Source organism: Coregonus lavaretus (genome assembly GCF_964263955.1).
Source record: "Coregonus lavaretus genome assembly, chromosome: 15".
NCBI lineage: Eukaryota > Metazoa > Chordata > Actinopteri > Salmoniformes > Salmonidae > Coregonus > Coregonus lavaretus.
The window spans coordinates 13615460-13754696 of record NC_140002.1 but is presented as its reverse complement, the minus strand read 5'-3'; the positions used below and the strand labels follow the sequence as shown (position 1 = coordinate 13754696).

General features: G+C 44.9%; 1 protein-coding gene and 1 pseudogene across 2 annotated transcripts; one reads left to right on the top strand and one right to left on the bottom strand.

Moving 5' to 3' along the window:
• The first annotated feature begins 36981 nt into the window (after nt 1-36981).
• On the top strand, nt 36982-64260 carry LOC311142187 (glycerophosphodiester phosphodiesterase domain-containing protein 5-like; annotated as a pseudogene). Its single transcript has 14 exons — nt 36982-37149; nt 38277-38380; nt 47793-47886; nt 49884-49943; nt 50317-50415; nt 50512-50605; nt 51124-51269; nt 51731-51813; nt 57940-58090; nt 58451-58675; nt 60904-61357; nt 61799-61881; nt 62074-62153; nt 63989-64260. The product of its transcript is annotated as a glycerophosphodiester phosphodiesterase domain-containing protein 5-like (transcript).
• Nucleotides 64261-70339: 6079 nt separating this feature from the next.
• myo7ab (myosin VIIAb) lies at nt 70340-135042 on the bottom strand (the record flags this gene model as incomplete). The annotated part of the gene is made up of 47 exons (XM_084178848.1): nt 134917-135042; nt 126653-126837; nt 126329-126450; nt 125343-125485; nt 124838-124951; nt 118574-118727; nt 115665-115741; nt 115422-115541; nt 114793-114935; nt 114116-114326; nt 113394-113529; nt 105022-105128; nt 104483-104524; nt 103928-104065; nt 103548-103706; nt 103201-103293; nt 102879-102973; nt 102344-102428; nt 101891-102109; nt 101205-101402; nt 100747-100866; nt 99964-100170; nt 94401-94580; nt 93529-93627; nt 93078-93205; nt 92625-92751; nt 92216-92335; nt 91706-91879; nt 89783-90010; nt 89290-89460; nt 88776-88893; nt 88495-88621; nt 86316-86485; nt 84813-85006; nt 84245-84369; nt 83910-84094; nt 83346-83499; nt 83023-83178; nt 82526-82631; nt 82221-82334; nt 76797-76884; nt 76085-76191; nt 75769-75954; nt 72269-72385; nt 71749-71832; nt 71501-71620; nt 70340-70432 (listed from the first exon to the last, which is right to left on the bottom strand). The coding sequence occupies exons 1-47, from the start codon at nt 135025-135027 to the stop codon at nt 70340-70342; spliced, it is 6450 nt and encodes a 2149-aa protein (XP_084034974.1). The 5' UTR covers nt 135028-135042.
• Between the last annotated feature and the right edge of the window lie 4195 nt (nt 135043-139237).

Below are 139237 nucleotides of genomic sequence, written 5' to 3'. Positions count from 1 at the left end.
TATCTGTTCAACGTTCCGAAATAGGAATACATTCCATATGGTTAGAAAGTATCCTTTACAATCTACTTTAACTTTTCTGTTTCATATGAGCTGGGTGATGAGCTGTAAAGGTCTGTTGCTTGAACAAGAGTGTCCCCTCCTGTTTTAAGTATGAAGAACTATGAAGATTCTCATTCCTTCCCCTCACTAACTAATGATAGTTGGCCCTACTCATGTCTTCTTGATGAAATCTTCTGATAAAGGGGCAAATCCTAACTTCCATTTAAGACAACATTTAACTTAGTCATGCATTGATGTCAATTGGAGACAAAGGCTGCGTTTAGACAGCAGCCCAATTCTGATAATTTTTTCAATAATTGGTCTTTTGACCAATCAGATCAGCTTTTACATTTTTTGGGGGGGGGAATATCAGAATTGGGCTGCATGTGTGAACACAGCCTATGGGCTCTATTCAATCCGTATCACAGAAGTTCAATTGAAATTTAAAGGCAATGTTCCCGCGTTGGCGGAGACTGCGTTCACAGTAAATGCTGCATATGTTGGCTCAATCTGAAATGTACCTTTACATTTCTATACCGCAATCTGCGATACAGATTGAATAGAGCCCTAAATTAAAATCTAAGTGGAAGTTAGGATTTGCCCCATACTGGATGAAATACACCATTCATTCCTAGGTATTTGGTCAGGGCCTAATGAAGGCAGTGGTGTTAGTTGTGTAACAAATTGTGTAACACCATTGACAGCCCACACTGTATCATGTGATGCCGTGTGGATTAGCAAACAGTTTTACCACTGAGTAAATAGCCTACACTATACTCATGATGACGCAAACCATTGTTTAAGTCAATATTGGCAAATCAGACCTGCAAACATGCCTACCAACTACGTTTGTGTCGTGACAGTGTTAAATTAATGATTAGTTCATGCTAAGTCATTCATAGTTTAAGTTCATTATTAGGTTTTACTACAGCGCTATGAAGGCCTTACTACAGGTTCAAGAGTTTCAGATTAGTTCATTCTAAGCACTCTGTTTCATATCGCACACACACACACACACGCACACACACAATCTCCCAGAACACACTCTCCTTCACAAATTATTCCTCACTTTCAGAAGAACGTCATGAACATCATTGACCAAGAGGCTTAATACACAAAGGAGAGAAAAGCATCGGTGAGGGACTTGATGTTCCTGCTGTCACTGTGTATCAGGCTGAGCTGTGAGCAAGCAACCGTTGTGTCCCAGTCAGACACACTCTGAAAAGACAGGGCCTTAACCACCCTGTGGAGCAATTTATCGCATGGACACCACCACTATTAGCTCTGACAGGATGCAACTGTGGAAAATGCACAAAATATATGGCAAGAGTAAAAAAAAAAATTGTGTGTGTTATGGTCTTCTTGAAGACATTGTGGCCTCTGGGCATTTAGCCAACTGGAGACTATTAAAATGCTTCGTTCCTATGCCGTGCTATCAGGACAATCATTTACCTCAGGAAAATCCCTTCTGCTCTGTGCATCATTTACATTTACATTTACGTCATTTAGCAGACGCTCTTATCCAGAGCGACTTACAAGTTGGTGCATTCACCCTATAGCATCAGTGACTTTAGTAGTGCTGAGTGATTATTGCTTTTTGAGGTCGGATCGTTTTGGTTTCATTTCGATTATTAAAAAAATTATCACGGATTTCGGTTTTCGCAATTATTATTTTTTACATTAAATGCACTATGCATTATGTGGGTTGAATGCTGTAACAACACAGAATAAAACAATAAAAGTCCCATGATGGTAGTGACTGCCCATTACTGCTAATCATTTATTAACCATAATTAATTCACATTACTTTACTTTAATAAAATATTTGTTGTGTATATTACATTTGTTTACTTTATTATTTCATTCCAAGTCATCCTCTCATCTCTATAGAGCTGCTTCCCTACGCTGTCTAACAAAACCACTATTTTAGTAGGGCATACAGTACTTTTATGACTGCTGAATACCAATTATCAATCACTTAGATCAGTGTATCCCAACCAGGGATACTAGGACCACAGGGGGTACTAGAAAACTCATGAGACCATAGGTTTTCTGGTAAAATGCACAAGGGGGTATTTCAAGGGTACTCTGGGCAGAGCAAAACGTACTTGCTGGTATATGTGGTCCTCTGTAGCTCAGCTGGTAGAGCACGGCGCTTGTAACGCCAAGGTAGTGGGTTCGATCCCCGGGACCACCCATACACAAAAAAAAAAAAAAAAAATGTATGCACGCACGACTGTAAGTCGCTTTGGATAAAAGCGTCTGCTAAATGGCATATTATTATTATTTTAACCGAAAAAGGTTGGGAACCACTGACTTAGATCATGTATTTTCAGGTATAGATACCTCGTGAAGCAATTGCTGTCTTTCCCTCTCAACCACGCATTCTTCTGTCTCTTATGTAGCAGGCGTAAAAGAAACAGACCAGACAATTAGGCACGCTATGGATTATGGTCATTGTAGTTAATTACCACGTTTTCTGCGGTAAACTATGTAGAATATTGGCCTGTTGGAAACTACTACGCCCTACTACAGTGCCTTCAGAAAGTATTCACACCCCTTGACTTTTTCCACATTTTGTTGTTACAAAGTGGGATTCAAATGGATTTAATTGTCATTTTTTTGTCAACAATCTACACAAAATACCCTCTGATGTCAAAGTGTAATAAAAATTTAATGGATTTTTTTATTCCATGCAAAATAAAACACTAAAATCTTGATTAGATAAGTATTCAACCCCCTGAGTCAATACATGTTAGAATCACCTTTGGCAGCGATTACAGCTGTTAGTCTTTCTGGGTAAGTCTCTAAGAGCTTTACACACCTGGATTGCACAATACTTGCCCATTATTCTTTAAAAAATGCGTCAAGCTCTGTCAAGTTGGTTGTTGAGCATTGCTAGACAGCCATTTTCAAGTCTTGCCATAGATTTTCAAGCCGATTTTAAGTAAACTGTGACAAGGCCACTCAGGCACATTCAATGTCGTCTTGGTAAGCAACTCCACTGTATATTTGGCCTTGTGTTTTAGGTTATTGTCCTGCTGAAAGGTGAATTTGTCTCAAAGTGTCTGTTGGAAAGGAGACTGAACCAGGTTTCCTCTAGGAATTTGCCTCATGGGATTTCACCATGAGGCCAATGGTGATATCCCTGAGTGGTTCCCTTCCTCTCCGGCAACTGATTTAGGAAGGGCGCGTGTATCTTTGTAGTGACTGGGTGTATTGATACACCATCCAAAGTGTAAAAGTAAGAACTGCACCATGCTGAAAGGGATATTCAATGTCATTTTTTTACCCATCTACCAATAGGTGCCCTTTGTGAACCATAGAAAAACCTCCCTGGTGTTTGTGGTTGAATCTGTGCTTGAAATCCACTGCTCAATTTAGGGACCTTACAGATAATTATATGTGTGGGGTACAGAGATGTGTAGTCATTTAAAAAATCATGTTAAACACTATTATTGCACACAGAGTGAGTCCATGCAACTTATTATGTGACTTGTTGACCACCTTTTATTTATTTATTACTTTTTTGGGGGGGCGGGTAGATCAGCTTTAATATTGCAAATAGATTATAGCTTCCATATATGTAATTGTCTGCATCATTTCCAATCCCCCATATATTTTTTGGTAAATATATCTATATATTTATTTTCCCCTAACCCTACCACCCCTCCCCTAATTGGAGTAAACTAATGGACAACAACACTTAAGCTTCTACCTCCAGCTTATACATACTATATACATTGTACGGACACAATGTATTTTACAATAGTATATTTTGTTTGTTTTTCATCCCATCCTTCAGCTACCCTCAACCCCTCCCATCTATCTCTGAAGACCATCCAGTTTTATTTCTATTTGCCATAAAAAATGTACTGTGCTGTTTCACAAAAGTTCTGAACCCATATACATTTTACGGACACAGTATATTTTTCATTAGTTATCTATTGTTTGTTTTTCGTCCCACCCTTCAGCTCCACTCAACCCCTCCCATCTCTCTCTTAACACCATCCATTTTTTATTTATATTTGCCAAACAGTATATTTTTCACCTGTGCTGTGATGTTTCACAAAAGTTCTGAACCTTTCTATTCTCAACGTTTCTACAGACTGTAAATTAAAGATACGTTTTTTTGCTAAAAGTATTATTATATTATTGATCGATTGACTATGACTTTTCTAATCACCCAGCAGTGCTATTTGCAGAGTTAGCTCCAGGTAAATGTTGCAATTCTTCAGCACATTTTAACTCCTGAACTTATTTAGGCTTGCCATAACAAAAGGGTTGAATACTTACAGTGGGGGAAAAAAGTATTTAGTCAGCCACCAATTGTGCAAGTTCTCCCACTTAAAAAGATGAGAGAGGCCTGTAATTTTCATCATAGGTACACGTCAACTATGACAGACAAATTGAGAAAATAAAATCCAGAAAATCACATTGTAGGATTTTTAATGAATTTATTTGCAAATTATGGTGGAAAATAAGTATTTGGTCAACAACAAACAAGCAAGATTTCTGGCTCTCACAGACCTGTAACAACTTCTTTAAGACTTCACAAGGTTTTCACACACTGTTGCTGGTATTTTGGCCCATTCCTCCATGCAGATCTCCTCTAGAGCAGTGATGTTTTGGGGCTGTCGCTGGGCAACACGGACTTTCAACTCCCTCCAAAGATTTTCTATGGGGTTGAGATCTGGAGACTGGCTAGGCCACTCCAGGACCTTGAAATGCTTCTTACGAAGCCACTCCTTCGTTGCCCGGGCGGTGTGTTTGGGATCATTGTCATGCTGAAAGACCCAGCCACGTTTCATCTTCAATGCCCTTGCTGATTGAAGGAGGTTTTCACTCAAAATCTCACGATACATGGCCCCATTCATTCTTTCCTTTACACGGATCAGTCGTCCTGGTCCCTTTGCAGAAAAACAGCCCCAAAGCATGATGTTTCCACCCCCATGCTTCACAGTAGGTATGGTGTTCTTTGGATGCAACTCAGCATTCTTTGTCCTCCAAACACGACGAGTTGAGTTTTTACCAAAAAGTTCTATTTTGGTTTCATCTGACCATATGACATTCTCCCAATACTCTTCTGAATCATCCAAATGCACTCTAGCAAACTTCAGACGGGCCTGGACATGTACTGGCTTAAGCAGGGGGACACGTCTGGCACTGCAGGATTTGAGTCCCTGGCGGCGTAGTGTGTTACTGATGGTAGGCTTTGTTACTTTGGTCCCGTCTCTCTGCAGGTCATTCACTAGGTCCCCCCCATGTGGTTCTGGGATTTTTGCTCACCTTTCTTGTGATCATTTTGACCCCACGGGGTGAGATCTTGCGTGGAGCCCCAGATCGAGGGAGATTATCAGTGGTCTTGTATGTCTTCCATTTCCTAATAATTGCTCCCACAGTTGATTTCTTCAAACTAAGCTGCTTACCTATTGCAGATTCAGTCTTCCCAGCCTGGTGCAGGTCTACAATTTTGTTTCTGGTGTCCTTTGACAGCTCTTTGGTCTTGGCCATAGTGGAGTTTGGAGTGTGACTGTTTGAGGTTGTGGACAGGTGTCTTTTATACTGATAACAAGTTCAAACAGGTGCCATTAATACAGGTAACGAGTGGAGGACAGAGGAGCCTCTTAAAGAAGAAGTTACAGGTCTGTGAGAGCCAGAAATCTTGCTTGTTTGTAAATGACCAAATACTTATTTTCCACCATAATTTGCAAATAAATTCATTAAAAATCCTACAATGTGATTTTCAGGAAAAAAAAATTCTCAATTTGTCTGTCATAGTTGACGTGTACCTATGATGAAAATTACAGGCCTCTCTCATCTTTTTAAGTGGGAGAACTTGCACAATTGGTGGCTGACTAAATACTTTTTTCCCCCACTGTATTAACTCAAGACATTTCAGCTTTTCATTTTTTATGAATTTGTAAACATATCTAGAAACATAATTCCACTTTGACATTATGGGGTGTTGGTCCCATATTCCTAGCACACAATGAATACATAAAGCTTGTGACTCTACAAACTTGCTGGATGCATTTGCAGTTTGTTTTGGTTGTGTTTCAGGTTATTTTGTGCTCAATGGAAATGAATGGTAAATAATGTATTGTGTCATTTTGGAGTCACTTTTATTGTAAATAAGAATAGAATATGTTTCTAAACACTTCTACATGAATGTGGATGGTACCATGATTATGGATAATCATGAATGAATCGTGAATAATGATGAGTGAGAAAGTTACAGATGCATAAATATCATACATCAAGTAATTTCTAAACGGTTCACCCGATATGGATGAAAATACCCTCAAATTAAAGATGAAAGTCTGCAATTTAACCTCAGTCATTGTATCATTTCAAATCCAAAGTGCTGGAGTACAGAGCCAAAACAACAAAAAATGTGTCACTGTCCAAATACCTTTTGGACCGCACTGTATTTGGCTTGCAGATAGCAAGGGGGGTAGATCAGCTTTAATATTGCAGATAGATTGTAACTTCCATCAATGTAATTGTCTGCATCACTTCCAATCCCCCATATGTTTTTTAATCTCGCAAATATATATATACACTACCGTTCAAAAGTTTGGGGTCACTTAGACATTTCTTTGTTTTCGAAAGAAAAGCAATTTGTTTGTCCATTAAAATAACATCAAATTGATCAGAAATACAGTGTAGACATTGTTAATGTTGTAAATGGCTATTGTAGCTGGAAACAGCTGATTTTTAATGGAATATCTACACAGGCGTACAGAGGCCCATTATCAGCAACCATCAGTCATGTGTTCCAATGGCACGTTGTGTTTGCTAATCCAAGTTTATCATTTTAAAAGGCTAATTGATCATTTGAAAACCCTTTTGCAATTATGTTAGCACAGCTGAAAACTGTTGTGCTGATTAAAGAAGCAATAAAACTGGCCTTCTAGATACTAGTTGAGTATCTGGAGCATCAGCAATTGTGGGTTCGATTACAGGCTCAAAATAGCCAGAAACAAATAACTTTCTTCTGAAACTCGTCAGTCTATTCTTGTTCTGAGAAACGGAAGATCTTGTACAGCGCTGTGTACTACTCCCTTCACAGAACAGTGCAAACTGGTTCTAACCAGAATAGAAAGAGGAGTGGGAGGCCCCGGTGCACAACTGAGCAAGAGGACAAATACATTAGAGTGTCTAGTTTGAGAAACAGGCGCCTCACAGGTCTTCAACTGGCAGCTTCATTAAATAGTACCCGCAAAACACCAGTCTCAACGTCAACAGTGAAGAGGCGACTCCGGGATGCTGACCTTCTAGGCAGAGTTGCAAAGAAAAAGCCATATCCCCCTTCCACTTTCTTCAATTATTTGGTTGTAATTTTGGGTAGAGCAGATGCATATGCAACATAACTCCACCAGTCCTACCTATGATATAATTTACGAAGATTATATATTTTTTAAACATATTTTAAAAAATGAATGTTTTTTTTATCAATTAGTATATTTGAGTTTAACCATAATATTTGTTGCATTATTTGTTTTGTCGTTCCCGGTGGATTAAATTGAAATTGCAACCAACTTTCTATGGCTTGTTTTAGAAATAGTGATATTTGGGAGATTATTTCCTTTTCAAATAACTGAAAGTGAGAGGTTGTAATCTGAATAAAGGGAAAAAGGCCATTCTTGAACATGGGGTGTGTAAGGTTCTGGGGGTCGCCCTCAGCCTCTCCTCCGGGTACCATCCCCAGACCAACGGGCAGACGGAACGCCTGAACCAAGAAATAGGGAAGTACCTCCGCCAACAATGTTCTGCCTATCCACACGACTGGAGTCGGTATATGGCCTGGGCTGAATACGCTCAGAACTCACTCATGCATTCATCCCTCCGCCTTACTCCGTTTCAGTGTGTCCATGTTTACCAACCCCCCATGTTTCCCTGGGAGGCGGAGCCTGATACTGTCCCAGCTGTCGACGACTGGTTTCGGCATAGTGTGCGGGTATGGGAGACCGCTCACCGGCATCTGCAGGAAGCCTCTAATACCCAGAAACGCTTTGCCGACAGACGCCGCCGACCTACGCCACTCTTTCACCCCGGACAGCGTGTGGCACTCTACCAGAGACATCCAGCTCCGCCTCCCCTAAAGAAAATTCTGTCCTCGCTTCATTGGTCCCTTCAAGATAACCCATCGCATCAACCCTGTCACGTACCGCCTCCAGTTACCCCGTCAGTATAAAATCTCTTCGTCCTTCCATGTCTCTGTTAAAACCGGTCACCTACAGTCCTCTTCACCCTCCAGTCTCAACTGCGCCCCCACCGTTGGACGTCGAAGGGGAACCTGCCTACGCCATTCAGGCCAATCTTGATTCCAAACGCCTGAGAGGTCACATCCACTATCTAGTGGACTGGGAAGGTTATGGGCCTGAAGACCGGTCCTGGGTCCCCGACCAGGACATCCTCAACCCAGAGATGATTCAGGCATTCCACCGTAACCGTTCGGATCGTCCCGCTCCCCGACCTCGGGGTCGACCCCCGAACAGACCCACTGGACATCAGCCTCGACGCAGAACGTCGGGTCAGTCCACGACCGCGTCGAACTAGCCTGCCGGACCTCGCCCCCGAGGTAGGCGTCCGTACTGTAAGGTTCTGTATTTATTTTCTTGGTTCACCTTGTGTTCTTGAACGTAGCCCTGTTTCTTTGTGTTCTTGAACGTAGCCCTGTCTTTCATTTTTGTTCATTGATTTCACCTGTGTTAGTTACTCACCTGGTCTCATCAGCTCCTTATTTAGTTCAGTTCTTTCTGTTTGTGCCTTGTGAGGTATTGTTCGTTTTGACTCTACTAAGCCTTTTCCTAGCTCGTTTGTGAGAACCAGTTTTAGCCTTCAGTCTTAATTTTGTTTCACCTGCCTGTTTGCCTACCTGTGTATGACCATTGCCTACCTGTGACCATGATTCCTGCCTTCTGCGAAGGCGTAATAAACACCTGCCGCGCTCTGAGTGTGAATCTACACCTTTTTCTCCCTGAGTATTCATTACAGGGTGAGACAATCTTACTAATTTGCTAGAAAACCAGTTCGGATTTAAGTATAACTTTTGTATGACTGAAGCTTTTAGTGATAGGTCTAATGCTTTAATATTTAATAATTTCTGTCATATTCATATAATTTAAAAAAAAAAAACTGTTTGCTAGGCGTAGGCAAGACCATAAGCAAATAGGTAAATTGGGATAATACTAAAGAGGGTGCTTTTTCCACAAATAGACATATATTTACCTTTCCATGGTAGCAAGATCTTATCTATTTTTGCTAACTTTCTATTAAAATGTATTGGAGTGAGATAATTTATTTCATTTGGGATATTTATTCCGAGTATATTCACATCACCATCAGACCATTTTATTGGTAAACTACATGGTAATGAAAAAAATAGTTTTTTAGTGATCCAATATGTAATATAGTTCATTTATCATAATTTGGTTGTAATCCAGAGAGGTTAGAAAATGTATCTACATCCTCTATGAGGCTGTGGAGGGATTCAAGTTGTGGATTTAAAAGAAAACATGAACGTTTTTAAGCCCTGGATTTCTAATCCCTTGATATTATTGTTGGATCTGATTTTAATAGCTAACATTTCGATGGCCATAATAAACAGTTATGCCAATAGTGGACAACCTTGTTTTACTTCTCTTGACAGTTTAGAACTTTCTGAGAAGTAGCCATTATTTACTATTTTACACCTAGGGTTACTATACATGATTTTAACCCATTTTATAACAGATTCTCCAAAATGGAAATGCTCCAGGCGTTTATATATAAACTCCAGTCGTACTTTATCAAATGCCTTTTCAAAGTCTGCTATGAATAGCAGGCCTGGTTTCCCAGATTTTTCATAGTGTTCTATTGTTTCCAGTACTTGCCTTATATAATCTCCAATGTATCGCCCATGTAAAAAACCTGTCTGATTAGAATGAATAATGTCTGACAATACCTTTTTAATTCTATGCGCTATACATTTTGCTCGAATTTGTTGCATCACAACACTGAAGTGTAAGGGTCCTCCAATTATTTAAATAGACTGGATCTTTATATTTCCCACTTGTATCCTGTTTCAGTAATTACTGTAAGTCGCTTTGGATAAAAGCGTCTGCTAAATGGCATATTATTATTTATTATTATTATAATGAAATCAGACCTTCTTCTTGAGTGTCTGATAATCTACCACTTACATATGAGTGGTTAAAACATGCTAATAACGGTCCTCTGAGTATATCAAAAAAGGTTTGGTATACCTCGACTGGTATGCCATCCAACCCTGGAGTTTTCCCGGACTTAAAGTCTTTAATTGCATCCAGAAGTTCCTCCTCTGTAATTTCACCTTCACATGAGTCTTTCTGTATGGCTGTTAATTTTACATTATCAATAGAAAAATAATCCCTACAATTAGCTTCAGTTAGAGGAGATGGAGGCGACTGAAACGAAAACATATGCTTAAAGTACTTTGCTTCCTCCTTCAAAATATAATTTGGTTGTAACCAGTTTCAGTAAATTATTTTTGGTAGCATTTCTATGTTGAAGATTAAAAAATAATTTGGTGCATTTTTCCCCATATTCCATCCAGTTTGCTTTATTTTATAATACACTGCTCAAAAAAATAAAGGGAACACTTAAACAACACATCCTAGATCTGAATGAATGAAATAATCTTATTAAAAATACTTTTTTTCTTTACATAGTTGAATGTGCTGACAACAAAATCACACAAAAATTATCAATGGAAATCAAATTTATCAACCCATGGAGGTCTGGATTTGGAGTCACCCTCAAAATTAAAGTGGAAAACCACACTACAGGCTGATCCAACTTTGATGTAATGTCCTTAAAACAAGTCAAAATTAGGCTCAGTAGTGTGTGTGGCCTCCACGTGCCTGTATGACCTCCCTACAACGCCTGGGCATGCTCCAGATGAGGTGGCGGATGGTCTCCTGAGGGATCTCCTCCCAGACCTGGACTAAAGCATCCGCCAACTCCTGGACAGTCTGTGGTGCAATGTGGCGTTGGTGGATTGAGCGAGACATGATGTCCCAGATGTGCTCAATTGGATTCAGGTCTGGGGAATGGGCGGGCCAGTCCATAGCATCAATGCCTTCCTCTTGCAGAAACTGCTGACACACTCCAGCCACATGAGGTCTAGCATTGTCTTGCATTAGGAGGAACCCAGGGCCAACCGCACCAGCATATGGTCTCACAAGGGGTCTGAGGATCTCATCTCGGTACCTAATGGCAGTCAGGCTACCTCTGGCGAGCACATGGAGGGCTCCCAAAGAAATGCCACCCCACACCATGACTGACCCACCGCCAAACCGGTCATGCTGGAGGATGTTGCAGGCAGCAGAACGTTCTCCACGGCGTCTCCAGACTCTGTCACGTCTGTCACATGTGCTCAGTGTGAACCTGCTTTCATCTGTGAAGAGCACAGGGCGCCAGTGGCGACTTTGCCAGGCTTGGTGTTCTCTGGCAAATGCCAAACGTCCTGCACGGTGTTGGGCTGTAAGCACAACCCCCACCTGTGGACGTCGGGCCCTCATACCACCCTCATGGAGTCTTTTTCTGACCGTTTGAGCAGACACATGCACATTTGTGGCCTGCTGGAGGTCATTTTGCAGGGCTCTGGCAGTGCTCCTCCTTGCACAAAGGCGGAGGTAGCGGTCCTGCTGCTGGGTTGTTGCCCTCCTACGGCCTCCTCCACGTCTCCTGATGTACTGGCCTGTCTCCTGGTAGCGCCTCCATGCTCTGGACACTACGCTGACAGACACAGCAAACCTTCTTGCCACAGCTCACATTGATGTGCCATCCTGGATGAGCTGCACTACCTGAGCCACTTGTGTGGGTTGTAGACTCCGTCTCATGCTACCACTAGAGTGAAAGCACCGCCAGCATTCAAAAGTGACCAAAATATTAGCCAGGAAGCATAGGAACTGAGAAGTGGTCTGTGGTCACCACCTGCAGAACCACATCTTTATTGGGGGTGTCTTGCTAATTGCCTATAATTTCCACCTGTTGTCTATTCCATTTGCACAACAGCATGTGACATTTATTGTCAATCAGTGTTGCTTCCTAAGTGGACAGTTTGATTTCACAGAAGTGTGATTGACTTGGAGTTACATTGTGTTGTTTAAGTGTTCCCTTTATTTTTTTGAGCAGTGTATATTACACTTGATCTTTCTTGAATTAGTTTCTCCATTTCTTTTTGTTTTTCCTCTAATTTATTCTGAGCCTCTATGTTACAGTGTTTATTGCTATCTATCTGTTCGATCTTCTATTTCCTTTGTTAGTATGGACTCTTTTGACCTAAATTGCTTTTGTTTTCGAGATGAGTACTGAATTGCATGGCCTCTAAAGGCACATTTAAAAGTGTCCCATACAATAAGGGGATTTGCTGTACCTATGTTATGTTGGAAAAATTCCTCTGTCCTAGTTAAAAACAAGTTAACGTCCAATAGGCTTTGATTAAATTTCCAATATCCTGGAAATTCAGTAAGAGTAATGTATATGCCAATTATATGATGGTCTGACCGCATTCTGTCCCCTATCAACACTTTTTAAACTTTTGGTGCCAACGAGAATGACATAAGAAAGAAGTCAAGACGACTAGCTTGATTGAGTCTCTGCCATGTATATCTCACTAGGTCGCAGCCGTCATACACTCAGGAAGGAGATGCGTTCTGTCTCCTAGAGATGAACGTACTTTTGTGCGAAAAGTGCAAATCAATCCCAGAATAACAGCAAAGGACCTTGTGAAGATGCTGGAGGAAACAGGTACAAAAGTATCTATGTCCACAGCAAAACAAGTCCTATATCGACATAACCTGAATGGCTGCTCAGCAAGGAAGAAGCAACTGCTCCAAAACCGCCATAAAAAAACAGACTATGGTTTGCAACTGCACATGGGGACAAAGATCATACTGTTTGGAGAAATGTCCTCTGGTCTGATGAAACAAAAATATAACTGTTTGGCCATAATGACCATCGTTATGTTTGGAAGAAAAAGGGTGTGGCTTGCAAGCCGAAGAACACCATCCCAACCATGAAGCACGGGGGTGGCAGCATCATGCTGTGGGGGTGCTTTGCTGCAGGAGGGACTGGTGCACTTCACAAAATAGATGGCATCATGAGGAAGGAAAATTATGTGGATATATTGAAGCAACATCTCAAGACATTAGTCAGGAACTTAAAGTTTGGTTGCAAATGGGTCTTCCAAATGAAAAATGACCCCAAGCATACTTCCAAGGTTGTGGCAAAATGGCTTAAGGACAACAAAGTCAAGGTATTGGAGTGGCCATCACAAAGCCCTGACCTCAATCCTATAGAATATTTGTGGGCAGAACTGAAAAAGGGTGTGCGAGCAAGGAGGCCTACAAACCTTACTCAGTTACACCAGCTCTGTCAGGAGGAATGGGCCAAAATTCACCCAACTTATTGCGGGAAGCTTGTGGAAGGCTACCTGAAACGTTTGACCCATGTTAAACAATTTAAAGGCAATGTTACCAAATACTAATTGAGTGTATGTAAACTTCTGACCCACTGGGAGTGTGATGAAAGAAATAAAAGCTGAAATAAATCATTCTCTCTACCATTATTCTGACATTTCACATTCTTAAAATAAAGTGGTGATCCTAACTGACCTAAGACAGGGAATTCTTACTAGGATTAAATGTCAGGAATTGTGAAAAACTGAGATGTATTTGGCTAAGGTGTATGTAAACTTCCAACTTCAACTGTGTATATATAGCTATTAAAAATACATATCTATTCAAATTTCTTGCATATCTTAATTTCCATCATTATCAATTAATATGCGTAATAATGTTGGCAGTTCATGCGAAGGATTGTTACCTATAACCCAGATCGCCATTGTATTACATTACATTTTTGTCAAGCAATTCTATTTTAGCAAACAATTATTGTGGTTCATCCTATATTCTCCCTAACATCCTTACCCCCTTGCAACAGATGTGGGATACACACACACACGCACATACTCTAAAACACTCAACCCCTTTCCTCCACAATCAACCATAAGCTCAGATGCTCAACGGTTGTTACATCCCAGAGCCCAACTCAAGAAAGGATCTGATTTACGAATGCATACACAGTTGCAGCTGTTTGAGAAATCATGCAAGATTGAGCAAAAATTGACAAAAATGTGAGATTTGATTAACCTATGTCAAGTCCTAGGTGATGGAGATCAGATCCACCCTCTTCCCCTGAGACACAAACACTCTTGTCCCCTGTTATAAACATTTTTCCCAAGCATCTCCAAGCAGTCAGACCTTTGATTATTTTGTGCCACCAGGGCCACAATAATATGCCCCCTCTCTGATTGTCCGAGTGTGACCCCCTCCCCATGGGTTACTGCAGCCAGTGTTGCCAGCACTGCCACTACCTGGGTGGGGGTACCCCACCGGACTCCCCACCGGCTAGGTACAAGGTCGTCAAGGTTCACGTTAGCAGCTTTGAGAATTTCCTTGTATATTATGCTCTCCCATCAGGGGGCTCTGGCTTTGTTGGACCAACCCTGCCAGGCAGGCCCAGAATCTTGAGGGGGCGGTGCTGCTCTAGTAGATCTCTGACCGCATTTATCTTTCTGTTTTGGCTGCATATAGGTAACTTACAGCAGGGCCATAAAACAGATGGGGACTTCTCTTTGGTGTATGGGTTGCTCAGGTGGGTGTCTAGGAAATAGGGTTGGGGACCGTTCCATCATTATAGGACAATAAACCCCTGCTCACAGACACACGTTGGTTCTGGGATATGCAACCATTTCCTTTCTCACTCACTTAACGCCACACTTTTCCAAACACAAAAATGCACACCACACCTTCCATCACAATACATCCACACATACCCACATACTGTGCCTTCTATGTCTTCTGTTTGCTCTGTTTCTATCTCCACTATGTTGATTGAGTACTTGTGTTGCAATTAGTTATATTTGAAGATGTATTATTTCGCTTGTTATCCTTTCTTGTAATACCATCTTATCCCTTTATAAAATACTATAAATACTATTACATTTTACATTTTAGTCATTTAGCAGACGCTCTTATCCAGAGCGACTTACAGTTAGTGAGTGCATACATTTTTCATACTAGAAATGTGTTTTATTATTACAATCCCTATCATGGCTAGGGTGTTCCATTATTCGACTCCTCTATTAGAACTTTCAGAATAGCCATGGAGTAGTCTTTGTGTTGCAGAACATTTGGTTGTCAATATACAGTTTATCAACTACAAGAGCAACACGCTTCCCTTTTAATCTATTTTCCTTGACGATTGGGTACAGAACTTTGCGCCGTTCTGCAATTTCCCTCAGGAACTGATCATTCATGCCTATTTTCGTGCCAGCAAGTCTTTTACCTAGGCTTTTAACCATTACTTTATCCTTAAAGAAAGCAAATTTGGCAACGATTGGACGCTCATATCTCTGTCCTCTTTGTCCGAAACGGTGTACACATTAGAGTTGGATTTTATCGACAGCCTCGAGTGGGATTTGAAGCGCTGTATGAAAGAAGTCCTTCACAATTTTTCAGTAACCTCTCCTTCTTTTTCTTGGATACCCGTAAGTACTAGATATTCTCTCATCGATCTAGTCTGTATGTCTAGTAAGGCTTCTCTCAGAAAGTTGTTCTCCCTTTTAAGGTCCTTAACGTCCATTTCTATCTTAGTGACCGTCCCTTTTAGCTTTTTTGTATCTTTCTCCATTATCGCAGCTTTTTCGTCACTCATTTCAAGACTCGCCTTCAACTCTTTTACATCCATACTGACTAACTCTAGTATGCCCAGTTTGTCATTTATCGACTTCAACAGATCTCTTTCCACACTTACCAGTCCCAGTGGTGAAAAGCATAAATCATCTGTATCAGTCGAGGAGTCGCGTTTTCTCTTGAAGATTGATTCTCCTCGTTTACCCTCCGTCATGTTTGAGTGTTGCTTGTTGTAATATTTGTCGATACATTTCTTTAGCCTTATGATTTGTTTTGTGTTATTATCCAGATTGAATGTTATTATTCATGAGTATATGAAGTGCTAATATTTAGTCTAACTTACTGATATTGAATATTATGTTTTTATCTTGAGGTGATTTGCACCGCTCTGCGTTCAATACGCCATCTTGGCACGTGTCTTTGTGAGACACGTAGGTGTTCCTTTTGTCCAATGTGGCAGTGTGGAGTGCAATAGAGATTGCATCATCTGTGGATCTGTTGGGGCGGTATGCAAATTGGAGTGGGTCTAGGGTTTCTGAGGTAATGGTGTTGATGTGAGCCTTTCAAAGCAATTCATGGCTACAGACGTGAGTGCTACGGGTTGTTAGTCATTTAGGCAGGTTACCTTAGTGTTCTTGGGCACAGGGACTATGGTGGTCTGCTTGAAACATGTTGGTATTACAGACTCAGTCGTGGACAGGTTGAAAATGTCAGTGAAGACACTTGCCAGTTGGTCAGCGCATGCTCGGAGTACACGTCCTGGTAATCTGTCTGGCCCTGCGGCCTTGTGAATGTTGACCTGTTTAAAGGTCTTACTCACATCGGCTACGAGACATGATCACACAGTCATCCGGAACAGCTGATGCTCTCATGCATGCTTCAGTGTTGCTTGCAGGATTTCTTATAAGCGTCCGGGTTAGAGTCCCGCTCCTTGAAAGCGGTAGCTCTACCCTTTAGCTCAGTGCAGATGTTGCCTGTAATCCATGGCTTCTGGTTGGGGTATGTACGTACGGTCACTGTGGGGACAACGTCATCGATGCACTTATTGATGAAGCCAGTGACTGATGTGGTGTACTCTGCAATGCAATCGGAAGAATCACGGAACATTTTCCAGTCTGTGCTTGCAAAACAGTCCTGTAGCTTAGTATCTGCGTCATCTGACCACTTCTTTATTGACCGAGTCACTGGTGCTTCCTGCTTTAGTTTTTGCTTGTAAGCAGGAATCAGGAGGATAGAGTTATGGTCAGATTTGCCAAATAGAGAGCGAGGGAGAGCTTTGTACGCATCTCTGTGTGTGTAGTAAAGATGGTCTAGAGTTTTTTTTCCCTCTGGTTGCACATTTAACATGCTGGTAGAAATGAGGTAAAACTGATTTAAGTTTCCCTGCATTAAAGTCCCCGGCCACTAGGAGCGCCGCCTCTGGATGAGCATTTTCCTGTTTGCTTATGGCCTTATACAGCTCATTGAGTGTGGTCTTAGTGCCAGCATCGGTTTGTGGTGGTAAATAGACAGCTTGGTAAATAGCTTATCATGAGATACTCTACCTCAGGCGAGCAAAACCTTGAGACTTCCTTAATATTAGATTTCATGCACCAGCTGTTGTTTCCAAATATACACAGACCACCACCCCTTGTCTTACCAGAGGCAGCTGTTCTATCTTGCCAATGCAGCGTATATCCTGCCAGCTGTATGTTATCCATGTCGTTGTTCAGCCACGACTCTGTGAAACATAAGATTTACAGTTTTTAATGTCCCATTGGTAGGATATCTGTGATCTTAGTTTGTCTATTTTGTTATCCAATGATTGTACATTGGCTAATAGTACTGATGGTAGAGGCAGATTACGCACTCGCCGTTTGATCCTTACAAGGCACCCCGACCTACGTCCCCAATATCGGCGTCTCTTTCTCATGCGAATGACGGGGATTTGGGCCTTGTTGGGTGTCTGAAGAAAATCCTTTGCATCCGACTCGTTAAAGAAAAAATCTTTGTCCAGTACGAGGTGAGTAATCGCTGTCCTGATATCCAGAAGCTATTTTCGGTCATAAGAGACGGTGGCAGAAACATTATGTACAAAATAAGTTACAAATAACGTGAAAAAACATGCACAATAGCACAATTGGTTAGGAGCCCGTAAAACGGCAGCCATCTCCTTTGGCGCCATACAGTATGTCTCCATTTGTCTTGCTGAGGGGCACAGTAGCTCAATTTACAACTGAATTTACAACCTTATTATTACCAAACAGGAAAACTTGGAAGCACACAGAGGTTGACATTTTTTACTAGCAAATGCCAGTGAGCAGTGAGCAAAATAATCGTAACATTTTAAATAGCCATGAAGGGATATTATCCAATTCGAATTCCAAATACTGTAACTCACAATTGCTCAGTGTAATAAACTCTTGTTAAATAAGCGCCTCCAAATAACACACATTGTTGAAGAAACGTTTCATTTACATTACATTTACATTTTAGTCATTTAGCAGACGCTCTTAACCAGAGCGACTTACAGGAGCAATTAGGGTTAAGTGCCTTGCTCAAGGGCACATTAACGTCATTTAGCAGACGCTCTTAGCCAGAGCGACTCACAAATTGGTGCGTTCACCCTATAGCCAGTGGGATAACCACTTTACAATTTGGGGGGGGGGGGGGGGGGGGGGGGTTAGAAGGAATACTTTAGCCTATCCCAGGTATTCCTTAAAGAGGTGGGGTTTCAAATGTCTCCGGAAGGTGGTGAGTGACTCCGCTGTCCTGGCGTCGTGAGGGAGCTTGTTCCACCATTGGGGTGCCAGAGCAGCGAACAGTTTTGACTGGGCTGAGGGGGAGCTGTGCTTCCGCAGAGGAAGGGGAGCCAGCAGGCCAGAGGTGGATGAACGCAATGTCCTCGTTTGGGTGTAGGGACTGATCAGAGCCTGAAGGTACAGGGGTGCCGTTCCCCTCACTGCTCCAAAGGCAAGCACCATGGTCTTGTAGCGGATGCGAGCTTCAATTGGAAGCCAGTGGAGTGTGCGGAGGAGGGGGGTGACGTGAGAGAACTTGGGAAGGTTGAACACCAGACGGGCTGCGGCATTCTGGATGAGTTGTAGGGGTTTAATGGCACAGGCAGGGAGCCCAGCCAACAGCGAGTTGCAGTAGTCCAGACGGGAGATGACAAGTGCCTGGACCAGGACCTGCGCCGCTTCCTGTGTAAGGCAGGGTCGCACTCTCCGAATGTTGTAGAGCATGAACCTGCAGGAGCGGGTCACCGCCTTGATGTTGGCGGAGAACGACAGGGTGTTGTCCAGGGTCACGCCTAGGCTCTTCGCACTCTGGGAGGAGGACACAGCGGAGTTGTCTACCGTGATGGCGAGATCATGGAACGGGCAGTCCTTCCCGGGGAGGAAGAGCAGCTCCGTCTTGCCAGGGTTCAGCTTGAGGTGGTGATCCGTCATCCATACTGATATGTCTGCCAGACATGCAGAGATGCGATTCGCCACCTGGTGATCAGAAGGGGGAAAGGAGAAGATTAGTTGTGTATCGTCAGCGTAGCAATGATAGGAAAGGCCATGTGAGGATATGACAGAGCCAAGTGACTTGGTGTATAGGGAGAAAAGGAGAGGGCCCAAAACCGATCCCTGGGGGACACCAGTGGTGAGAGCACGTGGTGCGGAGACAGCTTCCCGCCACGCCACTTGGTAGGAGCGACCGGTCAGGTAGGACGCAATCCAGGAGTGAGCCGCGCCGGAGATGCCCATTTCGGAGAGGGTGGAGAGGAGGATCTGATGGTTCACAGTATCAAAGGCAGCAGACAGATCTAGAAGGACAAGAGCAGAGGAGAGAGAGTTAGCTTTAGCAGTGCGGAGAGTCTCTGTGACACAGAGAAGAGCAGTCTCAGTTGAATGACCAGTCCTGAAACCTGATTGGTTTGGATCAAGAAGGTCATTCTGAGAGAGATAGCAAGAGAGTTGGCTAAAGACGGCACGCTCAATAGTTTTGGAAAGAAAAGAAAGAAGGGATACTGGTCTGTAGTTGTTGACATCAGTGGGGTCGAGTGTTGGTTTTTTGAGAAGGGGAGTAACTCTCGCTCTCTTGAAGACGGAGGGACATGGCCAGCGGTCAAGGATGAGTTGATCAGCGAGGTGAGGTAGGGGAGAAGGTCACCGGAGATGGTCTGGAGAAGGGAGGAGGGGATGGGGTCAAGCGGGCAGGTTGTTGGGCGGCCTGCAGTCACAAGTCGCAGGATCTTATCTGGAGAGAGAGGGGAGAAAGAAGTCAAAGCATAGGGTAGGGCAGTGTGAGCAGGACCAGCAGTGTCATTAGGCTTAACAAACAAGGATCGGATGTCGTCAACCTTCTTTTCAAAGTGGTTGACGAAGTCATCCACAGAGAGAGAGGAGGGGGGGAGGGGGGGGGGGGGATTCAGGAGGGAGGAAAATGTGGCAAAGAGCTTCCTAGGGTTAGAGGCAGATGCTTGGAATTTAGAGTGGTAGAAGGTGGCCTTAGCAGCAGAAACAGATGAAGAAAATGTAGAGAGGAGGGAGTGAAAAGATGCCAGGTCGGCAGGGAATTTAGTTTTCTTCCATTTCCGCTCCGCTGCCCGGAGCTCTGTTCTGTGAGCTCGCAATGAGTCATCAAGCCACGGAGCTGGAGGGGAGGACCGAGCCGGCCGTGAGGATAGGGGACACAGAGAGTCAAAGGATGCAGAAAGGGAGGAGAGGAGGGTTGAGGAGGCAGAATCAGGAGATTGGAGGGAGAAGGATTGAGCAGAGGGAAGAGATGATAGGATGGAAGAGGAGAGAGTAGTGGGAGAGAGAGAGCGAAGGTTGCGGCGGCGCATTACCATCTGTGTAGGGGCAGAGTGAGTAGTGTGGGAGGAGAGTGAGAGAGAAAAGGAAACAAAGTAGTGGTCGGAGACTTGGAGGGGAGTTGCAGTGAGATTAGTAGAGGAGCAGCATCTAGTGAGCATCTAGTTTCAAATGAGATCTCGCTGCAGATTATGTAGGAATTTGACAGTATTGTTATTATGATTCTTTTTTTCCAGTGTTGCCCCTAATCTACTGTGTGCATAAACACAAATACCTAATCTTGTGACATCTCCCCTTACTGTTTTCTCAGTAACGTTGCTGTATTGAAAACAAGTTTGCTTCCCAAATGGCACCCTATTACCTATAGTCTGCACTACTTTGACCAGGGCTCATAGGGCTCTGGGTATGGGTCCTGGTCAAAAATAGTGCACTATGGCCCATAGGTCTGTGGTCAAAAGTAGTGCACTATATAGTGAATAGGGTGCCATTTGGGACGTAACAACATTTGGTTACACAACCGTTTCTGCACAGCGGTGTTTGTCAAAAGGATATTATGATCCAATGTTTGTTAATGAGCTTGTGGTTACAACAAAGAGAGCTCATTATCCTAAAGGTACAGAGACCTTTGACCTACACTGCACTTTACTGACCCCCATGACATATACAGATACTGTAGCAAACTCGAGACAAACAACAAATTGAAACAAAATCCTACTGAAACCAACTCGAAGCGAACAACAAACTGAAACAAACTGTTTAGGAGGAAAATAGTTTAAATGTCTTAATGTAGCTCATAAAAACGCTAACATTCCTTATTTATTATTTAGGAGTTAAACTTTCTCAAATGAAGTAAGTTTAGTATGACAAACAGTAGGCACAATTGATACCGATGCTCCTTGGAATCATTGGTAACACAGTACCGGCAACTTATGACAGTACTTTTGAGTGCCCATACATAGACCAACATACAGTATAAGTGTGTGAATCTATTAAATAAACCATTTGGAAGTTAATGACATCTAAACTGACTGCATGGTTGGTTTTGTTTTTCTCTTCAGAGAGAGCATGGGTGTGCACTGGGCAGTACATTGGCGTTATTGTGTGAGGTCATGGCCTCGTTAGGGCAATTAGGGACAATCACAGCTTTGAATTGTTGTGTTTCGGAGGATTACTTTGTGTTGATTTTGCCTTTCAATTGGGTGGCCACAGCCTGTGAGTTTGTGCTAAGACACTTTCTGCTGATTGTATGAAACAAGTGCAGGCTAGGTAACATAGCCTCTGTTATGAAACTAGCATTGTGCTCAGTTATTGGCTGAAACATAGTGGCCAGTTGGCTTCTGTAATTGGGCATGGCATTGCCTTCTATCACAAGAATAAAGACAGTATTTCATTATAATTAAGTGATAATGCCCGAGAAGCTGGTGTTTGGAGGATATATTGGCACGGGTGTTGTTAGGCCCGAGACGAAGTTGAGGGTTGGCAAACCGTGCCAATATATCCTCCAAATACTGGCTTCAAGGGCTTTATCACTTTTACAGTGGGGAAAAAAAGTATTTAGTCAGCCACCAATTGTGCAAGTTCTCCCACTTAAAAAGATGAGAGAGGCCTGTCATTTTCATCATAGGTACACGTCAACTATGACAGACAAATTGAGAAAAAAAAATCCAGAAAATCACATTGTAGGATTTTTAATGAATTTATTTGCAAATTATGGTGGAAAATAAATATTTGGTCACCTACAAACAAGCAAGATTTCTGGCTCTCACAGACCTGTAACTTCTTTAAGAGGCTCCTCTGTCCTCCACTCGTTACCTGTATTAATGGCACCTGTTTGAACTTGTTATCAGTATAAAAGACACCTGTCCACAACCTCAAACAGTCACACTCCAAACTCCACTATGGCCAAGACCAAAGAGCTGTCAAAGGACACCAGAAACAAAATTGTAGACCTGCACCAGGCTGGGAAGACTGAATTTTTTATTTTATTTCACCTTTATTTAACCAGGTAAACCAGTTGAGAACAAGTTCTCATTTACAACTGCGACCTGGCCAAGATAAAGCAAAGCAGTGCGATAAAAACAACAACACAGAGTTACATATGGGGTAAAACAAAGTCAAAAATACAACAGAAATACATATATATACAGTGTGTGCAAATGTAGCAAGTTATGGAGGTAAGGCAATAAATAGGCTATAGTGCAAAATAATTACAATTAGTATTAACACTGGAATGATAGATGTGCAAGAGATGATGTGCAAATAGAGATACTGGGGTACAAATGAGCAAAATAAATAACAATATAGGGATGAGGTAGTTGGGCGGGCTAATTTCAGATGGGCTGTGTACAGGTGCAGTGATCGGTAAGGTGCTCTGACAACTGATGCTTAAAGTTAGTGAGGGAGATAAGTGTCTCCAGCTTCAGAGATTTTTGCAATTTGTTCCAGTCATTGGCAGCAGAGAACTGGAAGGAATTGCGGCCAAAGGAGGTGTTGGCTTTGGGGATGACCAGTGAGATATACATGCTGGAGTGCAGACTATGGGTGGGTGTTGCTATGGTGACCAATGAGCTAAGATAAGGCGGGGATTTGCCTAGCAGTGATTTATAGATGGCCTGGAGCCAGTGGGTTTGGCGACGAATATGTAGTGAGGACCAGCCAACAAGAGCGTACAGGTCACAGTGGTGGGTATTATATGGGGCTTTGGAGACAAAACGGATGGCACTGTGATAGACTACATCCAATTTGCTGAGTAGAGTGTTGGAGGCTATTTTGTAAATGACATCGCCGAAGTCAAGGATCGGTAGGATAGTCAGTTTTACGAGGGCATGTTTGGCAGCATGAGTGAAGGGAGGCTTTGTTGCGAAATAGGAAACCGATTCTAGATTTAACTTTGGATTGGAGATTCTTAATGTGAGTCTGGAAGGAGAGTTTACAGTCTAACCAGACACCTAGATATTTGTAGTTGTCCACATACTCTAGGTCAGACCCGTCGAGAGTAGTGATTCTAGTCGGGTGGGCGGGTGCAAGCAGTGTTCGGTTGAAGAGCATGCATTTAGTTTTACTAGTGTTTAAGAGCAGTTGGAGGCTACTGAAGGAGTGTTGTATGGCATTGAAGCTCGTTTGGAGGTTTGTTAACACAGTGTCCAATGAAGGGCCAGATGTATACAAAATGGTGTCGTCTGCGTAGAGGTGGATCTGAGAGTCACCAGCAGCAAGAGCGACGTCATTGATATACACAGAGAAAAGAGTCGGCCCAAGAATTGAACCCTGTGGCACCCCCATAGAGACTGCCATAGGTCCAGACAACAGGCCCTCCGATTTGACACATTGAACTCTATCTGAGAAGTAGTTGGTGAACCAGGCGAGGCAGTCATTTGAGAAACCAAGGCTATTTAGTCTGCCAATAAGAATGCGGTGGTTGACAGAGTCGAAAGCCTTGGCCAGGTCAATGAAAACGGCTGCACAGTACTGTCTATTATCGATCGCGGTTATAATATCTAATATCTAATATCGATCGTGGCTGAAGTGCACCCATGACCAGCTCGGAAACCGGATTGCATAGCGGAGAAGGTACGGTGGGATTCGAAATGGTCGGTGATCTGTTTGTTGACTTGGCTTTCAAAAACTTTTGAAAGGCAGGGCAGGATGGATATGGGTCTGTAACAGTTTGGATCTAGAGTGTCACCCCCTTTGAAGAGGGGGATGACCGCGGCAGCTTTCCAATCTCTGGGGATCTCAGACGTTACGAAAGAGAGGTTGAACAGGCTAGTAATAGGGGTTGCGACAATTTCAGCGGCTAGTTTTAGAAAGAAAGGGTCCAGATTGTCTAGCCCAGATGATTTGTAGGGGTCCAGATTTTGCAGCTCTTTCAGAACATCAGCTGTCTGGATTTGTGTGAAGGAGAAGCGGGGGGGGCATGGGCAAGTTGCAGCGGAGGGTGCAGAGCTGGTGGCCAGGGTAGTGGTAGCCAGGTGGAAAGCATGGCCAGCCGTAGCAAAATGCTTGTTGAAATTCTCGATTATTGTAGATTTATCGGTGGTGATAGTGTTTCCTAACCTCAGTGCAGTGGGCAGCTGGGAGGAAGTGCTCTTATTTTCCATTAACTTTACAGTGTCCCAAAACTTTTTGGAGTTAGTGCTACAGGATGCAAATTTCTGTTTGAAAAAGTTAGCCTTTGCTTTCCTAACTGCTTGTGTATATTGGTTCCTAACTTCCCTGAAAAGTTGCATATCGCGGGGGCTATTTGATGCTAATGCAGTACGCCACAGGATGTTTTTGTGCTGGTCAAGGGCAGTCAAGTCTGAGGAGAACCAGGGGCTATATCTGTTCTTAGTTCTGTATTTTTTGAATGGGGCATGTTTATTTAAGATTGAGAGGAAATTACTTTTAAAGAACAACCAGGCATCCTCTACTGACGGAATGAGATCTATATCCATCCAGGATACCTGGGCCAGGTCAATTAGGAAGGCCTGCTCGCTGAAGTGTTTTTGGGAGCGTTTGACAGTGATGAGGGGTGGTCTTTTGACCGCGGACCCGTTACGGACGCAGGCAATAAGGCAGTGATCGCTGAGATCCTGGTTGAAGACAGCGGAGGTGTATTTAGAGGGTAAGTTAGTCAGGATGATATCTATGAGGGTACCCATGTTTACGGATTTAGGGTTGTACCTGGTAGGTTCGTTGATAATTTGTGTGAGATTGAGGGCATCTAGTTTAGATTGTAGGATGGCCGGGGTGTTAAGCATATCCCAATTTAGGTCACCAAGCAGTACGAACTCTGAGGATAGATGGGGGGCAATCAATTCACATATGGTGTCCAGGGCACAGCTGGGGGCTGAGGGGGGTCTGTAGCAAGCGGCAACAGTGAGAGATTTATTTCTGGAAAGGTGGATTTTTAGAAGTAGAAGCTCAAACTGTTTGGGCACAGACCTGGATAGTATGATAGAGCTCTGCAGGCTCTCTCTACAGATTGCAACTCCACCCCCTTTGGCAGTTCTATCTAGACGGAAAATGTTATAGTTGGGGATGGAAATTTCAGAATTTTTGGTGGCCTTCCTAAGCCAGGATTCAGACACTGCTAGAACATCAGGGTTGGCGGAGTGTGCTAACGCAGTGAATAACTCAAACTTAGGAAGGAGGCTTCTGATATTTACGTGCAGAAAACCAAGACTTTTATGGTTACAGAAGTCAACAAATGATAGCTCCTGGGGAGTAGGAGTGATACTGGGGGCTGCAGGGCCTGGGTTAGCCTCTACATCACCAGAGGAACAGAGGAGGACTAGAATAAGGATACGACTAAAGGCTTTAAGAACTGGTCTTCTAGTGCGTTGGGTACATAGAATAAAGGGGGCAGTTCTCCGGGCGTTGTAGAAAATATTCAGGGCATTATGTACAGAAAAGGATATGGAAGGATATGAGTACAGTTCAGGTAACCCTAAGCGTTGGGTAACAATGAAAGAGATAGCGTCACTGGAGGCACCGATTGAGCCGGTCTCGGCGTGTATGGGGGGTGGAACAAAGGAACTATTTGAGGCAGTTTGAGAGGGACTAGGGGTTCTACAGTGAAATGGTATAATAAGAACTAACCCAAACAGCAATAGGCAAGGCATAATTGACATGGGAGAGAGGCATAAAGCAGTCACAGGTGTTATTAGAGAGAGCTAAGACAACAACTGGAAATAGCGATAACGTTTGGGCTAGGCTAAACAGAATAAACAGGACAGGGTACCGTGTAAAGGAACAGTCCAGCAGGCATCAGCTGTGCAGCTGAGTGATCATAAGGTCCAGTGAACAGCAATATGTGAGTCCGAGAGCAGTTCAAATTGGTGCTTCAGCACAGCTAGCAGGGAGCACAGTTGTAGTTTGCGTGTGCTAGCGGGCCGGGGCTGGCAGATGGATCTTCGTGGTCGTCGCAACGGGAAGCCTGTTGAAACCACATCAGAATATTTCGTCGGCAGACCAGTCGTGTTGGATCGGCGGGGCTCAGTGTCAACACTAGGAGGTCCCGTCCGGTTGACAGAGAGGTAGATAGCCGGGAGATGGGCCTGAGGCTAGCTCAAGGCTAACTGGTGCTTGCTATAGGGCAATGGTAATCAGCCAACAACAGGTTGCAGCTAGCTAGCTGGTTGCGATGATCCGGCGCTAGGGTCCAGTGATTCCGGCAGAAAGTCCAATAAGTTCTGGGTCGATAGCACGCTGGGTCGATAGCACGCTGTGCAGACTGGCCGACGAATTGTCCAGGCTAGAGCTAGAGCTGGCTGGTGGATAGTGTAGGCCACGGACAGTGGTGAAGACGCTAACGGTGACTAATAACAAGTAGCCATTCAGTTGCAGCTACACTATTTTCAGCTTATGGTTCTTGATGAAAGTTATAAAGAAATAGTAGAATCCTTTCCACGTTGGGTGAGGCGGGTTGCAGGAAAGTATATTTAGTTAAAGAATGAAAAGTAAAAATTGAGAAATATATACAAAATAGACAAAAAAACAAGAAACGGGATATTTACACAGGGACAATGAATAAAAGCGACCGCACTGCTACGCCATCTTGGAAGAGCAATAGGTAAGCAGCTTGGTTTGAAGAAATCAACTGCGGGAGCAATTATTAGGAAATGGAAGACATACAAGACCACTGATAATCTCCCTCGATCTGGGGCTCCACGCAAGATCTCACCCCGTGGGGTCAAAATGATCACAAGAACGGTGAGCAAAAATCCCAGAACCACACGGGGGGACCTAGTGAATGACCTGCAGAGAGCTGGGACGAAAGTAACAAAGCCTACCATCAGTAACACACTACGCCGCCAGGGACTCAAATCCTGCAGTGCCAGACATGTCCCCCTGCTTAAGCCAGTACATGTCCAGGCCCGTCTGAAGTTTGCTAGAGTGCATTTGGATGATCCAGAAGAGGATTGGGAGAATGTGGTCAGATGAAACCAAAATATAACTTTTTGGTAAAAACTCAACTCGTCGTGTTTGGAGGACAAAGAATGCTGAGTTGCATCCAAAGAACACCATACCTACTGTGAAGCATGGGGGTGGACACATCATGCTTTGGGGCTGTTTTTCTGCAAAGGGACCAGGACGACTGATCCGTGTAAAGGAAAGAATGAATGGGGCCATGTATCGTGAGATTGAGTGAAAACCTCCTTCCATCAGCAAGGGCATTAAAGATGAAACGTGGCTGGGTCTTTCAGCATGACAATGATCCCAAACACACCGCCCGGGCAACGAAGGAGTGGCTTCGTAAGAAGCATTTCAAGGTCCTGGAGTGGCCTAGCCAGTCTCCAGATCTCAACCCCATAGAAAATCTTTGGAGGGAGTTGAAAGTCCGTGTTGCCCAGCGACAGCCCCAAAACATCACTGCTCTAGAGGAGATCTGCATGGAGGAATGGGCCAAAATACCAGCAACAGTGTGTGAAAACCTTGTGAAGACTTACAGAAAACGTTTGACCTGTGTCATTGCCAACAAAGTGTCACGATCGTTGACTGATGAAGCGGACCAAGGCGCAGCGTGATAAACGTACATACTTTATTCAGTACTCATTTACATTTTTACATCATTTAGCAGACGCTCTTATCCAGAGCGACTTACAAATTGGTGCATTCACCCTATAGCCAGTGGGATAACCACTTTACAAGAATTTTTTTTTTTTGTTTGTTTTTTTTGGGGGGGGGGGGGGGGGGGTAGAAGGATTACTTTATCCTATCCCAGGTATTCCTTAAAGAGGTGGGGTTTCAAATGTCTCCGGAAGGTGGTGAGTGACTCCGCTGTCCTGGCGTCGTGAGGGAGCTTGTTCCACCATTGGGGTGCCAGAGCAGCGAACAGTTTTGACTGGGCAGAGAGGGAACTATGCTTCCGCAGAGGAAGGGGAGCCAGCAGCCCAGAGGTGGATGAACGCAATGCCCTCGTTTGGGTGTAGGGACTGATCAGAGCCTGAAGGTACGGAGGTGCCGTTCCCCTCACAGCTCCATAGGCAAGCACCATGGTCTGGTAACAGATGCGAGCTTCAACTGGAAGCCAGTGGAGTGTGCGGAGGAGCGGGGTGACGTGAGAGAACTTGGGAAGGTTGAACACCAGACGGGCTGCGGCATTCTGGATGAGTTGTAGGGGTTTAATGGCACAGGCAGGGAGCCCAGCCAACAGCGAGTTGCAGTAATCCAGACGGGAGATGACAAGTGCCTGGATTAGGACCTGTGCCGCTTCCTGTGTAAGGCAGGGTCGTACTCTCCGAATGTTGTAGAGCATGAACCTGCAGGATCGGGTCACCGCCTTGATGTTAGCGGAGAACGACAGGGTATTGTCCAGGGTCACGCCAAGGCTCTTCGCACTCTGGGAGGAGGACACAACGGAGTTGTCAACCGTGATGGCGAGATCATGGAACGGGCAGTCCTTCCCCGGGAGGAAGAGCAGCTCCGTCTTGCCAAGGTTCAGCTTGAGGTGGTGATCCGTCATCCATACTGATATGTCTGCCAGACATGCAGAGATGCGATTCGCCACCTGGTTATCAGAAGGGGGAAAGGAGAAGATTAGTTGTGTATCGTCAGCGTAGCAATGATAGTAGAGGCCATGTGAGGATATGACAGAGCCAAGTGACTTGGTGTATAGCGAGAATAGGAGAGGGCCTAGAACTGAGCCCTGGGGGACACCAGTGGTGAGAGCACGTGGTGCGGAGACAGCTTCTCGCCACGCCACTTGGTAGGAGCGACCGGTCAGGTAGGACGCAATCCAAGAGTGAGCCGCGCCGGAGATGCCCAGCTCGGAGAGGGTGGAGAGGAGGATCTGATGGTTCACAGTATCAAAGGCAGCAGACAGGTCTAGAAGGACAAGAGCAGAGGAGAGAGAGTTAGCTTTAGCAGTGCGGAGAGCCTCCGTGACACAGAGAAGAGCAGTCTCAGTTGAATGACCAGTCCTGAAACCTGACTGGTTTGGATTAAGAAGGTCATTCTGAGAGAGATAGCAAGAGAGTTGGCTAAAGACGGCACGCTCAATAGTTTTGGAAAGAAAAGAAAGAAGGGATACTGGTCTGTAGTTGTTGACATCAGAGGGATCGAGTGTTGGTTTTTTGAGAAGGGGTGCAACTCTCGCTCTCTTGAAGATGGAAGGGACATAGCCAGCGGTCAAGGATGAGTTGATCAGTGAGGTGAGGTAGGGGAGAAGGTCACCGGAGATGGTCTGGAGAAGAGAGGAGGGGATGGGGTCAAGCGGGCAGGTTGTTGGGCGGCCTGCAGTCACAAGTCGCAAGATTTTATCTGGAGAGAGAGGGGAGAAAGAAGTCAAAGCATAGGGTAGGGCAGTGTGAGCAGGACCAGCAGTGTCATTAGACTTAACAAACGAGGATCGGATGTCGTCAACCTTTTTTCAAAGTGGTTGATGAAGTCATCCACAGAGAGGGGGGGGGGGGGATTCAGCAGGGAGGAGAATGTGGCAAAGAGCTTTCTAGGGTTAGAGGCAGATGCTTGGAATTTAGAGTGGTAGAAAGTGGCCTTAGCAGCAGAAACAAATGAAGAAAATATAGAGAGGAGGGAGTGAAAAGATGCCAGGTCCGCAGGGAGTCTAGTTTTCTTCCATTTCCGCTCAGCTGCCCGGAGCTCTGTTCTGTGAGCTCGCAATGAGTCATCAAGCCACGGAGCTGGAAGGGAGGACCGAGCCGGCCGGGAGGATAGGGGACACAGAGAGTCAAAGGATGCAGAAAGGGAGGAGAGGAGGGTTGAGGAGGCAGAATCAGGAGATTGGAGGGAGAAGGATTGAGCAGAGGGAAGAGATGATAGGATGGAAGAGGAGAGAGTAGTGGGAGAGAGAGAGCGAAGGTTGCGGCGGCGCATTACCATCTGTGTAGGGGCAGAGTGAGTAGTGTTGGAGGAGAGCGAGAGAGAAAAGGATACAAAGTAGTGGTCGGAGACATGGAGGGGAGTTGCAGTGAGATTAGTAGAAGAGCAGCATCTAGTAAAGATGAGGTCAAGCGTATTGCCTGCCTTGTGAGTAGGGGGGGGATGGTGAGAGGGTGAGGTCAAAAGAGGAGAGGAGTGGAAAGAAGGAGGCAGAGAGAAATGAGTCAAATGTAGACGTAGGGAGGTTGAAATCCCCCAAAACTGTGAGGGGTGAGCCATCCTCAGGAAAGGAACTTATCAAGGCGTCAAGCTCATTGATGAACTCTCCAAGGGAACCTGGAGGGCGATAGATGACAAGGATATTAAGCTTAAATGGGCTAGTGACTGTGACAGCATGGAATTCAAATGAGGAGATAGACAGATGGGTTAGGGGAAAAATTGAGAATGTCCACTTGGGAGAGATGAGGATTCCTGTGCCACCACCCCTCTGACCAGACGCTCTCGGGGTATGCGAGAACACATGGTCAGACGAGGAGAGAGCAGTAGGAGTAGCAGTGTTTTCAGTGGTAATCCATGTTTCCGTCAGCACCAGGAAGTCGAGGGACTGGAGGGTAGCATAGGCTGGGATGAAGTCAGCCTTGTTGGCAGCAGAACGGCAGTTCCAGAGGCTGCCTGAGACCTGGAACTCCAGGTGTGTGGTGCGTGCAGGGACCACCAGGTTAGAGAGGCAGCAGCCACGCGGTGTGAGGCGTTTGTGTAGCCTGTGTGGAGAGGAGAGAACAGGGATAGGCAGAGGCATAGTTGACAGGCTGTAGCAGATGGCTACAATAATGCAGAGGAGATCGGAATGAAATGAACTAAACATCTGGGAAAGGAGAGAGCGGGGCCTCCCTCACCAAAACTCCCAAATATAACTCTCCCAACTTCCACCTCAGAAACTATAATTGTTTCACTGAAACACCCGAATAAAACTCTCCCAACTTCCACTTTAGAAATTAGAATTGTTGTAAACTACAGCGGTTCAATGTTTCAAGGAATAGACTCAACTTACTTTATTAAGCTAGCTAACTATGACGCCATAGCTAACTAGCATGCTAGCATCCAATAACACACAGTTTAGCACCAATACTTGGTTACAACAAACTACCAATAGTGTGTTAACACACTAAACAGATAATTTGTGTCCGTGTCTAGTTCCTTTCATAACGCAGCAATAATTAAACGTTGGCTAGCTAGCACAAAGATATTGTATTTAGCTGCTACAGTACTGCTAGCTGGTAGTGTTGGCTAGCTAGCAATGGCTGCTGTGTTGACTTTGTTTGAAAAACGGCGTCGCTGCGAACGAATGTAGCTGGCTAAAATTATATTGTATTTAGTTGCTATAGTACTGCTAGCTGGTAGCGTTGGCTAGCTAGCAATGGCTGCGGTGATGACTTTGTTTGAAAAACGGCGTCGCTGCGAACGAATGTAGCTGGCTAAAAGGATATTGTATTTAGTTGCTACAGTACTGCCAGCTGGTAGCTGGTAGTGTTGGCTAGCTAGCTAGCAATGGCTGCGGTGTTGACTTTGTTTGAAAAACGGCGTCGCTGCGAACGAATGTAGCTGGCTAGCTAACCACGATAGTTACTCTATACTACACCTTTATCTTTGATACAAATATGTAGCTAGCCAACATTACACTAATCAAATCGTTCCATTGTAATGTAATGTGTCATATTACCTGCGGAGCGAAGTACAGCATGACTACTCACCTCGCCGCCATCATCACCAGCTAGACACACTAAGGTAACATAACCCACACTAGACACACTAAGACTGAGGTAACATAACCCACACTAGACACACTAAGACTGAGGTAACATTAGACACACTAAGACTGAGGTAACATAACCCACACTAGACACACTAAGACTGAGGTAACATTAGACACACTAAGACTGAGGTAACATAACCCACACTAGACACACTAAGACTGAGGTAACATAACCCACACCAGACCTGGAGTACCTCTACACACACTTACTCAACACGAACAAAACAACAAACGAAACGTGAAGTCCTGGGTTAACACAAAACCTTAACGGAACAAGATCCCACAACCTAACATGCCAAAAGGCTGCCTAAGTATGGTCCCCAATCAGAGACAACGAGCTACAGCTGTCTCTGATTGGGAACCACCCTGGCCAACATAGAAACTAAACGATCTAGAACAAAAACCAATGAAAACTAAACATAGAAAATCCACACACTGGCTCAACAATTAAGAGTCCCCAGAGCCAGGGCGTGACACAAAGGGTATATAACAAAGTATTGAGAAACTTTTGTTATTGACCAAATACTTATTTTCCACCATAATCTGCAAATAAATTCATTAAAAATCCTACAATGTGATTTTCTGGATTTTTTTTTCTCATTTTGTCTGTCATAGTTGACGTGTACCTATGATGAAAATTACAGGCCTCTCTCATCTTTTTAAGTGGGAGAACTTGCACAATTGGTGGCTGACTAAATACTTTTCCCCACTGTATACAACGGGTTACCAACATATTCAAATAATGATTTACGTATTTTCATTAAAGACGTTATTTTGATGAATTTATTCATACTATTTCATCCTTCCACGAGATATAGTCCCAACACAAATCTAGGGTTACTACCCAAGCCGGCTGATCGTTCGTTCTATCGGTTCGGTTGCCAGAGACGCCACCCAGTCGTTAAGTATTTTTGTTCTGTATCTATGGACGCAACCCAGTCGTTCCTTCTAAATGTTCTATTGCCATACTGGCTGGCAACGTTCTTATCCCGTGCTTGCTAGCTAGCCAACTACGGCTAACATACAGTCATGTCAAACAGTGCAGCAAGAATAACAGCAAAGTAGCTGCATTTTCATTTGTTTAAGCTGTTTTCTAATGAAATGTATTTGGATACATCCATAACAATGAGTTAATGATGCGCGATTTCACTTGGCATAAAAAAATGTCTCTCTCGTCAGGACAATGTTGTTCAGAGGAGCTAGCCAACAACACAGCTAACACAATCACTTCAAACTGAAGCTGGAAAGACTGCAAACTAGCTGCATTTCGTTTTGTTTGATCTGTTTTCTATTTACATTTCCTTGTATACATCCATAAAATTTATGCGGATTCATGATTTCGACTGGCTGAGAACGCGTTCATTACCATGGGACAGCTGGAGATCGAATTTCAATATTGAAACAATGTTGCAAATGTCAGCGAGACAGACAGCAAGGCTTATACAAATCTCTGCTATTGAAAACCAATTGCTAGTCTAAAAGAAATGGGAGATAATGTCTAGATGCTTTTTACAGTGGAGAACAAGTTTGTAAATTGTCTTGCTGGGCTGATGAGACAGTAGATTGCGCAGTGAGATGGAACAGAGTAAATAGGCATTTCAACATCATAGCTTTAGCCGGTGGTAACTTGTGGAATAGACACCGGCTGGAATGCGATTTTAACCAATCAGTGTCCAGGATTAGACCCACCAGTTGTATAACCTGTATTATATCACACTTTGGAGTTGCTGTGATTTGTAGGTTGGTTATGACTTGTATTATGGAACTTCTATCAGATATACCATTCTTAATTCTACTGATTCTCTGCATCCAGGTGTGGGTGTAGTTTGCTGTTGTGGATCAAACAGAGTAGGGTTAAGTTGACCCTAGACGCTGATCTTGGGTCAGTTTAGCATTTTCCCCACTAATGGTTAAGGTCAGGATTGAGGGAGGGAAAGCTGTACAAGGAACAGGTACCTGCTGGTGTTACAGCTTCAAACAACTTAAAATGCACCTCATATACTTCAAACACCAGCAGAGAACAGACAGATTTCCAACAGGGCTTTCCCTGAGATGGCAGTAGACTCCTATGGCGCTGTCTAACATAAAATATGTCCTTTGTTCTACCCCTTTTTTCATGGTTAGAGTCTTACACACGCCCAGCATCTGCTTTGCAATGGAGAGGTCTGTTATGAGATTATGGACTATAATATTGGATTATCTAGGTAATCCGCCCAGTAAATGGCATCTTTCAAAACATGGATCTCTTTCTATTTTTATGTGTCTTTCATTTGATTTACAATATGTACCTGACATGTATATTCATGAGAATATGCAGGACTTTTTGTTCAAGAGGTGTCCTGTCAATAAAATAGAAATTCAAAGCAGCAAGCCTATAGAACTAATTACTGGGTTCGAGACCCGCAAATGGGGTTACACTGTTGCCGTTAGCAAAAATTGCTACATTGGTGGCAGCGGTGGGATGCTGACTTGGGGGCCATCGGAGAGGCCTGCACTCGTGAGGGACTTGGTATAGTAAAGCGTGAGGTACTTGGTATTGAGAAGCATGGGGACACGCTCTCCCTAACAGAGGGGATAGTGTAACGAACCTTGCCTTAGTAGGCCTGTTACAATCCCCCCCAAAAGCGTTAACCAGTTGTTTGAGCAGTGGTTAGCAGGTCTGCCTGCTAGGAGATGCGTAATTGCACACACGCAATTCAAATTAGGCGTTCCCTAACGGTAATATGCAAATATATGATAGAATGCGCCAATAGGATCTCGCTAGGTCGTGCTTGGGTCTGCCCACCTCCTTGCTTATTCTGCCCACTATGATTAATTTGCACCCATTGGAAACGACAGGCTGTGGTCTCTCTTGGGTTAGTTATACAAATCTTTGGTAAAGCTGTAACTTTGCAGCTGTAGCACTTACGTTACGTAAGACTGAAAAATTCCATTACAATTTCATTCCCTAACCCCCGCCTCCCCAATACACGCTCGCAGGCACTCACTCAAATGAACAGCACATATTTGTCCTAGGGCTTTCCACCCTGCATAACACACGTTTTTTCATACGAAATATAGTCAACTGATATTGAGACTCGCATTACAATTATTCCGTAACTAAAATAGTCTATAGCCTACTCCACACACTGTCATGTGATAAGAGTAGCCTACAGAGTTGGGAAATTGTAACATTGTATCCAGCATCGTCAACATCAAAGGACAGTGTAGTAGAGGGGGGAAGGTCCGGAAGAAAGAAATAGCAATACTGTACACGAAAGCATATCTCCATTGGCAACAGGTGGCAGTCAATGACAATTAGACATAGCAGGGTATCCTTTACCTGGCCGGCGTGCGCGTGCATTACCGAGAAGAGGGACTATAAGCACTGCGGCTTCCCCTGGAGTGACCATCAAGGACTACGGAAGTTCGGGGAATCAAACGGAACTATTTTTTGAGGTAGGCTATTTAAAGGAGTAAAGTATCCGATAAAGGATTTAGATAGGGAATAACCTGCATGTGTGCCATTTATGACCATTGAATATAACATATAGACATTAATAATATGCCATTTAGCAGACGCTTTTATCCAAAGCGACTTACAGTCATGCGTGCATACATTTTTACGTATGGGTGGTCCCGGGGATCGAACCCACTACCCTGGCGTTACAAGCGCCATGCTCTACCAATTGAGCTACAGAGGACCACACACATTCATAGCATATGAATAACTTCAATCGTATAGGATAAACGCTGTTATCTCTGACTAGTTCCCCGAACAGACAATGTGTCCAATTCGTAAATAGGTTAAGGGATTTCCGATTTCCTGCACGACGACTCTGTATCATAGGTGCTTTTCACTGGGACTTGATCAGCCGTCCACGTAGGCTAACCTATTGTATCAGGTAAAAACTGTTGTTCCCGGAGCAAATATCCACGCCATATGGCAGCTACAATAGTCCTACATAGGTTATACAAGCTACATTAAGGCGTTAACTGCTGCAGCCTATGGGCTACAATTAATATGCAAACATTTTTTCCAAGAGCAGAGAAACATGACTGTAATTTTCAGCATAGTGCATGTTTGCATAATGCCATTGGTTGTCAGAAAACGATAACGTTATGTAGCCTAGTAATCAACAACATAATATATATCAAGAAAAAAAGGAAAAATAAATACTATGTTTCTTTTTTTGTGAACAACTTTTTATTTAATTTTGTCAATTTACAGAGGGGGGTTACAGGTACAAAAACAATCAAAGAAATGCATAAAAAATTAACCCCAATCTATTCCCCCCTCAGTCCCCATCCACCCGCCCCCAAATTGAGAGACTGTCACCATCCCAAACTGAAGCATTGTGAAAATTACGATGTGTGTCAGAATGGGACTTGTCCTTCACCTAGCCTGTAATCACCTACCTAGTATGGTTTGATTGATTCATAATCTAGGCCTACAGTAGTTGTTAAATGTTTGGGAGCCAGGGTTAAGGTTAGACTTGACTTCCTTTTATTCATTGTCCTTCTCCACCATCTCTACCTTTGTGATGAAGTAGGCTATAGCCCCGAGCGGGCTTGAACACGGGACCTTGTGAAATCTGAAACCCCTTGATAAGATCGCTAGGTAGGGTTGGGTTTGGGTCGCTACAATATTAACACTATTTCTCCCTTTACTCTTTCCATTCCCAGCTCCTCTCATCATCCACTTCTTCCACATTCTCTCTCTCTCTCTCTCTCTCTCTCTCTCTCTCTCTCTCTCTCTCTCTCTCTCTCTCTCTCTCTCGTGTGATCGGTGATGGCGCTGTGTGTGTGAGCCATGGCCGCCTCTCCGACCACCCTGGGGAAGCTACCTGTGGTGCGCTGTCGGCTGCTGCAGCGCTACGAGCACCAGCCCTTTGTCTCGTGCCTGGCCGGCCTCTATGGCTGTCAATGGAGACGCTACCAGAGGACCCGCGCCACGCCAGGAGACTGCTGCTGCAGCAAGGTCAGGGAGGTCAGGGGTCAAACAGGGACTGGGGGGATTGAGTTCCCAAAGTGAGATCATTTGATGTGAAAAGTTGTTTTTGTTTGTTGAAAATCTGGTCATTTCACAGGATTGTTTTACACTCCTGACAGAGACTATACACACACACACACTACTACTACTACTACTACACTGTACTCTCTCTCTCACACGCACACATGCATGCGTGCCCACACACACGTTCTCTTTCTCTCCCTCACTCTGTCAATATCTCTTTCTTTCATGGCTTACATCATTTTTACTGTCACAGTTTTACAATCACTGTTTAGCCAGTAAGGAGCTTTTCCTGCATTCCTCCCTCTCCTCAGAGTTCAAAGTGCACTCCCTCAATTGTATGGAAAGCATTCTAGGCAATAAACACAAACATTCACACGTTTCGAATTTCCCAGCCCTGTCAAAGAATAGCACTCTCTTATGTTTTGTAAGAGCATTTAAAGGAAAATTCCACCCCAAAACTATCTTTTGGTATTTGTTTCATTGTTCCATTGTTGATATAGTACCAAAATGTTTTGCATGTCAGCAATCAAGTTTTCAAGATATATAACTTTCAAAATACAGAAATACAGCCGGTATGACGCATTTTGCATCATATGATGCAAAACGCAACATCATATGATGAAAAATGCGTCATACCGCCTGTATTTCTATATTTTGAAAGTTATATATCTTGAAAACTTGATTGCTGACATGGAAAACATTTTGGGACTATAGCAACAATGGGCTAATGAGAGAAAAAAAAAAAAAAAATGGGCTAATGAAACAAATACCAAAAGATAGTTTCTGGGTGAAGTTTTCCTTTTAATGCTGCAAAACAACAACTTGCTGTGTGACAGTCCATTGAGTAATGTTAGCCCAGGCTTGAGTTATTTACCTCATATGTCGGGGGCAAACACAAATAGAAGTGAAAATGGTTTGGCGAAAGTAGTGGTTCTGGCCGTGAATCCCTGCCTTGCCACCAAGATGTTGTGGGTTCAATCCTCATCACTGGTAATTACTTGTTAGTGTACATTTCCATGCCTACAGTATATGGGTTATGAATTTGTTATGTAGTCACTATGTGGGACTTATTGTGTTTCTCTCCCCTGCAGTTGGAGTGTGCCAGCTTTGCGCTCCTCATCGTGACGTTCTGTCTCACGCTGGTCTTCCTCTACTTCTGGAGTGAAGCTCAGAATGACTACAATGATTTTGACTGGTAGGTCTGACTATTACATACAGTGAGGGAAAAAAGTATTTGATCCCCTGCTGATTTTGTACGTTTGCCCAATGACAAAGAAATGATCAGTCTATAATTTTAATGGTAGGTTTATTTGAACAGTGAGAGACAGAATAACAACAAAAACATCCAGAAAAACGCATGTCAAAAATGTTATCAATTGATTTACATTTTAATGAGGGAAATAAGTATTTGACCCCCTCGCAATCAGAAAGATTTCTGGCTCCCAGGTGTCTTTTATACAGACATTTACATTTACATTTACGTCATTTAGCAGACGCTCTTATCCAGAGCGACTTACAAATTGGTGCATTCACCCTATAGCCAGTGGGATAACCACTTTACAATTGTTATTTTATTTTATTTTATTTATTTATTTATTTTTTTTGGGGGGGGGGGTAGAAGGATTACTTTATCCTATCCCAGGTATTCCTTAAAGAGGTGGGGTTTCAAATGTCTCCGGAAGGTGGTGAGTGACTCCGCTGTCCTGGCGTCATGAGGGAGCTTGTTCCACCATTGGGGTGCCAGAGCAGCGAACAGTTTTGACTGGGCTGAGCGGGAACTATGCTTCCGCAGAGGAAGGGGAGCCAGCAGGCCAGAGGTGGATGAACGCAATGCCCTCGTTTGGGTGTAGGGACTGATCAGAGCCTGAAGGTACGGAGGTGCCGTTCCCCTCACAGCTCCATAGGCAAGCACCATGGTCTTGTAACAGATGCGAGCTTCAACTGGAAGCCAGTGGAGTGTGCGGAGGAGCGGGGTGACGTGAGAGAACTTGGGAAGGTTGAACACCAGACGGGCTGCGGCATTCTGGATGAGTTGTAGGGGTTTAATGGCACAGGCAGGGAGCCCAGCCAACAGCGAGTTGCAGTAATCCAGACGGGAGATGACAAGTGCCTGGATTAGGACGTGTGCCGCTTCCTGTGTAAGGCAGGGTCGTACTCTCCGAATGTTGTAGAGCATGAACCTGCAGGATCGGGTCACCGCCTTGATGTTAGCGGAGAACGACAGGGTGTTGTCCAGGGTCACGCCAAGGCTCTTCGCACTCTGGGAGGAGGACACAACGGAGTTGTCAACCGTGATGGCGAGATCATGGAACGGGCAGTCCTTCCCCGGGAGGAAGAGCAGCTCCGTCTTGCCAGGGTTCAGCTTGAGGTGGTGATCCGTCATCCATACTGATATGTCTGCCAGACATGCAGAGATGCGATTCGCCACCTGGTTATCAGAAGGGGGAAAGGAGAAGATTAGTTGTGTATCGTCAGCGTAGCAATGATAGGAGAGGCCATGTGAGGATATGACAGAGCCAAGTGACTTGGTGTATAGGGAGAATAGGAGAGGGCCTAGAACTGAGCCCTGGGGGACACCAGTGGTGAGAGCACGTGGTGCGGAGACAGCTTCTCGCCACGCCACTTGGTAGGAGCGACCGGTCAGGTAGGACGCAATCCAGGAGTGAGCCGCGCCGGAGAGGGTGGAGAGGAGGATCTGATGGTTCACAGTATCAAAGGCAGCAGACAGGTCTAGAAGGACAAGAGCAGAGGAGAGAGAGTTAGCTTTAGCAGTGCGGAGAGCCTCCGTGACACAGAGAAGAGCAGTCTCAGTTGAATGACCAGTCCTGAAACCTGACTGGTTTGGATCAAGAAGGTCATTCTGAGAGAGATAGCAAGAGAGTTGGCTAAAGACGGCACGCTCAATAGTTTTGGAAAGAAAAGAAAGAAGGGATACTGGTCTGTAGTTGTTGACATCAGTGGGATCGAGTGTTGGTTTTTTGAGAAGGGGTGCAACTCTCGCTCTCTTGAAGACGGAAGGGACATAGCCAGCGGTCAAGGATGAGTTGATCAGCGAGGTGAGGTAGGGGAGAAGGTCACCGGAGATGGTCTGGAGAAGAGAGGAGGGGATGGGGTCAAGCGGGCAGGTTGTTGGGCGGCCTGCAGTCACAAGTCGCAATATTTTATCTGGAGAGAGAGGGGAGAAAGAAGTCAAAGCATAGGGTAGGGCAGTGTGAGCAGGACCAGCAGTGTCATTAGACTTAACAAACGATGATCGGATGTCGTCAACCTTCTTTTCAAAGTGGTTGACAAAGTCATCCACAGAGAGGGAGGAGGGGGGGGGGGGGTGGGGGGGAGGATTCAGCAGTGAGGAGAATGTGGCAAAGAGCTTCCTAGGGTTAGAGGCAGATGCTTGGAATTTAGAGTGGTAGAAAGTGGCCTTAGCAGCAGACACAGATGAAGAAAATGTAGAGAGGAGGGAGTGAAAAGATGCCAGGTCGGCAGGGAGTTTAGTTTTCTTCCATTTCCGCTCAGCTGCCCGGAGCTCTGTTCTGTGAGCTCGCAATGAGTCATCAAGCCACGGAGCTGGAGGGGAGGACCGAGCCGGCCGGGAGGATAGGGGACACAGGGAGTCAAAGGATGCAGAAAGGGAGGAGAGGAGGGTTGAGGAGGCAGAATCAGGAGATTGGAGGGAGAAGGATTGAGCAGAGGGAAGAGATGATAGGATGGAAGAGGAGAGAGTAGTGGGAGAGAGAGAGCGAAGGTTGCGGCGGCGCATTACCATCTGTGTAGGGGCAGAGTGAGTAGTGTTGGAGGAGAGCGAGAGAGAAAAGGATACAAAGTAGTGGTCGGAGACATGGAGGGGAGTTGCAGTGAGATTAGTAGAAGAGCAGCATCTAGTAAAGATGAGGTCAAGCGTATTGCCTGCCTTGTGAGTAGGGGGGGACGGTGAGAGGGTGAGGTCAAAAGAGGAGAGGAGTGGAAAGAAGGAGGCAGAGAGAAATGAGTCAAATGTAGACGTAGGGAGGTTGAAATCCCTCAAAACTGTGAGGGGTGAGCCATCCTCAGGAAAGGAACTTATCAAGGCGTCAAGCTCATTGATGAACTCTCCAAGGGAACCTGGAGGGCGATAGATGACAAGGATATTAAGCTTAAATGGGCTAGTGACTGTGACAGCATGGAATTCAAATGAGGAGATAGACAGATGGGTTAGGGGAAAAATTGAGAATGACCACTTGGGAGAGATGAGGATTCCTGTGCCACCACCTCTCTGACCAGATGCTCTCGGGGTATGCGAGAACACATGGTCAGACGAGGAGAGAGCAGTAGGAGTAGCAGTGTTTTCAGTGGTAATCCATGTTTCCGTCAGCGCCAGGAAGTCGAGGGACTGGAGGGTAGCATAGGCTGGGATGAAGTCAGCCTTGTTGGCAGCAGAACGGCAGTTCCAGAGGCTGCCTGAGACCTGGAACTCCAGGTGTGTGGTGCGTGCAGGGACCACCAGGTTAGAGAGGCAGCAGCCACGCGGTGTGAGGCGTTTGTGTAGCCTGTGCGGAGAGGAGAGAACAGGGATAGGCAGAGGCATAGTTGACAGGCTGTAGCAGATGGCTACAATAATGCAGAGGAGATCGGAATGAAATGAACTAAACATCTGGGAAAGGAGAGAGCAGGGCCTCCCTCACCAAAAAACTCCCAAATATAACTCTCCCAACTTCCACCTCAGAAACTATAATTGTTTCACTGAACCACCCGAATAAAACTCTCCCAACTTCCACTTTAGAAATTAGAATTGTTGTAAACTACAGCGGTTCAATGTTTCAAGGAATAGACTCAACTTACTTTATTCAGCTAGCTAACTATGACGCCATAGCTAACTAGCATGCTAGCATCCAATAACACACAGTTTAGCACCAATACTTGGTTACAACAAACTACCAATAGTGTGTTAACACACTAAACAGATAATTCGTGTCCGTGTCTAGTTCCTTTCATAACGCAGCAATAATTAAACGTTGGCTAGCTAGCACAAAGATATTGTATTTAGCTGCTACAGTACAGCTAGCTGGTAGTGTTGGCTAGCTAGCAATGGCTGCTGTGTTAACTTAGTTTGAAAAACGGCATCGCTGCGAACGAATGTAGCTGGCTAAAAGGATATTGTATTTAGTTGCTACCGTTGCTAATAGCTACTCGCCAGCTAGTCCAGGAGGTGAGTTAGCTAGCTAGCTTCGTGCTACACCCGGCACCGCCGAATACAATCCTAACCTACAATAACTACATACAACAACTACCCACGACACACTCTTAAAGGGAGTGCTCCTAATCTCAGTTTGTTACCTGTATAAAAGACACCTGTCCACAGAAGCAATCAATCAATCAGATTCCAAACTCTCCACCATGGCCAAGACCAAAGAGCTCTCCAAGGATGTCAGGGACAAGATTGTAGACCTACACAAGGCTGGAATGGGCTACAAGACCATCGCCAAGCAGCTTGGTGAGAAGGTGACAACAGTTGGTGCGATTATTCGCAAATGGAAGAAACACAAAACACTGTCAATCTCCCTCGGCCTTGGGCTCCATGCAAAATCTCACCTCGTGGAGTTGCAATGATCATGAGAACGGTGAGGAATCAGCCCAGAACTACACGGGAGGATCTTGTCAATGATCTCAAGGCAGCTGAGACCATAGTCACCAAGAAAACAATTGGTAACACACTACGCCGTGAAGGACTGAAATCCTGCAGCGCCCGCAAGGTCCCCCTGCTCAAGAAAGCACATATACAGGCCAATCTGAAGTTTCCAATGAACATCTGAATGATTCAGAGGAGAACTGGGTGAAAGTGTTGTGGTCAGATGAGACCAAAATCGAGCTCTTTGGCATCAACTCAACTCGCCGTTTTTGGAGGAGGAGGAATGCTGCCTATGACCCCAAGAACATCATCCCCACCGTCAAACATGGAGGTGGAAACATTATGCTTTGGAGGTGTTTTTCTGCTAAGGGGACAGGACAACTTCACCGCATCAAAGGGACGATGGACGGGGCCATGTACCGTCAAATCTTGGGTGAGAACCTCCTTCCCTCAGCCAGGGCATTGAAAATGGGTCGTGGATGGGTATTCCAGCATGACAATGACCCAAAACACACGGCCAAGGCAACAAAGGAGTGGCTCAAGAAGAAGCACATTAAGGTCCTGGAGTGGCCTAGCCAGTCTCCAGACCTTAATCACATAGAAAATCTGTGGAGGGAGCTGAAGGTTCGAGTTCCCAAACTTCAGCCTCGAAACCTTAATGACTTGGAGAAGATCTGCAAAGAGGAGTGGGACAAAATCCCTCCTGAGATGGATGCAAACCTGGTGGCCAACTACAAGAAACGTCTGACCTCTGTGATTGCCAACAAGGGTTTTGCCACCAAGTACTAAATCATGTTTTGCAGAGGGGTCAAATACTTATTTCCCTCATTAAAATGCAAATCAATTGATAACATTTTTGACATGCGTTTTTCTGGATTTTGTTGTTGTTATTCTGTCTCTGACTGTTCAAATAAACCTACCATTAAAATTATAGACTGATCCTGTATTTGTCAGTGGGCAAACGTACAAAATCAACAGGGGATCAAATACTTTTTTCCCTCACTGTATCCACAATGTAATGTAAACACACATCTAAGTATGAACAAGCATGCAAATATATAAGGACTCACACACGTGCAAGGCCAGACCACAGCTCTGTGGCAGGTAGCAGCAGGAGTATCTCATTGAGATTCAGGTGTGTTCCTGTCAGGAGAATCTCCTGCATCACATTAACAACATTACCTCCTACTGAATAGCCACACCTATTGTCTCTCTGGTGCTCACTCTGGAACTCCTTCTCTCTCACTAGCCTTGTTTATACCTGGTGTGTGTCCTGATCTTGTCCACATTCAAATTGTGCTCACATTTTCAGACATGCGTCTACACTAGGGCTGTGGCAGTCATGAAATTTTGTCAGCCGGTTATTGTTATGCAAATGAGTGCCGGTCTCACGGTAATTGTCCTTTATTTAATATAAACATGTTTAGTATCTCCAGGCCTCCACGCAAACAAGCCTCTGATGCACGCCTTAGGGACATCTATATTTAAAAAAAGTATAATAAATCAATTTAATATACATGATCACAATAAATCCATTATTTATTTTAGACAGGAATAAAGAAATATGATATGAAGAAAATGTATTTCAGAAGAAGCGAATGAGTCGGCCTACTGTATGTTATCTGGCTATGCGCCGTGCCATAGGCTGTAGGCTAGTTCATTTAGCTGACAAGATATGCTTATAAGTCCCGTGACACTATTTTATATTCAATGATTTTTTTAAATATGTTGAGAACAAGTTCTCATTTACAACTGCGACCTGGCCAAGATAAAGCAAAAGCAGTGTGATAAAAACAACACAGAGTTACACATGGGATAAACAAAACATACAGTCAATAACACAATATAAAATCTATATACAGTGTGTGCAAATGTAGTAAGTTATGGAGGTAAGGCAATAAATAGGCCATAGTGCAAAATAATTACAATGTAGTATTAACACTGGAGTGATAGAGATACTGGGGTGCAAATTAGCAAAATAAATAACAATATGGGGAGGATGAGGTAATTGGGTGGGCTAATTACAGATGGGCTGTGTACAGGTGCAGTGATCGGTAAGTTGCTCTGACAACTGATGCTTAAAGTTAGTGAGGGAGATAAGAGTCTCCAGCTTCAGAGATTTTTGCAGTTCGTTCCAGTCATTAGCAGCAGAGAACTGGAAGGAATGGCGGCCAAAGGAGGTGTTGGCTTTGGGGATGACCAGTGAGATATACCTGCTGGAGCGCATACTACGGGTGGGTGTTGCTATGGTGACCAATGAGCTAAGATAAGGCGGGGATTTGCCTAGCAGAGATTTATAGATGGCCTGGAGCCAGTGGGTTTGGCGACGAATATGTAGTGAGGGCCAGCCAACGAGAGCGTACAGGTCACAATGGTGGGTAGTATATGGGTCTTTGGTGATAGACTATATCCAATTTGCTGAGTAGAGTGTTGGAGGCTATTTTGTAAATGACATCGCCGAAGTCAAGGATCGGTAGGATAGTCAGTTTTACGAGGGCATGTTTGGCAGCATGAGTGAAGGAGGTTTTGTTGCGAAATAGGAAGCCGATTCTAGATTTCACTTTGGATTGGAGATGCTTAATGTGAGTCTGGAAGGAGAGTTTACGGTCTAACCAGACACTTAGGTATTTGTAGTTGTCCACATATTCTAAGTCAGACCTGCCAAGAGTAGTGATTCTAGTCGGGCGGGCGGGTGCAAGCAGCGTTCGATTGAAGAGCATGCATTTAGTTTTACTAGCGTTTAAGAGCAGTTGGAGGCTACGGAAGGATTGTGGAAATGTCTGGGCTTATTAGAACACTTCTTTCTTTTCACACATCAACCACTGTTTGAGGAGCATGCAGGCTCTCGCTGTGCGACAGTTGATATTCCACCCAAACTCTGTATGCCATGGGCTCTCCAACCATGTTCCTACAGCTACCCAGTGCTTAATTTGGGAGAAAACCAAGTGAAATATGTTCAGGAACATCGATATTAACATGTTTTCACAACGAAACATATTTAATTAAACTGTTGACAGCCCCCATCTCTGCACGCTTCAGAAATAAATAAGGAGAGAGAGGAGGAGATATTCTGTAGCTAAAGGTAATGTCAGCATATTAATTATGAAAATATAAAAAATTCCCTATTACTAGGCTATTCAAAATCAAATACAAATTCACTATAATTGTAGGCTAACTCTGGAAGCTGCACTGCACAATCAATGAACCAACAGCATTGCCTAGGCCTATATGTTCTCTCCCAGACTCATGGATAAAAAGTTTGGAGCATAGCACAAGTTAACAAGTCCATCCAGTATGCATAATAATGCAGTCCACACTCAAAGGCAATTACTAGAATTTGTTTAGTTTTGGAGTATAGGCTACACCAATTATATACCAAAGACATCTTAAATCTACAGTGGGGGAAAAAAGTATTTAGTCAGCCACCAATTGTGCAAGTTCTCCCACTTAAAAAGATGAGAGAGGCCTGTAATTTTCATCATAGGTACACGTCAACTATGACAGACAAATTGAGAAAATAAAATCCAGAAAATCACATTGTAGGATTTTTAATGAATTTATTTGCAAATTATGGTGGAAAATAAGTATTTGGTCACCTACAAACAAGCAAGATTTCTGGCTCTCACAGACCTGTAACTTCTTCTTTAAGAGGCTCCTCTGTCCTCCACTCGTTACCTGTATTAATGGCACCTGTTTGAACTTGTTATCAGTATAAAAGACACCTGTCCACAACCTCAAACAGTCACACTCCAAACTCAACTATGGCCAAGACCAAAGAGCTGTCAAAGGACACCAGAAACAAAATTGTAGACCTGCACCAGGCTGAGAAGACTGAATCTGCAATAGGTATGTTTGGGGCAAATCCAATACAACACATTACTGAGTACCACCCTCTATATTTTCAAGCGTAGTGGTGGCTGCATCATGTTATGTGTATGCTTGTAATCGTTAAGGACTAGGGAGTTTTTTTTTAGGATAAAAATAAATGGAATAGAGCTAAGCACAGGCAAAATCATAGGGGAAAATCTGGTTCAGTCTGCTTTCCAACAGACACTGGGAGACAAATTCACCTTTCAGCAGGACAATAACCTAAAACACAAGGCCAAATATACACTGGAGTTGCTTACCAAGAAGACAGTGAAAGTTCCTGAGTGACCAAGTTACAGTTTTGACTTAAATCTACTTGAAAATCTATGGCAAGACCTGAAAATGATTGTCTAGCAATGACCAACAACCAATTTGACAGAGCTTGAAGAATTTTTAAAATAATGGGCAAATGTTGCACAATCCAGGTGTGGAAAGCTCTTAGAGACTTACCCAGAAAGACTCACAGCTGTAATCGCTGCCAAAGGTGCTTCTACAAAGTATTGACTCAGGGGTGTGAATACTTACGTAAATTATATATTTCTGTATTTCATTTTCAATAAATGTGCAAAAATGTCTAAAAACATGTTTTCACTTTGACATTATGGGGTATTGTGTGTGTGTGTGTGTGTAGATGTGTGTAGATTTTTTAAAATGTTTAATCCATTTTGAATTCAGGCTGTAACACAACAAAATGTGGAATAAGTCAAGGGGTATGAATACTTTCTGAAGGCACTGTATAGGCGTATGCATAAGCTCTAAAATGTGTATGAGTGATCTACATGCAACGTCTTAAATGCTTTGAATTAATCATCACCTTAGGAAGCGCTGTCCATTTCGTTGTTAGGCTTTGAAACAACATCCACAGTGACCACGTTTTCCACTCAGTTTCAACCTGTTGTTGAACTTCTTTCTTCAAATTGATAATCACAGTGAGGTCAAAAAATGTAGCCTAACAGTGAATTTTAAAAGCATGATACTGTTGATAAGTGTTTTAATATGATTTTCGATTACATTTGCATTGATGTCAGAGTGTTTAGAGGGTCAATAGAGCACTGAGTACCACGCACACACACCCTCTCTCTCAACTCTCATCGCCATCCTCTCTCTCTCTCTTCCGCTTTTCTCTCTCTTTCTCCAGGTTTAACTTTGGGAACCTGGGTTTCTGGTTCCCCTGGTCTGTGGTGTTGCTGGCCATTGCTGCTGCCTTCTTCAGCTACATCACTCTGCTGCTGGTGAGGGGTGTGTGTGTGTGTGTGTGTGTGTGTGTGTGTATGTGTGTGTGTTTGTTTGTTTGTTTGTGGGGCTCCACTAGGGGGGTTGGAGGGTATGCAGAAATCAGTCACAGATCAATCTGGGGATCCCCTCAGGGATACAGTGGGGGAAAAAAGTATTTAGTCAGCCACCAATTGTGCAAGTTCTCCCACTTAAAAAGATGAGAGAGGCCTGTAATTTTCATCATAGGTACACGTCAACTATGACAGACAAATTGAGGAAAAAAAATCCAGAAAATCACATTGTAGGATTTTTTATGAATTTATTTGCAAATTATGGTGGAAAATAAGTATTTGGTCACCTACAAACAAGCAAGATTTCTGGCTCTCACAGACCTGTAACTTCTTCTTTAAGAGGCTCCTCTGTCCTCCACTCGTTACCTGTATTAATGGCACCTGTTTGAACTTGTTATCAGTATAAAAGACACCTGTCCACAACCTCAAACAGTCACACTCCAAACTCCACTATGGCCAAGACCAAAGAGCTGTCAAAGGACACCAGAAACAAAATTGTAGACCTGCACCAGGCTGGGAAGACTGAATCTGCAATAGGTAAGCAGCTTGGTTTGAAGAAATCAACTGTGGGAGCAATTATTAGGAAATGGAAGACATACAAGACCACTGATAATCTCCCTCGATCTGGGGCTCCACGCAAGATCTCACCCCGTGGGGTCAAAATGATCACAAGAACGGTGAGCAAAAATCCCAGAACCACACGGGGGGACCTAGTGAATGACCTGCAGAGAGACGGGACCAAAGTAACAAAGCCTACCATCAGTAACACACTACGCCGCCAGGGACTCAAATCCTGCAGTGCCAGACGTGTCCCCCTGCTTAAGCCAGTACATGTCCAGGCCCGTCTGAAGTTTGCTAGAGTGCATTTGGATGATCCAGAAGAGGATTGGGAGAATGTCAGATGAAACCAAAATAGAACTTTTTGGTAAAAACTCAACTCGTCGTGTTTGGAGGACAAAGAATGCTGAGTTGCATCCAAAGAACACCATACCTACTGTGAAGCATGGGGGTGGAAACATCATGCTTTGGGGCTGTTTTTCTGCAAAGGGACCAGGACGACTGATCCGTGTAAAGGAAAGAATGAATGGGGCCATGTATCGTGAGATTTTGAGTGAAAACCTCCTTCCATCAGCAAGGGCATTGAAGATGAAACGTGGCTGGGTCTTTCAGCATGACAATGATCCCAAACACACCGCCCGGGCAACGAAGGAGTGGCTTCGTAAGAAGCATTTCAAGGTCCTGGAGTGGCCTAGCCAGTCTCCAGATCTCAACCCCATAGAAAATATTTGGAGGGAGTTGAAAGTCTGTGTTGCCCAGCGACAGCCCCAAAACATCACTGCTCTAGAGGAGATCTGCATGGAGAAATGGGCCAAAATACCAGCAACGGTGTGTGAAGACCTTGTGAAGACTTACAGAAAATGTTTGACCTGTGTCATTGCCAACAAAGGGTATATAACAAAGTATTGAGAAACTTTTGTTATTGGCCAAATACTTATTTTCCACCATAATTTGCAAATAAATTCATTAAAAATCCTACAATGTGATTTTCTGGATTTTCTTTTCTCATTTTGTCTGTCATAGTTGACGTGAACCTATGATGAAAATTACAGGCCTCTCTCATCTTTTTAAGTGGGAGAACTTGCACAATTGGTGGCTGACTAAATACTTTTTTGCCCCACTGTATACTGTACTGAACCAGAGCTATACTGTACTATACTGAACCAGAGCTATACTGTACTATACTGAACCAGAGCTATACTGTACTAGACTGTACCAGGGCTATACTGTACTAGACTGTACCAGGGATATACTGTACCAGTGCTGTACTATACTGTACCAGGGCTATACTATACTGTACCAGGGATATACTGTACTATACTGTACTTAGCTCTCTGATGATCTGTCTGATATGAGGTGTGTGTGTGTGTGTTTTTAATTTGTAGCTGTTGGCTGTGTGTCTGCTGTCAGAGGGACAGAAGCTGTACCTACACTGGGGCCACAAGGTAACGTCCGTACGTCTTCCCCTGTCCAATTTCAACTTCCTCTGCCTACTTCTCTATCTCCTCGTGTGTCCTATCCGCCTCCCTGTCTCTCCTAGACATCCTCTTTGCTCTTATAAGCGTTATAATCATCCCATCCATTTTTCCATGTCTAGATTAAATTAATAACTTTAGCAAGACGAAATTGCTGATTGCCTGGTAGAAGAAAAGACTGAAGAAATGCTGAATGCTGCAGATTTATGGATAGATCCTGAAAAAATTAAGTGAAAATTAATTGTGCTCAGTGCAACATTAAGTGCTCATTAGTGTGAAATGGGTAAGGTGCCAATGGTTGTCTGTTGTCCTAACTGTACTGCTTCTCCGGATGTGTTGCCAGATTGGGGTCCTGGTGAGTCTAGCCTTCTCCATTCTGGCCACAGCAGTGCTGTCTGACCTATGGAGCAAAGAGTGGACCACTCTTCTCCTCTCTTTCCAGGTGGGGCTTCCCTTCTTTCCTTCTTTCTTCTATAAAGTCATCCCTCTCTCTTTATTCTCTGTCATTACCTCACCTCCTGCAATTTGTTTTTAATAGGTGACAGCGCCATATTTACACGTGGGAGGAGTCTTGCTGATGACACTCCTGTCCTGGCCAATAGCCTTGCATTTTTTCCACATCAATAGGAAAGGTGAGACGTGATTGAGTAGGTGGGGCTTGTTTGAGCAGCTCTATATATAATATGCTAATTACAGAGTAGAATAAGGCAAATACTGACGTCAAAACTAGGGCAAGGAAGGAAACTTCAGAGGTTTTCTATTTCAACAATGAACATATCTGAACAATGAACATAGGGCGGCGCACAATTGGCCCAGCGTCGTCCGGGTTTGGCCGGTGTAGGCCGTCATTGTAAATAAGAATTTGTTCTTAACTGACTTGCCAAGTTAAATAAAGGTAAAATAAAAAAATAAAAAATGTGTGAAACTTCAGGGAGGTTTTCTATCTCAATAGTGACGTCTCTGCATATAGTCAAGAATACATCTGTAGATATTCATGTTTTTTTCTGTTTAATTAGAATTATTTGTTTTACTTAACATTTATATTCTGGTGTAATTTCTTTAGTCTTGAGGAAATTCCCAGCAGATTCCATATATCAACCACAAATAAATAACTGTATCCCTTAGTAAACTGTGTGTCTGTGTGTTCCAGTTGGGCGGGCGCTCATCATGGGGCTGTACCTGGCGGTGCTGTGTGCCCTCTACCTGGTTCCCCTGGGCATATACTCGCCCTGCCTTAAAGAAGAGGGCACTCTGGGCCCCGCACCAGCCCTCATCGGGCACAGAGGGGCACCCATGGTGGGTAGGCCTCATCAGCAACGCCATTAATGCCAACCCATTCTTATCCTTAGCTACAAACCCATTCTCATCAACACTAACCCATTCTCTCTCAACTCTTTTCAATACTGACTGCAGGTAGCCTAGTGGTTAGAGTGTTGGTCCAGTAACCGAAAGGTCGCTGGTTTGAATACCCAAACCGACAAGGTGAAAAATGTGACGATTTGCACTTGAGCAAGGCCGTACTACTAAGGCTAACCCTGTAAACAACATGTGACATTGTAGTAGTAGTAGAAGAAGTGTGGTAGTTTGATAATTTATTACCGTTGCCAGTATTAGTAAAACGTTTTGGGCTGTGTTATTAGCTATCGTGAGATGCGCTAGTTTGCTGAACTGATGTTTGTATTTATAATCTGTACCAGTAGTACCTCTGTTTAGGGTAACTGTATGTTCAAATCATTTGTATGTGTGTTATACCCCAGCTTGCGCCAGAGAACACTCTCATGTCCTTTGAGAAGGCGGTGGAGGCTGGAGGGCAAGGTCTAGAGACTGACGTCACCATCAGGTCAGTGGTGGTTGTACACCCTCCTCACACCTGAATGCTCCGTGTCCATCTAGTTTGGGGATAATCGCCTTTTTCTTGAGCGGATGGCCAGGGGCTGGAACATACAGTGCCTTCAGAAAGTATTCACACCCTTTTGACTTTTTTCACATTTGGTTGTATGACAGCCTGAATTTAAAATGGATTAAATTGAGATTTTGTGTCACTAGCCTACACACTAGCCCATAATGTCAAAGTGGAACTATGTTAGTTAAAAATGAAAAGCATAAATGCCTCGAGTCGATAAGTATTCAACCCTTTTGTTACGGTAAGCTTATATAAGTTCAGGAGTAAAACATTTGCTTAACAAGTCACATAATAAATTGAATCGACTCACTTTGTGTGCAACAATAGTGTTTAACGTGATTTTTGAATCACAATGAGGCAAATTGTGACTTTAAAACAGTTACATAGTTTAATGGCTGTAATAGGAGAAAACTGAGGATGGATCAACAACATTGTAGTTACTCCACAATACTAACCTAAATGACAGAGTGAAAAGCAGAACGCCTGTACAGAATAAAAGTATTCCAAAATATGCATCCTGTTTGCAATAAGGCACTAAAGTAATACTGAAAATAATGTGGTAAAGAAATAAACTATGTCCTGAATACAAAGCATTATGTTTGGGGCAAATCCAACACAAAACATTACTGAGTATCACTCTTCATATTTTCAAGCATGGTGGTGGCTGCATCATGTTTTGAGTATGCTTGTCATCGGCAAGGAGTAGGGAGTCTTTTTGGATGAAAAGAAAAGGAATAGAGCACAGGCAAAGTCCTAGAGGAAAACCTGGTTCAGTCTGCTTTCCAACAGACACTGGGAGACAAATTCACCTTTCAGCAGGACAATAACCTAAAACACAAGGCCAAATATACACTGGAGTTGTTTACCATGATGACAGTTTTGACTTAAATCGGTTTGAAAATCTATGGCAAGACCTAAAAATGTCTGTCTTGCAATGATCAAGGGGGTTGAATACTTACGTAATCAATATATATTATTGTTTTATTTTTATATTTATTTTTACAAATGTTACTGTTTCTTCTACTTTGACATTACAGAGTATTTTGTGTAGATCGTTGACAAAAAATGACAATTTAAATACATTTGAATCCCACCTTGTGTGAATACTTTCTAAAGGAGCTGTAATTACAAATAATTTGTAGACTACAAATTGACCACAAGAAGCCCAAACAGATATAATATTTGACTAAAACATAACCATTTCAAACCTTGCTTGCATTTGTATATGGTCACATATCTCTCTATTATGCATGGGAATACTTTGGAGCAGATTTCTTTAATTAAAATCACTTGGAGCTGATTTGCTGGTGTATTTACAGTCTTTTACGTCCAAAAAAGAAGTTGCCTATATACACTACCGTTCAAAGTTTGGGGTCACTTAGAAATGTCCTTGTTTTCAAAAGAAAAGCAATTTTTTTGTCCATTAAAATAACATCAAATTGATCAGAAATACAGTGTAGACATTGTTAATGTTGTAAATGGCTATTGTAGCTGGAAACCGCTGATTTTTTAAATGGAATATCTACATAGGCATACAGAGGCCCATTATCAGCAACCATCAGTCCTGTGTTCCAATGGCACGTTGTGTTTGCTAATCCAAGTTTATCATTTTAAAAGGCTAATTGATCATTAGAAAACCCTTTTGCAAATATGTTAGCACAGCTGAAAACTGTTGTGGTGATTAAAGAAGCAATAAAACTGGCCTTCTTGAGTCTAGTTGAGTATCTGGAGCATCAGCAATTGTGGGTTTGATTACAGGCTCAAAATGGCCATAAACAAAACACTTTCTTCTGAAACTCGTCAGTCTATTCTTGTTCTGAGAAATGAAGGCTAATCCATGCGAGAAATTGCCAAGAAACTGAAGATCTCGTACAGCGCTGTGTACTACTCCCTTCTGGTTAGAGCCAGTTTGCGCTGTTCTGTGAAGGGAGTAGTACACAGCGTTGTACGAGATCTTCAGTTTCTTGGCAATTTCTCGCATGGAATAGCCTTCATTTCTCAGAACAAGAATAGACTGACGAGTTTCAGAAGAAAGTTTTTTGTTTCTGGCCATTTTGAGCCTGTAATCAAACCTACAATTGCTGATGCTCCAGATACTCAACTAGTCTCAAGAAGGCCAGTTTTAAGCTGTGCTAACATAATTGCAAAAGGGTTTTCTAATGATCAATTAGCCTTTTAAAATGATAAACTTGGATTAGCAAACACAACGTGCCATTGGAACACAGGACTGATGGTTGCTGATAATGGGCCTCTGTACGCCTACGTAGATATTCCATTGAAAATCAGCCGTTTCCAGCTACAATAGCCATTTACAACATTAACAATGTCTACACTGTATTTCTGATCAATTTGCTGTTATTTTAATGGACAAAAAAATTGCTTTTCTTTCGAAAACAAGGACATTTCTAAGTGACCCCAAACTTTTGGTAGTATATATATATATATATATATATATATATATTATGGGGGAAAAAAGTATTTAGTCAGCCACCAATTGTGCAAGTTCTCCCACTTAAAAAGATGATAGAGGCCTGTAATTTTCATCATAGGTACACGTCAACTATGACAGACAAAATGAGAGAAAAAAATCCAGAAAATCACATTGTAGGATTTTTAATGAATTTATTTGCAAATTATGGTGGAAAATAAGTATTTGGTCAATAACAAAAGTTTCTCAATACTTTGTTATATACCCTTTGTTGGCAATGACACAGGTCAAACGTTTTCTGTAAGTCTTCACAAGGTTTTCACACACTGTTGCTGGTATTTTGGCCCATTCCTCCATGCAGATCTCCTCTAGAGCAGTGATGTTTTGGGGCTGTCGCTGGGCAACACGGACTTTCAACTCCCTCCAAAGATTTTCTATGGGGTTGAGATCTGGAGACTGGCTAGGCCACTCCAGGACCTTGAAATGCTTCTTACGAAGCCACTCCTTCGTTGCCCGGGCGGTGTGTTTGGGATCATTGTCATGCTGAAAGACCCAGCCACGTTTGATCTTCAATGCCCTTGCTGATGGAAGGAGGTTTTCACTCAAAATCTCACGATACATGGCCCCATTCATTCTTTACTTTACACGGATCAGTCGTCCTGGTCCCTTTACAGAAAAACAGCTCCAAAGCATGATGTTTCCACCTCCATGCTTCACAGTAGGTATGGTGTTCTTTGGATGCAACTCAGCATTCTTTGTCCTCCAAACACGACGAGTTGAGTTTTTACCAAAAAGTTATATTTTGGTTTCATCTGACCATATGACATTCTCCCAATCCTCTTCTGGATCATCCAAATGCACTCTAGCAAATTTCAGATAGGCCTGGACATGTACTGGCTTAAGCAGGAGGACACGTCTGGTACTGCAGGATTTGAGTCCCTGGCGGCGTAGTGTGTTACTGATGGTAGGCTTTGTTACTTTGGTCCCAGCTCTCTGCAGGTTATTCACTAGGTCCCCCCGTGTGGTTCTGGGATTTTTGCTCACCATTCTTGTGATCATTTTGACCCCACGGGGTGAGATCTTGCGTGGAGCCCCAGATCGAGGGAGATTATCAGTGGTCTTGTATGTCTTCCATTTCCTAATAATTGCTCCCACAGTTGATTTCTTCAAACCAAGCTGCTTATCTATTGCAGATTCAGTCTTCCCAGCCTGGTGCAGGTCTACAATTTTGTTTCTGGTGTCCTTTGACAGCTCTTTGGTCTTGGCCATAGTGGAGTTTGGAGTGTGACTGTTTGAGGTTGTGGACAGGTGTCTTTTATACTGATAACAAGTTCAAACAGGTGCCATTAATACAGGTAACGAGTGGAGGACAGAGGAGCCTCTTAAAGAAGAAGTTACAGGTCTATGAGAGCCAGAAATCTTGCTTGTTTGTAGGTGACCAAATACTTATTTTCCACCATAATTTGCAAATAAATAAATAAAAAATCCTACAATGTGATTTTCTGGATTTTTTTTCTTCTCAATTTGTCTGTCATAGTTGACGTGTACCTATGATGAAAATTACAGGCCTCTCATCTTTTTAAGTGGGAGAACTTGCACAATTGGTGGCTGACTAAATACTTTTTTTCCCCACTGTACGTACGTACATACATACATACAAATACAGTCAAAAGTTTGGACACCTACTCATTCAAGGGTTTTTCTTTATTTGTACTATTTTCTACATTGTAGAATAATAGTGAAGACATCAAAACTATGAAATAACACATATGGAATCATGTAGTAACCCAAAAAGTGTTAAACAAATCAAAATACGTTTTTGATTTTAGATTCTTCAAAGTAGACACCCTTTGCCTTGATGACAGCTTTGCACACTCTTGGTATTCTCTCAATCAGCTTCATGAGGTAGTCATGAGCTAGTGCCTTCGGAAAGTAGTCAGACCCATTTACTTTTTCCACATTTTGTTACATTACAGCCTTATTCTAAAATTGATTACATCGTTTTTTTCACTCATCAATCTACACACAATACCCCATAATGACAAAGCAAAAATAGTTTTTTTTGAAAATATTACTTATAAAAAAATGAACTGAAATATCACATTTACATAAGTTCTCAGACCCTTTACTCAGTACTTTGTTGAAGCACCTTTGGCAGCGATTACAGCATCGAGTCTTCTTGGGTATGACGCTACAAGCTTAGCACACCTGTCTTTGGGGAGTTTCTTCCATTCCTCTCTGTAGATCCTCTGAAGCTCTGTCAGGTTGGATGGGGAGCGTTGCTGCACAGCTATTTTCAGGTCTCTCCAGAGCTGTTCGATTGGGTTCAAGTCCAGGCTCTGGCTGGGCCACTCAAGGACATTCAGAGCCTTGTCCCGAAGCCACTCCTGCGTTGCTTTGCTTTGTGCTTAGAGTGTTGTCCTGTTGGAAGGTGAACCTTCGCCCCAGTCTGAGGTCCTGAGCTCTCTAGAGCAGGTTTTCATCAAGGATCTCTCTGTACTTTGCTCCGTTCATCTTTGCCGCTGAAATACATCCCCACAGCATGATGCTGCCACCACCATGCTTCACCATAGGGATGGTGCCAGGTTTCCTCCAGACGTGACGCTTGGCATTGAGGGCAAAGAGTTCAATCTTGGTTTCATCAGACCAGATAATCTTGTTTCTCATGGTCTGCGAGTCTTTAGGTGCCTTTTGGCAAACTCCAAACGGGCTGTCATGTGCTTTTTACTGAAGAGTGGCTTCTGTCTGGCCACTCTACCATAAAGTCCTGATTGGTGGAGTGCTGCAGAGATCGTTGTCCTTCTGGAAGGTTCTCCCATCTCCACAGAGGAACTCTAGAGATCTGTCAAAGTGACCATCGGGTTCTTGGTCACCTCCCTGACCAAGTCCCCTCTCCCCCAGTTGCTCAGTTTGGCCGGGTGGCCAGCTCTAGGAAGAGTCTTGGTGGTTCCACTGTGTTCTTGGGGACCTTCAATGATGCAGAATTTTTTGGGTACCCTTCCCCAGATCTGTGCCTCGACACAATCCTGTCTCAGAGCTCTACGGACAATTCCTTCGACTCCATGGCCTGGTTTTTGTTCTGACATGCACTGCCAACTTTGGGACCTTTATATAGACAGGTGTGTTTCTTTCCAAATAATGTCCAATGAATTGAATTTACCACAGCTGGACTCCAATCAAGTTGTAGAAACATCTCAAGGATGATCAATGGAAACAGGATGCACCTGAGCTCAATCTCGAGTCTCATAGCAAAGGGTCTGAATACTTATGTAAATAAGGTATTTCAGTTTATTTTTATTTTTAAAACATTTGCAAAAATGCTGAAAAAACAGTTTTTGCTTTGTCATTATGGGGTATTGTGTGTAGATTGCTGAGGATTTTTATTTATTTAATCAATCATAGAAAAGGGCTGTAACGTAACAAATTGTGGAAAAAGTCAAGGGGTCTGAATACTTTCCGAAGGCACTGTATATATATTGCTCAGAGAACTTTGGGGGCTAAGTAAATAAATAAATGATGAAGTACCTGGCTCTCTTTGATTGTGAGTCATCTTAATGCACTTCCGTCAACTCCTTAACTGTCAACTCCGTAACCGTCAAGTCCGTAACTGCCATAGCCTTCTCTCGTTGCAATAGCTATGACGGGGTGCCCTTCCTAATGCACGACCACACCCTGAGGAGGACCACCAACGTGCAAGAGGTGTTCCCCAACCGGACGGATGCCCCTGCGGCGATGTTCACCTGGGGGGAGCTGGAGACCCTCAACGCCGGGGCCTGGTTCCTCCATGTGAGTCACCAACCGCCACCGCACTATAGTGCCTCAGGAAGAGTTGGGGGGGGGGCTAAAGGGACACGTAAAATAAGCCAAGTCTTGAACTGCTTTTTTAATAAAGATCATGATCATTTAGCTTCATGGACATGGTATGATGGGAAACCAGGGCATGTTTGTGTCCAATGGCAGTAGCTAGGACAACATAATAAGATGATGGTTGGGGTAGTTATTGTATCGATGGGGGGTGGGAGGTTATCAATTGCACAACCACCTGCTTTATTGAATACAATGTGATATTACATTGTCAATATGATTTGTCATTATGCCAAAGCATTCCGTATACTGACTGTCTCTCTGCCCCTGGTGGTTCTGCAGCGTGACCCCTTTGGCACGGCTTGGTCTCTGGGCAACAAGGACCGGGCGCAGGCGCAGAACCAGTCCATTTGCACCTTCAGGGAGTTTCTGGAGCTGGCTTCCCAGAGGGGCAAACAGGTGATCTTTGACCTCTACCGGCCCCCTCAGGGACACCCCTACAGGGACACCTGGATCACACGCACCCTGGAGGTCATCCAGAACGAGTCTTCCATCCACTCACACCAGGTGAGGGCGCTGTGGGGGGGATGCTGTGGGGGGATGTTATAACGTTTTACATTTTAGTTATTTAGCAGACGCTCTTATCCAGAGCGATTTAGAGGAGCAATTAGGGTTAAGTGTCTTGCTCAAGGGCACATCAACAGATTTTTCACCTAGTTAGCTCTGGGATTTGAACCAGCAACCTTTTGGTTACTGGCCCAATGCTATTAAGCTCTTAACTGCTAGGTTACCTGCAGCCCTGATGTGGGTCCTCACTGACGTGGTGTCCTTCATCTTCATCCTCATAAATAGGAGTAGGGTGAAGCTGCCCCTAGACACTGATCTTGGGTCAGTTTTGCATTTTCTCTACTAATGGTTAAGGTTAGGCTTGGGGGAGGGGAAGCTGATCCTAGATCTGCACCTAGGGGAAACGTCCCCCCCGGAGCTTGTACAGATTATCCATAGAGTTAAAACAAAAACGGTATATACAGTGTGGAGAACAAGTATTGGATACTCTGCCGATTTTGCAGGTTTTCCTACTTACAAAGCATGTAGAGGTCTGTAATTTTTATCATAGGTACAATTCAACTGTGAGAGATGGAATCTAAAATCCAGAAAATCACATTGTATGATTTTTAAGTAATTGATTTGCATTTTATTGCATGACATAAGTATTTGATCACCTACCAACAAGTAAGAATTCCGGCTCTCGCAGACCTGTTAGTTTTTCTTTAAGAAGCCCTCCTGTTCTCCACTCATTACCTGTATTAACTGCACCTGTTTGAGCTCGTTATCTGTATAAAAGACACCTGTCCACACACTCAATCAAACAGACTCCAACCTCTCCACAATGGCCAAGACCAGAGAGCTGTGTAAGGACATCAGGGATAAAATTGTAGACCTGCACAAGGCTGGGATGGGCTACAGGACAATAGGCAAGCAGCTTGGTGAGAAGGCAACAACTGTTGGCGCAAATATTAGAAAATGGAAGAAGTTCAAGATGACGGTCAACCACCCTCGGTCTGGGGCTCCATGCAAGATCTCACCTCGTGGGGCATCAATGATCATGACGAAGGTGAGGGATCAGCCCAGAACTACACGGCAGGACCTGGTCAATGACCTGAAGAGAGCTGGGACCACAGTCTCAAAGAAAACCATTAGTAACACACTACACCGTCATGGATTAAAATCCTGCAGCGCACGTAAGGTCCCCCTGCTCAAGCCAGCGCATGTCCAGGCCCGTCTGAAGTTTGCCAATGACCATCCGGATGATCCAGAGGAGGAATGGGAGAAGGTCATGTGGTCTGATGAGACAAAAATAGAGCTTTTTGGTCTAAACTCCACTCGCCGTGTTTGGAGGAAGAAGAAGGATGAGTACAACCCCAAGAACACCATCCCAACCGTGAAGCATGGAGGTGGAAACATCATTCTTTGGGGATGCTTTCTGCAAAGGGGACAGGACGACTGCACCGTATTGAGGGGAGGATGGATGGGACCATGTATCGCGAGATCTTGGCCAACAACCTCCTTCCCTCAGTAAGAGCATTGAAGATGGGTGGTGGCTGGGTCTTCCAGCATGACAACGACCCGAAACACACAGCCAGGGCAACTAAGGAGTGGCTCCGTAAGAAGCATCTCAAGGTCCTGGAGTGGCCTAGCCAGTCTCCAGACCTGAACCCAATAGAAAATCTTTGGAGGGAGCTGAAAGTCCGTATTGCCCAGCGACAGCCCCGAAACCTGAAGGATCTGGAGAAGGCCTGTATGGAGGAGTGGGCCAAAATCCATGCTGCAGTGTGTGCAAACCTGGTCAAGACCTATAGGAAACGTATGATCTCTGTAATTGCAAACAAAGGTTTCTGTACCAAATATTAAGTTCTGCTTTTCTGATGTATCAAATACTTATGTCATGCAATAAAATGCAAATTAATTACTTAAAAATCATACAATGTGATTTTTGTTTTAGATTCTGTCTCTCACAGTTGAAGTGTACCTATGATAAAAAATTACAGACCTCTACATGCTTTGTAAGTAGGAAAATCTGCAAAATTGGCAGTGCATCAAATACTTGTTCTCCCCACTGTATCTCTATGGGATTATCTATCCTATATGTCATAGGTTCAGTTTTTATTTTTTGGACTTGGGAATGAAGCTGTTTATGGGATATTGTGATTGCATTGGTAATACTGTACATACAAAAGGTTGTAATGCTGAGGTTAGTGTTTAGGGTTAATGGGTGTATTGTGTGTGTGTGTCAGGTGTTGTGGCTGCCCCCAGACCTGCGTAGCCTGGTCCAGCAGATGGACCCTGACCTCCAGCATACCTTGGGGTCCCGGGCTCCAGTTGAGGAGCTGCAGCAGAATCACATCGTCCAACTCAACCTGCACTATAGCTCCATGTCCACAGAGATGATAAGGTGTGTGGTTGTGTGTAAGTGTGTGTCTTTGCATTAAATGTGTGTGTGTATTTGCGTGTTAACTGGCTGTAGGTGTGTCAATTGGCTGTGTGTGTGTTCATTAACTGGTTGTCTGTGTCTGTCTGTCTGAGTTTTATTCCTCCCTCAGTGAGTATGCGGCGGCCAACATCAGCATCAATCTGTATGTTATCAGCCAGTCGTGGCTCTACTCTCTTGCCTGGTGCTCTGCGGCTCAGTCTGTCACCACCAATGCTCTACAGCTCCTCAACAATCTCAGCAGACCCCTCTTCCTTATGGTGAGAATAACCTCACCAGACCCCTCTTCCTTATGGTGAGATCAACCTCACCAGACCCCTCTTCCTTATGGTGAGAACAACCTCACCAGACCCCTCTTCCTTATGGTGAGAACAACCTCACCAGACCCCTCTTCCTTATGGTGAGAACAACAACCTAGGACCAATACTACTTCATCCCAATAATCTTTCCTTCCTCTGGAAGTGTGCACTAGTTCACTACTCTCCACAAATGTAAAAGCATTGGCTTGATGTTTGCATGAGCTACAGGGAGTTTCCACAATACTGGCATTTCTTTTTCCAGTCATTTTCTTTTAAATCCATGAAGGGAAGTGAACAAGTGCACACTTTGGGAGAAATAACCGATTATTGCGACGCCGAAATTGATTGGATTGGTGAAAGTAATACTCCTAGACACAATGGTTGTCTGTCTTTCTCTATCAGACTCCAGATGAGTACAATCTGATGTGGGTCCTTACCGATGTGGTGTCCTTCACCCTCATCTTCATCATCTTCATCTTCCACTGGTGAGTGAGCCCACTAGAATGCAGTGCGAGGGTCGTCGTAAGGTGCATTTTGATATGTCTACGTAAAAAACTTTGATTATGTGAGTCAAATTGAAGCTTCGGATGAACGTCGGTCTGTTTTGTATTTAATGGTGATGTCACTTCCTGTGGTGTCACTTCCTGTAGCGATGACTGTTACTGTGTCGATGACAGGTGGCGAGAACAAAGCCTGGCTTTCTGTTTGGGCAGCAAACCCACACTAGAACATGGAACCTACAGCAAGTTCAGGACAGGTGAGTTAGAAGTTGTCTGTAGGAGTTACCCTGTTTCTTCCCCATGGCCAGCTTTGATAACATGATACATGCACGCACACCCACACCCTATATAGGCTTAAAACAGAGATTGGTTTAAATGAAAAAGAGAATGTATTACATTTGATGAGTCATTATGACATATATACAGTAGGGAAAAAAAGTATTTAGTCAGCCACCAATTGTGCAAGTTCTCCAACTTAAAAAGATGAGAGAGGCCTGTAATTTTTATCATAGGTACACGTCAACTATGACAGACAAAATGAGAAAAGAAATCCAGAAAATCACATTGTAGGATTTTAATGAATTTATTTGCAAATTATGGTGGAAAATAAGTATTTGGTCAATAACAAAAGTTTCTCAATACTTTGTTATATACCCTTTGTTGGCAATGACACAGGTCAAACGTTTTCTGTAAGTCTTCACAAGGTTTTCACACACTGTTGCTGGTATTTTGGCCCATTCCTCCATGCAGATCTCCTCTAGAGCAGTGATGTTTTGGGGCTGTCGCTGGGCAACACGGACTTTCAACTCCCTCCAAAGATTTTCTATGGGGTTGAGATCTGGAGACTGGCTAGGCCACTCCAGGACCTTGAAATGCTTCTTACGAAGCCACTCCTTCGTTGCCCGGGCGGTGTGTTTGGGATCATTGTCATGCTGAAAGACCCAGCCACGTTTCATCTTTAATGCCCTTGCTGATGGAAGGAGGTTTTCACTCAAAATCTCACGATACATGGCCCCATTCATTCTTTCCTTTACACGGATCAGTCGTCCTGGTCCCTTTGCAGAAAAACAGCCCCAAAGCATGATGTGTCCACCCCCATGCTTCACAGTAGGTATGGTGTTCTTTGGATGCAACTCAGCATTCTTTGTCCTCCAAACACGACGAGTTGAGTTTTTACCAAAAAGTTATATTTTGGTTTCATCTGACCACATTCTCCCAATCCTCTTCTGGATCATCCAAATGCACTCTAGCAAACCTCAGACGGGCCTGGACATGTACTGGCTTAAGCAGGGGGACATGTCTGGCACTGCAGGATTTGAGTCCCTGGCGGCGTAGTGTGTTACTGATGGTAGGCTTTGTTACTTTCGTCCCAGCTCTCTGCAGGTCATTCACTAGGTCCCCCCGTGTGGTTCTGGGATTTTTGCTCACCGTTCTTGTGATCATTTTGACCCCACGGGGTGAGATCTTGCGTGGAGCCCCAGATCGAGGGAGATTATCAGTGGTCTTGTATGTCTTCCATTTCCTAATAATTGCTCCCACAGTTGATTTCTTCAAACCAAGCTGCTTACCTATTGCAGATTCAGTCTTCCCAGCCTGGTGCAGGTCTACAATTGTGTTTCTGGTGTCCTTTGACAGCTCTTTGGTCTTGGCCATAGTGGAGTTTGGAGTGTGACTGTTTGAGGTTGTGGACAGGTGTCTTTTATATTGATAACAAGTTCAAACAGGTGCCATTAATACAGGTAACGAGTGGAGGACAGAGGAGCCTCTTAAAGAAGAAGTTACAGGTCTGTGAGAGCCAGAAATCTTGCTTGTTTGTAGGTGACCAAATACTTATTTTCCACCATAATTTGCAAATAAATTCATTAAAAATCCTACAATGTGATTTTAGGATTTTTTTTCCTCAATTTGTCTGTCATAGTTGACGTGTACCTATGATGAAAATTACAGGCCTCTCTCATCTTTTTAAGTGGGAGAACTTGCACAATTGGTGGCTGACTGAATACTTTTTTTCCCCACTGTATATATTAATGATAATTACCTTTGTCAACCACTAACCCCTGACCGATAACCTCTGACCTCACCCCCCTGACAGAGATGAGTGATGTGTGGTCCGTCTCCAGTGCCAACATCCTGGGAGAGCCCGCTCAAAGCCCGCTGGCCACTGAGTCCAACTTGGCAACCGTCTCAGAGCACTGATAACCAATTAACCAACCAACCTCCCCTGTTAGGCTCAGTTGAAACAAACCACTCCTCACTCTCCCCCTCAACCTGGCAACTTCCCGGACCCCAAACTGGCAACTCACCAGGATCGACCCAACCTGGAAATCCGGGACCCTACTGGAACCGTGAGTCCAACCTGGCAACCCAGAGACCAACCTGGCAACCCCCTGTAGATTTTGGTGAGAGAATGAGACACAAAGAGAATGCGAAATAGTTCAATGATATGAGTGAGGCCTATCTGAGCTGTAAGTGGTGCTGATGTGTTTCTTGCAGAAGGTATTTCATTGGATAGAAATTAATCCGTAAATCAAATGTGACTGAAGAACAGCCCAGACAACCTCAAGGACCATAACCAACTCATCGTTCATACTACAGACACCATCTGGTGGTGAGAAGAGATTACTACACTATTGAACCAGGTCCATTGAGATTGATTACTTACTCACTGCATTAATAGAAGAAGAAAAGTGACCATCTGCTGTAGATATTCTCAACTTGTATTACCCTCCATTGTCCATAGGTTCCATTCCATTTCAGAAGTTCAGTGTTGAGTTACGTGAACCACAAATGCTTGACCATTTTGTTAGTGTGTGAGAGTATGGTGGATAAGATGTGTGAATATGACCAGACCGGGGTTCAATTAGTATGTGTTTGTTTTCTTTTGAAATACTTTAGCTGTGCTTGATTGCCCTTTCCTGGCATAAGGGAACCAATGAAGTAGTCCCAAAAGTGCACTCCGCCCATCTGGGATCTGGCACTCCAATCAAACTGTCTCAAGCCTCATTTACAGTGAGGGGAAAAAAGTATTTGATCCCCTGCTGATTTTGTACGTTTGCCCACTGACAAAGACATGATCAGTCTATAATTTTAATGGTAGGTTTAATTGAACAGTGAGAGACAGAATAACAACCAAAAAATCCAGAAAAACACATGTCAAAAATGTTATGAATTGATTTGCATTTTAATGAGGGAAATAAGTATTTGACCCCTCTGCAAAACATGACTTAGTACTTGGTGGCAAAACCCTTGTTGGCAATCACAGAGGTCAGACGTTTCTTGTAGTTGGCCACCAGGTTTGCACACATCTCAGGAGGGATTTTGTCCCACTCCTCTTTGCAGATCTTCTCCAAGTCATTAAGGTTTCGAGGCTGAAGTTTGGCAACTCGAACCTTCAGCTCCCTCCACAGATTTTCTATGGGATTAAGGTCTGGAGACTGGCTAGGCCACTCCAGGACCTTAATGTGCTTCTTCTTGAGCCACTCCTTTGTTGCCTTGGCTGTGTGTTTTGGGTCATTGTCATGCTGGAATACCCATCCACGACCCATTTTCAATGCCCTGGCTGAGGGAAGGAGGTTCTCACCCAAGATTTGACGGTACATGGCCCCGTCCATCGTCCCTTTGATGCGGTGAAGTTGTCCTGTCCCCTTAGCAGAAAAACACCCCCAAAGCATAATGTTTCCACCTCCATGTTTGACGGTGGGGATGATGTTCTTGGGGTCATAGGCAGCATTCCTCCTCCTCCAAACACGGCGAGTTGAGTTGATGCCAAAGAGCTCGATTTTGGTCTCATCTGACCACAACACTTTCACCCAGTTCTCCTCTGAATCATTCAGATGTTCATTGGCAAACTTCAGACGGGCCTGTATATGTGCTTCTTGAGCAGGAGGACCTTGCGGGCGCTGTAGGATTTCAGTCCTTCACGGCGTAGTGTGTTACCAATTGTTTTCTTGGTGACTATGGTCCCAGCTGCCTTGAGATCATTGACAACATCCTCCCGTGTAGTTCTGGGCTGATTCCTCACCGTTCTCATGATCATTGCAACTCCACGAGGTGAGATCTTGCATGGAGCCCCAGGCCGAGGGAGATTGACAGGTCTTTTGTGTTTCTTCCATTTGCGAATAATCGCACCAACTGTTGTCACCTTCTCACCAAGCTGCTTAGCGATGGTCTTGTAGCCCATTCCAGCCTTGTGTAGGTCTACAATCTTGTCCCTGACATCCTTGGAGAGCACTTTGGTCTTGGCCATGGTGGAGAGTTTGGAATCTGATTGATTGATTGCTTCTGTGGACAGGTGTCTTTTATACAGGTAACAAGCTGAGATTAGGAGCACTCCCTTTAAGAGTGTGCTCCTAATCTCAGCTCGTTACCTGTATAAAAGACACCTGGGAGCCAGACATCTTTCTGATTGAGAGGGGGTCAAATACTTTTTTCCCTCATTAAAATGCAAATCAATTTATAACATTTTTGACATGCGTTTTTCTGGATTTTTTTGTTGTTATTCTGTCTCTCACTGTTCAAATAAACCTACCATTAAAATTATAGACTGATCATTTCTTTGTCAGTGGGCAAACTTACAAAATCAGCAGGGGATCAAATACTTTTTTCCCTCACTGTATACCTGGCACTTACAGGCGTCCTGTGTCCTGATCTTGTCCACATTCAGATTGCGCCCACATTTTCAGTCTACACATGGTATTAAATCTTATCCCTCCCGTGTCCGTATTGTGACCAGATTTCCTGGTCATTCCCTGTAAGCAAATTATTTGACAGATATTCTTTCAAAATAATGTTTATTTATTCATTTTTATTCACATATTGATGCCATAAGTCAATGGTGCCACCTGTGAGTGGTTTTAAAGGGTGGGATAATGATGATTTAAATGATTTCACTGTCCAGATCCGTCTACACTGGTAAGGCTGCGTTTAGACAGGAAGCCCAATTCTGATAGTGGAAAAAAATAATTGGTCTTTCGACCAATCAGATCAGCTATTTTGCCTATAATTGGGCAAAATATCAGAATTGGGCCACCTGTGTAAATGCAACCTGCGTGCCTAAGGCCGTGCCTAGACTTGACAGTTCATGCAGCTTTAGTATTCTGATCATAGAGTTCTGATCATGGAATTCCGAACGCGTCATGTGTCTACACCTACATTGAAATTTGTCTACCGTGTCCGGATTCCCTTTTCCCGCGCTATATTCAAATGCCAGTATGCATTCTACAAACGGTGGAATAGGGATAATATGATAATAACACAACAACAACTGATGGCAGTAGCTAACTAATGTAGCTAACTAGCCAGCTAACCTCTGTAGCTAGCCAGCAAGCAACGCAAAAGGAATTGCAAACGGGTTAGCATAACTCTAGCCAAATTTTTTTAAATAATCTCACACGCTAGGAACGTATTTCCTCCAACGTTATAATGAAAAGGTGCCTCTCGGTCCCAAAACACACGTTTTCGGGAGACTTGTGGGAGGAGTGCTGATGACATCGCCCACTGTATGTGTTTTCGGCAGCCTGATGTGTCCAGACTGAGGAGAAATCCGCACACAATGCATCCCTGACCACCTACTGAAGTGGTCAGACAAATCTGAACACAAACATACCACAAAGCGACATTTGTGCTTCTAGACACATCTTTTCAATGCGATCTTCATATTCTGATAGCAGAAGTCGCATGTAAGTGTCAAGTGTAGACACGACCTGACTACCTACGGAGGTGGGGAGGAACATCTGATCACAATGTATTTTGATTGTCTACATCTGTTTAAAAATGTGGACACAATCAGAATATGGAGAAGATCAGGACAAAGGACGCATGTTGGAAGCAGGTATAAACAGCGCTAAAGTATTGCAAAGAAAAATGAATACTATTAGAACCCAGGTTTGGATATGACATGATGATCCTCTGTTGTCTGGTGATAAATGAATGTGTTTGAGTGTAGTCAACGTTTATAAGCACTTATCATCACTTTATTAGCATAAGGCATTGTAAAGAGGTGACATCCATAGAACTTTGCAACATATAATCACTGCAATTACATAACAGTGACCTACAGAGAACAATTACACTGTTTGTATTTCCATGGTCCATATATCTATATATTTTATATGGTTCATATTGAGGTAATTGTTTTTAACCAATTTGTTTAGACTTTTCAACACAAATGAAAATCCTTCTGGCAAGGATAAAAAAAAAAAAAAAAGCAAATGTTGTACAATATTTAGTGCTTTTAGCCAAATTATAGCAGAACTCTTACATCTCTCTACAGTTGATTCTGCCTCAGCTTTACTGTGCATTGTTGTCAAATCAATGTGAATAATACCAACTTCAGCTCTGGTAGCTGAGAGAGAGTTTTTCTAGTAATGATTATGAAACCTGTTAAGATTTCTTTATGACTGACAACATATTGATGAGTAACTCATCACAAAGCTACGGTGGCCCTAAGGGGCGGCCTTTAAAACACCGTACAAAGCCTTAGGAATACCTACAAAAAAAGTATGTTTAGCCAAAGAATCACAGTATAGATACCAGTCTGATTTGTCATCTACGTACGACACCTGTAGTGTTCTCTTGGTTGTAAGATTGTCTTAGAAGTAGAACTATCTTTTGTTGTTTACAGTTTCTCTTCCGATTGTAACACAATGACATATCATATTAAAATAAATGTCTTAAAGTAGAGCTGAAAGGAAAACACTCAGTTGGTGGTGATAGCCATTGTATTTTGTATGAGCCTATTTCACTATGACATCATTGTAAACGATGGGATATTTTTTGCATAAACTATCAGAAATGAACTGAACTGTTTTGTTATATTTTTGCTGCTTTGATTGTAAAATGCACACAAATGTTTTGTCATTATGAAATTATGTGATAGTGAAATAGGCTCATTCATCTTTTGGGGTGATGAACATTAGGCATGAAAGGAAATATTTGTAATTTCTTTATTGATACCAAAATATTTGGTTACATGGACCAACATTTAAAAACCAGGAACAGTTTGACCTAAATGAATATCAACTATACAGAACGGTGCACAACAATGTCACTGAGATTACTTTTAAAGGTAGACTAAGCAATTTGACATCACCATACACAGTGGGGTGACTTCCTGTTTACAGAATCAACAAAAATGGCGGTCCTGACACATTTTTGTTTTCTGTATGTAGATATTTTGTCTATGATGATGTCATATAACGGAGTTGACCTTTAATACTTAAAAATCCTTGATTGATCCACAATTTTTAAAAAGACAAGTCATATGGACTGGGAGTCTTTATTTACAGAACACATTTTCTTAAATGATTCATTCATTAGGAGAACAGCTAAATCTGTGCTTGTTAGAAATATCATATTATTAAATATTGTCAACTTTCCACTAAAGGTTTTTACAGTGATGTGGTATACACACTGTATGCAAAGTCCTAGAGCCAGCTAATGTCCAGAGATCAATCTGACTGTTCTCATCAAATGTACTTCAAATATACTTCATTAATACATCAAATGTACTAATAACACTGATCGGGTATGAACAGATATTCAAAAAAGGTATTTAGCCTGCCTGTGACAATGATAAGGAACAATTTTGAATTAAACTCTAAAACAAAATATAATGCAGTGATTACACATGATATCTATAGCATGGACAAGCCAAAGTTGTATAGGTTTAGGCCCAACGTTTATAAATCACATAATTGGACTTAGACATGTTACGATCAAATGCTTTGCATAAAAACATTTTCTAAACAAAGCTCTTGATTAGTTGCCATGTAAAAAGTTGCAATCGTTGGTTGTGCATTTGGGTCAAGTAAAGGCAATTGGTGATTGTTAAGACAGGACCCAAGATATAAACCAATATCTGACGATAAGTCAAAACATTGTCATGGCCAAAACATAAATCAACAATTTAAATCATCACCATTTCTACCGACAATGCAAAAATAGTATTCTAGTCGCAATGCTGCTATCGTGCCTCCATCCCTATAACCAACGATCTATGTACATTTCTGTAACACAATAGTGTGTGGAGATGCATGATATCCATTGTCTCTGAGACGTTGCAGCGAGATGTTGCAGCAACGTTGTGTCTGTAGTGCTGAGATGAACAGTTTCTGTACAATAGACTATTAGACCAGAGGTTCTCAAGCTGCTGTCCTTCCCACTCTCATTCATACACATTTTAGGGAGAAAATCTGTCAAGTGCGTGTGCATGCATGCGTGTACGTATGTATACATGTCATTGATTGTGTGTGTGCATGCGTACGTGCACATGTATGTATGCATGCGGTGCGAGTGTGTGTATGTATGCATGTAATTGATTTAGCATGTTATGGAAGAAGGGTTGTATTTATCCCTCTATGTTTTAATGAAACCGTGTGATAGATCTGAAAGCCCTCGAGGCCTACACTACTACACTCCACAGCGGGATCAATGACTTTCCAGATCACTTGATGTTGCCACGGGAACCGCGCTGTTTGGTCATGGTGGTCAGCATCTGGCTGATGTAAGAGGTCAAGAGGTCGTCCATCTTGTAGCCCTGTGGTCACACAGACAAACAAACCAGTTCAAAGGTACATTAATGCTTTGCAATATTTCATGGCAGCATATGAATCAGACCTGTGTTCAAATAGTAGTATTTGTTTTCTGTCAAATACTTCAGCATGCGCTTGATTGAGCTTGCCTGGTGCAATGGAGCCAACGGAGTAGTCCCAAAAGTGCAAATCTGCCCAACTGCCCAACTGTCACTCCAAACAGGCCATCTACATACAGGCTAATTTCAGGCTAAGACAATGACTGAGATTTTTGACCACATGACACCTGCGCTCTTATCAAGTCTGGCATCACCATCATCAAATCATCTAGTCTATCTGCAGTTGGTTGCCAGAAGCACCAGTCTCCTCCATGAGCAGGCACACTCCGTTGAGAAGGAATGTGTAGCCTACAAGATGAAATGAACAAATTAAACAATAAACCCTTCATTTATAAAAGCCGATATTTCACCTACATTTACATTACATTTTAGACCCTCAATATTTATTGGAAAGTAGCATCAAGATCACTGTGCACTTTCACCACCCTGTGAAGTTCATCATAACTTATTTCATCTGTAGCCTAATAAACTGCATGTTTTCCCAAGTTGTAGTGGGAGGACCACACACCATATCATTGCGTGACTCCAAGTTTACTTCAATATGATGGTTATTATATCAATATTTGCGCATAAAGGCATTTCCACCGCCATTTCTCGAATAATACATTTTACAGACACAAAAATATCCCACCATGTTGAACGAACAAATTATCTGTCTGCATTTATATTGTACCGAAACGTCCTATTCCCATCACAGTTGTTGTGATTTTTTTTTTTATACGGTATGACGTTACTTGCATAAACACTGTGGATGGAAACGTGGTTATAGTAAGTACATTTTTCCTCAATTAAGTAATTATCAGCAAAGTCAATGCTTGTAGGAAAAGACAAGTGCTTTTTTTTGTATGCATCTTTAGAATACTTTAGTTGATACAGTATGTATCATGTAATTTTATGTCATATGTTATGTCATGTCATGTCATATTGTGAGTGTTGAAATGTCCAGTAGCTCACCAGTGAGGTCTCACACAGCAGCTTGGTGCCTCGGACCAGGTTTCCGATGGTGATGTGGAAGTAGGTGTTGCCACTGCTCCAGTTGGAGATCTTAGTGAACGGGTGTGTCGTCAAGATGTCCTGTTGAGGTGGGAATTGGAGAATTACACAGTAAACACACGTATACAACTTCCATAACACACATGTGCGCGCAAGAAAATGTGCACACACACACCCGAACACACGCACGCATGCAGGCATACACTCACCTTTGACTTGGGGTCGATCAGGCTGACACCATGTTTGTTGATTGCTATCAAGAGGATCTCTGGGAAGTTTGGATCAGTGGTTTGCTGTTGAATAGGAAAACATCAGTTTAGTTGCAATTGGTATCTATAACAAACAACTTGAGTTTGTGATTTAAAAAATAAATAAATAGATTCTGGGATTGAGGCAGACAATAGGCCCTTACACAGATGTATACACTGACAGAGATAATAATAAAATAAAGCAAGTTTTAAAAAAGTAGCAAGGAATGCACAACAACTCTGACCAGGACAATAATAATAGTCCACGACTGAGATTGTATTGACTGTTCTGAAATTAACACCATTGATCAAGAACATTCATTTGATCATTGGAACAAAAACCTCCCAAAGTACTAATCAGCACTCAAATACACACGGTTACTCAAACAATAAAAACACAAACAATGATCATTCTGTACCGTTTGCACAAGAACATGAATTCATATAGAAATCAATACAGCATTCAAATAGAAATCTTTACCTTGACTTCAAAGAAGGCCGAACCAAACGTAGGCCACTTGAAGATTACTTTGAGGAATGAGAGCTTGGCCTCCTCTCGAGTCTTCCCCGACTGCTTGTTGAACAACGCCACTATAGACTGTGAGACAGAAAAACAAGCCGCAGAGTGTGACCAAATATTATTTAATCTCCCGGTTTCCTACAGTGGGGAAAAAAAGTATTTAGTCAGCCACCAATTGTGCAAGTTCTCCCACTTAAAAAGATGAGAGAGGCCTGTAATTTTCATCATAGGTACACGTCAACTATGACAGACAAATTGAGGAAAAAAAATCCAGAAAATCACATTGTAGGATTTTTAATGAATTTATTTGCAAATTATGGTGGAAAATAAGTATTTGGTCACCTACAAACAAGCAAGATTTCTGGCTCTCACAGACCTGTAACTTCTTCTTTAAGAGGCTCCTCTGTCTTCCACTCGTTACCTGTATTAATGTCACCTGTTTGAACTTGTTATCAGTATAAAAGACACCTGTCCACAACCTCAAACAGTCACACTCCAAACTCCACTATGGCCAAGACCAAAGAGCTGTCAAAGGACACCAGAAACAAAATTGTAGACCTGCACCAGGCTGGGAAGACTGAATCTGCAATAGGTAAGCAGCTTGGTTTGAAGAAATCAACTGTGGGAGCAATTATTAGGAAATGGAAGACATACAAGACCACTGATAATCTCCCTCGATCTGGGGCTCCACGCAAGATCTCACCCCGTGGGGTCAAAATGATCACAAGAACGGTGAGCAAAAATCCCAGAACCACACGGGGGGACCTAGTGAATGACCTGCAGAGAGCTGGGACCGAAGTAACAAAGCCTACCATCAGTAACACACTACGCCACCAGGGACTCAAATCCTGCAGTGCCAGACGTGTCCCCCTGCTTAAGCCAGCACATGTCCAGGCCCGTCTGAAGTTTGCTAGAGTGCATTTGGATGATCCAGAAGAGGATTGGGAGAATGTCATATTGTCAGATGAAACCAAAATATAACTTTTTGGTAAAAACTCAACTCGTCGTGTTTGGAGGACAAAGAATGCTGAGTTGCATCCAAAGAACACCATACCTACTGAGAAGCATGGGGGTGGAAAAATCATGCTTTGGGGCTGTTTTTCTGCAAAGGGACCAGGACGACTGATCCGTGTAAAGGAAAGAATGAATGGGGCCAGGTATCATGAGATTTTGAGTGAAAACCTCCTTCCATCAGCAAGGGCATTGAAGATGAAACGTGGCTGGGTCTTTCAGCATGACAATGATCCCAAACACACCGCCCGGGCAATGAAGGAGTGGCTTCGTAAGAAGCATTTCAAGGTCCTGGAGTGGCCTAGCCAGTCTCCAGATCTCAACCCCATAGAAAATCTTTGGAGGGAGTTGAAAGTCCGTGTTGCCCAGCGACAGCCCCAAAACATCACTGCTCTAGAGGAGATCTGCATGGAGGAATGGGCCAAAATACCAGCAACAGTGTGTGAAAACCTTGTGAAGACTTACAGAAAACGTTTGACCTGTGTCATTGCCAACAAAGGGTATATAACAAAGTATTGAGAAACTTTTGTTATTGACCAAATACTTATTTTCCACCATAATTTGCAAATAAATTCATTAAAAATCCTACAATGTGATTTTCTGGATTTTTTTTTTCTTATTTTGTCTGTCATAGTTGACGTGTACCTATGATGAAAATTACAGGCCTCTCTCATCTTTTTAAGTGGGAGAACTTGCACAATTGGTGGCTGACTAAATACTTTTTTTCCTCACTGTATATGCTACAAGCCTGTGTTAGCCCACTGAGCTAAAGCCTAGACATTCGCTCTGGGAGCTAACGCAAGTCTTCAGGTCTCAGGCAAGGTTACTCATCACGCAAGCGTGGTTCTCTGAACTACAGTGCCATCGGAAAGTATTCATACCTCATGACTTATTTCACATTTTGTTGTGTTACAGCCTGAATTCAAAATGGATTACATTTCTCACCCATCTACACACAATACCCCATATAATGACAAAGTGAAAACAATGCTTTTAGACATTTTTGCTAATTTATTGAAAAATGAGTCGATACATCTTTGGCAGCAATTACAGCTGTGAGTCTTTCTGGGTAAGACTCTAAGAGCTTTGTACACCTGGATTGTACAATATTTGCACATTATGCTTTTTAAAATTCTTCAAGTTCTGTTAAGTTCTTGGTGATCATTGCTAGACAGCCATTTTCAAGTCTTGCCATAGATTTTCAAGCCGATTTAAGTCAAAACTGTAACTAGCCACTCAGGAACATTCAATGTCGTCTTCAGTGTATATTTGGCCTTGTGTTTTAGGTTATTTAGGTTATTTTCCTGCTGAAAGGTGAATTTGTCTCCCAGTGTCTGTTGGAAAGCATACTGAACCAGATTTTCCTCTAGGATTTTGCCTGTGCTTAGCTATATTCCGTTTCTTTTTATCCTAAAAAACTCCCTATTCCTTGCCGATTGACAAGCATACCCATAACAGGCTTCCTCCTTTTCAATCTGTCATTTAGGTTAGTATTGCGGAGTAACTACAATGTTATTGATCCATCCTCAGTTTTCTCCTATCACAGCCATTAAACTCTGTAACTGTTTTAAAATCACCATTGGCCTCATGGTGAAATCACTACGCGGTTTCTTCCTCTCCAGCAACTGAGTTAGGAAGGACGCCTGTATCTTTGTAGTGACTGGGTGTATTGATACACCATCCAAAGTGTAATTAATAACTTCACCATGCTCAAAGGGATTTCCAATGTCTTTTATTAAATTTTTTACCCATCTACCAATATGTGCCCTTCTTTGCGAGGCATTGGAAAACCTACCTGGTCTTTGTGGTTGAATCTGTTTGAAATTCACTGCTCGACTGAGGGACCTTACATATAATTGTATGTGTGGGGTACAGAGATTAGGTAGTCATTCAAAAATCATGTTAAACACTATTATTGCACACAGAGTTCATGCAATTTATTATGTGACTTGTTAAGCAAATGTTTACTTCTGAACTTATTTAGGCCTGCCATAACAAAGGGGTTGAATACTTATTGACTCAAGACATTTCAGCTTTTCATTTTTAACTAATTAGATGTTTTTTCTAAAAACATAATTACACTTTTACATTATGTTGGTATTGTGTGTAGGCCAGTGACACTAAATCTACATTTAATCAATTTTTAATTCAGGCTGTAACAACAAAATGTGGAAAAAGTCAAGGGGTGTGAATACTTTCTGAAGGCACTATACCTCTGCTACGTTAGTACAAAAACCTTGCTCAACCAATTTAATTAGCATGTTGTTTATAGACTTGCGATGACAAAATAACTAGGACCATAGCCCATAATTGAATCTAGATTCAGGTTCCTGCTCTTATTCTTTATGATCTAAAAGGCTAAACTGATCCTAGATCAGCACTCCTAGAGTTTTCCTCGGTCAGGTCACACAGTCCAGATAAACTAAACTAATTCCAATTTTCCGACTCACCCGTTTCCAGTCGTCAGGCGAGAGGTGTCTGATCTGGTCCTGTGGGATCAGCTCCTTCAACATCTTGGGAATGTTGGGAAACTGGGATTTGTCCTCCTCAAACTTCACCCTGTAGATCAGCGCTCCCAGCTGGAAAACCTCTTCCCGGGAACACTGGTGGTAACCACGGAGATACTTGGGAAGCTCCTGAAGAAAGAGCAGTGAGGAGGGTCAATACCCTCCTCAAACACACATGAGCGTACACACACACACAAGCGTACACGCACGAACATAAGCACACATGCAAACACACACGCACGCACGCACACACACACACCTGGTAGTAGTGAAAGATGTAGTCAGCCATGGAGTCTTTCCCTGGCATGGTATTGGTCCACAATTTTTTCATGAAGAACACCTGATAGGTCAGTGAAGGCACTACACCTGCAGACGGACGATACATAGAGATTCAGGACATACTTCTCATATTAATACATCAACATAGATGGCAAGTTCCCCAACCCAAACTTAACCTTCACCTAGCATTAACCACAACATGTTGACGGATCTATAACATGAAACACCATGTTTGATCAAATATTTATGTGCCCCAATCCTGAAGGCTACACTAGGTGCTGAAAGTTGGGTCATCAATAAATCCTTATGTATCTTTCTTTCTTTCTTACCAAACAAATGTTGGATGCCTACAGGAAAGTTGAAAAGAGACTTATTTAACCCTCAAACTACCGACTGGGGTCATTTTGGATTAAGGTGGTTTATTCAATTCTTTCAATTTTAAAGACTTTATAAAACTCATATTTTGATCAGAGTGAGAAAGATATGAGATTATATATGGTTGTTTCTCTGGAGCAAAATTTGAGAAGAGAAGTATGAGAAAATACGCAATATTCTTTCAGTGTTGAATAAAGCTAATCTTTGTCTTGGAGAATTAAAGGTGATAAAGAAGAGATCTCATCTTGGATTTTCCTTAACTATCGGTAACCTTTCTACTGAATCTAGGGCCCTCTACAGTCAACAAATGTCTTTACCGTCCTTTGCGGGTCTGGCTTTTTTGATCCAGTCGGTCAGATGCCTCACAAAGTCAAAGAAGAAATCCCCCTCAGGCACACTGATGACCTGGAAACAACCAGCAAAGGTCAAACACAAATATCAATACAGTTACAGTGCATTCGGAAAGTATTCAGACCCCTTGACTTTTTCCACATTTTGTTATGTTACAGCCTTATTCTAAAATGGATTAAATTGTTTTTTTCCCCTCATCAATCTACACACAATACCCCATAATGACAAAGCAAAAACCGATTTTTAGAAATAGTTGCAAATGTATTCAAAATAAAACACTGAAATATCACATTTACATAAGTATTCAGACCCTTTACTCTGTACTTTGTTGAAGCACCTTTGCCAGCGATTACAGCCTCGAATCTTCTTGGGTATGATGCTACAAGCTTGGCACACCTGTATTTGAGGAGTTTTTCCCATTCTTCTCTGCAGATCCTCTCAAGCTCTGTCAGGTTGGATGGGGAACGTCGCTGCACAGCTATTTTCAGGTCTCTCCAGAGATGTTCGATTGGGTTCAAGTCCGGGCTCTGGCTGGGCCACTCAAGGACATTCAGAGACTTGTCCCGAAGCCACTCCTGCGTTGTCTTGGCTGTGTGCTTAGGGTCGTTGTCCTGTTGGAAGGTGAACCTTTGCCCCAGGTCCTGAGTGCTCTGGAGCAGGTTTTCAACAAGGATCTCTCTGTACTTTGCTCCGTTCATCTTTCCCTCGATCCTGACTAGTCTCCCAGTTCCTGCCGCTGAAAAACATCCCCACAGCATGATGGTGCCAGGTTTCATCCAGAAGTGACGCTTGGCATTCAGGCCAAATAGTTAAATCTTGGTTTCATCAGACCAGAGAATCTTGTTTCTCATGGTCTTAGAGTCCTTTAGGTGCTTTTGGCAAACTCCAAGCGACCTGTCATGTGCCTTTTACTGAGGAGTGGCTTCCGTCTGGCCACTCTACCATAAAGGCCTGATTGGTGGAGTGCTGCAGAGATGGCTGTCCTTCTGGAAGGTTCTCCCATCTCCACAGAGGAACTCTGGAGCTCTGTCAGAGTGACCATCGGGTTCTTAGTCACCTCTCTGACCAAGGCCCTTCTCCCCCGATTGCTCAGTTTGGCCGGGCGGCGAGCTCTAGGAAGAGTCTTGGTGGTTCCAAACTTCTTCCATTTAAGAATGATGAAGGCCACTGTGTTCTTGGGGACCTTCAATGCTGCAGCAAGTTTTTTGGTACCCTTCCCCAGATCTGTGCCTCGACACAATTCTGTCTCGGAGCTCTACGGACAATTTATTCGACCTCGTGGCTTGGTTTTTGCTCTGACATGCACTGTCAACTGTGGGGCCTTACAATGGGGGAAAAAAGTATTTAGTCAGCCACCAATTGTGCAAGTTCTCCCACTTAAAAAGATGAGAGAGGCCTGTAATTTTCATCATAGGTACACGTCAACTATGACAGACAAATTGAGGAAAAAAAATCCAGAAAATCACATTGTAGGATTTGTAATGAATTTATTTGCAAATTATGGTGGAAAATAAGTATTTGGTCACCTACAAACAAGCAAGATTTCTGGCTCTCACAGACCTGTAACTTCTTCTTTAATAGGCTCCTCTGTCCTCCACTCGTTACCTGTATTAATGGCACCTGTTTGAACTTGTTATCAGTATAAAAGACACCTGTCCACAACCTCAAACAGTCACACTCCAAACTCCACTATGGCCAAGACCAAAGAGCTGTCAAAGGACACCAGAAACAAAATTGTAGACTTGCACCAGGCTGGGAAGACTGAATCTGCAATAGGTAAGCAGCTTGGTTTGAAGAAATCAACCGTGGGAGCAATTATTAGGAAATGGAAGACATACAAGACCACTGATAATCTCCCTCGATCTGGGGCTCCACGCAAGATCTCACCCCGTGGGGTCAAAATGATCACAAGAACGGTGAGCAAAAATCCCAGAACCACACGGGGGGACCTAGTGAATGACCTGCAGAGAGCTGGGACCAAAGTAACAAAGCCTACCATCAGTAACACACTACGCCGCCAGGGACTCAAATCCTGCAGTGTCCCCCTGCTTAAGCCAGTACATGTCCAGGCCCGTCTGAAGTTTTCTAGAGTGCATTTGGATGATCCAGAAGAGGATTGGGAGAATGTCATATGGTCAGATGAAACCAAAATAGAACTTTTTGGTAAAAACTCAACTCGTCGTGTTTGGAGGACAAAGAATGCATCAAAAGAACACCATACCTACTGTGAAGCATGGGGGTGGAAACATCATGCTTTGGGGCTGTTTTTCTGCAAAGGGACCAGGACGACTGATCCGTGTAAAGGAAAGAATGAATGGGGCCATGTATCGTGAGATTTTGAGTGAAAACCTACTTCCATCAGCAAGGGCATTGAAGATGAAACGTGGCTGGGTCTTTCAGCATGACAATGATCCCAAACACACCGCCCGGGCAACGAAGGAGTGGCTTCGTAAGAAGCATTTCAAGGTCCTGGAGTGGCCTAGCCAGTCTCCAGATCTCAACCCCATAGAAAATCTTTGGAGGGGGTTGAAAGTCTGTGTTGCCCAGCGACAGCCCCAAAACATCACTGCTCTAGAGGAGATCTGCATGGAGGAATGGGCCAAAATACCAGCAACAGTGTGTGAAAACCTTGTGAAGACTTACAGAAAACGTTTGACCTGTGTCATTGCCAACAAAGGGTATATAACAAAGTATTGAGAAACTTTTGTTATTGACCAAATACTTATTTTCCACCATAATTTGCAAATAAATTCATAAAAAATCCTACAATGTGATTCTCTGGATTTTTTTTCTCATTTTGTCTGTCATAGTTGACGTGTACCTATGATGAAAATTACAGGCCTCTCTCATCTTTTTAAGTGGGAGAACTTGCACAATTGGTGGCTGACTAAATACTTTTTTCCCCCACTGTATATAGACAGGTGTGTGCCTTTCCAAATCATGTCCAATCAATTGAATTTACCACAGGTGGACTCCAATCAAGTTGTAGAAACATCTCAAGGATGATCAATGGAAACAGGATGGACCTGAGCTCAATTTTGAGTCTCATACCAAAGGGTCTGAATACTTATGTAAGTGTGATATTTCAGTTTTATTTCTTTATACGTTTGCAAAGAATTTCTAAAAACCTGTTTTTACTTTGTCATTATGGGGTATTGTGTGTAGATTGATGCGGAAAAAAAACAATTTAATCGATTTTAGAATAAGGCTGTTACGTAGAAAAATTTTGAAAAAGTCAAGGGGTCTAAATACTTTCCGAATGCACTGTAATCTAGAATCAGTTGAATCATCCTCACATTCAGATTATATTCTGTGACAGTAGTGAAATCTTACTAAAAGAACATAAATTGGTGTAAATTCCTAGTGTAGGAGTTATAGAGGAGGAGGGATAGAGTAGAGAGGTATCTTTAAACTATTAAGATATGCATCTCACACTGCAATATATTATATATTATTTGGATAAATATTATTCAATTCAATTTTATTAAAATATATATATGAAGAGTTTAGTTCCAAAACGCTACATATTAATTGGATCTCCCTATTGCAGAACTTTCCTTCAATGCTGCAAAATGCTGTCCTGCAAAACTTTCCTGTAGTGTATGAGGTTTAAAAAGGCTTCTGAAGTTTGTAATTTCCACTTTGAAATGTCAGACTTCAGACATAATAATGTACATTTCCTGTTGCTGCAGGATTATTTTTCTGCTGTAGCAAATTGGCTGAAATTAAGATCGTACATCTGTATATCAACCAATTTTTAACATTTGTGTTTTTTTTATCAGAAATGATTGCTAATGGGTACCTCTATTTGTGTGTAAAATATGACTGTTCTCAAAGACATCATACAACCAGATACAATCGGATTACAACCAGGCATGGGCGGTGTGTTCAATAGGGCGATATGGGCGACGCACTGCCAAACGGGAAAAGGAAGGGATTTTTTTTCTAATCAATTATATCATGGCAACAGTAGTTCAGTGTTCACGTCTGATCTGCCAGCCACTAAATGTCCAATCAGGCTAAAGTCGTGCTTCAAATGTCCCCGCCCGTTTTGGGGCGATTTCAGTCAGGTTGAAAATCGCCCAGAAGTCTCTCATAGCCTCTAATGTAAAAATTTTTTTTTTCAAATTTCTGAGCTTTCAATACATTCTCTATGGGTGTCTGAGGGCTTGCACTTACGCGCTTTCGTCATACGTAACGTAACGTAACCATGAACGGCAGACAGCAACGCTTGGACAGCGACTGGTGTAACCGACATGCACCATCTTTCAGAAAAGATTAAGAAAAATGAGCTGTCAAAGACCCACATTGATAGCTGTTTGAGATTGTCTGCTTTGGTGAGAGTGAATATTGCCACTCAACTGGATGAGGGATACAGGCTAGCTGTCCGCCGCCACAACGATGAGGTTAGCAACAGCAGAGTCGTGAACACTGTCTACGAGAATCGAGACGACCTCATAGAATGTTTTGAAGCCATCCGGACGGGTTCATTGGGTTCATTTGACCAGCCCACCGTACCAGAAGCTACAGAATAAGGACATCGATGCTGTCTTTATCAAACGTGCCCTCGACAGCTTCGCAAGCAGTGTGCAGGCCATAAGGTAAGATAAAGATTAAACAATATCATTCGATCTTTCTCAAAGCAGAGCTTTATTTGAAAATGTATGCATGAAAGGAGACTGCATTTGTGTTTGAAATTACATTATTGTCATTATATATGGCCAGTGGTGTAATCTATCTTATTTTATATACTATGTGTACTGTACAGTGGTGCTCATAAGTGTATGAACACATTCTAAAGCTGACTAAAAAGAGGAATAAAAAAATCTGTTCATGTTCATTTTTACAAATCTATACAATTGGCCAGAATATGGTTGTTCATATTTACAAATCTATACAATTGGCCAGAATATGGTTGTTCATTTTTACAAAGCCATACATATTGTTTATGCAGTGTTGAGGAATGTGAAAGAACACCCTTGATTATTTTTACTGTGATAACTTATTTTGCTTTTGTAAGCCAACACTTTTGAGATCAGTCAATAAATGCTTCTGGTATTGACTTATATGCTGCCCCTGTCTTCATGTTGTTGCTGGACATATCTTTTTAAAAATGTGTGTAGGTCACCTAAATCATCAGAAAAATTGCCCCTCCTGAGAATTTTTTCAGGAGCCGCCACTGCAACCAGGTGAAGTATTTTTTCATGAAGTCATAAAAAAGTCAGGGAAATAGGTCATATTTTGGTTGTTATCTGGTCATATAAGCAGATTACAACCAGTTAAATACGTCATGTTTAAAATACATCCTTTTACAACCAGTATACAACCTGACCATGACGTCACAAAGCACGTCCTAATGACCTGATTGCAACCATATCCTAGTAGTGTACCTTGTCAGTGATCTTGACAAACAGGCTGAAGCCCTCTGAGGACTTGAGGAGTAGTCTGCCTGAGATGTTCAGACAGAAATCTTTGGCCTTGGTACTCGACTCCACCTCGAAAGCCTGTGGGGGAAAAAAATTCACATTTACACAATTTGCTATAAAAATGACCACACAAAATGTTCCAGGTTTCAATAAGTCAGCGTGTGTGCTGTTTTTGTCCCTGTGACCCAGCAAACACACAACGTTGTCTCAACGTTGACTCCACATTTTGGGCCTCAACGTGCCATTGCTACTTTGTAATGACCTCTCACCTCGTCTGTGTCATCGGGGAAGTACACTTTGTGAAAGATCTGCGTGGTCTTGTGCTGGATGGCCTCCACCTCCACCAGGTGAGGCGGGTACTTCCTGGATCCATTACTGTATTGGTGAGGAGAGAGCATTATGGGTACAGAACATTATGGGTACTGTAGTACATCATGCTACAATTACTGTTGGACTGTTAGTTCACTCAGGGGAAGACAAGAGATAGACAAAGGATGGAATATGAGTAAGGCGGCATGGATCTTGAGTGGATCTCTAGTTAGGAGCCGAATCCACACACGTAACTCAAATGTTTGCCTAAATCTGGCATGGATCTCAAATGAGGATTCGGCCCTATTGCCTAAATATGTCAGCATTTTTCTTCTCTGTTTACATGGCTGAGAAACTCTAAGAAATTGTAAAAATACTTTTGCCCAAATGGTTAAACCCGTAATGTGTGTAATGTTGGAACACAAAGTAAATACACTGTACAAGTGGGTTATCCTACCGTAATGCCTTCTGGAGTCTCTGCATGCAATCAGGGGCGAGGGGGTGATGCTTCTTAGCCTGGAGGAACTTCTGGATGTGGGGTAGCAGAATGTTACTGGGGGGGAACAGACCTGTACACAGCCACAGCAGTTCCCAGCCCTTCTCCTCGCTGTACCTACACACACACACACACACACACACACACACACACACGTACATATGCGCAAAGGCACGCAGGCAGGCACACACAATCGCAAACACACAGCACAACATGGTCAATCCCCATATGACCACAACTTCCCTGAGAGAGTATGTGTATGTCAACTGCAGTCTCAGACATACTTGATGTGGTTCTCAGTGAGCTGTTTGAGGATCTGACAGTAGATCTCGTCTTTGAGTGGCTCTGCCTTCAGCGCTCCCTCAAAGATCTGGTCGGTCAGCTCGTTGACCAAACGCGCTCGCTTGGACGGGTAGTCACCCATATACTTCAACAAGGGTGCACGGGAGCGGTCAAGGACCATGACCAGACCACAAGACTACGCATGCTAAACACAGACATAATACTATGATGCAGTACTACATAATATACATTATACTAGATATGACATGTTGAAGTTTGCATCACATTTAAAGGGATAGTTTACCCAAATTACAGAAATTACACAATTGATCCTTACCAGTAAGCAGTCTATGGGCAAAGTAAGACAGCAATCCATGCTTTGGTTTAGTTTACCTGGCCACTGTCTCCAAATGCTAACTGTTTAGCATTTTTGTCCAAAAATCTATGCAAGTTAATATCCCTGATTTTAGCAGATTTCGCATTTCATTTTTAAATCATCCTACAGTGTTCAAAATAAAGTTGCTTTAAGATGATTTGGACATGAAGCGTGAAAAGGCAATTTATACACAATGGCTTCAGGGCAGTAAGGATATCGATGAAGGCCAGTTGGGCCTCCTGGGAGAGCTCCTCATGGGCCAGCACCTTCTTCAGTAGGGGCTGTTTGAGGGGCTCCCTGGTGCAGCACCACAGACGCTCCTTCCCGCGGCCCTTAGTGATCATTACCCTGCTCAGAGTGCTCTTAGGAGGGGGTCTGGATGGGGGAGGGGGTGGGGGGTGGAGAGGAAGAAGGGAGTGGGGAAAGATGGATGAAGGGAACAGAGAGGGATGAGTGGAGCAGAGTGTGTGTGTGTATGTGTGCGTGTGTGAGTGAGTGAGAGTGTGTTTGTGTGTGTGTGGCTACCTGAAGTAATCGTAGGAGAACTCCTCTAGGGTGTAGGGCTTGACCTTGTCCTCACTCTCAGTCAGGGCCAGCTGGGACAGGTTGATGGACTCTCTTCTCTGGTCTGGAGTCATAGTCACCAGAGCCTAGCAGAGAGAGAGAGGGGGGTGGGGGGGGGGTGGGAGATGGAGGGAGGGAGAAGAGAGATGTAGAGGGAAGGAAGCAGGAGAATGAGAGAGAGGGAGGGAGGGAAGGGAGAAAAAGAGAGAGAGTGAGATGGAGAGAAAAGGTAGGGGAGATGGAGAGGGAAGGGAGTAGAGAGGATGAAAGAGACAAGTTGAGAGAAGGGAGAAAGAAAAAAAGACATACAGACACAAAAAAGAACTTCAGTAAACTACAGAATGAGAGCTGTAAAGACAGTATGGAGCATGAATGCCTGACGACATCATCACCACAACGTCATATTGTGGTATAAATTCTGCAAGATTCCATAGATTTCCAAAATTACCCATTAATGAGCATCATTCCTAAAAGTTCCTGGAACTTTGGAAATGTACAAGGAATTTTGCAACCCTATGAGGTCACTCACCACGATGTCATACTGCGGCCGGGTGACGGTGGGCAGGACGTAGACGCAGTCGGCCGGGAAGTCCCCCTGTTGCTTGGTCCTGTCGTTTACCCCGTGGGCCCAACCCGAAGTCATGACCTGCTCACCGCAGTGCTCGTCCAATAGGATCAGGTCGCCCTTGGAAAAACTGAGGAAGGTGGAGTCCTCGCCACCCGCTACAGGAACAACATTCAATTAAATGGAAATTCCATTCAAATAACCTTATTGTCTCCTGTGAGGGAACGTCATGTGTGGTGGTTGGTAAATACAACGTAAGGAGTTATCGTGTGTGCGGGAGTTATAAGAGTTATATTTGATCTACAATTTGAATATTGAAACAATGTTGCAAAAGTCAGAGAGACAGACAGCAAGGTTTATACAAATCTCCGCTGTTGAAAACTAAATGTTAGTCTAAAAGAAATGTGAGATAATGTCTAGATGCTTTTTATAGTGGAGATCAAGTTTATAAATTGCCTAGCTGGGCTGATGAGACAGTGGATTGCGCAGTCAGATGGACCAGAGCAACGTCATAGATTTAGCCAGTGGTAACTTGTGGAATAGACACCGGCTGGAATGCGGTTTTAACCAATCAGCATTCAGGATTAGACCCACCCGTTGTATAAATGGTCAATAAGACAATAACAAAGTTAAAAGCAGTCCATTAAATGATAAAACATAGCAGGTTAGGGCCTCCTGAGTGGCGCAGTGGTCTAAGGCACTGCATCGCAGTGCTAGAGGTGTCACTACAGACCCGGGTTCGATCCCGGGCTGTATCACAACCGGCCGTGATCAGGAGTCCCATAGGGCGGTGCACAATTGGCCCAGCGTTTTCCGGTTTAGGGGAGGGTTTGGCCGGGGGGGGGGGCTTTACTTGGCTCATCGCGCTCTAGCGACTCCTTGTGGCAGGCCGGGCGCCTGCAGGCTGACCTCGGTCGTCAGGTGAACAGTGTTTCCTCCGACACATTGGTGCGGCTGGCTTCCGAGTTAAGCGGGCGGTTGTTAGGAAGCGCAGTTTGGGGGGTCATGTTTCGGAGGACGCATGACTCGACCTTCGCCTCCCGAGCCCGTTGGGGAGTTGCAGCGATGAGACTTTGGGGAGAAAAAGTAATAATAAAATAATAATTAAATATATATATATATAGAGAAAAACATAGCAGGTTAGAGCAGATTCTACCCTAAAACATCAACACAATTAATATACCGTCTTTCACTGCTGTGGTTTAGAAGATAAGGTATGAAAACATGAAATGGAGCCATTCCTTCTTTGAAAAAGAGACATGCATTATAAAAAATAACACAGAGTTGCTTCTCATATTGTAATCTGTACAAGAAAACACCTACAAGATCACAGTCATTTACCATACTTTTCCTTGTTGGCTTTGGAAGACATGACCTGTTCTTAATTGAAAAGTGTTGACCAATGTGCATTGCCCCGTTTAATAAACCTAATAAGATAAAGTAAATAAGAGCTAGTAGGTTACTTACCGGGGTTGGGGCAGTCCAGTAGCGCCACCACAAACTTTGACCTCTTCCTGAGGCCCTCCAGGAAAGTCACGACCAGGTCGCGTATGTCCTCGGCATTATTGGAGGTGAACGTGTACTCGTCTCCTTTGATGGTGGCCAGCGAGAAGCTCTGGCCCTGGAGCTTACCACCTCTGTCAAGGGAAATTATTCTTACAATATCAAAACAATGTTACAATTAAAATATTATTTTATTTATATTTGATATCTTATTTGGGTCTATACATGTGAATATATACAGTCGTATGAAAAAGTTTGGGCACCCCTGACAATTTCCAGGATTTCCATTTATAAATAATTGGGTGTTTGAATCAGCAATTTAATTTTGATCTATCAAATAACTGATGGACACAGTAATATTTCAGTAGTGAAATGAGGTTTATTGGATTAACAGAAAATGTGCAATATGCATCAAAACGAAATTAGACAGGTGCATAAATTTGGGCACCCCAACAGAAAAATCACATCAATATTTAGTAGAGCCTCCATTTGCTAAAATAACATCCTCTAGACGCTTCCTATAGCCTCTGATGAGTGTCTGGATTCTGGATGAAGGTATTTTGGACCATTCCTCCTTACAAAACATCTCCACTTCAGTTAGGTTTGATGGTTGCCGAGCATGGACAGCCCGCTTCAAATCATCCCACAGATTCTCAATGATATTCAGGTCTGGGGACTGGGATGGCCATTCCAGAACATTGTACTTGTTCCTCTGCATAAATGCCCGGGTAGATTTTGAGCAGTGTTTTGGGTCGTTGTCTTGTTCAAATATTCAGCCCCGGCGTAACTTCAACTTTGTGACTGATTCTTCAACATTATTCCAAAGAATCTGCTGATATTGAGTGGAATCCATGCGACCCTCAACTTTAACAAGATTCCCAGTACTGGCACTGCCCACACAGCCCCACAGAATGATGGAACCCCCACCAAATTTTACTGTGGGTAGCAAGTGTTTTTCTTGGAACGCTGTGTTCTTTTGCCGCCATGCATAACGGCCCTTGTTATGACCAAATAACTAAATCTTTGTTTCATCAGTCCACAGCACCTTATTCCAAAATGAAGCTGGCTTGTCCAAATGTGCGTTTGCATACCTCAAGCGACTCCGTTTGTGGTATGTGTGCAGAGAAGGCTTCTTCCGCATCACTCTACCGTACAGCTTCTCCTTGTGCAAGGTGCGCTGAATTGTTGAACGATGCACAGTGACACCATCTGCAGCAAGATGATGTTGTAGGTCTTTGGAGGTGGTCTGTTTTTGACCGTTCTCACCATCCTTCGCCTTTACCTCTCCGATATTTTACTTGGCCTGCCACTTCTGGCCTTAACAAGAACTGTGCCTGTGGTCTTCCATTTCCTCACTATGTTCCTCACAGTGGACACTGACAGCTTACATCTCTGCAATAGCTTTTTGTAGCCTTCCCCTAAACCATAATGTTGAACAATCTTTGTTTTCAGGTCATTTGAGAGTTGTTTTGAGGCCCCCATGTTGCCACTCTTCAGAGGAGAGTCAAAGAGAACAACAACTTGCAATTGGCCACCTTAAATAACTTTTCTCATGATTGGATGCACTTGTCTATGAAGTTCAAGGCTTAATGAGCTCACCAAACCAATTGTGTGTTCCAATTAATCAGTGCTAAGTAGTTACAGGTATTCAAATCAACAGAATGACAAGGGTGCCCAAATTTTTGCATAGCCTATTTTCCACATCTGATTTAATTTCATACAACTTAATATTGCTACACTAAAAATCTTTGTCTGGACAATACCCCAGTACTCAGCTTTTATTAGAAAATGAATGGCATGCCACTGTGATCATTTTCTGTGATGACAGAGTAAATTATTATGCAGCCTCAGAGGGGTGCCCAAACTTTTTCATACGACTGTATATATATATATTTGTAATCTTTACATATTATAATTTGTTGTATAAAATCACATGTTTATTCTAATTCAGTTGCTGTGTACAACTGTGGAAAAACTATACAAAGTATTGAATTATACTTTTTAAAATAATTACAATGATATCATTATAATTACATGATATCAATGAATAGTAGTAACAACCAAATGAATGAAAACATATCTAATTATCATTGACAAATAATGACTACAGTCCATTGGGAGAGAGGAATCGTAGCAGCAATACCTGCTGCTGGACACATTAGTGATCTCTGGGAAAGAGAGTTCCAAAAGGACCTGCTCCTGCTCATCCACAAAGTAGACCCCGGTCCAGTTCACCGCCACAATTACGTCATTCTTAGGCAGGCTGGGCCCTGACGGGTTACAAAATGACTTAGATGTCATTTCAACCTACATTTAGCCATGATATTATGGATACGATACAGGTCTTTCTCAGAAATATCATTAGTGTTACATCCATTGTAGTACATTGCCCTGAACTCCCATAAATATCAACAGTAGACTTACCTGAAAATTTGAAGGCCTCGTAGAAGCGTGAGAAGAGTAAAGGCCACTTGAAACGAGCAAAGTCAACCACGTCTTCCTTCACCCTCTGAGGGTCCAACCTCTTCTGGGTGTAGACTCCCTGAGGGAGTGGAGAGGTTAGAGACTATTTGAGAACTGTGTGTGTGAGGGTGTGTACTGTTCATAGGACAATATAGTCAAGTTGTAGTGGTTAAAAACAAACGTGGGTAAACGTTGAACGGGTGGCGATTAACATAAAAGCTAATTCAGAAACGATAATTTGGCTCAGTAGATGCTTAAATGCTATTCACTAAAGAAAAAGCTGTGGAAACAGCGTTCGTTTGTGCTATTCACTAAAGAAAAAGCTGTGGAAACAGCATTCGTGTGTTTACCCTCCACTACATCCCTGAATATAGCGATAAATAGTTAATAGGACAAAGAGCACGAGAGAGGCACTGAAACAGATTTTGGGTCCGAAAGTGAATGGCGCTGAAACTGATCCTTGGATGACACCTACCTTTTTGTGGGTGGCGACAACTAGCTGGGCCCACTTGTCATTGGTCTTGGTGGAGCTGATTTCGCGGTCAGGGATGTAGGAGGGGATGAGGTTGAGGAGGCGCTCCTGGAGAATCTCCGAGCCATAGTCTATGTAGTACTGCTGAGACGCCAGCTCCGCCAGATCCTCATCCTGAGCGAGAGAGAGGGGTGGGAGAGAGGGAAATTGAGAGAAGGAGAGTGGGTAGATGGAGTGAGAGAGAAGGGGAAGGAGCTTTAACACTTTCATATTTTACAAAAAACAGGCATGAATGTACTTTCACATATACTGTACATCAGCATGAAATTAATATCACATAAAAACGCCATCTCATATCATTCATCAACCTAGCACAGAGAGAGGATGAGTGGAAAATACACAAAGAGACTAAGTTCTGAAGTTCCCTACATCTGCCCCACCGCTAACCTCCCTCCTCATACAGGCCTTCATCCCTCTTTCCTCATGCCCCACTAACCCTCTCGCAGCGGTACTCGCCGAACTTGACCCCGCGGACTGTCTGTTGGTAGATGAGGTTGGTGGCCACGCTGTCTTCGCCAGGATTGTGCCAAGGAGTGAAGATCTCCTTCCTGAAGAACAGGCGCCAGGGGGCATTCCTCTCCTGGGCACCCTGCTCCTTGGCGTACTGCTCGCACTGCGACACGGCGTCCATCACATGGTCACTGCCGCTGCCCAGTGAGGATACCTGGGGGATGGATGGACAAGTTTGTGAGACCGTGTGTATACAGTGGGGAGAACAAGTATTTGATACACTGCCGATTTTTCAGGTTTTCCTACTTACAAAGCATGTAGTGGTCTGTAATTTTTATCATAGGTACACTTCAACTGTGAGAGACGGAATCTAAAACAAAAATCCAGAAAATCACATTGTATGATTTTTAAGTAATTAATTTGCATTTTATTGCATGACATAAGTATTTGATCACCTACCAACCAGTAAGAATTCCAGCTCTCACAGACCTGTTAGTTTATCTTTAAGAAGCCCTCCTGTTCTCCACTCATTACCTGTATTAACTGCACCTGTTTGAACTCGTTACCTGTATAAAAGACACCTGTCCACACACTCAATCAAACAGACTCCAACCTCTCCACAATGGCCAAGACCAGAGAGCTGTGTAAGGACATCAGGGATAAAATTGTAGACCTGCACAAGGCTGGGATGGGCTACAGGACAATAGGCAAGCAGCTTGGTGAGAAGGCAACAACTGTTGGCGCAATTATTAGAAAATTGAAGAAGTTCAAGAAGACGGTCAATCACCCTCGGTCTGGGGCTCCATGCAAGATCTCACCTCGTGGGGCATCAATGATCATGAGGAAGGTGAGGGATCAGTCCAGAACTACACGGCAGGACCTGGTCAATGACCTGAAGAGAGCTGGGACCACAGTCTCAAAGAAAAGCATTAGTAACACACTACGCCGTCATGGATTAAAATCCTGCAGCGCACGCAAGGTCCCCCTGCTCAAGCCAGCGCATGTCCAGGCCCGTCTGAAGTTTGCCAATGACCATCTGGATGATCCAGAGGAGGAATGGGAGAAGGTCATGTGGTCTGATGTGACAAAAATAGAGCTTTTTGGTCTAAACTCCACTCGCCGTGTTTGGAGGAAGAAGAAGGATGAGTACAACCCCAAGAACACCATCCCAACCGTGAAGCATGGAGGTGGAAACATCATTCTTTGGGGATGCTTTTCTGCAAAGGGGACAGGACGACTGCACTGTATTGAGGGGAGGATGGATGGGGCCATGTATCGCAAGATCTTGGCCAACAACCTCCTTCCCTCAGTAAGAGCATTGAAGATGGGTCGTGGCTGGGTCTTCCAGCATGACAACGACCCGAAACACACAGCCAGGGCAACTAAGGAGTTGCTCCGTAAGAAGCATCTCAAGGTCCTGGAGTGGCCTAGCCAGCCTCCAGACCTGAACCCAATAGAAAATCTTTGGAGGAAGCTGAAAGTCCGTATTGCCCAGCGACAGCCCGTCTGTATGGAGGAGTGGGCCAAAATCCCTGCTGCAGTGTGTGCAAACCTGGTCAAGACCTACAGGAAACGTATGATCTCTGTAATTGCAAACAAAGGTTTCTGTACCAAATATTAAGTTCTGCTTTTCTGATGTATCAAATACTTATGTCATGCAATAAAATGCAAATGAATTACTTAAAAATCGTTTTAGATTTTCGTTTTAGATTCCGTCTCTCACAGTTGAAGTGTACCTATGATAAAAATTACAGACCTCTACATGCTTTGTAAGTAGGAAAACCTGCAAAATCGGCAGTGTATCAAATACTTGTTCTCCCCACTGTATGTGTGAATGAGTGAGAGTGAGTGAGTGAGTGAGTGAGTGCGTGGCTGCATGCATACATGTGTGTGAGGTCCACTCTAGTACCTTGTCAAACAGGGCGATGTAGAGGGAGAAACCGAAGCGGTCTTGGAGGCTGATCTTGTCTGCCAGGGCATTACACAGCTCGCTGGCCGTGGTGGCTGAGTCGGTCAGCAGGGTCTTAGTGGTACCATCCATGAAGGTCACCGGCAACATGATGGGCTTCTTCGACTTAGTGGCCTGAGAGGATTAAAAAACAACTCCAGGCTACAGTTGAACGTCTAATATAGAAGATACCAGATAGAAAAGTACGTAGAAATTACCTATACTGTTTATCTGGTAATAACTGCACTTTTTCTGGCATGCAAATTGATTTTGATGAACTGTCTTCAGGTCTCAGGTTACTCATCATTATAGCAGTCGAAGCAGAGTATGGCAGTAGAGGAATAATGGCAGACCCGCGAGTACGAAGAAGATGCCTCTAGAGGCCTAGACACTGATTTAAGGTCAGTTTTGCCCTTAATAATCAGGTTTAGAACTGCACCCATGGTTCAATGATCCTAGATCTGTGCGTACCTGCAGCTCGAGCCAAGATGGCGGCTGGGTCCTGGTGCGATTCACAAAGGTCCTCCTCAACCTCTCCTCGCAGTATGGAGCGTAGCCCGGCGGACCACTGATCATGAACGTACGCAAATACTGAAGGAAAGAGAGGAAGGGTGGATGGGGGAGAGAGAAAGAGAGGAGAGAGAGAGAGTGTCAGGGGGTAAAGTTAACATCAATGAGACATTCTGGGGCACATTCAGTAGATCCACTTCAAATTCAACAGAACTAGGCCTAGACAGTTTTGAGTGGTGGGTATATGTGTGTGTGTGTTCGCGTGTGTGTGTATGTTTGTGTGTACGTGTGCGTGTTCGCACACGTGTGTATGAACACGTGTGTATACGCTGTGTGTGTGTGTGTGTTATCAAAAAGATGAGGATCTTACTTTGACAAACTTCTCAGAGGGAGCGAAGCAGCCAGCGCAGAGAGAGAGCAGGATCCAACCACGGGCATGGCTACTCTTAGACGGGTTCTGGGTCAGCTGCTTGCAGATCTGACAGTAGATCTCATCCCTGGTGATGGACACAACAGCCAGCCAATCACAGCCACCGTCAGATCACGAGCAGCGAAAAACACAAGCCAATCACACGGACCGTAAGTAGTTAGTCAGAACCAGGACACATACTTATGATATTTAGTGTCCCCATATCCAAACTAGCATACCACTCAGAATACAAGTCCAATAATTTACTTAATTATTTTTTGTGACAGGTGAAAACAAAATGGTGGAAGCTCAGATCATAAATGAAGGAGGGGAGCACGGAGAGGACAGATTGAGAAAGTTGAGAAAGAGTCTTTCTGAATAATTGGTAGAATAAGTCAAAGGGTCGTAGGTCACCTGAGGGCGGGCCTTAGGATGCCGTTGCCGATGATGAAGTGCAGCTTCTCCAGGTTGGATGTGGGCCGGTCCTCCAGCATGCTGTTCCCCTGTAGGCTGTAATCGCCATCAGTCAAACGCCGGGTCACCTATAGGGGTGGCGGGGCCAACAGGGAACAGTCATGTCATTGGTGATTCCTTCCATTCAGTAAGTTATTGGTATTGGTAAATGCTGAGTTGGCATCGGGGTTCGAATTACAGGGGTGCCCAGAGATTCTGAACACTCCCATAACAAATCAGAGGACCCATTTAATCTGTCCATAAGCAGTAACAAGAATGTTGGTCCAACCCACTATTCTTGGGATTGTGTGGCTCAGTTGGTGGTAGCATGGCTCTGCTAACTGGCATATATTATTATAATATTATTATAATATACTGTATATTATGATGATAGCTATAATGAAACACAAACCTCCTCAGTGATCTTGGACTTCCTCTTCAGGGTGAGAGAGACCAGCTTGTGTCTCACACTGTTCTTCTTCTGCCCACCACCACCTTCAATAGAGCTGTTCTATATGAGGGAGAGAGTGGTGTAGATGAGCTGTATGTTGTCTGTCTGTCTGTCTGGTCTGTCCCGTCTGTGTCCTGGATGGCATACACAAAAAGTCCACCCATTCTACTAACGCCCTCCTTCTCATCTCCTTAACCGCTCCCTTAGGTCAGTGTTTCGCAATCCTGGTCCTGCACTAACGTACCTGACTCCAATAATCAAAGGCTTGATAAGTTGATTAGTTGAATCAGGTGTCTGAGTGCTAGGGCAAAAACAAAAATGGACACCCTTTTAGGTCCCCAGGACCAGGATTGAGAAACACTGCCTTTGGCCTAATTTTAGCTTACGCAAGTACACAACACAAGAATGCAATTAGCAACGCAACTACGCCATTTTACGTAGCTAATTGCGTTCTTATGTTGCGTATTTGTGTTATTTTATAAATTAGGCTTTAAACCCTTCCTATTACGTTCTCCCTCCAAGTCACATCCTCTCCTGTCTGATTTTACTCTGAATATATCACAAGCACACTTTACCACTCCTCCCCTGACTCAACTCCACATCCTCTCAGGTCTTCCCTTTCTCCCCTGCTCTTCCCACCTACATTCTATCCCTTTCCCTCTCTCACCTAGGTTTGCGGGAGGGGAAGCTGATCCTAGATCTGTACCTAGGGGAAGCCCCACTCCGGGGCTCCCCCCTTACCTGTCCCTCCACAGTCTGGAGCTCCTGCAGCTCTCTCTTGTAGGACCTCTTGCTTCCCCCCTGCCCCTCCCTCTCTCTCTCCCTTCTCTCACCTCTCCCTCCACAGTCTGGAGCTCCTGTAGTTCTCTCTTGTAGGTCCTCTTGCCCAGCGTCTCATAGATCTTGGTCATGACGGGGATCTTCTCCGAACCGTCACTGATGGCGATGTGGTACTTGGGCTCGGGCAGGTCCCCCATGAACCTCAGCACTGTGATCCACACCGCCAGCGCCGCCTGGGGGGGATTGTTCGCCCAAGTTGCTAAATTACATATTGATTTCCTTACCAAGTAAGCAGTCTTTGGACTAGGACAGATAGCAATCTTTTGTTTTGTTTACCTGGCTGCGGTCACATGCTAACATTAGTATGCTTGTCCAAAAACCAATTTGATATCCCCCAAATTAAATTTATTCCCAATCATCTTTGAAAAGGAAAAGGCACAACGCTCGCTGGCCATTAAAAACTAATTGTTCTATTTAAGCAAAGTTTTAAAAAAGCTTTACGTTTCGGCCATCAATGGCCTTCATCAGAACCAGATGAAGGCCATTGAGGGACGAAATGTGAAGCTTTATTAACTTTGCTTGAAGTGGAACTGACAGCGTTTTAACTACATTGCAGATAAGAAAAAAACAGACAGATAACATCAGTCAAAAATATAAAATTCCCAGTTTATGCTTCAAAACCAACTTCATAAGAGGTTTTAAAAATAGGTTCTACTTGACTCAAAATACCATGACGTACAGTAAGGCATTGTTGGCATAATAGATGGACACAGTTCAATGCATGATTAATATAATTCACCAATACATTTCTTGGTAGTCCAAAAAATATTGCTATCAGGTTGTAAATCCAGCTGGCCAATTACATTGTTTGCTGCCTGCACCCATTCGGGATGCACTCAATTTCAATGACTCAATATTTTGAACAAAAACGGACGACTGTAACTAAGGCTGGGAATGTCAATACAATCAAGCTAGCAAGGGCAATGATCATAAGTCAGTCATAACGCGGCTAATAAACTAGCGCACATGTGTCAAACACAAGGCTTGCCGGCCGAATAGGACACACAAGCGAGTATAAATTAGTCAACATTTGAGCTCGCATCGGTGAATTCAACTTCAATTGCGCTGCTTTCGTGTGTCCGGTTTACAGCACGCAGTGGAGAGAAAGTGTACAGACACATGCCACAATCCTAGCTAGGCTACTAAAATGTTGCAGTCTGGCTTCGGTTTTTAAAGCTTGACAATGAATAACCAAAAAACAAAACTTGCAACAAAACAACATGCAAAGTAGAAATATATAGGACTATTACAGCAACATTTGAGCAGTAGTCTAAGTCGGCTACAATACAAACATAGCAGCATGGCTGGACAAATATTATTTACCTTTTGTTTTAATACAGTACCAGTCAAACGTTTGGACACACCTACTCATTCCAGAATAATAGTGAAGACATCAAAACTAGAAATAACACATATGGAATCATGTTGTAACCAAAAAAGTGTTAAACAAATCAAAATATATTTTATATTTGAGATTCTTCAAAGTAGCCACCCTTTGCCTTGATGACAGCTTTGCACAATCTTGGCATTCTCTCAACCAGCTTCATAAGGTAGTCACCAGGAATGCATTTCAATTGACAGGTGTGCCTTCTTAAAAGTTAATTTGTGGAATTTATTTCCTTCTTAATGCATTTGAGCCAATCAGTTGTGTTGTGACAAGGTAGGGGTGGTATACAGAAGATAGCCCTTATTTTGGTAAAAGACCAAGTCCATATTATGGCAAGAACAGCTAAAAAAAGCTAAGAGAAACGACAGTCCATCATTACTTTAAGACATGAAGGTCAGTCAAGTTGTAACATTTCAAGAACTTTTAAAGTTTCCTCAAGTGCAGTCGCAAAAACCATCAAGCGCTATGATGAAACTGGCTCATGAGGACTGCCACAGGAAAGGAAGACCCAGAGTTACCTCTGCTGCAGAAGATAAGTTCATTAGAGTTACCAGCCTCAGAAATTGCAGCCCAGATAAATGCTTCACAGAGTTCAAGTAACAGACACATCTCAACAAATCAAATCAAACATATGTGTTATTTCATAGTTTTGATGTCTTCACTATTATTCTACAATGTAGAAAATAGTAAAATAAAGAAAATCCCTTGAATGAGTATGTGTGTCCAAACTTTTGACTGGTACTGTATGTTAAAATGCTATACACAGCATCCTATGTGGGTGGACATTATAAAGGGCCATATTTTTTCTAATAGAACAATGGCCAGTTTGCGTTGCAGTTGCATGTATTTTTTCCTTTTTACGCCTTTTTCTCCCCAATTCCATGATATCCAACTGGTAGTTACAGTTTTGTCCCATCACTGCAACTCCCGTACGGACTCGGGAGAGGCGAAGGTCGAGAGCCATGCGTCCTCCGAAACACGACACTGCCAAGCCGCACTACTTCTTGACACACTGCTCGCTTAACCCAGAAGCCAGCCGCACCAATGTGTCGGAGGAAACACCGTACAACTGGCGACCGTGTCAGCGTGCATGCGTCCGGTCCGCCACAGGAGTCGCTAAAGCGCGATGGGACAAGGACATCCCAGCCGGCCAAACTCTCCCCTAACCCGGACGAAACGGGGCCAATTGTGCGCCGCCTCATGGGTCTCCCGGTCGCGGCCGGCTGCGACACAGCACGGGATCGAACCCGGGTCTGTAGTGACGCCTCAAGCACTGCGATGTAGTGCCTTAGACCGCTGCGCCACTCGGGAGGCCCCAGCTGCGAATTTGAGTTTGACACCCCTGGGCTAGTGTATCTATTTATGTAGCTAGCTATTTATTTAGCATGCTAAAAACACAGAGCCTAATGTTAGCTAGCTAGCTGCTGGGAGGATGTCATGATGTCATTGGAGGAGTGGGTGAGTGACCGACTTTTTCCCCTCATATCGTTTTTCGGTGGCTACAGCTAGAGATGTAGGTGTCATTTGGTTTGCTAGCAAAAAATTTGAATCTCTTTCCTAGCTAGCTAGCTATGCTTAACTTGAACGACTTATCCACAGTTAGCATATCTCTTAGTTGTCAATCAAATGTATTTGGCATCGAGCAAATGGGCGGGCAGGCAAGTTCTCATTCAGTTCTCAAAACGTGGGTTGGTACAAGCATGCATTGGCAGGCAAGCTGCAGAAGGATGAGCAGGCTACTATTCCCCATCGTTTATCAGTGCAGTTTTGACGGCCAACTAGCGGAAACAATTTGAGAGGGTTTATCAAATGTTCCCTTGTTAGATTTGAGCTAATCTCGCTCTGGATAGCCTTAGTTGTTGATCTTTTTGATGTGCATAGGCAACTGAGGGAGAGAGAGCTTACCTTTTCATGGTTGTTTGAACAATAGGACTGTGAAGTTCCCAAATGTACGAGGACTGATATTTACATATTTGCAGAAATCTATTCAGGTGTATTTTGTAGCTTTTGGTGAATGCATTCTAAAGTTGCGCTGTTGCTACTTCCTGTAAACACAAAGTCCAGTTCAAAGTGAATGATGGCAGGCCTGTGTGGCAAATGGCTTATTAGCATATAGGCCTACTGTAGCTCTGATTGGCTATGGCGCCGGTCTGCATAGACTCCGGTCCTGGACAAGACAAATGTTTTTATTAGGTTTTATTTACTGCAGTGTCTATTAATTGTCCAAAAGCAGGCAGGTTTCCCACTCTATATTGCTACAGAATGTTCACAAATGCCTTACTGTACGTCATTCCCAAATATTCTTTGAATTTATGAAAACGTGAAAATGACCACATCTAAGTGCTCGCTTGTCAGAAAATGTAAAACAAGGTATTCTTCCTGGTGGTGTATATGAACATATTTTAATAAGATTTAATGTTGCTAAAACGCTGTCAGTTCCACTTTAAATAAAACAATGAGTTTTTAAAGGTAAGCGAGCGCTACGCCTTTTCAATGATAATCTAATTATTTGGTCGCACCTCGACTCACATTGGTTGAGCGCCCTCCACTTCTTTCCCGCCCAAATCATCTAAAACAGTGGTCACCAACCGGTCGATCGATCTCTAAGGCATTCCTAGTCGATCACCAAACATTTCTGTAAAAAACCCAACGATAAAGTCTTGCGTCCCTATTTTTTAAATGTGTTTTGCGCTGTTGGCGGTAGGTGCACTTGATTCAGTAGCCCTAGCGCCGGGAATGCAAAGTGTTCCCATTTTGAACCATTTCATATGTCTGAAGGTAAAATTCCGCCTATCCGGCAGACCCAGAGAGCAAATCTAGTGCACTTATAGGCCTACCGTTGGACAATAAGTTAGCTCAGATCACTGTGTCTGCACAGTTTTCTAGCACCATAGACCACGTGTCAAACTCATTCCACGGAGGGCCTCCCTTGCACTTGATTGATGAATTAAAGTCACTAATTAGTAAGGAACTCCCCACATCTGGTTGTCTAGGGCTTAATTGAAAGGAAAAAACTAAAACCTGCAGACACTAGGCCCTCCATGGAATGAGTTTGACGCCCCTACCATAGACTGTAAAAATAAGCCTTGAATGCACAACAAAGTGATAATTTAAGATTTCAAAACCATGACGAGAGAAACTAAACGAATACAGCTTAGTTTTTATTAGTAAGTTCATGTTTAAGTTGTTATTCAGCACTGTCAACACCTTGTTCAACACTTTTGTAAGCCATAAAATGCACATTCTCCCTACTTCCACTCACACTGGCTGCCAGGCTGCAACAACCAGCACTGCAGCTGCAATGAATGAGTATAGCAAAGTGTTTCAATAAGCTTACATTGTTATTATTAGCGGCTTGTGTTTTTTTTTTATATCAAAGAATATTTCACTTTATCTGGTCATAGGAGTAACAACATGAATTGGTGCATGAGGCAGAAATAATGCAGTGCAACTTAAGTTTCGCCATCAGCTGGAAGACTGTGTCCCCTTTTCTCAGCGGAGGGAGGTAAGAGAGGAGGAAAGGTGAGTCAGGTTAGAGGCGGCCTCACGCTGCTCCCTCCTCCCTCCCTCCCTCCCTCCCTCCCTCCCTCCCCTCAGACTGACCATCAGATGCAGGCCATCAGTCCAGTAAAAAAAAAAAAGCGAACTATTATGCTCACTCAGCTGTGCCTCACAAGTAATACAACAAATTATCTATTACCAGTGTGATCATATACCAACAATCATATACCAACAATATAATTTCAAAATGGTCTGGAAGAACAACATTGGCAGGGCAATTCAAGCATAGCCAATAATGTATTTGGCCTATAACCTACTGCACAAACCTCATTGCTACAGAACAGTTTTTATTGGTTAATGTTGCATAGGCTTATGTTAAAAAAAAAATCTGAGCGGTAGATCTCGGCTTGCATTTTGACTCAGAAAGTTATCACTCATCTAAAACTATCTGAAATTGATTGTGTAACTCCATGAAGATTTGTGCAGGAAATGTAAAACATGCTAATTCTGGGGGATATTAATAATTAATTTGTAGGGGGGTAGCTTTTATGGGGTTGAGGTAATGTTGAATGAGAAACTCATGACTCAGGGCTCATGTGAAAAGCTGTAGGACCACAACGGCGAACACACACACGATGGGTCAGGGGTCAAAAGTCAGGTCAACTCACCAGCTGGTCGCCCTCGTCCTCGTGGAAGAGCAGCGGCTGTTTGAGCGGGCGCCGCACATACGTGTGCGTGGTGGTGCCCTGGAAGTAGGTGGCGGCGAACTTAGAGAACTTGTACTCCGATAGGTCTTCTTCCTCGTCGTCAGGCAGAGGGAGAGCCTCGTCCAAGTCCTCCTCCTCCCTCTCGGCCCGCGGAGCTGCCTCCAGGTCCTATAACACACCCATGTAAGCAGGCACAGAGACACAGAGACATGCATGGAGGGAGGGAAGCAGGCACAGAGGTATCCATGGAGGGAGGGAAGCAGGCAGAGACATGCATGGAGGGAGGGAAGCAGGCACAGAGGTATGCATGGAGGGAGGGAAGCAGGCACAGAGGTATCCATGGAGGGAGGGAAGCAGGCACGCACGGAGGCACATCTGCACACACACACACACGTATGCACACATGGAGGCAGGCAGACAGGCAGGTGCACCGATCTACGCACACACACAGACATAGCATATACACCAAGGCACACACACACACACACACCTTACATCTACACCCCTTTGCATATACACCACTGTATGTATACAGACAGTATAATAATATAATATAATATGCCATTTAGCAGACGCTTTTATCCAAAGCGACTTACAGTCATGCGTGCATACATTTGTGTATGGGTGGTCCCGGGGATCGAACCCACTACCTTGGCATTACAAGCGCCGTGCTCTACCAGCTGAGCTACAGAGGACCACCAGCTACAGTATCTACACCCCCACCGCTCCTATCCCCCATCTCACCTCGAAGCCGGCCGGCCCCTGTCCCTCCAGGTTGGGCAGTGCCCCTGTGTTCCCCAGGAAGCCAAACATCTGGTCCACCATGTCTGAGTGGTCCACCGGCTGCTGCCTCTCCCGCTCCACCTGTTGGGTTGAGGTTGAGTAACACAATGGACAATGTCAAACATATAACACAGGGTAGCTCCAGTATGTGTCGCCTGTTCCCAGATCGACCTGTTTGTGCTGTCTTGCCACATCTATGGTCATTGTCATATTACAGACCATTTTGGCTTGTGAGTGCTACTTCTGGTTGAAGTTCTACACAACCTCCACATAGCCTCTTTATGGGACCAATCCTAGCTTACATTTAAGTTTAATTTTCACTTAGTCTCCCATTGACACCAATGCATGAATAAGTGAACATTTGCCTAAAGTAGAAGTTAAGATTCACCCCTAAGTAACCAATTAGCTGCTTTAGGTACCTGTTCCACCTTCTCCTTCTTCCGTCGTGCCTCCTCCCGCGCCTCCTTCTCCCGCTGTTCCTCCTGACGGGTCAGCTCGGCCAGGCGCTCCTGGTGACTCCTCTCAGCCTCAGCTCGCGCCCGCCGCGCCGTCATCTGGTTCATCAGGCGCTCCTCCTCAGCCAGACGCTGGCCCTCCGCCTCTTGACGCCGCCGGTGCTGAGAAAGGGGCGAGAGAGTTGTTTAATTACTTACAAAATCTCTTAAATGTTTTTAAATGTTCCTAGATGTCAAAGTACTGTAACAGGAAGTAAACAGGTTACAAAATATTCAGTAAATGGAAAAAGAAGCAGAAGCAAAGGAGCGTAGCCTTCTGAGTCCATGAAAGTACAATAACCTAAAGATATCTGTGGGTTTTCAGTCACTGAGTTTCTGCTCTGTTACACTACAGCACATTTTTATATTTGTTATTTTATTTAACCTTTATTTAACTAGGCAAGTCAGTTAAAGAAGAAATTCTTATTTACATACAGTATGAGTCTTATATTTTGCCCCTCCTGCTTTACTTCAGCCCTGTTGCTTTTCTGTGTGTGTGTGTGTGTGTGTGTGTGTGTGTGTGTGTGTGTGTGTGTGTGTGTGTGTGTGTGAGTGTGTGTGTGTCTATCTCTGTATATATGCATCTGCGTGTGAGTAGTGTAATATCTTACCTCTGCCCTGAGTCTCTGGGTAACCCTCCGCGCGATCATGCCCCTGGCATACGCCTGGATGGTGATCACCGCATGCAGCTGCCGCCAAAAGGACCGCCTCACCATGAAACCACGGCAACGGGCCTGTATTTGGGTGATTCGCGATTTGGCCAATCGGTAGGTGACAAAGAGTTTCCTCGACCTATAGAGGGCTTGGAGGCGCAGGAAGCCCACCCTCATCTGGATAGGAGACACCAATATAACGTTCTAACAACATAACTACACCAATATAACACAACAATAACGTTATAGCAACATAACTACAACCCATAACTCAGTAACTAGGGGACATTCTTTTAAGGAACATCCATTGAGGGAATAAATATAATTCCTGGCCAGCGATATGTCCAAGTGAACCGTCCAGGAAATGGATGATTGTGAAATGTCAGTAACCATGGAGATAGAGGAACTCACTGCACTGTAGTCCTTCCTGCACCGATAGCCACGCCATGTCTTCTGAATGAGTGTCACTGACCTCCTCAACCTCAGGAAGTTAGTCCTGGAAAACACACAGGGGGAGGGAGGGGGGAGAGAGGGAGAGGTGTATATAAAAACATATGATAGCATTATGTAGCTCTCAACCACAACATATGTGCATTGACATGTCCAGTCAATTCAACGGCAGTATCTGAATTAGAAAAACAAATTCCCTAAAATATGGATAAACAAAACAAAGATATCAACTTGAAGAGGATCCTATCCTTCACTGCACTGCCTCTGCTCTCCATCCCCACCGCCTGTCCCCTCTCCCCCTTCTCACCCTCCCTTCCTCCATTGCTCCCCTCTTCTTCTCCTCCTCCCTCACTCCCCTCCTCTGTCCTTTCCCCCTTCTCCCCCTCCCCTCCCCTCCTCCCCTCCTCCATCTCTCCCCTCCCTCCTCCTTCCCCTCCCTCCTCGCCCCCTGTCTCTCTATACCCTCCACCCTCCCCTCTCTTCCCTTCTTCCTCACCTCTCCTTCATTCCTCTTACAGCCTTTTGGATAAGGATGACCTTGTCGGTGATGGCTTTGTCCCTCTCTATCTCCAGCTGCATGTCATGGTGGTCCTGAAATGGAGAGGGAGTGAGAGGGGGGAGCGACAGAGAGAGAGAGAGAGAGAGAGAGAGAGAGAGAGGGGGGGGGGGGGGGGGTGAGGGAGCGCGAGAGAGGCGAGAGAGAGAGCATTGTTTTATCGTAATATGTCATTTGTGTAATAATGTAGGTGAAAATATGAAAATATGTTGTTTATCAACCAGATAAGCACGTCGATTTGCAATCTATAAAATCCAGTCACCTTGAGAAAGATCTTGGTCTTCCCAATCTGCCAGTCATCATCTCGTCCAAGAACCGCCTCCACTATCTTCTGACATGTCCCTCTCAGGTCCTCCTATGAGAAAACAGCAGGGGATGAATGACACCTTTCTCAACCAATAGCCATCCTGAAGTAGAGTAACAGAACATAGTAATATAATTGAAAGTGACAGCAGGGTTGTGTTTATTAGGACAGAAAACAGAAGATGTTCTAAAACATTTTGGAACAGAAAAAGAGCGTTTCTTATTGGAAAAGTCCAGGAGGCCCTCCCTGTTTAAGTCTGCTTTCTTTCGTTTGGTGCCTAATGAACAGGGTCCAGCTCTGCTCACCTGTCTGTTTGCAGGTTTGACTCCGGGCATGAGAACGCGGTAGCGGTCTACGAACTCTCCGAAGGTGTATCTGATGGGGTAACCGGCGCGCCTGATACGAATGGTCTCCATCATCCCAGAGTACCTCAGCTGACGCACACACAGCTCCCTGTCAAACAGCTAGATGGACAGACAGACGGACAGAGTTAACAAAGTCAACAGCTGTAAGGGAATGGTAAACGAACATTGTGACACATACAGGCACGCATGCAAACACACACACAAACACACGTATACACACAGGCATGCACACACACAGGCAGGTACACATGCGCGCGCACGCACACACGCACAAACACATACAATATTTAATGCTAGTATTTTCCTTAGGTTGGACTCACCATGGGTTTCTTGAGCTCGTTGGGTTTGATGCAGCGTACGAAGAAAGGCTGACACACATTGAGGGTTCTCATCAGCAGCTCCAGAGAACGCTTGAACTGGCTGCTCAGAGTAGGGGAGCGCTTCCTGGTCTCCACACCCTGCCAACACACACACGCACACACACATTTATATACCATACATTTAAATGAACATTTTACAGCAGGGAATCCTACAGATTGTTTAAATGTATGTGTAAACTTTAAACACCACTCTAAAACACAGTGTTTCTCAAATAGTCGTCGGGACACCCTGGCGGGTTGCGGCCAGTTCATGCTTGGTCGCAGTGACAAATTATGTAGTCACAGAATAAAATATTTGAGAATCACTGTTTTAATGTTAGTACCACTGGGGTGAAGACTGAAAAGAAAGAGGGACAGAAAGGTTTGAGTTCCACAGAGGATGGATGGATGAATGGATGGAGGGGGTTTTGGGGTAAGCACAAGATACACAAGGTTTGACATTGGTGGCAGCAGTGGGATCTGGGTTTTACCACAGTAGGAATGGCCGTTGTTTACCTTCGGAGGAGGAGTGGTGGGCGGCAGATAGCCACAAAGAAACTGAGGCCAGACAGAACCATAGAACACAACCACAAAGAGAGAAATGGAGAGAACGACAGAGGAAGATTGAGAGACGAAGAGAGGGGAGTGGTGGTATTAGCCATAACTAATGCTACAGTATGTGAAAGAAGAATAGCAAAGAAGAGTAAGAATTGAGAGTGATCGCTTGATGACATAATCACTGGGAAACAGGAAGCCCCTGACTATGTGTCACAAAAGATGTCATAACCACAGAGAAAGAAGTGGGTAGACTTATAAAATGGCCACCGGTCCACCCACTACAGACCCATTGACTTGAATGGGGAGGCACATTCTAGTTATTGTATTTCTATGGTCGAAGCCTTCTCTGAAATGCCACCATTTGCTTTCATGGCCTTTTCTAAGCCGTTCTCCCTGTTGCTTAGTGGACACAGCCTGGTGGACTAAGTGGGGAAAATACATTCAAGGTGTCATCATAACATCATCACTATGCGACCACCAGACACGTTATCTCTCACCATGGCGACGTCAGCCTGGAAGATCTGCTTGATAAACTTGTTTTTGGAGGAGTGGACCAGCTGGATGATGTCAGTATGGAGGCTGTCACGATTCTTCTCCAGGAAGCCTGAAACAACACGGGAGTCAGTAATGCCCAATCCCAAAATAACCCCTAGCCCGACCCCTTACCTATGCACTTGTGGGGAAACTTTACACGGAGTCTATTTCTATGGTGTAGGGGCTAGGGGTTACACCTGGCATATCCTTTCAATGGTGTAGGAGCTAGGGGTTACACCTGGCATATACTTTATATGGTGTACAGGCTAGGGGTTACACCTGGCATATCCTTTCAATGGTGGAGAGGCTAGGGGTTACACCTGGTATATCCTTCCAATGGTGTAGGGGCTAGGGGTTACACCTGGCATATCCTTTCTATGTTGTAGGTGCTAGGGAATACACCTGGCATATACTTTCTATGGTGTAGGGGCTAAGGGCTACATCTGGCATATCCTTTCTATGATGTAGGGGCTAGGGGTTACACCTGGCATATACTTTCTATGGTGTAGGGGCTAAAGGTTACGCCTGGCATATCCGTTCTATGGTGTAGGGGCTAGGGGTTACACCTGGTATACACTTTCAATGGTGTAGGGGATAGGGATTACACCTGGCATATATGTTCAATTGTGTACGGGCTAGGGGTTACACCTGGCATATCCTTTCAATGGTGTAGGAGCTAGGGGTTACACCTGGCATATCCTTTCAATGGTGTAGGAGCTAGGGGTTACACCTGGCATATCCTTTCTATGGTGTACGGGCTAGGGGTTACACCTGGCATATCCTTTCTATGGTGTAGGAGCTAGGGGTTACACCGGGCATATCCTTTCTATGGTGTACGGGCTAGGGGTTACACCTGGCATATCCTTTCTATGGTGTATGGGCTAGGGGCTACACCTGGCATATCCTTTCTATGGTGTAGGGGCTAGGGGATACACCTGGCATATACTTTCTATGGTGTAGGAGCTTGTCACGGATTCTGCCGAGGCTGCTCCTCCTCCTAGTTCGGGCAGGCTTCGGCGTTCGTCGTCCCCGGAGTAATAGCTGCCACCGTTGAATGTTTCTATGTGTGATTGCTTTTGTCTGTCTGTCACACCTGTGTCCGTTTGTGTCTGATTACGTGTTCTATAAGTTGCCTGTGTTGTATTGGTTAGGTTGTGTGTTGTTTTTCGCCTGTCCGTAGTGCTGCATGTTTTGTATCTGTTTCGTTGTTTATTGTTTTACGCATAGTTTGCGTATAGCTCGCCTCTGGTTTTCTTGAGGCCGTTTACTGTATCTTTGCCTTGTAGTTTCACCAGTAAACTTTGTTGGACTAAGCTTCGGTGTCCTGCGCCTGACTCCCACACCACATACACCTCAGCCTTGACAGAACAACACACCAGTATGGAGTCAGCAGGAGCAGTGGCAGTACCCAAGTCGCTGGAGGATCGGATCAGCGACCAAGACACCATGATCCGGCAACTTGGGGCCGCCATGAACGAGGTGTCCAACACTCTGCGCCGGTTGGTTACGGGAGAGGTGCCCACGCCTTCTCACACCATCCCGTCACCAACGGCCAGTCCTCCTCTCTCAGCACCGGGACCCAGTGGCATTCGGCTCTCGCTCCCGAGGGCATATGATGGTTCTGCAGCTGGGTGTCAGGGATTCCTCCTGCAGGTGGAACTCTACCTGGCCACCATACACCCAGCACCCTCGGGATACGAGAGCGTCTCCGCTCTCATCTCCTGTCTATCCGGCAAGGCGTTGGAGTGGGCCAACGCCGAATGGAGGGGAATAGACGCCGCTACCATCACCTACGCGGAGTTCTCCCGCCGCTTCAGGACTGTCTTCGATCATCCACCTGAGGGGAAGGCGGCGGGGGAGCGTCTGTTCCACCTCCGACAGGGGAAGAGGAGCGCACAGGAGTTCGCCCTGGAGTTCCGGACTCTAGCGGCGGATGCGGGGTGGAATGAGAGGGCCCTCATCGACCATTACCGGTGTAGCCTACGAGAGGACGTTCGTCGTGAGCTGGCCTGCAGGGACACCAACCTATCCTTCAACCAGTTGGTGGACATCTCCATCCGTCTCGACACCCTGCTGGCTACCCGCGGACGTCCCGAGTGGGGGTCGTCCATTCCACCCTCCAGCACCTCCGAGCCGATTCCCATGGAGCTCGGAGGTGCTGGCGCTAGAGAGAGGAGGAGAGAGAGCCCGAGGGGGGCCATCCCCTGCACCAACTGTGGCCGTGGAGGACACACCGCGGCCAGGTGCTGGGGAGGGTCTCCTGGGAGAGGGGACAACAGTTCACGCACTGGGGAGTCATTCCAGGTGAGTAGGCGCCCCACTTACCCAGAGCTCTCTGTTGGTCACATGTGTATACCTGTGAGATTTCCACAGGTGGCACCTCATTCCCAGCATAAGGCGCTAGTAGATTCAGGCGCAGCTGGGAATTTTGTTGATCGTGCATTTTGTTATAGGTTAGGAATTCCCCTTCGGCCGGTAGAAGCCCCCTTTCCTGTTCATGCCCTAGACAGCCGGCCGTTGGGGTCGGGGTTGATCAGGGAAGTCACAGCACCACTTAAGATGACGACGCAGGGGGGTCATGAGGAGATCATTCAGTTTTATCTGATTGACTCTCATGCGTATCCCGTGGTGCTGGGGCTTCCCTGGTTAAGCGCCCATGATCCTACCATTGCGTGGCAACAGAGGGCTCTTATGGAGTGGTCTGCCCAGTGTGTAGGGAGATGTCTAGGTGTTTCCTTAGGGGCGACCTCGGTAGAGAGTCCGAACCAAGTGCCCGCAATGCGCATTCCCCCTGAATATGAGGATTTAGCACTTGTGTTCAGCAAAACGAGGGCAACACGGCTACCACCTCATAGACAGGGGGATTGTGCGATAGATCTCCAAACAGGAGCGGCCCTTCCGCGGAGCCGTGTGTATCCCCTGTCTCAAGAGGAGACAGCGGCTATGGAGACTTACATAGCCGAGTCCTTGGCACAGGGATACATACGGTCCTCCACTTCCCCGGTTTCCTCGAGTTTCTTTTTTGTGAAGAAGAAGGACGGGGGTTTGCGCCCGTGTATTGATTACCGTAGTCTCAATCAGATCACGGTTAAGTACAGTTACCCTCTTCCACTGATTGCGACTATGACGGAATCATTACGCGGAGCGCGGTTCTTCACAAAGTTGGATCTCAGGAGCGCGTACAATCTGGTGCGCATTAGGGAGGGGGATGAATGGAAAACAGCATTTAGCACCACCTCGGGTCATTACGAGTATCTCGTCATGCCATACGGGTTAATGAATGCTCCTTCAGTCTTCCAATCCTTTGTTGACGAGATTTTCCGGGACATGCATGGGCAGGGTGTGGTAGTATACATCGACGACATCCTAGTGTACTCTTCTACACGAGCCGAGCATGTAGCCCTGGTGCGCCGAGTGTTGAGGAGACTGTTGGAGCATGACTTGTATGCCAAGGCAGAGGAATGCTTGTTCTTCCAGGAGTCCGTCTCCTTTTTGGGTTATCGGTTGTCCGCGTCTGGTGTGAAGATAGAGGTTGACCGTGTGTCGGCCGTGCGTAATTGGCAAACTCCAACCACTGTAAAAGAGGTGCAGCAGTTTTTGGGTTTTGCTAATTACTACCGGAGGTTTATCCGGGGCTTTGGACAGGTTGCAGCTCCCATTACGTCCCTGTTAAAGGGGGGTCCGGTTCGCTTGCAGTGGTCAGCTGAGGCGGACAGGGCATTTGTCAAACTGAAAAACCTGTTCACCTCGGCTCCGGTGCTGGCGCATCCGGATCCCTCTTTACCATTCCAAGTAGAGGTAGACGCGTCCGAGGCCGGTATTGGGGCAGTCCTGTCGCAACGGTCCGGCACGCCACCTAAGCTCCGCCCCTGTGCGTTCTATTCTAAGAAGCTCAGCTCGGCGGAGCGTAATTATGACGTAGGGGACAGGGAGCTGTTAGCTGTAGTCCAGGCCCTAAAGGTGTGGAGGCATTGGCTTGAGGGGGCTCAACACCCTTTCCTCATTCTGACTGACCACCGTAACCTGGAGTACATCCGGGCAGCTAGGAGATTGAACCCTCGTCAGGCTAGGTGGAACATGTTCCTGACCCGGTTTGTTTTTAAGATCACATACATCCCAGGGTCCCAGAACGGTAAGGCAGACGCCCTGTCCCGGCGGTATGACACAGAGGAGAGGTCCATTGAACCTACTCCCATACTGCCGGAGTCTTGTCTGGTGGCTCCGGTGGTGTGGGAGGTCGATGCGGAGATCGAGCGGGCACTGCGTACCGACCCTACTCCCCCCGAGTGTCCTGTGGGGCGGACGTACGTTCCGCTCGAGGTTCATGATCGCCTTATCTATTGGGCTCATACATCACCCTCCTCTGGACATCCAGGTATTGGCCGGACAGTGCACTGCCTTAGCGTGAAATACTGTTGGCCAACGTTAGCTAAGGATGTGATGGTTTATGTCTCCTCCTGCTCGGTGTGCGCCCAGTGTAAGGCACCTAGACATTTGCCCAGGGGAAAGTTACATCCCCTGCCCGTTCCACAACGACCATGGTCCCACCTCTCTGTGGATTTTGTGACCGACCTACCCCCCTCCCAGGGGAATACCACCATTTTGGTCGTTGTGGATCGGTTTTCTAAGGCCTGTCGTCTCCTCCCAATGCCGGGTCTCCCTACTGCCCTACAGACCGCTGAGGCCCTATTTACCCACGTGTTCCGGCACTATGGGGTCCCCGAGGATATTGTGTCTGACCGAGGTCCCCAGTTCACCTCCAGAGTCTGGGGGGCGTTCATGGAACGCTTGGGGGTCTCGGTGAGCCTTACCTCGGGGTACCACCCAGAGAGCAATGGGCAGGTTGAACGAGTCAACCAGGATGTGGGTAGGTTTTTGAGGTCCTATTGCCAGGGCCGGCCGGAGGAGTGGTCTAGGTATATCCCCTGGGCAGAGATGGCCCAGAACTCTCTCCGCCACTCCTCCACCAATTTAACACCTTTCCAGTGTGTTTTAGGGTATCAGCCGGTCTTGGCACCTTGGCACGAGAGCCAGATCGAGGCCCCTGCGGTGGATGAGTGGATTCGGCGCTCGGAGGAGACGTGGGACGCTGCCCATGTCCATCTGCAGCGGGCCATCCGTCGACAAAAGGCGAGCGCCGATCGCCACCGCAGTGAGGGACCGGTGTACGCACCGGGAGATCGAGTCTGGCTCTCGACTCGAAACCTGCCCCTCCGCCTGCCCTGCCGGAAGCTGGGTCGGCGGTGTCACGGATTCTGCCGAGGCTGCTCCTCCTCCTAGTTCGGGCAGGCTTCGGCGTTCGTCGTCCCCGGAGTACTAGCTGCCACCGTTGAATGTTTCTATGTGTGATTGCTTTTGTCTGTCTGTCACACCTGTGTCCGTTTGTGTCTGATTACGTGTTCTATAAGTTGCCTGTGTTGTATTGGTTAGGTTGTGTGTTGTTTTTCGCCTGTCCGTAGTGCTGCGTGTTTTGTATCTGTTTCGTTGTTTATTGTTTTACGCATAGTTTGCGTATAGCTCACCTCTGGTTTTCTTGAGGCCGTTTACTGTATCTTTGCCTTGTAGTTTCACCAGTAAACTTTGTTGGACTAAGCTTCGGTGTCCTGCGCCTGACTCCCACACCACATACACCTCAGCCTTGACAGAGCTAGGGGTTACACCTGGCTTCTTTCTATGGTATACGGTCAAGGGGTTACACCTGGCATATCCTTTCTACGGTGTAGGGGATAGGGGTTACACCTGGAAAATCATTTACAGTGGGGAAAAAAAGTATTTAGTCAGCCACCAATTGTGCAAGTTCTCCCACTTAAAAAGATGAGAGAGGCCTGTAATTTTCATCATAGGTACACGTCAACTATGACAGACAAATTGAGATTTTTTTTTCCAGAAAATCACATTGTAGGATTTTTTATGGATTTATTTGCAAATTATGGTGGAAAATAAGTATTTGGTCACCTACAAACAAGCAAGATTTCTGGCTCTCACAGACCTGTAACTTCTTCTTTAAGAGGCTCCTCTGTCCTCCACTCGTTACCTGTATTAATGGCACCTGTTTGAACTTGTTATCAGCATAAAAGACACCTGTCCACAACCTCAAACAGTCACACTCCAAACTTCACTATGGCCAAGACCAAAGAGCTGTCAAAGGACACCAGAAACAAAATTGTAGACCTGCACCAGGCTGGGAAGACTGAATCTGCAATAGGTAAGCAGCTTGGTTTGAAGAAATCAACTGTGGGAGCAATTATTAGTAAATGGAAGACATACAAGACCACTGATAATCTCCCTCGATCTGGGGCCCCACGCAAGATCTCACCCCGTGGGGTCAAAATGATCACAAGAACGGTGAGCAAAAATCCCAGAACCACACAGGGGGACCTAGTGAATGACCTGCAGAGAGCTGGGACCAAAGTAACAAAGCCTACCATCAGTAACACACTACGCCGCCAGGGACTCAAATCCTGCAGTGCCAGACGTGTCCCCCTGCTTAAGCCAGTACATGTCCAGGCCCGTCTGAAGTTTGCTAGAGTGCATTTGGATGATCCAGAAGAGGATTGGGAGAATGTCATATGGTCAGATGAAACCAAAATATAACTTTTTGGTAAAAACTCAACTCGTCGTGTTTGGAGGACAAAGAATGCTGAGTTGCATCCAAAGAACACCATACCTACTGTGAAGCATGGGGGTGGAAACATCATGCTTTGGGGCTGTTTTTCTGCAAAGGGACCAGGACGACTGATCCGTGTAAAGGAAAGAATGAATGGGGCCATGTATCGTGAGATTTTGAGTGAAAACCTCCTTCCATCAGCAAGGGCATTGAAGATGAAACGTGGCTGTGTCTTTCAGCATGACAATGATCCCAAACACACCGCCCGGGCAACGAAGGAGTGGCTTCGTAAGAAGCATTTCAAGGTCCTGGAGTGGCCTAGCCAGTCTCCAGATCTCAACCCCATAGAAAATCTTTGGAGGGAGTTGAAAGTCTGTGTTGCCCAGCAACAGCCCCAAAACATCACTGCTCTAGAGGAGATCTGCATGGAGGAATGGGCCAAAATACCAGCAACAGTGTGTGAAAACCTTGTGAAGACTTACAGAAAACGTTTGACCTGTGTCATTGCCAACAAAGGGTATATAACAAAGTATTGAGAAACTTTTGTTATTGACCAAATACTTATTTTCCACCATAATTTGCAAATAAATTCATTAAAAATCCTACAATGTGATTTTCAGGATTTTTTTTTCTCATTTTGTCTGTCATAGTTGACGTGTACATATGATGAAAATGACAGGCCTCTCTCATCTTTTTAAGTGGGAGAACTTGCACAATTGGTGGCTGACTAAATACTTTTTTTTCCCACTGTATATGGTGTAGGGCTAGGGGTTACACCTGGCATATACTTTATATGGTGTAGGGGATAAGGGTTACACCTGGCATATCCTTTCTATGGTGTAGGGCTAGGGGTTACACCTTGCATATACTTTCTATGGTGTAGGGGCTAGGAGTTACGCCTGGCATAACTTTTCTATGGTGTAGGGGTTAGGGGTTACACCTGCCATATCCTTTCAATGGTGGAGTGGCTAGGGGTTACACCTGCCATATTATTTTTATGGTGTAGGGGATAAGGGTTACACCTGGCATATCCCTTCTATGGTGTATGGGCTAGGGGTTACACCTGGCATATACTTTCTATGTTGTAGGTGCAAGGGTTACACCTGGCATATCCTTTCAATGGTGTAGGAGCTAGGGGTTACACCTGGCATATCCTTTCTATGGTGTACGGGCTAGGGTTTACACCTGGCATATCCTTTCTATGGTGTAGGAGCTAGGGGTTACACCTGGCATATCCTTTCTATGGTGTACGGGCTAGGGGTTACACCTGGCATATCCTTTCTATGGTGTACGGGCTAGGGGTTACACCTGGCATATCCTTTCTATGGTGTACGGGCTAGGGGCTACACCTGGCATATCCTTTCTATGGTGTAGGGGCTAGGGGATACACCTGGCATATACTTTCTATGGTGTAGGAGCTAGGGGTTACACCTGGCTTCTTTCTATGGTGTAGGGGTTGGGGTTACACCTGGCATATACTTTCTATGGTGTAGGGTCTAAGGGTAAACAACTGGCAGATCCTTTCTATGGTGTGGGGGCTAGGGCTTGATTTGATATTGAGCATATGAACAACTAATGTATTTGTTAAATACTTTATCTTCTGACCATGAACCAACCAAGTCCTACTAAATGGAGCATTGGTGACTTTCTTATGAGATTGCAATGACTTAGAGCTATTCATGTAAGCATTGGGTTGAGTGTGAAGCCAACGCCTTAGAATAGGCCTACCTTTGGTCTCGTAGTGGACCACCCCAGCAAAGTGCTGGATGCCAAACTGTGTCATGTAAGTGTTCTTAGGGGGGTGGTAGTTGGTGTTGAGTTTGTGCTGGGAGTTGAGTTTATACAGCATGGTGGCGTCTGTTCCCTGAGAGACACAAACAGAGAAAAAACATTTAGGCTGCGTCTGAAATAATAACCTCTTCTCTACATGGTCCTCTGTAGCTCAGTTGGTAGAGCATGGCGCTTGAAACATCTGGATGGTGGGTTCGATTCCCGGGACCACCCATACGTAAAATGTATGCATGCATGACTGTAAGTTGCTTTGGATAAAAGTGATTGGTAAATGGCATATATTATATTATTATCATAATTCAATATATGGGGCTCTGGTCTAAAGTCATGCCCTCTAAGGATTAGGGTGCTATCTCAGACGCACCCTTAAAGTTTGTGAACACAAACAAATATAATTCAATAGCACTTTATTAAACCACTCAAGGGCAAAGTCATAGTCAGGTTACAATTAAAATCTTTAGTTGCACCGTGGTCTTGGTGTGCAATACGGCAATACTCTCCACATGTCTCCTAGCGATAACAAAAAACGGTACCTTGTTACAGGGTTTTAAAAAACTAACTTTATAGTGCATGTAACTGTCCACCCCCTCTTACAATACCTAAACACAATATGCATATGAATTTACCTACAATGGTAAGATGCCATATTGGTACTGTACCTTGGGGAACTTGCTCTCCTCGTCTATGAGAGATATGATGTTCATGGGTTTATTGGCGATCATGTCCAGGGCATCCTGGTTGTCGGTGAACTCGATATGTTGCCAGTTGATGTCCTCTAGGTTGTACTCCTCCTGCTCCAGCTTGAACACATGCCTCACAAAGAACTGCTGCAGGTTCTCATTGGCAAAGTTGATGCACAGCTGCTCAAAGCTTCAGGGAAGAAGGAACATAGCGAGAGCGGGTCACTCTGCAGCCAATGAATTTAGGGGTGTGTGTGTGTGTGTCCTCACTTTGATAGTAAAACGTGTCAGTGTGTGTGTGGTTCAAGTGTGTGTGCGGTTGTGTATGATTCTCGTTGGCAAAATTGATGCACAGCTCCTCAAAGCTACAGGGAAGGAATGTAGCAAGAGCCGGTCACTGGACAGCCAATCGAGTTCAGATATAAAACCATGCAGTGAGCATGTCAACCACCAAATCAAAGAAAGAGGCTGTCGCTATCATCTCACTTTAGTCGGGTACATACTATTGTCATCAAATTTTTCAACAGAGAATAGTATTCATAACAATTATTATGTCATGGTATGTCATGTCATGTTCAGTTCCAATGTACCCTAAATGGACAACAAAGCTTTTAGACTACAACATCCCCAAAGCTGGGGTCAGTTAGAGGACCCACCTGTTGACAGTAAAGTTCTCGAAGCCGAAGATATCGAGCAGGCCGATGGACCTCCTTACGATCTTACTCTCACAGGACGGAGGTCTAAAGATGGCCGCGTTGATCTTGTCCACGATCCACACAAACAGCCTCCCATAGATACCCTGGGACAGGAGGGACGATGTTCGTTTACAATGTGTGTGTGTGTCTACACAAACAGCCTCCCATAGATACCCTGGGACAGGAGGGACGATGTTCGTTTACAATGTGTGTGTGTGTGTGTCTACACAAACAGCCTCCCATAGATACCCTGGGACAGGAGGGACGATGTTCGTTTACTATGTGTGTGTGTGTGTGTCTACACAAACAGCCTCCCATAGATACCCTGGGACAGGAGGGACGATGTTCGTTTACTATGTGTGTGTCTACACAAACAAACTCCCGTAGATACTCTGGGAGAGACAGCTTTCATTAGACAGGAGAGAACGTTTACCTTTTGTGAAGGATCTGATTTAGGAGTGTGTGTGTGTGTGTGTGTGTGTGTGTGTGTGTGTGTGTGTGTGTGTGTGTGTGTGTGTGTGTGTATGTCCTCACTTTGATACTAAAATGTGTGCGTGTTCCAGTGCATGCGTGTTTGTGAGGGTCCTGACCTTGACGAAGGCGTCCCTGACGTCCAGGCCCTGTTCCATGCTGAGGGGGGTGGACACACTCTCGCCCCGGGTGATCAGGGTACGAGTGGTCAGACATGACATCACGTCCTTAGGGTCCACCTACACAACAACACAACAACATACTGTAGTAGAGTACAACAACACAATATACAAACACTGTGATGCACTCTACAGTACAAGCCCAACACAGAGATGGTGTACCGGTAAGTCACTATTACCCACCTCCATCAGAGATGCAGCAGTGGACAGGTCTGGAGATCGCACCACCACACAGGCATCCAGGTTGTCATAGGTATGGGCTGTTGGAATGTATGCGTTTGCAAGGGGGAGGAAAGGGAGAAAGCAAGTGAAGAGTTTAGTTCCAAAACATTATATCCACCACATCTGTGTTTTTTCATCCGAAATGATTTCTTATGGGTACCTTCATCTTTGTGTAAAATATTACTGTTCTCAGATTTCTTATTCATACATTTTAGATGTTTATTAAAATTGGGTTTGTTGTAAAACGCTATATATCAATTGTTTAGCTGGAATGGAATGTTTGTATTCTGTATATTTGACTGTAATTGTCTCACCTAGCTATCTTAAGATGAATGCACTAACTGTAAGTCGCTCTGAACAAGAGCATCTGCTAAATGACTAAAATGTCAAATGTAAATATATTACATACAGATCTCATATTACTGTATTGATTCATAAAACATTTAATTGATGTCACAAATGTATCATTTGTACAGTTATTTATTACAAATGTAGTTATTTATCACATTTAACTATATAAAACCTAGCAGTACTACTTATTCCTCTGTGAGTGAGGCGGATATACAGTGAGGGAATAAAGTATTTGATCCCCTGCTGATTTTGTACGTTTGCCCACTGACAAAGAAATGATCAGTCTATCATTTTAATGGTAGGTTTATTTGAACAGTGAGAGACAGAATAACAACAAAAAAATCCAGAAAAACGCATGTCAAAAATGTTATAAATTGATTTGCATTTTAATGAGGGAAATAAGTATTTGACCCCCTCTCATTCAGAAAGATTTCTGGCTCCCAGGTGTCTTTTATACAGGTAACGAGCTGAGATTAGGAGCACACTCTTAAAGGGAGTGCTCCTAATCTCAGTTTGTTACCTGTATAAAAGACACCTGTCCACAGAAGCAATCAATCAATCAGATTCCAAACTCTCCACCATGGCCAAGACCAAAGAGCTCTCCTAGGATGTCAGGGACAAGATTATAGACATACACAAGGCTGGAATGGGCTACAAGACCATCGCCAAGCAGCTTGGTGAGAAGGTGACAACAGTTGGTGCAATTATTCGCAAATGGAAGAAACACAAAATAACTGTCAATCTCCCTCGGCCTGGGGCTCCATGCAAGATCTCACCTCGTGGAGTTGCAATGATCATGAGAACGGTGAGGAATCAGCCCAGAACTACACGGGAGGATCTTGTCAATGATCTCAAGGCAGCTGGGACCATAGTCACCAAGAAAACAATTGGTAACACACTACGCCGTGAAGGACTGAAATCCTGCAGCGCCCGCAAGGTCCCCCTGCTCAAGAGAGCACATATACAGGGCCGTCTGAAGTTTACCAATGAACATCTGAATGATTCAGAGGAGAACTGGGTAAAAGTGTTGTGGTCAGATGAGACCAAAATCGAGCTCTTTGGCATCAACTCAACTCGCCGTGTTTGGAGGAGGAGGAATGCTGCCTATGACCCCAAGAACACCATCCCCACCGTCAAACATGGAGGTGGAAACATTATGCTTTGGGGGTGTTTTTCTGCTAAGGGGACAGGACAACTTCACCGCATCAAAGGGACGATGGACGGGGCCATGTACCGTCAAATCTTGGGTGAGAACCTCCTTCCCTCAGCCAGGGCATTGAAAATGTGTCGCGGATGGGTATTCCAGCATGACAATGACCCAAAACACACGGCCAAGGCAACAAAGGAGTGGCTCAAGAAGAGGCACATTAAGGTCCTGGAGTGGCCTAGCCAGTCTCCAGACCTTAATCCCATAGAAAATCTGTGGAGGGAGGTGAAGGTTCGAGTTGCCAAACGTCAGCCTTGAAACCTTAATGACTTGGAGAAGATCTGCAAAGAGGAGTGGAACAAAATCCCTCCTGAGATGTATGCAAACCTGGTGGCCAACTACAAGAAACGTCTGACCTCTGTGATTGCCAACAAGGGTTTTGCCACCAAGTACTAAGTCATGTTTTGTAGAGGGGTCAAATACTTATTTCCCTCATTAAAATGCAAATCAATTTATAACATTTTTGACATGCTGGATTTTTGTATTGTTATTCTGTCTCTCATTGTTCAAATAAACCTACCATTAAAATTATAGACTGATCATGTCTTTGTCAGTGGGCAAACGTACAAAATCAGCAGGGGATCAAATACTTTTTTCCCTCACTGTATAGCGTTTTGCAACAAAACATGATTATTTGTCTCTCTGAATTGAAGCCATCAAGTGATACATTTTAAACAAATACATGGCCTCATGTAGCTCAGTTGATAGAGCATGGCGCTTGCAACGCCAGGGTTGTGGGTTCGTTTACCTCGGGGGGCCAGTATGGAAAATGTATGCACTCACTAACTGTAAGTCGCTCTGGATAAGAGCGTCTGCTAAATGACTAAAATGTCAAATGTAAATGTCTGTCATTGAACAACCCCATGCCATGATAAGGTAGTGAAAAAACACACCAATTTCTTTAAACAATCTAATTGATCAACATTTCTGAAAATGGATATATAGCGTTTTGGAATGAAACTCTTTAAGTCAATTAGCTAAGTCAATTATCCAAGTGCATTTATAACTTCTAACTCAATAGCTAACTTGTAGTGACGTGTCAGTTTAGGAAGACTATTTCTCTGTAAACCTGTAACAAAATTCAAGTGAAAACAAGACAGGGATTAACAACTTCCTCAAGGGTAATATCCCCTCACTTTTGCACACTTTCAATCTTTAAAATATCACTTTTGGGAGCAGCAAACAGTGCATGAACATAAGCCTTTTATATATATATATATAGATGGTCTTTTCTGCCCAGCTCCTGTGCCAAGTTGGAAGTCATTGTATTGTGCGTCAACACTCTGTTTCCAAAATGGCCACCTCTGCTCACCCTCATAGCGCAGGTTGCCCATGTGCAGGATGGCCGCCAGTAGTTTGGAGATCTCCCAGTTCTCTGTCTCTGTGAACATCAGCACCTTCATGGCTGACAGGATGCTGGAGTAATCCTTTAGGTCATCACGTCCATCACATTTCGTACAGTTCCCCTGGAGAGGGACACACACATACACATACATAAGCATAGGTACATAGGTATACACAAATCCATATATATATAGAGAGTTCGGCCAGGTTTTAGAACGGATGGCATGTTAGCGTATTTATTCTCGAAATGTTGGTGATGTAACAATACGAGTGCCTTCGATAATTCTATGAAATGCCCTGCTGTAAACAAGCAAAAGAGAGCAGCGAATTTAACATACGTTTCTATTTATTAGCATTTGGGATAATATGTATCCAAGTCTGTATTGTGGTGTCAACAAATTGAATATATGCTTTCACTGGACATCTTCAGAGGTTTTGAAAACTATCAGAAATCTCTCTACACATCCAACCCTTACACACAAGCACACACACACACACACACACACACACACACACAACTACCCATAAACACACACACAAAAGCACACACACACATGCACAGACACACACACACACACACAGTGTCAGAGTGGTGTGTGTAGATGAGTGGAAGGAATCAAGCGCAGGAACCAGGATGACTTCAACCGTCTTTTTAGTAACGTTCAAACACGTGAACAAAATAGTCGCCAACCCAACCGGGTGGCGCAAAACAATTACGCACAAACACAGTGCGAAATACACAAGAAAAGCGCACGCAGTGCGAACTCTCGGGACAAGCAACAACGAGAGAAATGTAACCATACAGAGGCAGTCTGACAATAAACAATCACGCATAACACCTGACCCAAACAAACGAAACTAAATAGGGAACATCATCAAACACAAACAAGGGACAGGTGTTACAAAGAGACAAAACCAAACGAACAAGAAACATAGAACGGTGGCAGCTAGTACTCCGGAGACGACGACCGCCGAAGCCTGCCCGAACAAGGAAGAGGAGCAGCCTCGGCCGAAACCGTGACAGTACCCCCCCCTTGACGCGCGGCTCCAGCCGTGCGCTGACCCGGGGCTCGGGGACGACCCGGACGACGCGGAGCAGGGCGCGCAGGATGACCCCGATGAAACTCGGTCAGCAGGGACTGGTCCAATATGTCCCTCCTTGGCACCCAGCACCGCTCCTCCGGACCGTACCCCTCCCACTCCACGAGATATTGAAGACCCCCCATCCGGCGTCTCGAATCAAGGATGGACCTCACGGTGTACGCCGGAGCCCCCTCGATGTCCAACGGGGGTCGAGGAGTCTCCTCAATCTCAAAGTCCTGGAGTGGACCAGCTACCACCGGCCTGAGGAGAGACACATGGAACGAGGGGTTAATATTCTTGTAATCAATAGGTAGTTCTAACCTGTAACTCACCTCGTTCAATCTCCTCAGGACTTTAAAGGGCCCCACAAACCGCCGACCCAGCTTCCGGCAGGGCAGGCGGAGGGGCAGGTTTCTGGTTGAGAGCCAGAGTCGATCTCCAGGTGCGTACACTGGCCCCTCACTGCGGTGTAGGTCGGCGCTCGTCTTCTGTCGACGTATGGCACGCTGCAGATGGACGTGTGCAGCGTCCCACGTCTCCTCCGAGCGCCGCACCCACTCATCCACAGCGGGGGCCTCGATCTGGCTCTCATGCCATGGTGCCAGAACCGGCTGGTACCCTAATACACACTGAAAAGGGGTTAGTTGGGTGGAGGAGTGGCGAAGAGAGTTCTGTGCCATCTCGGCCCAGGGCACATATCTCGCCCACTCCTCCGGCCGGCCCTGACAGTATGACCTCAGAAACCTACCCACATCCTGGTTCACACGTTCAACCTGCCCATTACTCTCCGGGTGGTAACCCGAGGTAAGGCTTACCGAAACCCCCAACCGTTCCATAAATGCTCTCCACACTCTGGAGGTGAACTGGGGGCCTCGGTCAGACACTATATCCTCGGGTACCCCGTAATGCCGGAAGACATGGGTGAACAGAGCCTCTGCGGTCTGTAGGGCAGTGGGTAGACCCGGCATGGGAAGGAGACGACAGGCCTTCGAGAACCGATCCACAACGACCAGGATGGTAGTATTCCCCTGTGAGGGGGGAAGGTCGGTAACAAAATCCACCGAGAGGTGGGACCAGGGTCGTTGTGGAATAGGCAGGGGTTGTAACTTACCCCTGGGCAAATGTCTGGGCGCCTTACACTGGGCACACACCGAACAGGAGGAGACATAAATCCTCACATCCCTAGCTAACGTTGGCCACCAGTACTTCGTGCTAAGGCAGTGCACTGTCCGGCCGATACCCGGATGGCCAGAGGAGGGGGACGTATGAGCCCAACAAATGAGGCGATCGCGTACCTCGAGCGGAACGTACGTCCGACCCACTGGACACTGTGGAGGACTCGGGTCGGTGCGTAACGCCCGCTCGATCTCGCCATCAACCTCCCACACCACCGGTGCAACCAGACAAGACTCTGGTAGTATGGGCGTGGGCTCAACGGACCTCTCCTCCGCGTCATACCGCCGAGACAGAGCATCTGCCTTCCCGTTCTGGGACCCAGGGATGTATGTGATCTTAAACACAAACCGGGCTAGAAACATAGTCCAGCGGGCCTGGCGAGGATTCAGTCTCCTAGCTGCCCGGATGTACTCCAGGTTACGATGGTCAGTTAGAATGAGGAAAGGGTGTTGAGCCCCCTCGAGCCAATGCCGCCACACCTTTAGGGCCTGTACCACGGCTAACAGCTCCCTGTCTCCTACGTCATAATTCCGCTCCGCCGGACTGAGCTTCTTTGAATAAAACGCACAGGGACGGAGTTTAGGTGGAGTGCCAGAACGCTGGGAAAGAACGGCCCCTATCCCGGCCTCTGACGCGTCCACCTCTACCTGGAACGGTAAAGAGGGATCCGGATGCGCCAACACCGGCGCCGAGGTAAACAGGTCCTTCAGTCTCCCAAATGCCCTGTCCGCCTCGGCTGACCACCGCAAGCGCACCGGACCCCCCTTTAACAGAGACGTTATGGGAGCTGCCACCTGTCCAAAACCCCGGATAAACCTCCGGTAATAATTCGCAAAACCCAAGAACCGTTGCACCTCCTTCACAGTGGTTGGGGTCTGCCAATTACGCACAGCTGACACCCGGTCTACCTCCATCTTCACCCCTGACGCAGACAACTGGTAACCCAGAAAGGAGACCGACTTCTGAAAAAACAGACATTTCTCTGCCTTGACATATAGGTCATGCTCCAACAGCCTCCTCAATACTCGGCGCACCAGGGCTACATGCTCTGCACGGGTAGGACTGTACACCAGAATGTCGTCGATGTACACAACTACTCCCTGTCCCTGCATGTCCCGGAAAATCTCATCGACGAAGGATTGGAAGACTGAGGGAGCATTCATTAACCCATATGGCATGACTAGATACTCGTAGTGTCCGGAAGTCGTGCTAAACGCTGTCTTCCATTCATCGCCCTCTCTAATGCGCACCAAGTTATATGCGCTCCTGAGATCCAATTTTGTAAAGAACTGCGCACCGTGCAGTGACTCCGTCATAGTCGCAATCAGAGGAAGTGGATAGCTGTACTTCACTGTGATCTGATTGAGACCGCGGTAATCAATACACGGGCGCAGACCTCCATCCTTTTTCTTCACAAAAAAGAAACTCGAGGAAGCGGGTGAAGTGGAGGCCCGTATGTATCCCTGTCTAAGAGACTCAGCGATGTACGTCTCCATTGCCTTTCTCTCCTCTTGAGACAAGGGATACACATGGCTCCGCGGGAGAGCTGCTCCTGACTGGAGATCTATCGCACAATCCCCCCGTCTATGAGGCGGCAGCTGCGCCGCCCTAGTCTTACTAAACACCAGTTTCAAATCCTCATACTCGGGGGGAATATGCAGTGCTGTCATTAGATTCGGACTTTCCACCGAGGTCGCCCCTATGGAAACACCCAGACACCGCCCCTCACACTGGGCAGACCACCCTTTAAGAGCTTTCTCTCGCCACATAATAGTAGGGTCATGGGTCATCAACCAGGGAAGACCCAGCACTACCGGATACGCAGGAGAGTCAATCAGATAGAGCTGAATTATCTCCTCATGACCCTCCTGCGCCATCATCTGAAGGGGTGCTGTGACCTCCCTAATCAACCCAGACCCTAACGGACGGCTATCTAGGGCATGAACGGGAAAAGGCTTATCAACTGGAAGGAGGGGAATCCCTAACTCTATACAGAACTGGCGATCTACAAAATTCCCAGCTGCGCCTGAATCTACCAGCGCCTTATGCTGGGAACGAGGTGCAACCTGTGGAAAACAAACAGGCAAGGTTAGGTGCACGACAGAAAGCTCTGGGTAAGTAGGGCGCCTACTCACCTGGGGGGACCCCCCAATGCGTGACCTGCCTTCTCCCTCACCGGGGGACCCTCCCCAACACCTAGCCGCGGTGTGCCCTCCACGGCCACAGTTAGTGCAGGGACCGGGCCCCCTCTGGTTCCTACTCCTCCGTTGCCTAGCGCCAGCACCCCCGAGCTCCATCGGGCTCGGCTCGGAGGTGCTGGAGAGTGGAATGGGCGGACCCCCCCCGGTACGTCCACGGGTGGCGAGCAGGGTATCCAGCCGAATGGCCATGTCGACAAGCTGGTCAAAGGTCAACGAGGTGTCCCTGCACGCCAACTCTCGCTGGACGTCCTCCCGGAGGCTGCAGCGGAAGTGGTCGATATGGGCCCGCTCATTCCACCCTGCATCGGCCGCTAGGGTCCGGAACTCCAATGCAAAGTCCTGGGCGCTCCTCATCCCCTGTCGGAGGTAGAACAGACGCTCCCCCGCCGCCTTCCCCTCTGGTGGATGGTCAAACACAGCACGGAAGCGGCGGGAGAACTCCGCATAGTTAGTAGTAGCGGCGTCCATTCTCCTCCATTCAGCGTTGGCCCACTCCAACGCCTTGCCGGTGAGACAGGAGATGAGGGCTGAGACGCTCTCGTGTCCCGAGGGCGCCGGGTGTACGGTGGCGAGGTAGAGCTCCACTTGCAGCAGGAACCCTTGACACCCGGCAGTGGAGCCGTCGTACGCCCTCGGGAGCGAGAGCCGAATCCCACTGGGTTCCGGAGATGAGGCAGGAGGACTGACCGATGGGGATGGTTCGGTTCGTGGGGGCGTGGGTACCCCGCTGGTTTCCCATCGGTGAAGAGTGTTCATCACGCTCTCCAAGGCATGACAGACCTGGTTAATACGATCCTCCTGTCCACGAAGACGTTCCTCCATCCCGGCTGTTGGCGTGGTCGCTCCTGCTGATTCCATGGATGGATGCGTGATTCTGTCAGAGTGGTGTGTGTAGATGAGTGGAAGGAATCAAGCGCAGGAACCAGGATGACTTCAACCGTCTTTTTAGTAACGTTCAAACACGTGAACAAAATAGTCGCCAACCCAATCGGGTGGCGCAAAACAATTACGCACAAACACAGTGCGAAATACACAAGAAAAGCGCACGCAGTGCGAACTCTCGGGACAAGCAACAACGAGAGAAATGTAACCATACAGAGGCAGTCTGACAATAAACAATCACGCATAACACCTGACCCAAACAAACGAAACTAAATAGGGAACATCATCAAACACAAACAAGGGACAGGTGTTACAAAGAGACAAAACCAAACGAACAAGAAACATAGAACGGTGGCAGCTAGTACTCCGGAGACGACGACCGCCGAAGCCTGCCCGAACAAGGAAGAGGAGCAGCCTCGGCCGAAACCGTGACACACAGTCAACACTGCTTTTCTAGTATATGCCATTTATTAAACTGTGCGAACAAGACACTGCCCACTTTATATCTGTGAATAAAGTCATACTTAACATAGCACATTCATTATCTATACTGTATATCGTATTGTGTACACATCAGGCTATTAATAGGCATACTACCTCTTCTATTACTGGTTATTTTTTATTCAACTCCTTATTATTGATGTTGATTATTGTACTGCAATGTTGAGGGAGCTAGCACACAAGAATTTAGCTGCACCTTTTATACCTGCTCTAAGCTGTGTACGGGACAAATAAAATTGGATTTGATATACACTGCGAGTTATACACACACACACATGCACACACGCACACACATGCTCACACACACACACACACACAGGCATACACATATACAGTAGGAGCTGCACACATGTACACACACCCACACCCTGCCCACACCCACTACTCACCATGGTGAGGTAGGAGTAGTCATTGGCGAGGCCCAGGCCCAGCTTGGTCTTCAGCTCTGGGGCCATGCCCCGCAGCATACAGTAGAAGATGTGGTAATTCCTCTCATCCGCAGCCTGGAGGGGAGAATAACACACCAGGGTCGTGTTCATTGGGTACAAAACGGAAGAAAACTGTGAAAACTGAAGAAAACTGTGAAAACTGAAGAAAACTGTCAAAACAGGAAACTGTCTGCAAACTCGAGACTTCTCCAGTACGTACTGTTCTATTCCCCTCTATAGCCCCTCCCCCCTGGACCCTTACCTGTCTATAGACCCTACAGCCCCTCCCCCCTGGACCCTTACCAGTCTGCAGACCCTATAGCCCCTCCCCCTGGACCCTTACCTGTCTATAGATCCTACAGCCCCTCCCCCCTGGACCCTTACCTGTCTACAGACCCTACAGCCCCTCCCCCCTGGACCCTTACCAGTCTGCAGACCCTATAGCCCCTCCCCCCTGGGTCCTTACCTGTCTGCAGACTCGGGACTTCTCCAGAAGGTACTGTTCTATCTTTGCCCCCTCGATGGCACCTCTCTTGTTAAAGTGGATGTCGATGTACTTCCCAAAGCGACTGGAGTTGTCATTCCGGATGGTCTTAGCGTTCCCGAACGCTGCATGGACGAAAGATTAAAGCCCAGACTTAGTGTAACAGATGCAGTTCAGTGAACAATGCTCGCATGAAGAATCACCTTGCCTGAGACCTGAGGAGTATTATGGCATTCAGTATACCTGGGTTTCCAACCCTGGTCAGATAGTCATATTAGCTAAGAGAGACATAGCTAATACAGTCCACACGTAGAGTACACAGACGGAAACGGGGGGCTTTAGACATGGATAGGAGGCCCAGTTGTTCTGTTAATTCCGGGTCACACCAGGTGTTAATGCCAGCTTGGCATAGAAAGGTGAATGAATGCCCTGCCTGACTTAAGCTGTACACCAAACTGTCAGATCACTACTCATGGCCTGGAACGTGTTTACTTCACCCCTGTACTAGTTCCAGGGAACTCATGCATCTGTCTATTTCTCTTTCAAGGACTCTTTGAAGAATGTATCCCAAGTTCAGCATTTCTTACACAGCTTCTGTGATTCTAGCCTACAAATCATAAATAAACCCCAAACCTGCCCCTGAGGTAGCTTGGGGCGAGTGTATTTCTGCATTCTACACAAGACCACATTTGCCTTGCCAAATAACACAAGGACAAGTTGGCTAAGGCAGAGACAGACAGCAAGCACCCTAGCTATTAAATTGTATCAGTGCTGCTGAGTGGATGTAATGTAGTTAGTCTCACAAAATTCAATAGAACACTGGTATGGACATTGGCATCCATGGAAACATAACTACAAGATGGCCATCTTGGTCAGGGTATTTTTTCAATTAGACTGGTTTGGAATTTGACCAAGATGGCTGCCATTAATAGCCCATTCTAGTGTCTCATCTCTATGTTGAGTCTGACCTTCCAGTATGGGGTTGGCCTCCAGGACCTGTTGCTCTATCCAGGAGTGTTGTCCACTGATGGCTGCCAGGAACTGCAGGATCAACTTGGTGCTCTCTGTCTTACCTGCCCCAGACTCACCACTGAGGAACACAGGAGGAGATACAATATTTTATGTACAGAAGCAGACAGGCAGGCAGGCAGACAGACAGACAGGCAGGCAGACAGACAGGCATACACGCACACACACCACACACATGTAAATACAGAAACTCAAACACATGCACACTTAAATAGAGAAACCCAAATGCATGCGCGCGCACACACACACACAAATACACTAACCTGATGATGCAGCACTGGTCCTTGTTGTTCCTCTGCATGTTGAAGTAGCAGTTGTCTGCTATGGCAAAGATGTGAGGTGGCATCTCCCCAATCTTCTTATTGGTGTACAGACGGATCTGGTCTGGAGTGTAGATGGGCAGCAGCTGGTAAGGGTTTACCGCCACCAGAATCGACCCTGTGTAAGTCTGCAGGTAGAGGTCAAAGTCAAAAGGTGAAATGGTTGAGGGTCATGCCAAGATTTTACATTTACATTTAAGTCATATAGCAGACGCTGTTATCCAGAGCGACTTACAAATTGGTGCATTCAACTTAGGATAGCCAGTGGGACAACCACCCTTTTTTACATTTTATTTATGGGTGTGTGGGGAGGGGTGGGGGGATTACTGTTATACCATTCCAGGTATTCCTTAAAGAGGTATGGTTTCAAGTGTCTCCGGAAGGTGGTCAGTGACTCCGCTGTCCTGGCGTCGTGGATATAGCGATAACTTGATTTGTCGCTAGTGATAGCATGATTTGTTGCTAGTGATAGCACAATTTGACACTTTCTTTCACTGTGATTGTGATTAGGCTAGTCACTAGGCTTGTGATCACTAAGATAATGTATTGTGAGCCTGATGAAGACTGATCATTTAAATTTAGAGCTCCAAAACCATTGGAAGTTCAGGCTGAAAATCACCTTAATGTGCATAATCTAGACATAATAATCAGTCATAATAACCCATGATTTGTTGCACCTCCAAGCCTGCAGGCCAAAGCTGTGGTGTGTTCTAAAGGCTCACGTGTGTTGAACATTTACGCTTCAATGGTCAAAGCACACTTAACAAGCTGGATCAAAGGTTAATCACGAAGCAGAGCTCTGCCTTCAGCCTAGCAGAGATTATATATAGCCATTCATTCAGTGACAGCGAAGAAAAGGATTAATGTCATGGGCTAGCTTGTTAGCATGTTCCTTTATAGCTTAAAATAAATAAATAGGAAAGAGCATGCTTGTCTCTGTAGTTTGTACTCACCCTTCCCCCACAATTTGTCTATATGGAGAGATAGGGAGGGGGATGAAGAGGGAGAGGAAAGAGGTATAAGGAAAAAGCACAAAACAGGCACAAGTTGATGAGGGACCGATTTGGGAGGGGGGGGGGTCTCAATACAGGGGCTGGGTCTCAATACTCTGTAACAACTTCCTTAACCACCAGTACCACAGTCAAAGGTTTGGACACAGAGTGTGCAAAGCTGTCATCAAGGCAAAACGTGGCTACTTTGAAGAATCTCAAATCTCAAATATATTTTCATTTGTTTAACACTTTTTTGGTTACTACTGTCACGGTTCAGACAGACGACCAGAGGACCACAATTGCGTCACACCAGAAAGTTTATTAAAACTTAAGGGGAAAGGGAAGTAGGGAGTGAATGAAGGCTCCAGGGGTAACAGGGATCCCGTCCAATGTGCTGGGTCTGTGCCCCCCCCAGTGGCAGCGATGCGTCCTATGAAGCCGGTGGTGGGTAGTCCAGAAGTCCTGGGGGGGGGAGACACAGACACAACAGGGCGGAATGAAACAAGGCAGCAGTACAGTTCAAGGGAAATCCAAAATACGTAGTAGCAAGGCAGAAGGTTGGTCAGAGTTACCGGGATTGAAGAGTAGTCAGGAGTCGTTAAGGCAGAAGCAGGTCTGGATCTCCTGGGGCAGAAGAGTATCCAAAAATCAGGCAGGTCCGGGGTCACAAAACCAGGGTGAGCCAGAAGCGCGAGCAAACAGGTTCCGGGTGTGAGCTTTGCAGACGATCTGACACCGGAGAGCTGAAAGACAGGGCCTTAAATACTGGGAGAGGTAGTGGGTAATGCAGCGCAGCTGGCAGAGTAATTAGAGCAGAGCCGAGCAGGGACAGGTGGAGCTAGTTAGGCTGAGTAGAGAGAGTGGTGAGCAGAGTGGAAGAAAATTAAGGTGGTAACCCGGTGGAGTGAGAGGCTCATGACAGAACCCCCCCCCCAAGGGACGGCCCCAGAAGTCCCAAGAGCAACACCACGCCGGGCGGGAGGAGGGGAGCCGGAGGAGGGCTAGAACTCCTCCGAACGGTCCGAGTGAACGTCCTCATCCTCGGAGGAAGCCGGAGGGCCGTGGTCGGAAGATGGGACAGGTCCCGAGACAGGATCAGGCACAGGACAGGAAGCCGAGCGGGCAGGACGGTTAGGGACCCCTCTGGGGCGGCCCCTACGGATTGCAGGTTGATCAGGATGCCGTTGGTGGAAAGCGGTGATGAGAGTCCTATCCACAATCCGACTAGCTGGCACCCAGGTCCTTTCCTCAGGTCCATAGCCCTCCCAGTCAATGAGGTACTGGAGACCCCTACCCCTCCGTCTGGACCGAAGCAGGCGGCGGACGGTGTAAACCAGACCACCATCGACGAGCCGTGGAGGAGGAGGACAAGGCGCAGCAGGGACCAGCGGACTCTCATGGATGGGCTTAATCTTAGACACATGGAAAGTGGGGTGCACCCTCAGGGAATTAGGCAGTTGGAGCCGGACAGCAGTTGGGCTAATCACTCTTATGATAGGGAATGGGCCAATGAACCGAGGTGCCAGCTTCTGCGACTCCACCCTGAGTGGCAGGTTCTTCGATGACAACCACACCCTTTGACCAACATGGTAGGTGGGAGCAGGAATTCTCCGACGGTTGGCCCCGGTAGTGTAGCTGGCAACGGATCTGAGGAGTGTGGCTCGGGCTTGTGACCAGGTGCGGCGACATCGACGGGCAAAAGCAAGTGCAGATGGGCAAGTAACCTCCTCTTCCTGGCTGGCAAATAGAGGAGGCTGGTATCCATAAACACATCGGAAAGGGGACATACCGATGGCAGAGCAGGTCAGAGAATTGTGTGCGTACTCCACCCATGTCAATTGCTGCGACCAGGAGTGGGGGTTGCGTGAAGTCATGCATCGCAGTGCCTTCTCGAGCTCCTGATTAGCCCGCTCTGACTGCCCATTGGATTGGGGATGGAATCCGGAAGTCAGACTGACTGTGGCTCCCAGTAGGTGACAGAACTCCTTCCAAAAAGCGGAGGAGAATTGTGGACCACGGTCAGAAACTACATCCTTTGGCAGTCCGTGGATCCGGAAGACGTGTTCCAGGACCACCTGGGCGGTCTCCTTGGCGGTTGGGAGCTTGGGGAGGGGAATGAAGTGTGCCATCTTGCTGAAACGGTCAACTATGGTGAGAATGACGGTCATGCCACTTGAAGGGGGCAGCCCCGTGACAAAGTCAAGGGCGATGTGAGACCAGGGACGTCTGGGCACAGGCAGGGGCTGCAGCAATCCGGCTGGGGGCTGGCAGGACGACTTGTGTTGGTTGCAGATGGGGCAGGCTTGGACGAATTCCCGTACATCCTTTCTCAGAGAGGGCCACCAGAACCTCTGGGCGAGCAGGTTGTAAGTGCGGGTGGAACCAGGATGACAAGCTAGGCGGGAGTCATGTCCCCACTGAACGACCTGGGACCTCAGGTCTTCGGGGACAAAAAGGCGGTCAGCTGGGCAAGTGCTGGGACCTGGCTGGTTACGGAGAGCCTCCAGCACCTGTTCCTCAACAGCCCAGGTCAGAGCTGCAACGATGCAGGGACTTGGCAGAATCGACACAGGGTCCTTGGAGGGGGTGTCATCCTTCTGGAATTGACGGGAGAGGGCGTCTGGCTTGGTGTTGCGTGATCCAGGCCGGTATGACAGAGTGAAATTAAACCTGGTGAAGAACAGGGCCCAGCGGGACTGCCTGGAGTTCAACCGTTTGGCCGTGCGGATGTACTCCAAGTTCTTATGATCGGTCCAAACGAGAAATGGAATGGTGGACCCCTCCAGCCAGTGACGCCACTCCTCCAAGGCAAGCTTCACAGCCAGCAGCTCACGGTTCCCTATGTCGTAATTGCACTCAGAGGGGGACAACCGACGTGAGAAAAAAGCACAGGGATGGAGCTTCCTATCCTCCGCAGCCCACTGAGAAATCACAGCACCAACTCCCACATCCGAGGCGTCCACCTCCACAATAAATTGCCGGTCCACATCAGGCATCTGGAGGATGGGAGCGGAGGTGAACCTCACCTTGAGGGTACTGAAGGCTTTGTCGGCTGCTGGGGTCCAGGTGAAGGGTTGCTTGGTGCTGGTTAGAGCAGTGAGAGGGGCAGCAACGGTACTGTAGTTCCGGATAAACTTTCTATAGAAGTTAGCAAACCCCAGAAACTGTTGCAGCTTCTTTCTGTTCTCCGGAACTGGCCATGAAGTGACTGCTGATACTTTGGCAGGATCCATTTGGATACTTCCCTCTGCCACTATGTACCCCAGGAAGGCCACTGTCTTGACGTGAAACTCACATTTCTCTGCCTTGGCGTAGAGGGAATTCTCCAGAAGACGATGAAGGACTTGCTGGACATGGCGGGTGTGTTCAGACAGGTTTCTGGAGTAGATTAAGATGTCATCCAGGTAAACGAAGACAAACTTGTTTAACATGTCCCGCAGTACATCATTCACTAGAGCCTGGAACACAGCAGGAGCATTGGTGAGGCCAAAAGGCATAACCAGATACTCGTAGTGGCCTGTTGGTGTATTGAATGCGGTTTTCCATTCATCTCCCTCCCGGATCCGCACTAGGTGGTAAGCGTTTCTGAGATCCAACTTGGTAAAAACAGTGGCTCCCTGGAGCAACTCAAAAGCAGAGGTGAGCAGAGGCAGAGGGTAACGGTTTTTCACTGTGATGTCGTTGAGTCCCCTGTAGTCGATGCAGGGGCGAAGAGATCCGTCCTTCTTCCCCACAAAGAAGAAGCCAGCACCAGCAGGAGATGAAGATGAACGGATTAATCCTGCGGACAGAGAGCCATTGATGTAGTCCTCCATGGACTTTCTTTCAGGAGCAGACAACGAATAAAGACGACCCTTTGGAGGGGCTGTTCCAGGGAGGAGGTCGATGGCACAGTCGTACGGTCGGTGAGGGGGCAGAGATGTGGCTCTTGCTTTGTTAAACACCTCTCTGAGACCATGGTAGCATTCTGGGACATTGGAGAGGTCAGGAGCGGAGTTAGTAGGTACTGGCCGAGGGGGTAGTGCGGCAGCAAGCAGGCAGGTTCGGTGGCAGTCCTCTCCCCACTCCCTGATCACCCCGGTCACCCAGTCGAGCTGAGGGTTGTGCCGGCGGAGCCATGGGTAACCCAGGATGAGGGGTTGGCCTGGAGAGGGGAGCAGGTGAAACTGGATAGTTTCTTGATGGTTTCCGGACAGACCCATCGAGACCGGGGCCGTGACATGAGTGACCGATCCGAGTAAGTGTCCGTCCAGTGCCCGGGCAGGAATAGGAGGTGTCAAACGGAGGTTCTCCAGTCCCAGTTGGCGTGCCAGCTTGATGTCCATTATGTTGGCTTCGGCGCCAGAATCCACCAGAGCAGCCAGGGTGTGAGTTGAGTCAGAGAGGCGGAGGTGAACTTGCAGCAGGGGTTTGCGGTCGGAGGACTGGATGGTCATTGAACTCAACCGGACTCCCCCTATGCCCGGTGAGCTTCGGCCCTTTAAAGGGCAGGTTACCACACGATGTCCATCACCTCCACAATAGAGGCAGAGGTTTGAGGTGAAGCGGCGCTGGCGCTCTGCAGGAGTGAGAGAGGCTCGCCCAATCTCCATAGGCTCAGACTGATCAAGCTGACCTGGGTGAGTGGCAGTAGATGACAGGAGCCCAGTCGGATCTCTCCGAATGCCGGTAGTAGGTGGACCTTGGCGCCCCCTCTCACGACGACGAGTCTGTATCCTTCTGTCGATCCTGACAGTCAGTGCGATGGCTTCATCAAGAGTGGAAGGCAGTTCATGGGAGACCAACTCGTCCTTGATATAGTCAGCCAAACTATGGACGAACGCGTCCACCAACGATGGTGTGTTCCAAGAACTTCGTCTAGCCAGGGTTCGGAAGTCGATGGAATGGTCTGCGACTGTACGTCTGCCTTGTCGAATACTGAACAGTTCACGAGACGCCTCTGCGGTTGGTGAATCCAGGTCAAACACCTTCAGCATCTCCTCAGCAAACAGGTCGAAGGTTGCACATGCGGGGGTTTGACGTTCGAACTCTGCTGTTCCCCAGAGTCGAGCTCGGCCCGTCAGGTGAGTGATGGCATACCCAACTTTAGCCCCCTCCGTGGCGAAGGTCCTTGGCTGCAAGGAGAACTGAAGTCGGCAGCTAGTCAGGAATGGCCGGACCTGGGTTGAATCGCCGTTGAACCGCTCGGGGTTTCCAATCTTGGGTTCCGGAGCAGCGGCTGCAATGACCGGGGCAGGTAACTCGGGGGCAGGGCTGGTGGGCAGACTGGCTGGGGTAAGGTTGGTGAGGAGTTGAATGATCATGGCGAGTTGTTGTTGCTGCTGCTGGAACTGCTGCTCATGCTCATCGGTTTCCATGTCGGGGAAAGTGTGCGCTGAGTCCATAATGGTCAGATCGTACTGTCACGGTTCAGACAGACGACCAGAGGACCACAATTGCGTCACACCAGAAAGTTTATTAAAACTTAAGGGGAAAGGGAAGTAGGGAGTGAATGAAGGCTCCAGGGGTAACAGGGATCCCGTCCAATGTGCTGGGTCTGTGCCCCCCCCAGTGGCAGCGATGCGTCCTATGAAGCCGGTGGTGGGTAGTCCAGAAGTCCTGGGGGGGGGAGACACAGACACAACAGGGCGGAATGAAACAAGGCAGCAGTACAGTTCAAGGGAAATCCAAAATACGTAGTAGCAAGGCAGAAGGTTGGTCAGAGTTACCGGGATTGAAGAGTAGTCAGGAGTCGTTAAGGCAGAAGCAGGTCTGGATCTCCTGGGGCAGAAGAGTATCCAAAAATCAGGCAGGTCCGGGGTCACAAAACCAGGGTGAGCCAGAAGCGCGAGCAAACAGGTTCCGGGTGTGAGCTTTGCAGACGATCTGACACCGGAGAGCTGAAAGACAGGGCCTTAAATACTGGGAGAGGTAGTGGGTAATGCAGCGCAGCTGGCAGAGTAATTAGAGCAGAGCCGAGCAGGGACAGGTGGAGCTAGTTAGGCTGAGTAGAGAGAGTGGTGAGCAGAGTGGAAGAAAATTAAGGTGGTAACCCGGTGGAGTGAGAGGCTCATGACAACTACATGATTCAATATGTGTTATTTCATAGTTTTGATGTCTTCATAATTATTCTACAATGTAGAAAATAATTTAGTAAAAATAAAGAAAACCCCTTGAATGAGTAGGTGTGTCCAAACTTTTGACTGGTACTGTATGTCAAATGGACTGAACACGTTTCCATCATGTGTCCTGCCAGAGAAGTGATACTGAGGAAAGGATATGAGGAGAGGAAGCTGGTTCAAACCATTGAGCCACAGCCAGGCAGGTAAGATAAGGAACCAGTGGGGTTGGGGGGTTGTGGAGGCCAGGGGAACCAACATGCCAGCATAACCGAGAAAGTAAGTCAAATAACCACACAGACAAGGAAAACCCCATAACAGTCCATCATACATCAACAATATGAGCTACATGTCACTAAACAAGGTCACTGTGTTTCATAGAATACGTTCTAAACCGTACTTCCTTGTTATTTGAAGGAATCATACAATGTAAAATGATCAATGGTGGAAAAAGTACCCAATTGTCATACATGAGTAAAAGTAAAGATACCTTAATATAAAATGACTCAAGTAAAATTAAAAGTCACCCAGTAAAACACTACTTCAGTAAAAGTCTAAAAGTATTTGGTTTTAAATATACTTAATTATCAAAAGTAAATGTAATTGAAAAAATATACTTAAATATCAAAAGTAAAAGTAAAAGTATAAATAATTTCATATTCCTTATATTAGGCAAACCAGACAGCACGATTTTCTAGTTTTTTTTTAAATTTACGGACAGTCAGGGGCACACTCAACACTCAGACATAATTTACAAATGAAGCATTTGTGTTTAGTGAGTCCGCCAGATAAGAGGCAGTAGGGATGACCAGGGATGTTCTCTTGATACATTTGTGAATTGGACCATTTCCTGTCTTGTTAAGCATTCAAAATGTAACGAGAACTTTTGGGTGTCAGGGAAAATGTAAGGAGTAAAATGTATATATTTTCTTTAGGAATGTAGTGGAGTAAAAGTAAAAGTTGTAAAAAATATCAATAGTAAAGTAAAGTGAATATACTCAAAAAAACGACTTAAGTAGTACTTTAAATATTTCTACGTAAGTACTTTACACCACTGAAAATGATGGTCCGGTAGTGGTACCAAAGGCGAGCAGCCAGTGTTGCAGGGGGGACTCACATAGATTACATGCTCGTTGTAGCGGATAAGCAAGTTCCGCAGGATGCCGGCCTCATTGAGGTCCCCCAGGCGGATCATGTCCTCCACACCGTGGATGGAGGTGGGGTGCATGGGCTTAATGTTGGTGGCATTCTGGGGCGAGATCCAGTGCTCCTGATGGGAGAACAGTTACAGTACAGTCACAGCCATTGAGGAACTATGGTGTCATAGGCTACTGTGTCCATGTCGGCTTGTTAGAGTCAGCTAAAGATCCTGTTTGAATGCATCCTCCTTTCCTTCCTTCCTTCCTTCCTTCCTTCCTTCCTTCCTTCCTTCCTTCCTTCCTTCCTTCCTTCCTTCCTTCCTTCCTTGAAGTAATCACTGATAAAACATGAGTGGATAGGTGTAAGCAAGCTTTCCATTGCTTTTACCAATAATGTCATGTCATGATTACTTCAAGGAAGGGAGGAAGGAGGGATGCATTTGAACAGGGCCAAAGTCTTGTTCGTCAAAATCTCGTTAACGTCTTGTTATCTTGTCAAAGTATTTTCAACGTTTCGTCAGCGTCTCATCTCGTGTGGACTTACCCTCCCCTCGTCGTCCAGCACCTGGATCTGTCCCGAGTCACAGAGCTTGAGCACGGCTCCCACCGGGACATCGAACTCCCGGCCCGTCTTAAGGTCCAACCAGACATAGTCCCCCTAGAAAGCAAACACAAACACAATCAGCAATCAGGAAGGAATTCTCAGGAAACTCCTTCAGCAAGTTTATGTACGTTACATAAAGTTTATGTACTTTATGTAATGCTTCATTTTAAGGGGCCTTATTACAGTGTAATTACATATGTAATGACACTGTATCAAGTATTGTAATTCATTGTAATAATACATAGTTACACTGTAATAACAACATTTAACTGGTGGTAATTACAGTCTAATTACAGAGGTGTAACAACGAATGCTTGTTACCATGCTTGTTACAAATGTTAAAGTTTCCAATAGCATCCCAACCATATATCCCAACGCACCATATTTCAGCCTGCACATTTGAGCCTGCACAAACCATGCGAAAAGTGTTAGCTAATTTAATAAAACCGACCACCTCATTGACAAAATTCTGCAATAAAGGGCTCTGGAGTCTGATGCCCAGGCCTGATGGCATGAACAAGTTCACAAATGGTTAACCTCAAAAAATACTTTAAATTGTTAAATAAATTAACTGTGCATTTCACAATGGGTCAATTACTTAACCATCAATGAATTTTTTTTAGACACATTAATAAACACTTATGGTTAAAATTGTGAGATAGTCATTCGTGCTTGACAAATTGTAAGCCTATTAATCTTGGTTAAATAATGGTTTATAAATGCGCTTAAAATGTTCATAAGACAAACTCTTATTCCATCATGTATCCTTGCAAGGGTTTCACTGTTGAGGAACATTCTCACTTTTGGATTGGTGAAATTATTTATTTATCCCAGGAATTAAGGCATAATGTCAACATCTACCCATCTGCACAATACACTCAGATGGGTTTGTTGACACTGACATCATGTGACAGTGCGCAAAGAACGGGTCGAGAAGAAGGTCAGTTTGCAAACTCCAGACATGAGAGATTGCCATGAAAGATACAAAGTGTTGTGGACAAGACAAAAACATCACAGGAGATAGAAAGTAAGTTTTCCATGCTAGCTAACGTTAGCTGGGCTTATCTTCCCTGAACCTTGTTCTCAAGGTATCCGTACCCCAAGGGTATTACATGAGAAACATCCAGCATGTTAAAGTTATCTAGCTTGCTAGCTAGCCACTTGTGTCAACACACTATGAGGAATGTTAGATCATTTTCAATGTAGCTAAACACTAGCTAAATTATGAGTGTTATCAAGCACTATTATTGTTAGCTGGACAACACAACAACTAGCTAGGTAGCAGGCCTAAGCTATAGAAATCATGATGATAACTAGTATAGGGTAATGAAAATTGTCATAGCTACATACTTCTTCTTTAACACAGATTCCCACAAAGTCTCAGTCTCCAGGATGTACCCGGCTCCATGAGGGGCTAAAGGGGGCTTAGCCCCCTCAGCTGAAACTTGTGCCACCTTAGTTTTAGCTTTATGACCCTATATCAAAATTGCAAAAAGTTCAAATAATTGAGTGACAGGTTGGTGGCAAAAAAAATCTGTATCTCCACTGCGCTGTGTCAGCACAATAGACAGAGCACACTGTGGTGTGTGTAGGGTAGCCATGGAAAGCCACTGGGACAGTTAGGTATGACTCCTTTGGGTTTAGATAAAAAGCAGGAAAAAACGCTTCTCATCTCTATGGTAGGCTAAGTGAATAACATGATAGGCCTCCTGTAGCTCAGTTGGTAGAGCATAGCGCTTGCAACGCCAGGGTTGTGGGTTCAATTCCCATGGGGGCAGTATGAAAAATGTATGCACTCACTAACTGTAAGTCGCTCTGGATAGGAGCGTCTGCTAAATGACTAAAATGTAAAATGTAATGATAAACCTCCGCCTGTAATATTTCATTTTGATTTATAAGTGCGGGGTCAAGTTTCCAGTCGGGCCCTGCTGAAGACGGCGTGTTGGTGGCTGAACTGTCTCCTTCCTGCTCCTCTGCTGTTCCTATGGTGGGCTCTGCAGGAGTGTCTTCCCTATGATGGGGTGTGAGAGGTTTTCATCCTGATATTGACTGACACTAAATTGATTATGACTGAGCTCTCTCCGGAGTCTAGAGAGGAGAACATGTGCTCTGACCCTTTCCGCAGGCTTGGAGAGAAAATGAATGCACCGCAAAATGTTCCTGGGTGTGGTACGGAAGTTGTGTCACTGCTGGAGGGTCTGGAAACAACCCTGGTGTCCACTGTGCATTGTCTGGGAGAGAATGCTCCCTTACCTGCTTCAACAAAGGCCCATGCAGGGAAGTTTGTGCCCTCGCCTCGCCAAAAGGTTAGTGGACAGTGTTTAGGGCCTGGGCAAAGTGTCCATCTGCCTTGAGGAAACTGCTATGATGTTCTCAGTGGTGGTCGGTGCCGTTTAAGATTAGGGAGGATTTTTTTTAAAATCATGGCCTTATTTCTATTACAGCATATTGGATGACTGTCATTCCTATTTCATTCACCGAGCTTGATTGGTTTAGGCTACTACATGATGCTCCAATTTTCCCTATACCCATCATGAGGTTGCTACAACCTAGCCTTCGAATGAAAGTTTACAACATAGGTGCACAGGTCGAGAGAAATGTTTTAGTAATCAAGTTGACAGACAGTAAAACATTCAATACCACCTTGCACACTCTTGCCTGCATTTAGTTGATCTAGGGTGTAATCAATTGTCCAAACCGTTGCAAAAGAGAGTTTCTGTTGTACAAATGCAGGTATCTTTATCCCTGTTTCATTTGCTTCCGTTTAAGAAAAGTTTTTCAACATAATCGACAGAATAAATACACCCCTGATCACACGCACACACAGTTCACTTTCATAGCAGCCACATACAAACAGCATGATCACTTTCCTCGTTGTATAGTTCATACTCACATCTACACACTCTCCTCCTTTTCCCTTTCCTTGTGGACTTCAGTGCACAACACAACAGCTGGCTGTGACCAGGTGAAAAAAAAAATCCAAGCCAAACCTTCATACCATAACTGCTAACCGCTACACACAGCCTACATCGCTGTCACCATATTAGCGAACGTCAAGTTTTAAAAAATACAATGAAATATAGCTAGCTCTCTCGCTCTCTCGCTTCTCCTTAATCTTTTAAGAAATTAATTTGTTCAAAACTGTTCAACTATTGTCTTTCTCTCTCTTTGAGTCAATTACTCACCACATTTTATGCACTGACATCCTCCAGAAGTCGTCATAATTAATGTGGAAGTCTGTGGAAGGGAGTGAGAACCATGAGCCTCCTAGGTTTTGTATCGAAGTCAATGTACACTGAGGAGGACGGAAACTAGCTATCCATTGGCTACACAATTGTGCTACCCCAGAGAGTGCTGCTGAGGCTACTGTAGACCTTCTTTGCAAAACAGTGTTTTAATCAATTATTTGGTGACGTGAATATATTTAGTATAGTTTGATCTAAAAATGATAACTTTTTTAATGTTTCACAATTTACATTTTTCTGAAATTCACTGAGGATGGTCCTCCCCTTCCTCCTCTGAGGAGCCTCCACTGGATGTTCCTTTATTATATCTCTCCACTACTTCCACTGACTCCAGCCAATTCGTGCACACTATTTGTTTCATTGTGTCAATGTTTGTCAATGTTTATCAGTGAAGTTACTGTAATTACAACATATTCCCCCATTAACTTAGAATGTTTGGTTACAGAAAAT